Below are 110,692 nucleotides of genomic sequence, written 5' to 3' on the forward strand. Positions count from 1 at the left end.
GTGGTCAGCTAGAGGCTGTACAGCCACTTTTCCCTCCTTTTTCTCTACCAGAATCTACGATGAGACAACCTCAAACATTCGAAGAGGACATAAGGCAAGTAAAAGAGGCATTCACAAGATCTTCTTGATTGTCTGGGTCGGACTTTGAGCTGGGACACTGTAATCTGTGACAAGTCCTTCTATGGGAGTATGTACCTCCGGCTGTCAGATAAGCGACGTGTTTTGTGTTCGTCGTGATATGATTCTGCCCGGTCCCAACTGAGTGAAGATTCAGAAAGTTTGAATATTGAAGATCAATGGTACCTTCGCGAAATCACGTGGAACATTCTTTCGGTAACACAGACTTCATGCATAAATTACATCCAAGTCGTCTAGCGTAGACACTCTGGAATTGGGCTGCTGCAATACTTCCCGAAGTGGCATTTCTGACTGTTATTGGCCGTGGAGACTATGCTGCATGCGCTCTAACATTGAGGAACATGTAAGGTTGCCATTGGTTGCCTCGTGCTCTTCGCATCAGAACTCAACTATTGGTTCGCGTAGCTCGTTAATTTAATTCCTTCACATGTTCGTAAGCGACCCCGCTTGGTGTCGCCTCAGTTTCCCTCACCATCGTACGCCTCTCCTCTTCTATCGCTTCTTTCTCGTCGCCAAGGTCCACCTTGACTCTCCGGCTGGCGATTGATTCCGAGCTCCAATGTCTGGTCTCGAAGGCATCGCGGCCCTCGGCCTCGCATGCAACATCCTCCAGTTGATCGGCACTGTCGCTGATTCTATCACTGTCGCTAAGAACATGCTCAAATCGGGCACAATTGACCCTGCCTTGGAACGCCGAAATGACGAGCTGACGAAGCTTTTCCAAGACGTGAAAGGGTCTTTGAGCGAGGTGCCTGAACGCGAGGATGATAGGGAGCTTCGAGACGTGGCAGGACACATTTTGAAGACAGCCGCTGAATTGAAGATCGAATTGGCGAAAATATCGGGTGGTTCATCGCAAGGGTGGGCCCGGAAAGTTATTGGAGGCATTATCAAGGCCATTTTTAGGCAGAAAAAGCTCGAAAGGTTGGAAGAGAAGGTCTTGGCATATCAAAGGGCATTTGAATCGCGGCTACTTCTCAGTCTCCGGTATAGCTTGCCTTATCTCTCAAAGCAGTCGTGTATTGGAAGGCTTGTTAACGCGAACACGCCAGGAGTCGAATTGACCTCAGCGCCCTCCAGCGCAAAGATGACTTCAACAGACTTGACAACTCTCTACAAGGCTTCATCAAAGGTTTATCGAATGGCCACACGAAACTTGAAGATCTTCTCAGAGATCAATCCAGCACCCTCCACGAGATTTCTACCACAATGCAGGCTGTGGTTCGAAACATGGACAGTAGAGAAAAACAGGGATTCTTGTACAGCCTTCGATACGACACGATGAACGAACGCTTCAATCGGATTGAACTTGCTCACTCTGGAACCTTTGAATGGATCTTCAGGCAAGACCCCGAGAGCGACGAAGACACCGACATCGGAAGTGGCCGTGGTGTCAGAGAAGACAGTGCCGGACGTCAAGGCTCTGGATATTGTCCTGACTTTGATATTCCTAGCTTTGTTCAATCCGACACTGACAACATCTACTGGATTACCGGGAAACCAGGATCGGGAAAGAGTACGCTGATGAAATTCATGATTGACGACCCTCGCATGCAGAGCCTTCTCAAACAGGTCTTTCCAGCTTGCATGAGTATCATTGCGTCTCACTTCATTTGGGCTGCTGGTACTTCAGTTCAGAAAAGCCTCAGAGGCATACTGTCCTCCCTGCTATTCCAGATTCTCAGCCAGGACAAAGTAGCGCTGGACAGTTTGGCGTCGCAGTTCCTAAACAAGCCTCAACGGCTATCTTTGAATGATTGGTCCGAGCATCAACTGAACGAAGCTCTTCAAATGGTTTGCAGTGATTCACGGAACGCCGTCTGCGTATTAATTGATGGCCTGGATGAAATCGAACCAAGGGATATCCAGAAAATCCTGAATGTCATCGATGATCTTTCCACGCTACCGTACACGAAGTGTATCGTGTCCAGCCGGCCCGAAGAGATATTCAGTCGCCACTTCACCCGACGAGGAGCTAGATACTTAAGCATGCAAAACTTCACGGGATCAGATGTCCGACGATACGCCACGGAAGAAGTCAACCAGTGGATTGACGACTCTGAACGCCTCAGAGACGTTGTGAACATCCTTTGCCGCAGGGCAGAAGGGGTGTTCTTGTGGGTGGCTTTGGCAGTCAAAGGCCAACGACTTGGCGCGGTATACAAGGACGGTCCTGAATTGCTCGCTCGTCGCCTTGAACAATTACCGATGGGTCTCTCTGAGCTCTATAGCGACATGTGGAATCGTCTGAATGAAGACAAGGACATCTACGGGGAGCAGGGCGCCAAGTATTTGAACCAGATGATGGAAATGACACCGTTTGGAGACCACTTATGCATGGCTTTTGCAACACAACCTGCACTTGTTCGGAAGTCCTTTCAGCCCTCCAGTCTTGCTTTCCTGGATGAATTGGAAGACATTCTGGAAGATCTTGTTGTATGGATAAGAGTCCGAACGGCGGGCTTGATCGAGACCGAAACCGGCGGGTACCCTAGAGAGATCGAATTCGTGCACAGATCTGCGGTCGAATTCTTGGAAAACACCGCTAAAGGGTTGGAGATTACTAGTTTGGACAAGACAACTCTAGCAGAGCGAAGGTTGTCTTTGCTCATCGCCGACTTGGCCATCATTAAATGGAAGTGCGATGTCGAGCGCCTGGGCCGATTCGTTTCGCACAAATATTGCAGAGGCTACCCGCCCCCACGATTCGATCTTTGCGAACGATTGAAGAGTCTTGAATGGGTGCTGAGACGTGCTAGGAACCTATATGAACAAGTCGAAATCGACGGGACTACCTATGTGGAGGTACTCGATCACGCCGCGGCAACACACGAGGCAATCGGGCTTGTGGGAGACAAATATCCGCGTCGTAGGTGCAATCGCTTCTCAACCCGATTCTCAGGCGACTTTCTCGGTTTTATGGCTCGATTGGGTATTTTCGAGTATGTCTCTAAGAAGGTCGAGAATCTTTCGACTGAAAGAAAGATAAGCCCGTCTTACCTCGAGTACATCTGGGCAGAAACTTGCCATGGCATCTTCCAAGCGTGTTCAGGCATCGGTTCTCACATGAAACCAAAGGAAGTCGAACGTCGAAAGACGATGCGTCAGTGGCTGTCCACACTGCAACCAAATCACAGTCTTGATTGCCCTGCTTTTCTCGTAGGCGGCTGTCAGCGCAATACCAGGGGTCTCGTGTGTAACAGATTCCTGGGGACAATCACCGACTTCTGCACTTACCAAGATATCGCCCTGCAGACGGAAGTTTGTGGAACCATCCTCCAGGACGCCTCATCTGACTACCACGCTTTGTTCAAGATTCCATGGTACAATCAAGTGGGGGAAAGGGCCCATTCACTTGTTCGTACAACATATAATGATCATGATCATATCTTTGAGCATCGTGAAGAGTTCAACATCTACGTTGAGATGCCTATCACTTTACTGGTCAAGTTCCATAATGATAGGATTTCATCAGAGGCTCTTTCGGTCGAATCATACGAAGACCTCCTCTTGCATCAACACCCGGCAACAACCAAAGAAACCCCAATGGCACTCGTCATTCAATCCTGGGTAGACATGTCGTACCAATTGAAGGCTTTTAGTACAGCTCCCGAGCAATACTTTCTCTTGGAGGATGAGGAGGACAAGCAGTTCGTCACAACTGCGGTTATGAGGGAATTCGCGCGCGCTGCATGGCGTGGAAGCTTGCGCCTCCAGCACTTAGCCTCGTCATGGTCGTCATGGTCCGCGGCGAAATATTTTGACATTGACAGCCTTGTGATGAACCGGATCAACCAAATTGAATTTCTGAGTAGTCAGGAGACAATGGACTCACATCCCCACGGCGAAGCTCTTTCAAACTTTGTGAGCAAGAAGATTGCCGACAACAGTTTGGAAATGATCAGTCCCGACCAGTTTGACGACATACTGATAGAAAGAGGCCATGCTTTCAAGTCTGCGCCTCATAGCCCGTGGCCACCGGCTGCGTCCGACGAGAGAGCAGGCTTGGTTCCAGGTCAGGCGTCCGACACCAAATTGGACGATACAGACGAGACGACCTCGGAAAACAATGACTTGGAGATATATTGCTGGTCTCTAGGACACGAAACCCACTATGTTTTATTCGACGGAGATTTTCTCCATTCTAATAGAGTAGAAGAACGTCTCGAGACCCTATCGCATGCCATTCAACTACGCGAGTCCAGATAATACACCATTTCCATAATACATTTTTAGGGTTAAATGTGAAGACCAAATGAATATGTAACCATAGAAGTTATTCTAACGAGACAGTTTGAAGAAATGAATTAGTTTCTGACAAAATGTAGATTAAGGTAAGATAGAACTCGCCATAGGAGTAGTGCCACAAGGATGCAGGAGAGATGCCGGTTGTTGGATGCTGTGCCTCCAGCTCTACGCTATCGCTTTCTGAGGGAATGAATTGCCACCCTTGAAGCATAAGGCCTCAATACATCTTCAACATTACATGAGTCTTGATTTTGCCATAGGGCGAGAAGGATGGAAGCACCAGCTGCTGTGTGTCAGCATGATGAAAATCTCCAACCTATGTGGAGCTCACCCATCTGCAGGCGGTAATCCAATTACTACAGGCGTCAAGGTACGTGATCTACTTTGTAGAGTCCTTTGACGAGATATATCTTGATGGTACTTATCTTCATTCATCACGGGCACGGTCGGCTGGGGCATCGGGGGGTAAAAACGAGACACTGCGTTGATAGCATGCAGCTCTCCCCAGCCTGCCGTTTCAAGCCTGCTTCCTTTGCTTCTTCTTTATTGGTTTTTCTCCCGGGAGTGCGGTATTTAAGTCGCATAATCACCAATTATCCCCCGGATGGCGATCCCAGAGACTTGCCCTCCGGGTCGCCCATATCACAGTCGGCAACTACATAAACAGCCAGTTGCCGCTAATCACTTTGCCCGCAAAAGCAATGGGTTTTATCTGGAAGAGGCTATGGCTATTTTCGGGTGCTGGTTGCAATGACCTACCTCTGGTGGACTACACCAATTATTTTGCGTCAGACAAGGTTTCGATCAGGTGACATGCGCACGTTGCAGGTGCTGCACAAAATGAGCGTCAGGCTTGCCCCGAAGGTGCATTAGCAACTGGCTGTCAGGTTTTTGGTACCATTTGCCGACCCTGCCATGGTATTCTGGTGTCTGCGAATGTCTTCGAAATGCCACTTGATGATATTGCTAGACCTATCTGCTAGGTCTTGCTAAGACCGAGCTCGCGTATAAAAGTATCCGCGGCTTTCTCGCCGATCATCCACCACGCCCATCTGCTCCACCGGCGCCATCTTGCACGTGCCGAGGGGATGCCACGTCGTCCCGACGCTCGTGCGGATGAAGTGCTTGATGGCCGCGTCATCCTCGGGCCCGTACTCCACGTCCGTGGCCGCGCCGTCGCCTCCCGCCTTCTTCTCGGGGACAGGGGATGCCTTGGAGCCTTCAGGGAAGGCCGGGTGCTGCCCGGGTAACTCGCCGCCGAAGACAGGCATGCCTCGCGCCACACGGCGTTGCTTCTTGTAAGCCCACACCTGGGCCTTGAGGTCGAAGTCGTCCGGGTCCGAGAGATATTCTGTCTTGAAATCGACGGCGTCGTCTATGCTCGGGCCGGTGATATGCTGTCGGATCATCTTTCATCAGCATTTGCTTTTATGTTCGAGACAATGCAAGGCTCAAGCTTACCACATGGCCGCGTGAGTACGGGTATGTCGTATAGCTGCAGACCGTGAGGTATAGTCCCGGCGGGAAGGGGGTAGGATCCCCAAGGATGCTTTCCTTCTGTTTAGTACGGATACAAGCTTATTCAGGGATCTCACTACTCACCCAGTAATAAGAATCAGCGAGACAAGCGGCTTACTCCGGACATCCTTGACATCTTGATCCCAAGTTTGCCGGAACCTTGGCCCAAGACTGTCGGCTTCAACTTGCGTCGGTCGGATCTTGGCAGAAGCGTCCACGCCATTCCAGCTCAGTATCTTGTCGTTGTTTGCTAGCAGCTCTGGGATCTGCCTGGTCCCGTTGTAGATACTCTCCCAGCTGTCCTCTGGCGGCATTTCAGCCTTGTATGTGTACAGGGACGCCTGATGATCCTGGTAACCGTGGCCCACACCCGGCAGATGGGCTACAACAGGCACACGCGCTTGCTGCAAGACCTCTAGAGCACCGATTCCTGACCTCTCGAGCATGTTCGGGCTTCCGAAGGCACCAGCCGTAACGATGACCATGTTCCTTGCCCTCACTGTCCCGGTGGCAGGCCTCTCGGCAGATCCCTCGGCCTTGAGCTCCGGGTTCGGCCTGAACTCCACGCCCGTGGCCCGTTTTCCCTCGTCAAAGATGATCCGTGTCACCTGCGACCCGACGAGGACGTGAAGGTTCGGATGCTCGCCGTCCTGCAGGCGTGCGCGGCATCCTGGCGCTTGCCGTCTTTGGGAGATACAAACCGGCGCAGGGGCGACACGGCGTTCACAGTCTCGAGGTCCTGTAGGTCCTGGACTTCAGGATACCCTAGCTGCGCCGTGGCGGCGATGAAGTCGTCTCCGACTTCCTTGCCACGGTACAGCCCGCCAGAGACATGCATCGGGCCGTCGTGTCCGTGGCTCTCATTGCCATCTTCACCGTCGTACGTCTCGAACTGTAGTTGCGCACCCCTCAGTTAGCTGCTCAATTACCAACAGGGACTGTCTGGTTTCTTTCCTGGCTACTCAACCTTTTTCAGAAACGACACGACTTCCTTTCCTGACCAGCCTCTGGTATCCCACGAGTCGAAGTTGCAAAGCTGACCACGTTGATAGATCATGCCATTGATAGAAGAACTCCCGCCCAGGAGACCACCCGTGGTCACGACGACCTCCCGGTCTGAGAGCTGTGCCTCCTTGCGGCTCTTGTAGTGAAAGGCATTGGCAGTGCCGGGCATAAGAGTGGCCCGGCAAAGTGCTGGGTTAGTCACCGTAGGCAGGCCAAAGTTGTCCTGGCCGCTCTCCACCACGAGAATAGAGAGCTGCTTGTCTGCATCTGCCAGCCTGGAGGCGATGACACAACCTGCGGTACCACCTGATCATGACAACATTTTGTATTAGCGACAGACAGCCGAGAACAACACCTGAGGGTGTGCATTGACTTACCGCCAGCGATGATTACATCCACCTCTAGAATCGAGTCAGTCAGCTCTGTGTGTAACCCCATTTTCTGATTGACGTTGGATATGCTCAAGGGTGCAGTGACACAATTTGTAGGGAGGATGGGCACACTTGGCCGTGCATACAAAGAGAGTACAAGACGGAAAACAACTTGTATTTGTAACCACGGGCAGTTGGTTGTCAGTTGGTGCAAGCAACTACCCCTCATCGGAGAAACGTATTGGTTTAAAAAGTTAAAAAGCCCGAACGGAACTTTTGTTAAAGGCTGGCTGAAAATGGCCACTTGTTGCACCTGAGAGCTGCGCCGTATTTGCCCAGACTACAACAGCAGGCACCCGCCAACACCCACCCACCAACGCCAATAGGACAGATTTACTAACCAACAGGTGAGTGACAATTTTTTGTTGGCTGTTGGCCGATGGAGCCAGTGTTACAACGCGCAGCAACGATGATCGTGGCACGAAGCTCCCCTCTTTCCCTCCGCATGAAAATAAACCTGTCTTTTTTCACAATGTGAGAGGCCTTATGCACATGCCCAGAGAATGGTATCACACCGATGGCGACCAGCAATGCAAACACGACTTCATATGTCCCCGACTTGTAGCCAAAGCATGCACAACATCCCGTGCTGACGTGAGCAGGGAATGTCCAGTCTCGCCATTTTGGCTGTATTGGCTCATGCGTTGTATCTAGGTTTACTATCGAAGAGTGTCGCAGAATCTTCATTCAGGCCTTTGATACACTACTCGGGAGACCGTGTAATCAGAATAACAGCAGACTGAGTCTTGTAGTGGATCAACAACAGTGCTGGGCTCTGGAAACCTCTTACCACGCATTTTGAGAATGGTAGGCTGACAACAAACAAGACGTGTGAAATAACAGGACAGCATGGTATCTCAATCTTCTAGGACCCAGTGTCCTTGTTGACACAGCTTGCTCCAGGACAACGGTACTCTTTTGACGGACCACAGTTCCAGGTAAGAGGTTGGAGATTGTGACAAAAGCCCTAATGGGCAAGCTCGCACGCCTCATATACATCGCGGCCGAGGATATCGACGAGAACAAGTGCCCGGCTGACTATGGCCTCGATTCGCTGATTGCGGTTGAGACGAGAAACTGGATCACTTACGACTTCAAGGCCGATGTAACTGTTTTCGACATCTTGAGCGGGAAGACGATAAAGGCGATTACGGAAATGATCGTGGAGAAGAGCAAGTTTGGGGGACAGGAAGAGGAATAGTACTTGGCTAGCAAAAGCGGAAGCATTTCCGCTAGATTATGAGAGCCTCGTTAGGCGGTGGTGCAGTGGGCAATGTACAGGTGTAAGTAAAATTATTCAAACGGTAGAGTCCATGTATCTGCATATGCCCTTTCACAGATCGCACTTTCTGCAGACGTCAGGCAAGCATTTCGTTCTAGAGGTTTTGAGAGCAGTTCTATTTCGAGGATTTCAATGCACGTCCTCAATTTACAGTTTGAGATGATGTTCTTCAAAAAGCGGGCAGGTGCCGAGACGCCAACTTGAAATGGCTCCCGTGATGAACGATGATTATGCCATCATCTTATTTCTTCGATGGTGGCAGATTCCCTCATCGTAGAGCTAATGCACCGTTTCGTGTTCTTCCAGCGCAGCGCCTGATGTCGAGTCATAGTCTTCTCATGGAAATCTTCGAACACAAACTTTCGCATGAGCTTCGAAGTGGTGTTTGAAGAGTAACTTGAAGTTATTGGAATGCTTTTTCAATGTTCATATCAGTAATTATAAAACACAGGTCAAATATATTATAGCTTTATTAAGGTTAAGTTGCGTTTATTTATACATATAATCTACTTATATTAATTATTAAGGTTTAAAGGAAGAATAAATGGAACTATTTAATGTATATAGTGGTGGATTCTCTGCGTTTGGGTTTTAAAAAAGAAAAAAAATTAATCACCAGGGTCATCTAAAAGTGGATAGGGAAATCGAGACTTGTACATTTGCTAAAAGATCTACAATGGACCAGCGACCTTCAACCTGTTTCTTTGTTCTCGCAGTGGTACCAGATTGATGTGTACTTTCAATTTCTTTGAAGCCCCCTCTCAAGTGGTCCCATTCGGAATGATCTTAGATCTAAGAAGCAAGTAGAAGTAGCTGTCCGTGCGAGATAACAAGCTTCTATCCTTCTGTATTGATATAAGACAACGAGGGGCCTCAGTTGTCTCACCAGGTATACTAACCATGGTGGGCATCTTTTCCTGGCTCAGAAGGCCCGTTAGGTCAGAGATAGATCGATTCTCGAGGAAGAAATCCTGAAGCCTTTCCAGGTAGCCTGCAGATTCAGTTGGCTCGGGCTCTTTATCGATGTATTTCATCAAATCCGAGGTGCTCTCATACAAGGCATAGCTGAGCCTCAACTCAGCCCCATCCCACTGCAGGCAGATCACCAGGCCGATTTTGGTGGAAGTATCAGCGCTAGGGCCCACCTTCACCCTGATTAGATGGATACCGACAAACTCTTCGGCGACATTTGTTCGGAAGACAGCCCCGCCAAAAGGATTCGCGCGTTCCTCCGTCTCCAGGATGGCCCTTAGTCGAGTCGAAGTTGCCTGTTGCAATGAGTTGGCCGTCGGTCCTGTCTCCGTGTATGCCATATCAGGGACTCCATGGCGTGCTTCAATCAACTTTGCAATGTCCTGATCGTATCGGACAACAACGACGTTCTCCAACAAGGCACTTGTCCTCTTGATCTCAGCTGGAAGAAGCCGAGGCTGAATATAGATAGGCTGAGTGACCCTTTCCGGCGCCTTTCCCCAGAAATGCTTGGAAGCACTCGCATGAACCATAAACGGTCTCGTTCGTATGTAGGTGAGGCCGAATCTTTCCAAGTAAATCCCCATCCATTCCACCGAGCCGTCGTCATGTGAATGCCGCAGGCAGTTCAGGCCAAGAACAATATGGTTGAGATGAGTGGTTATGTGCGCACCGCTGAGACGAAGACCAATATTGGTCATTGTCATTTCCTCCATATAAGTGAGTTTAGCCCTGTGCATTCGCAGTGTAGCACATTTCGAAAAGTTTGCCGGCGACTCAGCAAAGATACCGGAGTACTGATTGTCGTTCTGCCAGGTTTCCAAATCGTCGCCGCTGGAAACTGCCTGATTGCTGCTGTACTCCCATGCAAAGATACTGAGGTCCGAGTTCTCCATAGCAATATTCTGCTGTAGACGTAAATAGGCCTTGGAGCCCTCTCCATATAGGAGAGGCATCGTGATGTCGAAAATACCGAGCAGGCAATATGCTACATCCTCTTCCCTTGCAGTCTGCCGACCGGACGCCCACGACATCCGTCTCGCGACAGGTATCGCATAGAGCCGCGAGCTATCCTTCAATACCGATTCGTCAATATTCGTGATCTCGGAGAGCGGTCCCTCCAAGTCGGCCTTCTCTCCCAAAAAGTTCCAGTGGTCATCAAAGAATTCCAACCTCCTGGGGGCTATGAGCTCCTGGAGCGTCCACCCACGCGTGAACCATTTGCAATTCTTTAAGTTTTCTGCTACTCGGGCAAGCCTTTCTCTCTCTGGGATTCGCGAAGGGAGCGTGGAGAAATCTGAGAGGAACACGTAGCATACCTCCGCGGCCCGATAATATCGGAACATGGAGTTAATCGCCTCGCTGAGCTCGGCGCTGCTGGTTTTATCAATACAGCAGGTGTCTATCCAAGCGTACTTCCAATATCGTTGCGCTATCCGACACACGCTTTTGATTTTGTGAAAGCCAGATTTGTGGCTGACGGCGTCGAGGTCTTGCATTTCCTGGAATGTGACTTCCTCTCCAGCTTGCCAAGTATGGGAAAGGATAGCGAATGGTAATTGTTTTTCGTCGGTGACCTGCCTCAACTGCAACAGCTCAGTATCAACAAGCCACATATTTCCGGTGAATTGGCACCACTGGCACCGGCTGTTTTTGGCCAAATTGTAGTAGTTCTTAATGTCCCGATGACTAGCAAGGAACCTCAGCCATGAAAACGGAGGAAACTGAAATTTCAGAATCCGACAATATTACCCCTCTTTCTCCTTACTAGCAGCAGAGAGGGGTTACACAATTGGGCGAGTGTAACGTTTGGCGCACCACCACTGCTTTTTCGACACGTCATAACATTGAAGCCACATTGGCGGCTATTTTAAGGGCGATTCTGCCAAGGATCTCATTTTTTTGCTTCCACCTATACATCGCGGAACGCAATGCATAATGTTACTCGATCTTTCCAAGCAAGAAAAAAACTACAATCGGATTAGAAGCTAGAAGATAGGATGTCCCGTTTTCTTAGGTGAGCGCTGCACATAGTCGGGTTTCCGGTAATTAGCTAATGTGCCATCCGCATGATACCAACATGCAAGGTGGATATAAAGGAGGGACGTAACCGCACAACCTGTATCTTGATGGTGGTTCCCTCTTCTGTGGATGATACTGGTGATGCCTACGCACTCCTGTGCTAAAGGGAAGCGGCGTTTCCCAGGGAGAGCCTATATTTCTGAGTGTAATTACATCTCTACCGCCCCATCTCTGCAACTCAAGCTAGGTTGAGAGGGAGCGAAACCGAGACCGAAACGTGAGACTTCAGAATGAAGTTGCCACAACAAGCTCATATTATAATTAAGTATCATTAAGTATATGTACCTTACAAATAAGGCTGTCCTTCTTAAGGGGTAGGTATATGATGTAATAATTAAAGTTTAAAGACCTTAATAAGAGTCAAGTTTTTGCTCCTTGTAATTTTATGTAAGATGATGAAGGATTGGGACATAAGAGACGATAGATGACATAGTAGGGCAGAACATCAGAATCAAAATTTAGTCGTATTTCTATGGAGTGTTGACGCGCCTGGGAATGGGAGGGCCTCATCTAGTCTAAATATATCTATCATTTGTCCCTGGCATCGTGTTCTCATGGGGTTTCTTCGCGCCGTCAAGGCGCCGGTTCTGGAGACGATGGTCACGATGGGGTACATGGTGCTCGACTTCCCGGCGGAGGTTGAGCTTGGGGGCATCCCCGTGCCATTTCTGGCCAGACTCGGGGCTGCTGGCTGTTGTTGACGCCGCTGATAGGCTCTCGTCTCGAGCGTCCGGCAGCGACAGCTTGGGGTGCTGTGGAAAGGACTAATCATGTTAGTGAAGATGTCGGTGTGTCTCATCCACTGGGCAGGTCTTTGATGAGGAAGAGGAAAAGAAGGGATATATCATTACCTTAGTCATCCTGGAACATGGACTTGATGAAAGCGCGCTCCTGACTGCTCGAGAGATCATGCACCGGATCGGGGTTTTTCGTCTCTCGCACTGGGTTTGGCTTCAAATTCTCTGACTCAAACGCACGCTCCCAATCCTCTGCATCCACGAAGAGGTCTTCGCCGGCTCCGCTCTTTCGCCAGTCGTCGTTGCCCTGTGCGTGTAATCTGGCCGCAAGAAGGAACCCCAGATAGGCCTTTCGCATGTATACCGATTTCTCGACCACGGTCACGTAAGTGTACTGTAGCGCAATTGCAGAAATTAGCAGGGTTACTCGGTAGTGGGCTGAACATCTGTACTAACGTGTCCGCCATCATAGCCTTCCACTTGATTCATGACGAGTAGAATCAACGTGTTATAGTCGCACAGGGCGACAAAGGGGGTGACGAATTTGCTCGCGTAGTGGGTTGCCTGCTTCAGGACTATCTCGGTGCTCGACTGTGACTTGGAGCCGATGAACGGGGAATGACGCAAAGCCGTTGCGTAGTCTTTCGAATTGGAGACCGTTCCCTTCTTGAATTGCTCCCTCGAAAGACCGTCGAATTTCTTGTACTCCAATACAGCAAACACGTTGCTTGAATTGCCGGGAGTTGTCTCATCGTTGGGCTTCTCCGAGAAGTATGCAATGTCAACGCGACTGGCGGCAGTCACGTCCTTTCGCGGCTTGGTGAGTTGTTTCAGACAAATATCCTTTGGGTGGACCAGCTGGTAGGCAATCTGGACAGGTTGTCTGAGGTAGGCTGCGGATGCCTCCACGACGTCGGCTTCTGATTTGAACGCCATGGAGTTGTCGACTGGCGAGAGATATCTGCTTCTGAGGTCGTCCTTGTGTTGGTCAAGGCACAACCGTGATCCCAGAGTGGTCCAGTGCTCGACGGGTATCTTGATACCACACCTGGGAGGTTTGCATGCCTCGGTAGTAGTTCCGGAAGATTTGGCACGTGTGTCCACTTGGGTTCCAAGCTGGACGAACGATGGCAAGGCCTGGTTGAACGCTTCGTAGATCGTTATCGCCATTGCAATTGCGAGTGGAATGTCTCATGTCGTTGAAGACGAGTGGAAGTTTTGCGATTGCTTGAAAGAATCTCGATTTCTTAAGTAGTAAGAACATCCTGAGAAGTGAAGGTTTTCTAGGCTGTGAAGAAGTCTTGAGTATTGAATGTCTTGTTTAATGAAGAATTGACAGATTACGTTAATGAGGAAATGATTATCTCATGTATTCCTACCCCAGGACGCAGTATAGGTTTGGTCGAAAGGGTATACTATATGGTGATTCTTCCAGGAGGACAGTCTAACTGCTTCTCCCTTGACGGGCTCATATTCCGAGAATGCCTTTCTCACAATATTCTCATTTTTAACACTGTTCAAGTTTACTCTGGCAAGAGCTTATCAATCAAACGACGTTCATTCACCCAAAAGACCGCAAGATCCCCCCCTAGAGCAATTCTGTCCGGCGACGTAAATTAAGCACATAGGATTTCCTTTTTTAGGGGAACAGCATTCTTCCATAACCTCTGCCTATGTGGAGATACGGTGGAATTGCACACCGGGTCCTGTGAATTGTTCGAGCTTCCAGTGAAGATGTCTCCCCAACACTGTCTGTGCTAGGCAGACTGGAGAATGGGAACTAACACCTTGATCTACTCTCGCCCATGTAGGTCATGGGGTTGTAGGGGAGAATCTAAGGAGTTCCGCAATCAACATTTGTATTTCAGTCACTGGGAGCGACGTGTTCCGGCAGTGGCAGTATTCCATTCATGCAAGATCGTGAGACCATTGGAATGGGTGGCGCACTCATCACCTGAACATGGCAATGGCGAGACGGGCCGCCAAGATGTAATGCAGGATAGTAATGGCAACGACCATTCTCATCAATGGTAATAGCCATCCCACCATTTCCCAGTCGCTGACTTGATGAAAAGGGCTGATGAGATTGGGGTCATCTCCGAGGGACCGTTCTAACCCCAGTGCTTTGCTACAATGTTGAATACCAACGGTTTCTGTTAGCTCTCTAATTGCCGTTTCTCGATATGTGGTCGAGGCCATTGGGCCCAAGGCGGTCGTCGACGAACCATGATCGGCTGATTCCAAGCTGAGTGGGAGCTGTCACCACTGACCATTGTGGCAAGACAAACGCAGGAATGGTGCCTGGGGATCTACGGGTGGTTGATACGGTAGTGAATGCATTTGCAAGCACGCAAGCCCAGCCTGGGAAAGTTGAAAGGCGCAGCCGAAGTGGTACGGGTCACAGAGGATTCCACCAAGTTCGGTCACCAGTACCAACAGTCACCAGAGCAGTTACCAGAGCAGCCACTGTCTGCTTACCTAAGGCAATCACTAGGAGGTTGCCGCCCTCCTCCCTGCTTAAAGGCCGCCTCCCCTTCTTTTTTGTTTCGTTCACAACCAACCTCATCACAATCTCTCCAGTTGTCTGCCTCTCTCTGACAGGATTGACATCCAAACGCCAACCTTGTCATTACAATTTCAACATACAGCCTGACATGTTCTGAGTTCGTCGCAACCCAGCTTCGTCATCATGGGCCCCGAACAAGGCGCAAGTGTCACGCCTCCTGGCGCTGCTGAGCCCCAGCCCGACTGCAGTCTTCGTCTACCAACTCCACCCTCCACTTCTTCCTCTTCCTCTAACGAGGTTTCCGGTACCATTCTCCAGCCCCCTCCTCTCCCTTATGTACCCGGCGCGTGTTTCGATATCAAACCACACAAGCCCCCGCCTCCCTACGACGGTGGCGGCGAGTATTACAGACCAGATCCCAAAGAGTGGAATGGAGACCCTTGGCCTTGGGGTCAAGGCTCACCCGACACCACCATCGAGCAGTATTTCGCGGTGCCGCCTAGAATGACGACCCCTCCACCAGACCAGACTGTGCGTCGCATGGAGGTCACGCACCAGATCCGCTGCGGCGACCCTTGCAAGGCCCAGGTAGTGCGGTGTCTCGTAGATGGGAGAGATTTGGTCGCCAAGATCTTCGACCCCCTGTACGTTGGGCCCGATGAGTACGGACGTCCGCCTACGCACTACAGCGAGCGCTACTATTCGTGCGAGGCGGCCGCATACGAGAGAATCAAGGAGCGCGGCCTCGATGGAAGGTTCACACCCAAGTACGAAGGGTGCTGGTACCTCGAGCTGCCCCTGCGCGACCTCAATGGTCATATCGTTCGCCGAGAGGTCCGCCTGATCCTACAAGAATTCATCCCCGGCGACACCATGCAGGCCCTGGATGAACGAGGAGAAGTGGACACGATCGACCCCAAGGTGCGAATGGAGCTATTGGACCGGCTCACAGAGATCATCAGCCAGCTCGAATTCATCGGGGTGCAATCCCATGACATGCACCCCAGGAACCTCATGATATTCAAGGATGCAAAGAATGAGTGGCAGATCACGCTGATTGACTTCAGCCACTCTCGTGTGCAGGACCTGCCCAACTCCAAGTGGCGGACACGCCGCGGCGAGGACATGCAGTTGCCCGAGTCTCCGCTTACAATTTTGTGGAGGGACTGTTGGCCGGATCATTGTGATGGGTGGGTACCCAAGGAATACGACGGCCAAACCAAGGAAAGCTTCGAGAGGAGGCTCCGATGGATGAAGGACCGATGGGAGGGATCTAGCCAGTACGGCCCTGTCGACCACAGGTGTCTGCCCGTATTCACCGTCGACCACTCTTCCGAAGAGCACTCTACCAAAGACGAGTCATGAAATACGACCTCAAGAATGGAGCAGTTGAGTCGCTTGGCTTCAGGGAAAACGGTATCATGCATTCTCCTTTGGAATGCACATGCGCAGGTATCTTTACGCCAAAGACTCAATAAGCAACAACGACAACTAACAATGACGGCAGTATTGTACGCCAGTTCTGCGGCTCTGCGTGGAAAGTCTCCGAAGGAAGCTTGAAGCCCCCAAGTCGTTCCCTTCTGGGCAGTAATATCCTGCCAAGACGCCGGTTCTGTGTATCTGTCTGCGCAAAAAGAGCCGCCATTGAGATGAAAAGAAAATACGCTGGACATGAAAAAGCGAGTGACGATACAGTCAAAAAGTACTCTTACTACATTTAATGCACTTCTGATGACCGAGTCTGCATTCTTTCAACAACTGAAAGGAGCAAAACTATATAACTTAATCCGATCTGTGCAAGTGCTCTAATGGCACGACACAAGGTCGACGCAATGGCTTCTAGGTGAAGCGGTTCATGTTCACACGGTTCAAGTTGGGAACCTTGGCACACATTACATGCGACTTCACTATACACGAGGCTTACTGAAAACATGCAATACACTATCCATTGCCAAATGACAAACCATAGCTCCTGGGGGGCTCAAGTATACATTTGACAGGCCCGAATGTGGCATTGACTCCTGCATGTGACTGACGAAGAAGTCGAAGATAGTCCAATACTGATTATTATGGAACTACAGGCGAATTATCCCAGCCTATTTTTTAGCTATCATACTCAAAGACAGCCTTCATGTCCTCACTCGTGTAACCAGCATTGAGAGCCAACTGGAGCAAGATCCTCGCCTTCTGCGGGCTCAGGAACCCGCCGCCGTACATGCCCTCGACGCCCTTGGGCTCGACATACCCATCCATAGTTCTCCGCGACATAACGACCTGGGTGCCGTTGTCAGCAATCAGCCCCTCGACAACCTTCAGCCCCTCGTCCGTCCACCCGCCGGCCCCGACGCCGGCCAGGACCAGGCCCTTGGCGCCGATCTCCACCGCGGATCTGGCGAGCGAGGCATCCAGCCCCTGGTACCCGTAGAGCACGTCCACCTGCGGCAGCTTCTCCGCGTCCGCGACGTCGAAGTAGGTCTTGCCGACGGGCGTCGAGGGGGCGTAGTAGAAGACGGGCTTGACGTTGATGAACTCGCCCAGGAAGCCCGCCTCGTACGCCTTGAAGGTGTCCATTGCGTTGGCGTTGGTCTTGGAGGCGAACCACGCGCTGACGATGCGGTCGTTGAGCACGATCATGACGCCCCTGTCCCTCGCGGAATCGCTACCCGCGAGCGTGACAGCCTCGAGGAGGTTTATGGGCCCGTCGGCGCTGATGGCTGTGGCGGGCCGCATGGAACCTGCCATTACCACGGGCTTGGAGCTGTTGAGAGTCAAGTCGAGGAAGAAGGCCGACTCCTCGAGGGTGTCTGTGCCGTGTGTCACGACCACACCCTGGACCGTCGGGTCGTCGAGCGCCTCGGACACTAGCCGCATCATGTTGAGCAGCACTGCATCTGTGATGGCGTTGCTGTCCACGCTCGTCACCTGCACGCCGTGAACATTGGAAACGTTGGCCAGCTCAGGGACGGCGTCGATCAGCACGTCCACGCCCAGGGCGCCCGCCTGGTACCCCGTGGTCTGCGACTGGGAACCTGCGCTGCCGGCAATGGTGCCGCCTGTGGCGAAGATGGTGATGTTGGGCAGGCTGGCGTTGTAAGCCGTGTCTCGCTTGGACAGCTGGACGAGAGCCTGAGGAGGCAGGGACTGGGGGGCAGCGAGAGCCATGGCCCCGAGGGAGGCCATGGTGACGAGACTTTGGAGCATCTTGGATGAAGATGGACAAAATTATAATTGACGAGGGATAGCTATCGTCCCGGCTTGAAGATGACTTGAACGTGCTTCCAAAGGAGTGAAGGTGCCTGGGGAGTTCGCATCACAACATTCGTACAGATTTTCCAGCCCTTATATATGTATCTCGCTCAGGATGCGTCGACGATCATAACCATTCAAGTCTCCAGCCATAAACAGCCTCATCGCGACGCCAATGCATACCGCTTATTTCGTGCATGCTTGGCCTTGAGCCTCACACCACGCACGTACCCATCCTACCATGAAGCCCGCACCCCTATTACCCCTACAAAACTCCCATTGTATCCACACATGGCATCGTTGTGAGCACTTACACAAGCCCGATCAGGTATGCTATGAACCTATTACCCCTACAAAACTGCCAGCGTCTCCACAATGCAGACAACATGAGTCTCTAACACCAGCCCGAGCAGGAATGCAGTCGGACTTATTACCCCTACAAAACTACCACTGTACCCACAATCATGCCCAGCACGAGTCTCTGTGCTCTTCTAGACTGGAACGCCACAGACTCTATTACCCCTTCAAAACTGCCAGCGTCCCCACAATGCCGCCGGCACGAGTCTTTTTCACAATATGGAGCAAGACTATCACCACCTCCTATTACCCCTTCAAAACCACCACCGTACCCGCACTCATATGAACCTGAGCCTTTTTTTTCCACGCCCACGGACCCAGGAACGCCGCCTCTGCATTTGGTAAAATTTTGTGCAGTCTTACGTCTGCCGTGGATACGCGGGTGGGGAGGCCGAGCCGCCGCCCAGCGCGACGAGCCGCCTCACGATCGAGGGTGAATCCCGGTGCTGGGCAGGGGGGCCTGGGTGGGTACCCGGCAGGACTTTGCCGACGATAAACGTGCAGGCACCATAGGAGGCCGGATATGCCCTCAGCCTGGACATCGCAGATCATACAATGCACGGGAGTGGCAGCTGTGGGAAGAAGCCGGGCCAGAGAGTTCAAGGCCGTCAGCACATAGCAGCCCTTGGCAAGCCACAAGCGTATAGAGCTGCACAGACGTAATGACGGAGCCGCTTTGCACCACCAGCAGCAGCAACCTGGGTGGATTTCCCATCCATGTGCACTGAATCAGGGACGGATTGCTCGCAGGAGACAGGGGGGTCCGGGATGCGGATTCATGAGCACGGTAGCACCACAGCTGGGTATTTTTATGTGGGCAGCGAAAACTATAATCGTCAAAGGTCCCGCAGATCAAAGCGGAGCCGGAGCGGAGCCGGGGCGGAGCCGGGCCTGATCTGCCGGGCCCCCTGTCCGCCCATCTCACCCGGGATCCGGAGGCTCTTTTGCGGGAGAGCCGGCGCGTGGGGGAGTGAGTGACGTGGCTTTTCGGGGGATTCTTTTTGTGTGTTCTAACGGCCTATAGCGTTTTTCACATCCGTCGTTCGTGTGGGCTGGTGTTGTGCTCTCAGCAGACTTCTCGAATCTTCTAGTGTGGAATCAGAGGGTCGCGGAGGCGGTTGCTGTGAGTGTAGATCGGGCTTTGTTTCTCGCGTCGAATTATCTTGGGTTCAGGACGTGGGAAACATTTCAAGACTGTGGCTCAATGATGGACAATGTATTATCACCACCTGCTCAGGCACAGACCACATCAGGAGCAAGGCCCCAGCCTCCGCGAATGTCGTGTGTATACAGTGCCGAGGTCGACGGCTCCCCTTCGCAGAGAGCGCCACAATGCCCTCTACTCGACTGGCTGACCGACTATATAGCGGGCTGCATCTTGCCACGGATGTAGTAATAAGTAAGTTATTTCTCTCTGAGAGTTTTTTGAGTGCACTATACCAAAACTGCTATTCCCAACTCAGCCTTTCTGTTGCCAGCAGAACAACTATACCGAGGAATCAACTCTCTGCTTTTCGTTGCGGGGTATATTCAGATGCAAAAAAGATGAGAACAATATCAACATGTAAACAGACACACACATTCTCTCTCACACACATACACAGGTGGGGAGGGGGTAGACAAGATCACGGATCTGGGCACCCACCCAAACCCCCTCACCAGATGATCTGGGTCACGCGGGTCTTGAGATCAGGGCTGCCGGCGGCGGTGCTCCGGCTGCCGCACTGTAGGACGGCACTGTGCCTCTTGAGGTCGAACTCGACTGCCTTGACCATGACCCGCTTGGCCTCGGGGACCGTCCTCTGCGCCGCGGCGAGGCTGCTGGCCGTCGACTCGCGCCGCATGTCCCAGCGCGCGTTGCCGCCAGGCCCTAGGTTGTCGCCCAGCTCGGGCGAGCCGTTGGGGGCCTGGCGGGGCTTGGGTGACATTCCGTTTCCGTTCGCGCTGGCGGGTTGCGGGGAGAATCCGCCTGCGTCCGAGAATGAGTCCGCTGGGCTCCGGCCCGGCGTCATGATGGGAAGCTGGTCCTCCTCCTCCTCTATATTCATGATCCACGTGCCGATCCGCGCCGTAAGCTCGCTGTCCCACATGCCTTCCCTCCTGGAGCTGCTACGCAGAAGCTGGATGGCCTGTCTCCTGAGGAGCGGGCTGCGGCACTTGGTTGCCACAACATATAGCGGTGGGACAATGCCCAGGTCAGCGCTAAAGCTCGGCTTGATGTGGTTGGCCATATAAGTCTGTCCACCAAAGATGTCTGGCTCCTGAGAATCGTGATGGTGGCACCTTCGAGGATCCGGGCACCTCTTTTCTGCTGCTCGTCGCTCCTCATCTCCCACGACTTCGAGACCAAGGTCGACTATCGTTTTGAATTGAGGCTGGAAAACGTCGAAGTGCTGCTCGCTGTCGCTGAATGTCATGAGGAAGAGGACCTGCCCCATTATTTGGAACATTTTGAGGACAGCGATGGCCGCTTTCTCTTGGCTACTCACGCCAGGTGAAAACCTCGAGCTCAAGATGTGCTCAAATGCGTCCGCCCATGCCTCTATCCGGCCTCTGAATGAAAGCCCGTACTGCCGTAACTTTGCAGGCAGAACACCCATTGGACCGTCTCCGCTGGCCTGGGCGAAGAGCCTTTCGGTGAACCTAAACATCTGCTCACACAGCGTGTCCCATGCGATCCGCGCCTCATGGAGTGAGTCAAATTGTTCGGGAATGGGATCTTGATGCAAAGATAAGGGCGAGCCCACCTCTGATGAAGGCGAAGATGGGTCCGTGGAAGGTTGTATTAGCTGGATGACATATGGTTTTGGGAAGTGGAAAGCCATGTCGTAGGATTTGGCCTGTATCGCCAGGCGAGTAAACATTTGGATGATCTCGTCTTCCACCGGCTCTTCTGGTCTCGAAAGGAAAGCCCGCCGTCTTTGTGCGCGTAATTGCTCCAAAAGACCCAGACCGGTCTGAATCTGTTTGATGGCCTGCTTGTGATCACCTATGAAGGAGTCAAAGCATGCCAGCAGAACACTGGCCATGAGGCGTGTCCTGTTGGCGCCGCTGTCCTGCCCAGCAACGCTGACCAGTGACGTGCAAGCATTGGAATAAGACCGCACCGCCACCTCCCAGTGCTGCCACGCAGTATCGACGGCACTGACTGCGGCTGCTGGCGAGCTTGGCGGCGACTCACAATGCTTGTCTAACGTCTTGTACAGGGCGCCCAGCGCCACAACGGCATGACGTACAGCATCTTCAGAGTGACACTCCTGCAGAACCAGGCGCGACCAAAAGGTGGAATCAAAATAACCAGACAACTCGTTGGCGGTGTGGGCCTGGAACAACTGGAAGTAGAGACCGTCCTGCTCTGGGACTGGGCAAGTCGAGGGCCTGTAGATGGTCATTGAATTCTGTTGCACAACGGGTGTCTGAGGGGGCGTATATCGGTGATAATATTTGGAGAGACGTCGAGGGGCAAGCTGCGTGGACTGTGTGGCCTGTGCAGGTTGGGCGGGCTGGGGAGGTTGGACTGCTGGTGCGGCGGCCAGAGAAGACTGCTGTCCCCCAACCCGTGGCCTGGGGGCGATGCGCACCTCCTCGAATGGTCGCGCACTGCGAGGAGGTGGTGGGTAACCAGAACAATCCTTTTTGGAGCGCACACATTGCGTGCAGGCTGGCCGTTTCTCGTCGCATTTTATCCTCCGCTGTCTGCAGAAAGTGGTTTGTGATGTTAGCGTACGTGCAGTGCCAGCAAGCAGCTCGATGTAACAAGCACGAGGAGTACGGCTGTGCAGCTTCAGAGAACAGTGGGTGAGGATTGACTGACTTGCAGTTGTTGCAACCCGTCTTGACCTTGGGCTTGCTCGTCCTCGCGCGCCTCTGTTTTGGCGGGTCGTTGGAGGTGGCAGACGTTGCGGTAGGGGCCGGGGATGGAGGGCCGTTGCGCTGGTTACTTCCGGGCGCCATGATGGACTGATGAACCGAGGTTTGACCAGCCGGTAGAGCAAGCATTTGCCATTACAGCCATGCAATGGCGCGAGTTGAGCGAGTTGGCGGGTAAATTGTGCTGTCGAGATGGTTCCAAGGTGAGAGGGAAGAAATGAGTTTTGCCCTCCAGAGGACTCGTCTCAGAGCCCTAGCGACTTTTGGTGTGGGGTTGAGGCGTTCGTGGGATCGTCCCCCGAAGGAAGGAGGTAGCTCCAGGCCGATATGGTGTGGGGGGTTGGGCTAACGGGCGTGATGATGCGATGGGCGAACGGGTCGAGCAGTGGCCAGCCTCTGGACAGGCAAGGGGGCGGCCAGGGGGAGGGTTTAATACATGAAATAGGCTGGTTGTGCCGCAGCGAATTAGGTGGGCAGGCGTGCTCATGCAAGAGCTGGAGCTACACAGCCGCCAGAGGCTAGGAACGTCACATCAAGACGGCATTTTAGTCTGGGGCCACATGATAGGGACGGGGGACGGGGCAACCGGATGGGCGCGCACCTCTTTGCTTCTGATTGATGCGTCACTCGAGGCGATCAAGGTCGGAAGGCCGAGACGAGACGAGACGAGACGAGCAGCGCGCTCCAGTCGGCGGTGCGACCTGTCCGAGACTGGGCCGTGCTGAGATGGTTGAACAAAAGAGCAGGGTGCTGCCGCGTGGGCGACACGAATAACGTGAACGTGACACTGGGTGAGTGAGGATGGCGTCCCAGGGCGCACACACACAAGGCACACAAGACGAGCCGGCCAAGCCTGGACCTGTGTTGAAGAGGCGGGGACAGGGACGGACGGGGACGGGAGGCTAAGGCAGGAAGAGCACAGGGACGGAGAAGCTGTCAAGCTGGTAAGCTAGCGGGTCTCTCCACTGTCCCGAAGCCCAACGGCGATTGACGCGATGAAGCTCAGCTACCGAGTGAAAGGCCTGCCACTCGGGAACAGCAGGCTCGTGCGGTCGGGATTCAAACAAGGGGACGGTGGTCTCGAGAAGATGGAGCGAGCCAGCCGAGATTTGGTACTTCTGCCACCACGTGGGACGTTGGCGACTATTGGAGGGCCGAGGATTGAACAGGGACTTTTATCGAGAAGCCTTCGAGTCGGGAACCTAGTAGATATGAAGCGGGTAGACAGAGACGGGCTAGGGTGGATGGCAAGGGATATAAGGATATATACGCGGTCAGGATGACGACCATGGGTGTGTAAGGGCATTCGTGTCTCGGTTGTCTCGATTGAGAAGGGCTGCTGCAGGGCTGGGCTCCTGTAGGCTACATATAGACAGGCAGACAGACAGACCGAAACCCAGGTCGACAGGAAACCTTGGAACATAGATACATACTGTACACACAGTAGATGGTGGCCCATGAGCTGTGCAGTGCCTGGGCCGGTGGCTGCATCAATTTGCGGGCGTTCGGGCGCAGAAACTGTACATGCATGCGTGCGTATCTCAACCGAGGGGCACAGTACGGCCTGTCGGAGGTGGTCATCAAGCTCCCGTGTAGCTCGGTCCTCCCCCCCTCCACCCACACCAACACCAACACCAACACCAACACCAACACCACATAGGGCATGCCCATCCTGACCAGGCCAGCCTGCAGGTGTATGCATGCGCCGGCCATCCTGGCCAGAAGGGGGAGAGCATGTCCAAAGAGGCAGCCGGGTGGTAGTCCAGATACGCTGCGTGAGTGTGTGTGTGTGGACTGTGGATCGCATGCCCCACGAGCCTGGTTCGCCCGAGCTACAGTGTGCTCCTGCCGTGATAGACTCTGCCAAATCTGGGAAGCAGCACGGCACAGCAGTAGAACGTCGACAATGGGCGCTTGCGATTTGCAGGGATGGCACGCGCACAGGTCGACCACAGTACATACATCGGGCCTGAGATGGTACTTTGGTAGCTCCCCAGCCATCGTGGTGGGCGGGCGGGCCCAGCACTGGGAGCTTACTCCCTTGGGGGTACCATGGCACCGAGCAATGTCTTACTTCGGGCTGTGCTTGACCGGGGAGGGGTCCTTCCCCGGCTCTCATCCGCATGCAAGCATCAACACATCCACATCCATCCACCCACCACCATCACCACTACCACCACCACCATCTGTGACAGATCCCAATCTGCTCTGCACACCGCAACTGTGGCTGGTCTAATATTACCAAGAGTATGACAAACAAAACATGTGCTGTCTATTGATATCACTGCCCACGCCTACTCCGCACAGATTTGGCTCGCACGGCACCACAGCCGATCCAAGACGGCGCCATCATCCCAGACATCTTGCAAGCCCCATTGAGAGACATGGCTGTCTGTCTACTCCGGCAGTCTGTGCAAACAACTCGAGTTGGGACGACACGGCTCGCAAATTGAACGCGAATTGAACGCGGTAACGAGAACGACACCGCAGTCTGCCCTGTCCACAGCCCCAGCCATTGGTGACACGGCATGCGAGAGCGGAACAGTTCACTTAGTATACTCATCTAGTATGGTGTTAACGCCTTCTTTGACCTGACACCTGCCAGCAGATGGGGGAACACGGAATCTACTAGCGATTAGCTCTACACTCGTTGCAGAGTCGGCTTTTTTTTGGTCTTTTTTCTCCTTCCGCCCGGGAAAGGCTCCGGGACTGTAGACCGCGATGAATCAGCATCGATGGCGAGGGAGAGAGCCACGGCAGACAGGCACTCGTGTCTGTCTCCCCAAGGTTGTCGGCATAGCTCAAGAAGAGCTACTGACCCGGGGCAGATCGAGATGCCCAAGGAGATCATCTCCGGCACCCTCCATCTCAGCCCTACAGGAAATCGAGAGTCATGCTCCATGCATGGGCCCTACAAGGTCAGAATCCATTGGGCCCCCCATCACCTCTGAGGGCACCTGCATCGACGCCCCGGGCCAATCGTGGCACTGCCTGGAAACAAGCCCATGTGGGTCGTGTTCAATCTGGCATGTCTGGCAAACAAAGGCGCCTGGCAACCCCGGACCCTCATCCCTACCACGGCCGTGTTGAAGCCCGTCGTCAGCCCTATGTCCAGAAACAGGCCCTGATTCGTGAGGAGGCGGTGCCGGTACTGCAGGCGAGACTACTGCGTGTTTAGACTCGTAGCCACTAGCACCTCTTCTCCGCCGTTTCCTTCCCAATCACGGCACCAGGGAGCTTGTCGACTGTTCGGCCTCTTCCTATGACCTGGACCCTGCACCGGGCGGCCCTGGAGGCGGATGAAGGGGAATCCCTGGACGGCCTGCTTCCGCGTCGACGTGTGCTCCCGGAAGGTGACACGGCAGTCTGATGGTCTGCCATACTGTTAATCGGCATTATCTTCGAGTTTCCACAAGTCGTCTACGTCTGAGTCCGTGTAAGTGCCCCATTGTCTTCTGTTGTACTCGAAAATAAAAGTCCAGCGCCACGTCAAGATCATCATGGCGAAGACAGGTCCCAAGTCTGAGCGAGCACGAGAGTGGACACGGCGAGCATGCACTGTCGCATGTGTATGCACCGCTGATAGATTGTGCGGCGGCATCGGCTACGTCGAAGATTTCCCTGGGATCGCAGCAAACAGGTGAATCGCAGGCACCAACCTGCGCCACGATCTTGCTCGAAGTTGGTAGGATGCCTGGCTGCATGTCGGTGGAGACTACTCATGCCATGAAACCTCGCTGCCTCCAAATCAAGGACTAGACTGGAGGTGCCTCACCAACACACGGCCAGTTCCAGAGGTCGCGCAGGTGGTTCGAGCATCGGCAGGGCTGCAGGGAAAGGGGGGGGGGGGAAGGCTCGCTGGAGCTCTCTCCCCACCGAAGACTCGGGACCCCTGCCCTGTCACCCGCTCTCCACATGAGGAGGCTGTGTGCAGCATTAGGCTCGTGCTGACCCTGTTCGCCCATCGCGATAGCACCCGGAACCGCCGTGTTGGGTCGTCGCTAAAGCAGCTCCCCGTTGCAAGCCACAAAAGCCCACTTCCCTGAACCACGAGGAGGATCAGTTTACCCCTTGCAAGTCTGGCACAAGGCAGACTGCCAGACTGACTGACTGACTGACGAAATGACTGATGGAGGAGGGTATCGCGGTTGACTAGTGATGTCAACGACTCACCGCTCCGTCCTTATTCACGATGATGACGGCCTCTCACCTCCGCAGTAAGCATGCTCCAAGAGCCAGCCATCTCGCTGTGGTCTGAGGTCTTCTCGGCCTATCCCCGCTCCGGAGAGGATGCCTCCATTTTCCCAGGACAGAGCCGAGGTCATTCACGACTTGAGCATACCCTCTCCACTTTCAAAGGCATTGCTCCTGCCTGGCGCCCGACGAGTCACGGCTGGCATCCAGCGGGACCTTCAGGAAATGTCGCCCTTCACAGGCATAAGATTGAATGATCTCTTTTGGCTTCGGTAGGGCTGAGCGCCTAGACTCTCAATGCCGGGAGAGAAGCTGCGCGACGCTTATTACAGAGCAATCGCCGTCCCCCATTGGCACACCCTGAAGCGATACAGAATGCTCGACGCTGATGGGGCCTTCGAATGCATGCCCACTAACACCAAATTGACATCTCACCATGACCACCAGCATCATAAGCCGGCAAAAGGCAGCCAGCCCATGCACCTACCTGCCTGCATGTGAAGTGACACATGGCGTGGGAGACGGCCCGAAAGGAACACGTCGAGTCGCAAGCTATAGCCCTTCTTCTTCTTCACTTTCTTCTCTTGTCCTGCAGTCTTCTTGCATCGGGAGGTACTGAAGCCCCGGCGTCGCCTATCCGCTGTCGTGGTGCTGGTGCAGCTACAGCCGGTGAGTACTTTATATGTCCGGCCCACTGGCAATACCGAAGGCTTGCTAGCATTTCTCGGTGAGACGAGACCGTAGAATCTGAGAGACGTCCAAGCTGATTTTCAAGCTCAATATCTAAGAATACACATGCATTTTCATAGTTACCCCTGGCATCTCTGTACCTGGTGCTTCCCCAAACCACGGCTAGGGTGGTGGAGGCCCCGCAAGAGCCCTTTCCGGTCTGCATGTGTCCAGGGGACCAATTCACTAGCAGACTGGCAATGAGAATTCGCCCAGGGGTCAATGTGGTCGATTGAGCTATTGACAAGCTTGCTACAGCATGTACATCATTCAAGTGAACGTCTTCATCGTAGTATGTTATAGACACAGACATGGGAAAGTGAACGGTTGATCCGAAAGCCGTTAATGCGCGGGCCAATCAGAGGCTCGGAACGTGCGGCAGGTCTATCCACCGTCAGTCTGGGGGAACCTCATCACTCAAAATTGGGACTTCACAAAACGCCCAACATGTCCGCTATGAGGGTCCAAGGAGCTAGAGCGTGCGTGGGAGCCTAAGACGTTACAGTGGAAACCAAATTGTCCAATGCTTGTCCTGCGCAAGACACCGGGATACTTGTACCCAAGACTGCGCCCCCATTCCTCCTCTCAAAGAGAGAAACGAGGGAAATGGCAGCCCTATCCGATATCATTTTCCCGTCCCAGGAGTCAAGCATCAGCACCAACAACATCAATAAGATCCTGGGTGACCTCAAGCGCTCGAATCTGTCCATAACGAACCGGCTCCTGTCCATCCAGAAGGACGCAGATTTCGTTGAGGAGGTCGCCGCCGCTCTTGCTGGTGGCAGAGGCCCGGGTGATGGTGATGGTGATGGCGATGGCGGTGGCGATGGCGGTGGCGCTCAAGACGGGGCCAGGAAGCAGAAGCGCCCGCTTGTCGCTAATGAGCGGTGCGGGAGCTGGTACATCCGGCCCAGCCTGAAGGGGGCGTCAGCGTACTTCAAGAGCACCGACGGGCACACGGGCCAGTGGAAGTTTTCCACCCGGAGGTTGAATCTTCACCTGCTGCCGATCATTGAGAGGTGCGATGGGTAAGTTGGACCGGATGCGGGTTGTTCTATGAGAGCCACTATGGAATGATTTTCACAGCCAAAGAATTTGAGGGCATCTTGTGGTTGGGGTTCATCACTAATGGTAGTCTCCATCTCGCAGGATAATAATAGTTGATTCCACCAGGAGAGGCAAGAGGATGCCAGACTCGCTCAGCAAGACGGTCCCGGTGTGGTGCTGCGTCCTCAACAGGGCGCTGTTCCCGGAGCTCACGGGGTCTCACGGCCTCTACGTGCCCCCGAACGTGGTCTCGGGCTCGGAGAAGTCACAGATGCTCTCCCGGGTCCCCGGCTTTGTCGACTCGCTCAGGCAGCTCAACCTGGACCTGGCCGGCCTCCGGGCCCAGATCTCGAAGCCCATCAGGCCGACGTGGGTCACCCAGGAGACAGTCCTGAGTCACTATCACGGTAGAGATGGAGACAACGATGATGCCAACGACGACGATGGGCGCATCTTCGAGTCCTTCCGGCCCGTCATCTGCTGCACCTCGTCCAGGAGGATCACGGACGGCGAGATGTCCGGCCACAGTGGCTACGTGCAGGGCGCCGGGGACGACACCGAGAACTGGGCTCTTGGCCTGGCGCCGCCCGTCTTCTGGGACAACGCAGAGCAGCTCCTCTCAACGCCAGAGGTCGACCTCCCGGAGCTGATCACGTCGCTCGTCGCCTCGGCGAGTGGCAGCGCCCACCAGCAATCCCACCCCACGACCACAACCATAACCAACGGCACAGACCCTGAAGCCCACGCCCTCCCGCCATCAGTCACACAACTAACCCCCTTGCTACACGTCAGCCCCCTCCCGATCCCACGGCCCCTGCCCGGAAGGGACACCAAGGGCTCCACCCAGTCCTGGTGCACAATCACCATCCTCTCCGCGCCGACCCCGCCGGAGACATGGGCCCAGTCCCCAGCGCACATGGAGGTCGGCCTCGGGGCAAGGCACAAGGCCGCGAGCCGCTCCCTGCGGACGGCCCTGCCGCGCATCTGCGAGTTCGCCTGCCGCTTCCTCCTCCTGCACCCACCACAGCACCCTAACCCGCGGGTCCTCGTCGCCGACGAGTCCGGCGGCCGTGACCTGGCCTCCGGGGTAGCGCTGGCGCTGCTGTGCTGGTGCTTCTCTGACGACGACGGGCGGAGCGTGCGGGGCGCGGAGCCGCCGTCGCCGCGTGTCGAGCGGCCCGTCTTCACCAAGGATTTGATCCGCGCCCGGCTGGGCCGCATCATGACCGCCATGCCGGATGCGAACCCGAACCGGGCAACGCTTCAAAGTGTCAACAGCTTCCTGATGGACTGGAAGTAGGCCCGGAGGGGCTGGGCCTGGTTTCTTGTGTCTGTCTACCTGGTGTAAGGGGTCGCCATGTTGCCATGCTGGAGTGGGTATATTTGTGGCTGATGCTCACCCAAAGCTTGCTATCAGCTGCCTGTCAATTACAGGTTCACCAGCCCACGACTGGTTGGACGGAAAACGCAGAAGCCCTCCGCGGGAGATCATCCTGCAGATGATTGACCTAGAGCAGACTATCCCATAGCAGACTATCTCATAGAAGATTATCCTATAGAATATTATCCTATAGCAAGTCATCCTGTATCAAGATATCACATAGCGTGTGACCCACAAGTGGTCGTCCCACAGAAAACCGAGAGGGCGTCAGGAGGGAGTCACAGAGGCCATTGGAAGACAGACCCAGGCTGACACAATCAAATGCATTTTATCATTTATTTGCCCAGCACACTTGCTTTCGAACTAGCATCTACCAGTCGTGATTTCCGAGGCCGTCAGTTCTTTTCCCAAGCTCATCGCGTAGTTGCCACTTTTGATATCCCGCTTAATTTCAACAAAAAGATTCCCAGACAAGAAAGAGAGGTCTCGGTGGTTCTTTCCGAAATCTATACCTTGCCGCTCTCGATCTGCTCCAGAGCAGCAGGGAACTCGCTCCACTCCTTCATGACAACGACTGCGCCTGCGTCGCGCAGCACCTTCTCCATCTCGGCCTTCTTGTCGTCGGCGTAGGGGCCCACGTAGCCGATGACCTTGATGCCGGCGCGCGTGCCACTGAGGGTGCCCGACTTGGAATCCTCGACGGCCACCGACTCCTCGGCGGTCTTGCCGAGGGTCTTGAGGGCGTGCAGGTAGATGGCAGGGTCCGGCTTGCTGGTGGGCTTGGGGAGGGAAGTCGCGGCGCTGAAGACATCGTTGCCAAAGTACTTGTCCTGGCCGACCTTCTCGATGGAAGCCTTGACACGGCGCAGGGCAGAGGAGGACACCACGGCCAGGTGGTACTTGCCGGACGCGGCCAGCTTCTCGAGCTCAGCATCAACGCCGGCGCAGGGCCTGAGGGCCTCCTTGAGCTTGGCGATGACGACGTCCTCCTCCTTCACGACGTACTTCTCCAGGTCGTCGGGGCCAATCTCAAAGTTGTTTTGCTTCTGCAGGGTGGTGAGCATGCCGCGGAAGTTCTGGCCGACAAACTCGGTGATGAGGGTCTCGCCAGTGAAGGGCTTCTCGATCTTGACATTGCGCTCCTTGCAGATCTGGTTGATGAGGTCGGCGCAGCCCTCGAAGGCGAGCTCCTCAGAGAGCACGAGGGTGTTGTCGCAGTCGAACAGGATGGTGGTGATCTTTTGGCCGGACATGTTGGCTGACGTGGGTGCTGTGGTTTGCAGGTGTTTCCGTGTATTTGAAGCTGGGGGAAATGGACCGACGGACTGGGATAGCTGTCTAGATGGTCTGAATTGCAACAAGACTTGAGGAGAGAGATGAGATTGAAACGCAGACGGAGAGTTCTAATTCTAAGTCTGAACTGTACAGGACAAAAGGAGACCTGATTGCGATGGTGAGAAGATTCTGGTTGAGGGGCGGAAGGGAAGGGATGAGGTGTGTTTAAGGTGAGAGAAGGAGGGGCAACAACCGTTTTATTGTTGACATGGGGTGGGGTTGGCAGCGGGGGGCACAAGCAGAAGCAGAAGGAGGGGGTGGGGCAAGAAGCAAGAGCTCCTGCTGCTGGTGCTACTTACTGCTACTGTTACTTGACCGTCGTCAAGGCAGGCAGACCCAGGCACTATTGGTCCTGTGCTGCGAAGATACGTCATGAGGGAAGGCATGATGGGACCGGTGGACTGCAGTGGATGGAGGCACCCACTGCATGCACCGGCGGCAGGTGCATGCGCTGGCGGGACCTGGCAATTGGCGGGGACGGGCTCGGGGAATGGGCAGCTCGCTCCTTTCACAGAGACCTCAACGACTCCCATGCCAACGTAGCACCTGCGGTATTAATTTAGAACCAATGCAATGCAGAGTCCGGGGGAGGCAATCACTGAATGGGAAGCGACGTCGAGACGGACCGCAGACCGCAGCGGGAGCCAAATCCGTGTGGCAGGCTCAGCCGGCAGGGAGCAAGGAGCAAGCAGCAAGGAGCTGGCGGCACACAATCACGACGGGTGGTCTGACGGGTGGTCTACACCGTACAAGCGGGCTTTCCCAGGTACTATCTGTACTGTATAACCTATAAACGCGTACTTGGTACTGCACGTATGCCATTTGGTTCGGAGTATCCCATCTGCTCATCTGCAGTCAGATCGATCGACCTTCCAATGTGGGCCCTCGATTCGACAAGGCGGCCCTTGCCTGCCAGTCTCATGACTCGCTGGCAAGCTCCGCGCGACGACCACATGAGAAGCCTCGAGAAGCAAGCACCGTCTCCTGCAAAGCAGTCCCGTGATGATGGCCTCGCTGGAGTGTCTCTCGAGGGGGCCGACATAGGAGCACCCAAGCAAGTCAGCCTGGGCCGGGCCAGGCCAGGCCAGGTCAGATCAGGTCGCACCAACCTCCCGAGGCCAGCTGGGTAACCCCCAAGGCGGGATGCGGCCTCAACCTCAACCTCAACCGCTGCCCAGCCCAGCCGGGCAAGCCAACCCTGTAGGCCCGACCAGGCGCCAAAGGAGAAAAAAAGAGAGAGAGAGCTGATGAGGTTGTGCTTCGCGAGGGCGGGCGTGCAGGCGTGGCACGTCCTCTCGGGATTTGGGGAGGATGTGTTTCACAGCCGCAGGCTCACTCCGTCTTACAGTACAGCTCTCGCCGTGCTCGCTTTGGGCCTGGCCAGGAGGCCGGCCGGCCTTGAGCCAGCCACGCCTTTCCCACACAGCCCAACCCGCCTTTGACCAGAGCGAGACATTGGAGCACTCTGCGACATTTAGATGCGTTGCCAGCCGGGAAAGTGTTGGGACCACATGTGATCATCTCGGGCCATTACTTGAGATCACTTGGAGCTCTTAAGACACATCGGTACTGCATTTAAGTTTTCAAATGTTTCCCATTTCTGACATTACAAGTCTATAGAGCCGACTAGACGAGGTGCAGAAACAACAGGAAATGTGAGGCCTGGGGGCCTCATGCTGTATGAAATCGTCTTAGCCAGCCGTTTCCCTTCCAGACCAGAAGGGCTTCCTTCCCTCTTCCCAGAGTATATGAGAGAGCAAAACACTAAGCTACCATCCGCCAGAGGCCATGGGTCCCTCAACCTGGGAGGTGCCAGAGGCGGATAGAATCAAAATTAATCGAGTTCGTACAGAAAAACAAAAGGGACTCCAAACTCCGTGCGGTCATGATCCGTTATCGTCCTTTCATGCAAATATGCCCAGTCGTCGTCAGGCGCAACACCGGCTAATGACGACGATGGGTATGGTTCCGATACATGTTCTCAAATCTGAGTCATTGCGTCGGAGCGTAGGGAGCACCGAGTCCTTCGGGGCTTCCGCTTTTCGTGCCATCGAAGGAGATGGCCGAATAAATGAGGCGGTAGCTTTGGTGACAGTCGGCACTTGCTCCCAAGCGTGCACCTTGGGTGTAGAAGCCTGAGCCGCCAAGTCCACCCTTCGCGCCTTCCTCAAGGCACAAAAGACTCGTGTTCTACTCAGTATTCAGACACGAATCCCAAAAATTCCCATTCAAATCTCATCATCCTTTTGAGACCTCAACAACCATCAAATTCGTTCCCTATCCGCGAGCAGCTTACAGGATGCCCTTGAGAGCCTCCTTCTGCTGTGGAGTCAACGAGGTGGGGAACTTGACGTTGTACTTGATGATGAAGTTGCCCCTCTGGCCAGGCTTCTTCGAAATGGGCATGCCCAGGCTTGGGTAGACGTCTTGAGACCCAGGTTGCGTGGGGCCGGACTTGTCAAGGCTGAGTTGCCGCCCGTCAATGGTAGTGACGGTACGTTTCCAGCCTGTCAGGGCCTCCTTCAGCTCGAGGTCGACGGTCATGCTGAGGTCGTCGCCGTCGCGGGTGTAGATAGGGTGTGGTTTCTGTGGGTATTGTTAGCACTCCGGTCACATTTTCAGGGCGACAGGAAGTCTCCTCAGGGCTTTGCGTGACTTGCCTCCTCGATGACGAAGCACAGGTCCTGCTGACCGCCCTCCTCCTGGTCTCCCACGCCCTTGAAGCGAATCTTGCTGCCCTTCTTCAGGCCAGCCTTGATGGGCACTGTGAGCATCTGATCGGTTGTGGTCCGCTTGCCGTTGTCGTCGAACTTCTTGGCCTTGATCTTCATCTTCTTCTCCACGCCCTTGTACATGTCCTCCAGAGACACAGGCAGCGAACGCTCCACCGTTGTCACCTCAGGTGTTGGCTGTCGTGCGCTGCGGCCGCCGCCCATGCCCGCATCTGGGAAACTAGTCCTCATCCGAGGCCCGCCGCGGCTGGCCCGTGGACCGCCGCCGCCAAAGGCGCTGAAGAGGTTGTCAAAGTCGTCATCGCCGCCGCCGCCAGGGCCGCCTCCGCTCCGCATGAACTCGGCGAAGATGGAGTCCGGGTTGGAGAAATTAAATCCGCCCGGGCCTCCTCCGTTTGTGCTGAAATGGAAGGTCTTGGCGCCGCCGCCGCCGCCCGTGTCGAAGTTGAAGCCCGAGAAGCCTGATGGGACGCCGCCGCCAGCGCCAGCGAAGGGGTTGCCTCCAGCTCCATCTGGTGGTGGGGCGCCGCCGCCGCGCAGCAGGAACTCGAGGCCGTACTGGTCGTAAACTTTTCGCTTCTCTGGGTCAGAGAGGATCTCGTAGGCCTGTGAGCACTCCTTGAACTTCTCGGCGGCGTCGGGATTGTCCTTGTTCTTGTCAGGGTGGTACTTCAAGGCAGCCTTGCTGAAGTTGGGTTATGTGGTTAGCTCTGCAAGCTCTTTGGAAAGCCGAGGGTGGGACAGCAACGGTAAGACAGTTGACAACATAACCGCTAACACGTGTATGGGGAATGGGGCTTACCGATAACCCTTCTTGATCTCATCCTGGGATGCATCAGGCTTGACGCCGAGCTGGTCGTACAGCTTTGTTTCTTTGACCATGGCTGTGGTATCCTTGGTTTGCCTTGATCTATTTGCACGTCAAGGAGATAGGGTAATGACTGAGTAGGAAATGCAGGCTGAAGCCTTGGTGGAATGAGGAGAAGCAATCAGGACTCGCGGCAATCAGTCGTCGGGTCAGATTGGCTGATCGGGTCGCGTGGTGTTGTTGGATGTTGGATGGGGGGTTTGCGAGGGTAGCGATTCAAGGTCGCTCTGCAGTCGACTTTGTCTTGGATGATTGGAAGATCGGGTTCCAAAAGATTGTTCGTATTTGTGCCTTTGGTGCACTCAAATCGAGTCGTAGTGATGCAGTGGAACTGCCAAGTTATAGGACCGAAGGATTGGAAGTTGGTCAGAAGCACAGAGTAGGAGGGTGTTTGGGAACCAATTCTATCAAGAGACAGGGCGTCCCCCGTGGTGGAAGAGTGGGGCTCGGGCGAGAGCTTCAACGTGCTTCAAGAAGATTCGATGTCCTTCCAAGCACCTGGACCTGGACTGTGACGTCGACCAGCCACACCAGTCTGCCTCACTCTCTCCCCTTTATGCTCGCCCAAGCCGTCGCTGAACACAATTGTCTACCTCAATGCATCCATGAGCCCGAATCCGTCAAGGTATAGCCACGCCTAAATTCTTTAACTCAACGACAATCGCTCCAAGGATAGGATACGCTCCTGCACACGCCATGGGCAAGGTAGGTACTTCTGACCACTCACAGCTATGTGGGTCTGTTTGACCGGCCCAGGCCGCTGAGCTGAATTGCCCGTGCGAAGAACGTTCGAAGAATTGGAGGATGATCACGACAATATCCAAACCTCCAGGATTACCCAAACATATACTGCATGCAGCACAATGTGGCCATCTAAAAAAATCCCACCACCTAATAGTACATATCAGATGCTATACAACAATCGTGGACTTGGGGCGGCAGCCCGTTTGGTCGCTGCTCAGGCCGTCTCTCGGCCGGACGATCGCGGGCCCACCGTTCTAGCCGTACCTACCTAGGTAGTCGCCTATGGATCTCTGACTGCTGTCTCCCAACCTGGTTAGTTAACAGCCCACCTCTGATCTGCTCACGCCTCACCCGCGCTCAGTGATGCTTAGTGTATAACTCACCTCAGCCACCCCCTCCGGCCTTAACCCAACCTAACAGACGTCAAGGCCAGCTTATTTCTTTTAAAATCGATCAACTTTACGCGAATATCACCACGCCATACTCCAGGATGCCGGCCACCGCCACCAGCACAATGGCTGCCAGCGCGCGAGCGGGCGTGCGGGCGGGCGGGGAGTGCTGTGTCCTCTGTCGACTGAAACCGGTCACCCCCAAAATTGTTCCCTGAGAGCCTGGTATAGATCCTCTTGCCATACTACAACCAAATTATCCTGAGTGTGATGGCAAAAACGGCTATATTGGGCCAGAGTCCTCCTGGTTTACAAAATCTCAGCGGCCAACACTTCGAGCTACCTCGGTAGCTCAAAAAGCACGACCAGCCCCAGGCTAAGAAGACCTCTAAATAACAGCATACATAGAAAGGACCGGTAAAATTTCAGGACGAAGTGGTGTGATTATTCTGCAGTCTTTATTTTGGGATATCAAACAGTAATCGTGGAAGCCCAGTAAGTGTGGCTCTAAGGGGGAATGCCTTCGTCTCTGCTACAGCTTGATCTCCGGTATATGATTCATTCCTTTACCAGCTGGTATCTTGGAGATATAGATCAATCTACAAAGTTTACAGTCAAGTGAAGTCTTCTGAAGACCTAAGTTCACGTCTTGTTCACCGTGAGGCCTTTGTGAATCAATTACATTTCCGTTTGGGAGTGTATACCAGCCAGCCTAGTCCATGAATCAATGACGAGATCTTCGCCATCCTTTTGTGTTCCCGATGGACCGATGGGAGCTGGGATACACAACTTCTACCATCGCCGTGGAATTTACACACATCATGTGCATATATCTGCAGAGCAATGCAAGCTTGTGCAAAACACTTCGTGACTTCCTTACTGAACCCGTGCTTTGCAGTGCGCGCTTTGTTGAGCACCTTCCTGAGAGATGGGGTACTGCGGCCTGACCTGTATCTTCCTTCCGCATTTGCAGGTCGATTGCAGGTCGTTTCCAGTCCAGAGAAGGAAACCGCGATACTCACTGCCAGAAGTCAAAACATTTGTGCCTTCAGTCTGCCCCGTCTCTGCCTCTCTCTCCTCCTTTGAATTCTGCAAGACGCATGCTAATCTCCCATTCCAACGCGCAAAATTAAATTCAAAGACCGTTTCTTTCACAATGGCATTCGTCGACATCTTCCCGCATCTCGGCTCTGCCGGTTCGCTTCTCTCTGGACTTGAAGTCCTTGCTCGCTTTTACGCCTGGCTCTGGGCTAAACTTTTCGGAAAACCTCAGGAGAGCACCCCTGAAGGCTTTGTGGCGCGCCCCTCCGCCAACTGGGCTGACTTGCCCAATCTTCTTCTTGCTATACTAAAAGTCTTGTCGGAGATCAACGGTCGCGCTTGTTCGATCAAAGAAGACGTAGACTATTGTGGTCAATGGCTCGAGTTCATTGCTGAAGAAAGGCTCAAAGAGAGATTTGAAGACGCCGGCCTGGAATGGGATGGTCCCCTCTTCAATCCTGACCCAGAAGATAGGCGAGCCGACCTGCCTCCTTCTGAAGAGTCCTAGCATTGCACATTGCTAGAGGCTGTGCCTCGGCGTTCTCGACTCGCAGTTGCATCATCGTCTTACCCGCGCCGGGTGGAGGATGGTCATGGTGAACCCTGCTTTAGGGCACTCCCATGGCTCCCTAGCGACGGGACTGCATCTTGACGCGATGCTAGGGCTCAGTGACCCTCTGGCACTGCTAAGACAGTCCCTGGGTCTTCTTTTCGCCAATGATGTAAGTCAGCCCGCGCCAGATTTCCCAAGTGTCAGGCCGTCACTGATTCGCTTTTGCTGTGTGTCGGCGCTGCAACTACTTAGAGACTCGATAATTTCCATCTGGAAACCCCATTCTGGCCTGTCTGTCTTGCCAACTATGTCGCTATCTCACTGCTTGGTGCAATCAAGGTTCTCTGTTCCGTGAGTACGAAGACGAGGAACAACCAGTACCCAGGAACAATTTCCTGCCTCGCTTCAAGTTCATGCTGCTTCCTGAGGTACATTCCAAGTAAGTGGCTACTTCTATTGGTAGGTATCTCGTACGTACGAATAAGAGGTAGCAAGCGTGTATTGGTGTTGTTCTGTCTAAGTTTTGAAGGGTGCTGCGGCGCCCGTAGGAGTAGCTAGGTACGTATGGTGTGGTGCGATGGTCGTAGGAACGACTTCACATGCGTTGGTTGAGAGGCTTTCCTGGAAGTTCAGACAGTAGGCCTTGAAGGTTTGGCCGCTGTTCTCTCCTCCAAATCATACTCTTCTCTTATTATCTCCGTGAAGTACCTTATGCTAATTTGCAGGCAAACGTTGTACTCCAGGGGGATTTCCAGCACCAGTTCAAATGAGGACTAGGGTGTTGCAGTGGCACGGAGAGTTAGGGTTAGAGCATTCAAATAGCTATCCGACCCCCATAGACTTGGCCTTCTCTCTTAGACAGAACACACCCCCCGAATAAAGTCTCTATTGCACCAACATAGGGATTCAAACCCAATCCCAGCGAGCCTGTACAGACCCTGGCGCATAAGGTCCATCCTTGGATCGCTTTCCGATTAGTGATGCATCCATATTCTCCACACACATATCTTGAAGCGGAGTCGCATACGTAAGCCATTTCCAATCGAATTGCGAACGGCAAGGGCCTAGCTGATGGTACGCAGTGATAACGACCCATGGCTCTGACGTTGTTGTCAGTTCGCTGACGTTGCTGATAACATAGTCTGTCAAGCAGACTGGGCAGGACCTTCGCGCGTCCCGGCACTCCGCGAGGGCAAACCAATTCTCTGGGTGTTGCCCAGGTCCTAGTTCAGGAACCCTTCTTCGTTGCGGCACAGCGTAAAGACCCCGGCCGCATTCCAAAAGCCACTGATGATAAGTAAGCCCCGGTCTTCGCCTGCGTGAGGTATTAAAACGTGTTCTTGGTTGGTGCGTCGTAACGTGGTTACAAATTCCATGGTTTGTATGCTCCAGCTTTTGGCGGTTTTCCGGGCCTGTTCCATTAAGGGAGAGTTTATGCAATACGCAAAGATAAAAGCTCATTTTGAATAACTCTTGCTTTGAAACTAAGGTTCCAGCCGCTAAAGTAGTCAGGCAGACTACTATAGTGAAGTTGTTCTAGGTTTAATCCTCCACCTAAGAGATGTTTATTCATAACAAGGCGTGCCAAGTTGAAGCCAAGGTAGTAACCATCGCGTATCATGAGCTTCGGCCGGCAGGGGTCATTGAAACGATCTCCTTGTCCTGGTTTCCATGATAAAGAGAAGTGATGAAGAATGTGGCAGGGCTGACAGAAGAAGAGCTGCTTGCAAAGGTCTCGCTCTAATAGCTGAAGTAGCTGGTCTAGCTGGCTCCCGTGTAGTTTGCCTTTTGGGAATAGAATGCAAAATAAGGAAGTACAGGTGAGTCCAAAAGTAACTGATGATTCTGCCGGAAGAAAATTTGAGATTTCGAGTAGTAGTTCCGTGGGTAGTTGGAGGAGCAATGACTGTGCCTGAGAGCTGCGCCTTGGGTGGCACCCGAGGAGACGCCTTCTTGTGGAGTTTAGCAAGGCAAAAGCTCCGTAAGCTTTTGAAGAGAGTCGGTTGAAAAAGGACGGCTGTACCAAAAAGGTTAGGGGAGAGGCTCGAAAAGTACTCATTGCCATGAAATGCCGTTTTCTTCCTATTCGCACTGATTTTGCAGGTAAGGTATGAAGACTCCAGATCTCCAAGGTTGAAAGGAGGTTGGAAGGCAGTCGCGGAGTTAGGTATAGAGGAGAAGATGTAGTAATGAAAGTTTGAATAAATAGATCTGGGAAAAAATGATGCAGATACATTTTATATGGGATTATGGTGCTTGTGCTGGAAAGGAATTTGGACAGACTTGTGGCAGCCGCACAGACGTGGCTACTCGAGACCAGCTTCTAGCGGCGCCATAGACCGTCACCAACTGTTATACCACTTGTGACGATACGGCTCTTATCCCTACTTGGGGTTTAAGTTGGCAGGACTAGATTTTCAGTCTTTTGGCCGGGGCGTCTAGTACACGGGCAATTACTGGATCCGTCTTATCAGAAGCTTCGCTTGAGTGTCCGCTACGCGTCCATAGTATCCAACCCCCTCACCAAGTTCCAAGGTTCCCATACAACAGTTCCTATAGGATGAACTTCTATTAAATGAGCTCTGAAAAGAAAGCCTCGTATAGAATAAGCTCGCATATATTGGCATCCTGTAGGATACTTTCCTATATGGCACCCTCTTTTAAGCTACGACCAGGTACCGGTTGGGACCTACGAGGCTGGCAGTGCGGCACGGCTGACAAATCAATCACGAAAGCAACAACACCGACAGCATCACAGATATTATTACAATCATTGTGAGTAACGCATATGGGCTGACTCAATCCTCACCTCGGTTATCTAGCCTGCAGTCTGGTTGAATAGTCTCAGGATCCGGGCTACTAGCATGCTAGCCTGGAGTCTGGTTAAATAGTCTCAGGATCCGGGCTGCTGGCATATCCCGATACAGGGTGTCTTTGTGCGCCGGGCAAATTTAAATGAGCTAAGCCTCACTCAGGAAAGCTCTTCTTAGGTTCACGCCCTCTTACGGTAAGCGCAGTCAAACTCTGACCTCACAACTATTCCAGAATCAGGGGCAGGTCAACTCGAGGGACGAATATTTGGGTAGGTACCTGGTGTGTGCTCTAGGTGCCTTCCAGGTCCTTCTAGCGAGCGCGGGGTCAGGAGAGGCAGAGGTCGGAGCTCCAGCTAAATCACCCACCACCGAAAACCACATGCCATGACATCATCGGTCTATCCCTGTCTAGCACCGTTTCCCTAAACTAGGACACCGCGAACGAACGCATCCACTCCGAGTCCATTCGAATGTCTAGCCTTGGCTTGTTGGCAGCGTCTGGACCCGAGAGACGAAACGCACAGGCGGCGCGGGTGCTGGAACAAAGAACACTGATTTGGCACACCGCTGTCTGTCTTAAACGAAGTGATGCCCCCCCCCTATCGTTTTGGTTAGCTATCCCCCCCCGCATTAAAATTTGGCTGTAAACGCGGAATATGCACTAAGATTCTTATGAATACCCTTATTAACATTACTACGCACCCAATTTAGCAAAAGAAAGGTTATTACAACCCTATTTTGTGTATATCTTTAGAATGATTAGGAGTAGCAGAATTAACTTAAGCCCGTTATATTAAGGGGCATACGCTTTATTGGCCTTAGCTTAAGGTAATTATAGCCTATTTAAATTAACAAGTAACTTATTTTAATGGCCCTTGAGAAGCAAAAGCTTAGCTATTGCAATTATATACCTATTTGCAATGCTAAGTTGTTCATTTTGCTAATGAGGCATATATTAATTAATTAATGGCGTTATTATGCATAAAGAAGCTAATGGCGAAGGCAAAGGCTGCTACTGCTATAAAACAGAAGCTAGTGTGGTGCAGGCAGGGGCGTTTGGCCCTTAAGGGCCTTAAATAGGCAATTTTTAGCTCCAGAGGTAAACTTAAACTTATTTAAGCAATATATACCCTAAATCCCCTAAATTACTTATATTATTTATAATGTAATATATCTTTTTATATAAGTTAAAGAGTTTTATAAAGATTTTATTAAAACTTGTATTAAGAAAGCCTATCCTTTAATTTAAATCTTAAAATTAAAGTTAAGCATAAGCTAAATAGCTTATATAGCGAAAATAAATTAATTAAGCTCTTAAGTTTAAATAAAGTTAAAGCTTATATTATTAAAATAGCATTGCGTTAAGCTTATGCCATTATATTAATTAAATCATTAAATTCCTTAAATTTGCTTGCCTTACTTTCTTTATTTCTATATATCTTTAAGCTAAGATAGCAAAGTTTTGCTTAGCTAAGTATATACCCTTCCCTTAAGCAATAAATTTAAATCCTAAAACTATAATTTAAGGGATAAATTAATAAACTAATTATGCTTGCTATATGCCTTAATTTATAACTTTCTTAAGGATTTTATTGCCTTATTAATGCTAAAGGCAAAGCAGTTTATATTAATAAAGGAGTATAAAGTATATTAAAAAGCCTTATTAAGGTTTAAGATATTATTAAGGGGATAAATGAAAATTAATAACCTAAACTTTAAATTATTATTACTAAACTTAAATTTAAAACTTAAAAACCTTATTTTAAAGCTTACTTTTTTATTATTATAAGAAGAACTTTAAAATTATTTAAACTTAAATAATTCCTTTTTTAGCTATTTAATATTAAATTATAATAGCTTGCTTAAATTTAAAACCCTTTTATTATATTTAATAAAACCCTTAAACTATTTCATTATATTTCTTTCTTTTATTAATATCTTTTTAAAATTTTTAAGAAAAAGCTTAAAGGAATATATTAATAATATAAAGTTATATAATATAAGGATAATATTTAATAATAAAACCCTTAAGGTTTAAGAAATAAGGGCAGCTTTTTATTTTAAGTTAAAGGATGTAATTAAAATTAATTAATACTTAAAACTTACTTTAAATAAATAAGCTTAGCTTAAAGTTTTTACTCTTTTTAAGAATTGCTTTTAAATAAAAACTATTAATTTAAATTATAAAGTTAAAACTTAAGTATATACCTTTATTTATAAGTTTATAAAATTAATTTTAAAGTATATATATTAAGCTATTAAGCTATTTTATTAATATAAGGGAAAATAATTTTAAAAGTTAATTTATTAATTATTTTCTTACCTTTTTAGCTAAAAGGGCAGCAAACTTTATAATAAGAGCTAGAAAATTTAAGAGTTAATTATAACTTAATTATATATAAATAAAAAGATAAAAAGTAGTAATATTTTAATTAAAGAATGTATATTTAATAAGATTTGCTAATGCATTATTAATTATTACCTTTTGCTTAATATTAAAATAAACCCCTTTTTAAAAAATAAGGTAATAAGTAAGGCTTTTATAAATTAAGATTAAGTTATAAGCTAAATAATAAGTATTATAAAGATAATGCATAATTAAATTATAAAGATATAATTAACACTAAGCTTATTAATTTATTTTATTATAAATTAAGGATTTAATTATAATGCTTAATAAAGTATAAAATAATAATTATAAATTAAAATAATAAATTAAGGATAAAACTTAATAAGTAGGCTTATTTATATCTTCTTAAGTTAAAATAATTAAATATAGTAATTATTAATTTATAATAGCTATATAAGTTAAGGCTTTATATAAGAAGGATAAGGTAGCTATAATACCTTTTACTTTTAAGCAGGAAGTTAAAGTTTTATATAAATATATTATAATTATAGCAAGGAAGAATATAGCATTTAAGCTTGCCTTTATTTTAATTAATTATTTAATTAAATTAATAAGATTAGGGTAAAAATTAAGGCTAAAAAGCTTATTTTTAATAATTTACGCCCCTTTAAATATGCAGCTTAGGCTTAAACTTAAGTTATAAAAATACTTATTAAAATATTATTATTAAAGGATTCCTTAAAATTAAGAAAAGTAATAAGTAGCATACTTAATGCATAAAAAGCATAAACTTAAATAAAAAGGGAAGTTTATTTATTAGCGGCTAAGAATAAATAAACTTAAATTAAGGCTTTGCTAAAAAATAATAAGCATTTATATAAAGCTTATTAGCTTGCTACTTTATTTACGTTAAGAAATGCAATATAACCTAGTTTTTTATATTTAGCAAGAAATAAGGACCTAAAGGCAAAAAAGCGTTAAGATATTTTAATAAAGCTTAAAAAAGCATTTAAAAAAACCTTAATAAATAAGTTAAATTAAAAGGCTTTTAAAGAAATTATCCTTATTTAAGGGATTAATAAATAAAATAATAATAAATTTAATATTAAGTCTTTATTATAAGGTATAAAAGTTAAGTTAAGTTTAGCTTAACTTTTAAATTAATTCCCTTTATTAAAAACTTAAATAATATATAAGTTAAGTACTTAATTTAATAAATATTAAAAACATTAATTTAAAGAGAAGAAAGGTAAGAAAAAGGTTATAAATATGGCTAAGAAGCTAATATATTATAATAAGTCCTTTCTTAAAATTAAGACTTTAACTTTAGGATATATTAAAAATAATATAACTAGCATTAATATAAATTAGCTTATAATAAATAATAATTCTTTAAGAAAATTAATTAAATTAAAGATAATATAGCGCCTTAACTTAATTATAAGAAAGGTTAAGTAAGAAATATATCTTAAGTTAACTAATAATTTAATAGCCTTTATTTATTATTATATTAATATCTTTATTATAATTAAAAGGATTTTAATTATATATTAAGCTTATATTATTAAGAATAATAATACTTATAATATAATATTAAGTTAAACTTAGCTATAAAGAAATTAAGTAGTTATTAATTATAACTTAAGTATGCTAACCTTAAAAAATTAAATAAATATTAAGAGTATTATAAAGTTTGTTAAGGTAAACTCCTTTATACTTAAATTATTAAAATTAAATTAAAAGGGCTTAAAGAAAGGTAATAAAGATAATTCCTTAAATAATAAGAGTAATTTCTTAAATAAAAATAATAAATTCCTAGTAAATTCACGTTATGCTAAGTTAATAGCTTTTTTAATTAATATAAAATTAATAAAGATATTAAAATATAATAAGAATGCTAAAATATAGGATAATAATAAGTTCTTAATATAAACCTAGAATAATAAGGTAAAAAATAAATTAACAACCTTTAGCCTTAAAAGGGTTCGCTAAATCTAATCCATAAAAAAGGGTAAAATATTTTTAAATATATTTAATTTATAAACTTAATTAAGTATATTAATTACTTATTATCTTAAGATTATAATTAAATAATTAAGTTATTATTTTTTATTATTAAACTTAAATTAAAAATTATAATAATAATATTTACCTTATTAATATTATTAATATATATCCCTATAAATAAAAAGGAGGCTTATAATATAATAAGCTTATATTTAATTAATTAATTACTAAAAATAAATAAGCTTTAATAAGGTTAAAAAGAAGATAATAATAAAATTATAGCATTAGCCTTAACTTTAAATAATAAAAACGAAATAATAAAGAAGGAAAATTAATTAACTCCCTTTATACAAAACCTAAATATTTATAATAATATAAATTAAGCTTTATTTGCTTTAAAAGAATAGAATTAAGATAGGTAAGCCCTTAATATTATATTTAAAGATTTAAATTAAATTAGGGAGGATTTATTATTAAATTTAGCTATCCTTATTAAGAAATAAAGGCTAAAGGGGGAGTTAATGCTCCTAAATATAGTTGGAAAGATAGCAACTAAGGCTGCATATAAGCCGATATTATAAAGGGTTTGCTTAAACCAAGATATTAAAAGGCGCCCCCTTTAATAACTATTATTAAAGGAAAGTTAATTAATAATTAATAGTTAATTTAAAAAGATAGGCATTGCCTTAAGCAATACAGCGAATAGCTAATAATGCTAAAACCAAGCCTAAAGGTTAATATATTATTAACGGGTGCAAGGAATTATATGAGAAATGGTACCGCGCTAAATTCTAGCTAGTTATAAAAAGCTAGCTTTTATGCTCATTCTAAACATTCTTTTAAAAAATTAACTCTTTTCTTTTCTTATATATTTAATACTTTAATTAAGCTTTTCTTATTTTTAAGAATTTTTAAAATATTTATCTTTTCCCTTTCTTTAATTTCCTTTTATTCTTATCTTCCCTTTTTATTATATTAAAGCTCTTCCTTAAGTTATCCTTAAGAGGGTTTAGCAAAATCTATCCCTTATTATTTAAGTAACTTATTTTTATTAATAATTTAACTTAAGCATAATTTTAATCTTATATATCTTTAATTAATAATAAAAAAAATAAAAAGTTAGCTATAAATTAATTATTTATTAATTTTATCTTTTCTTTTATTTTTATATTAAATATTATTAAATTATTTTATATTTTAATTTAAAGCTTTAATTAAAGCTTGTATTTATCTTTAATTTATTATAAAGAAAAGTTAAATATAATTAAATTTATAATAATATTATAAATACCTTAAGATTATTTTTTAATCTTAAAGTACTTTTTATGCTTTTAATATTTAAATAAAATATTACTTTAATTTTATATTAATATATTATTAAGCTTTAAACTTATTTTAAATTTCTTGCTAAAGATTATGCTTAAAATATAGTAATAATATAAACTTAAGATTAAAATAATAAATTTAAACTTTATAAATATTACTTAATATTAATTAAAAATACTTTAAACTCTTAATTAATATTTGCTATTATTATTATAACCTTAAGTTTAAAATAAAGAAAGCTATAATATAAAATTAAGGTACTTACTTTATTTATTTATAAGTTTAATAAATAGCATTATATTATATATTTTTATATTAATTAAATTATATAAAAAACTTAAATTTAAAATATAACCTTATTTAAGCTTTAATTAAACTTAAATTTAATTTATTAAGAATTTAATATAATGTTAATAAAAAAGGCATTAAATATAAATTTAAAAAGCTTTCTTTATTATAACCTTATAATCCTTATTTCTTAATAAAATATTCTTTTATTAAGTTTATTTTATTTATTATATTTATTAATACCTTTATTTTTTAAACTTTAATTTAAGTATTTTATAATAATATTAAAAATAAATTCCTTAAAAGTAATTACTTTAATTAAAGATATTATTACTTTTAAGTTTTTTTATTTTATTATTATTTTAATAAAAATTATTATAATATATATGCTATACTTTTAAACTTAAAGCCCTTTTAAACCTGCTTTTATTTTAAAAATACCTTTAAACCTTAAAAATTATTTATTTTCTTTTACTTAAAGCTAAAAAAAGAATTTTAAGAAACTTATTAAGGAAAAAGGGAGATTTAATTTTATTTATTATTAATTAAAGCATTAACCTTGCTTTAATTAAACTTTATAATTTATTATTAATAATAAGTTAAGAACTTAAATTAATATTTTAAAAGTCTTACTTTTCGCTAATATAATAATTCTGCTATAAATAGCTTTATTTATAATTTATAATTTAAATACCTTAAAGTTTAATAAAATTAATATTATTAAGGTTTTAAATAGCCTTAAAATTATTATTTATTAATTCTCCTACTTAAATAATTAAATCTTAAAATTATTTAAATAACGCTATATTACTTTAAACTTAATAAAAGTAATTAAAAGCATTATTATTAAATAATTTATTTAAAAAGATTAAAAGAAAAAGCTTTTTACCTTTTATAAATTTAATAATTAAACTTATTATATAAATATAATTATAATTATTAAAGATATTATTTATAATAACCCTTATAATAACTTAAAAGCATAAAAAGAAAAGATTATAAAATATAATTAAAAACTTAATAATATAAATAATATTTCTTTTATTATAATTTAACCCTTTTATAAAATGCTTTTATTATATTTAAAAAAGTAGTTAATAAAGAAAGGGATTACTTATAAGTTAGTAAGGAATATTCTTTAGCTAAACTTTAAGTATATTTTATTAAAAGTTATTAATTAAGAATTTAAGTATTTTAAGTAAAATAAATATTTATTTATATAAAATAATTTTAATTAAAACTTACTTAATTTAAAAAAATTAAATTTTCTTTAAAAAAGTTAAAATAATTTTAATTTTTTAAATTGCCTTTAAAATAAAAACTTATAAGCTTAATAATTTTTATTTAAATTTAATTATATTAATATTATTAAAAAATATAATTAAGATTTATAAAATATAAATAAATTTATTAAAAAATTTATAAAGTTAAAATTTAACTTAATTAAGTTTAAAAATAAATTTAAGTTATTTTAATAAAATATTAAAGCTTTCTTTTATAATAAATAATAAAGCAATCTTAGGATAATTAAGCTAAGAGTTATAAATTTAATTTAATAACCTTTAGCAAGATTTAATTAAAGTAACTTTAATAATAATAAGGTATAAGTTATAATTTTAATGCTTTTTTTTAAAAAGAATAAATTATTTAAAGTTTATTATAGCTATACTTTTTAAGATTATAATGTATATTAATATAATAAGCTTAAGCAGCTTTTTTTAAATAGTTTATTAATAACTTTTAAATTAAAGGAATTATTAATATTCCTTAGCTTACTTAAAGATATTTAAGATAATTTTTTAAAATATTTAAACTTTACCTATATTTAATTATATTATAATTAAAGTAATTATAATTTAAAAAGATATATTTATAGCTAATTAAAGTTTTTATTTAAAAAGAAAAAATTTAATTTACCTTATATAATTAAATATTATAAGCTTATTAAGGCGGATTCTTTATTTAAAAAAAAGGCCTTATTAAAAGCCTTAAAAGTAATTTAAAAGCTTAATAATTAAAAGAAAGTTAGCTTAATCTTAATACTTATAAATCTTATAAATTATATAATTTATATTAAGAAAGAGCTTATAATTATAAATAATAATAAGCTTTTTTAAATAAATATTACTATAATTAAGAAAAAGCATATAATTAAAGATATTAAAGATTAAGATAAAGTTATAAAAATTAAAAAGGCTAATTAAGCTTAATTTAAAGATTTTAAAGAAATAAAAAATAATTAATTTTAAATTATTAATAATAAATTATAATTAAGAAATAGAAAGAAGGTAAGAAAAAGAAAAAACTTATTTATTAATTAAGATTAAACTTAAAAGGAAAATGCTAAGTTTTTTATAATAAAAATAAGCTTAATAAGTATAATAAACTTAAAATTAAAAAAGTATATTTAATAACTTTTATTACTTAAAGAAAAAGTAGCTTAAATAATTTTAATTATAATTATTAAAATAAGTATTATAAATATTTTAATGCTTAGTAATATTAATTTAACCTTAATTAAATACTTATTAATAATATAATTTAGGGTATATATCTTATTAAAGGTACCTTTTAAGCTGGTATATTTTAGGAATTATATTAAAAACTTATTTTTTAAAGTTAATATAATTACTTTTTTAAGAAATAATATTAAAGCTAATACTTTAATTAATTTATTATAAATTATTTAATATTAAGTTAACTTTATTGCTATATTTATTATAAATATAATTAATTAAGGATATTTTAATTTAGCTTACTTAATAATTTATATAAAAGTAAATAATTACTTTTTATAGCTTGCTTTTTTAAATATTAAAGCTAAAATAAATTTCTTATCTTTATTATATTATAAATATAATAAACTTTTATATACTTTGCTTAATAATATAAATTTAATAATATATAATAAAAATTCCTTATTTTTAATTAAAGTTATAAAAAAGTAAATTTATATTAATTTAAATAAAATTAAAGCTATATTCTTTATTATTAATAATAAAGCCCTTAATACCTTATATTATATTCTTTTAAAAATGTTCTTTTTCTTAAATATAAACTTAATATTTAAATAATTAAAGGAATATCTTTATGCTTATCTTATCTTTAATAATATTAAGATAATATATAATTTAAAATAAAAGAATTAAAAGCTTTTTAAAATAGCTTTATTTAAAAAAGCTTGGGTTTTTTAAAAATACTTATTAGCTTTTAAAAGCATTTCTTTACTCTTTTTAAGCCTTAATTAAAGCTTAATATTAATTAATATATTAATTATATTAATTTATCTTAATATTAAAATAAAAGAAAATAAAAAAGTTTTAAGCATTTTTTTAAATAAAAATATAAAAAGTTTAATTTTTATATTTATAAAAAACTTTTAAGTTAAAGTTTAAAAAATTTATTAAGCTAAAGAAAAAGATTAATAAATATTAACTTATATTTATAATGTTTATTTATAAAAAAAAGCTATATATATTAAAAAATAAGTTAATAAGATTTCTTTTACTTTAATTATTACTAAATTAATTAATAAAATTATTTAGCCTTTAATTAAAACTCTTTATAAATAAGTAAATATTAAAATTTATTTTATAAATAATTATCTTTTTAATAATATTATTTTTAAGAGTATAATTAATTAAAAACTTATTTATAAAAAAGGAATGAAATTAGCTATAAATAAAAATTATAAAAGTAAATATAATATTTAAATTTAGCTTAAGTTTTCTTTAATTAATAAGGGATTAAGATTAATGCTTAATTAATTAAATGCTTTTTTATAAAAAAATTATAACTTTTTTTTAAAGCAAAAAAAAGAAATATTTATTTATTTGCTTTTTAATTAAAAGAAATCTTTAATATAAAATTAATTTTATATTACTTAAATTAATATTAATATAGCGTTATTATAATTTATTTAAATAATTCCTTATAAAGCATATTAAGTAAAGATAATTTAACTTTTAAAAGCCTTAAGAAATATAATTATTAAAATGCTTAGGAATTAATAAATTAATAAAATTATTAAGAAATTTTATATTACTTATAAAAATTAATAGTTTTTTATAAAAAAGAAAAACTTTAATTATTAACTTATTAATAATATCTTAAAAGCTAATAAAGTTATAATTAAAAATACCTTTATCTTGCTATTAATAAATAAGTTTATTAAAAAGTTTATAATATATAAAATATTATCTTTTTTTAACTTTTTCTTAAAATATAATTAAATTAAGCTAAATAAAAAAAGTTAAAATATTATAACCTTTTTTACTTTAATTAAATTATTTTAATAATATAACTTATTTATAAAAACTATAAATTTTATTACTTAATTTATATAATATATAATTTAAATCTTTTATAACTTAATTCTTATAATATATAAACTCTTTCTTAATAATATTATAATTAAGAATTTAAAAATAAATTATAAAAATAAAGAAATACTTATTTTATTAAGAATTTAAAAATATATAATTAAGCATATTAAGAATTTTAATAATGTTTTTTATAATTTTAAGCTAGCTAAAAGAATAATTAATATTATTAAATTAAAATAATATAAGCAATAAGCTAATATTATTAACTATATTTATAAAATATTTAATTAATTTTTATTAAATAAAAAGATTATTAAAATTAATAAATAAAATATTTATAAAAATATAATTAAGCTTAAATTCTTTTTAAGCTTATTAAACTTTTATAAAGTATAAATGCCTTTTTATAAAATTATTATTAAGCTATTATTTAACCTTTTAAAGAAAGGTATACCTTATTAATAAACCTTAAATTATTAAAAAGCTATAAATATTTTTAAAGCTATAATTACTTTAAAGTTATACTTAATTAATATTAATTATTTTAATAATAAAATTATTTTTATAATAAATATAAGTTTTAAGAAATAAAGTATATACTTTATATAAATTAAAGATAAATTATAATACTTAGTTTAATATAAAAGTAATATTTAAATAAGGGCTAAAAAGCTATATAATATAATAAAATAAAAATATAAAGCTATCTTATATATAATTAAGTATTTATGCTTTTATATTTATAATATTTACTTTATCTTAAAGATAAATTTAAATATTTTAATTTAATAATTAAAGGGATTTGCCTTAAATATATTAAGTGCTTATATTATAAAATAATTAATTATAATTAAAATATATAATTTCATTATTTATTATATTAAAGGTTTTAAGAATATTATTATAAATACACTTTTTAAAAAGTTATTAAGGCTATTAAATAAAGCAAATTATAAATTTAAAAAAGATATTAAGAATTAATATAATGCTTTCCTTAATTAATTATTTTAACCTTAATTATTTAATTAAGAATTATTATTATTTAATAATTATTTTTAATTAAAAGAATTACTTAAGATTACTTAATATTTTTATTATAAAACTTATTTTAAAAATTTAATATTATAGCAATAATTATTTTTTTATAAAAAAGCTTATTATTTCTTTATTTATAAAGAAACTTTTTAAAGATAATTTAAAAAGGATTTATTATAATAATAAGTTATTAATAACCTTAATTAAAAGTAGGAGATTATTAAGAATTGCTATGCTTTTTTTAAGCATTATAAAAGGAATGCTATTTATTTTTAAATTTAAGCTATATATTATTGGAAAGGAATATATGCTAATATTAAAAAGGCTATTGCTAGCTATTTTTATTATAATAAGTAGGATACTTAAATTTATAATAATGGAATTATTTTAATTATATTAAATTAATTATTTATTAAAATTTATATTAATATTTAATATTTACTTTTTAATTAAGAATATAATAAGCTAATTAAAGAATAATATAATTTAATAAAATAAGTTAAAGTTATACCTTTTAAGGTAGCTAACTTAAAAAGTATTAAAAAGTTCTTTATTTAAAAATTTCTTTTTAAATAAGGGCTTTTAATAAAAATAATAATAAATAAGGGATAAGAAAATATAAGTTAATTTATTTAATATTTCTTAATAATTAAAGTTAAAAAGATTATAATCTTAGCATATAACCCTTATGCTAATAATATTATTAAATATAAGTATTTTATTATTATAATTATTATTAAAAAGATACTTAATAAAGGAATTAAAAGCTAAATATAAATCTTATTTTATGCTTTTTTTATTAATTAAACTTTATTTAAAAGATTTTATAAAAAGAATTCCTTTTATCTTTTCCATAGCTTTAAATTAATTATTTTAATTAAAATTATTATTTTTATATAATATATTTAAACCTAAACTTTAAATATATTTACTTAAAATGCTTTTAATTCCTAGCTTTAATTACTTTTTAATTTCTTATAAGATATAAAGGTAGTAATTAAATTAATTTTAAATTATAAGAAGAAAGTTATGCAATAAGATATATATTATAGTTTTTCTTAACTTATTCCCTTAAAAAAGAATAACTTAATTTTACTTATTAATAAGTAAAGAAAAGCTAATTATTCCTTATTTTAAAAACTAACTTATTATTAATTTAATCCTTTTATTATTTATAAGATTTATTATAATAATATTTATAAACTTTAAATACTTAATAATATTTATCTTTTAAGTATATTTTTATTAAAATAATTAAAAAGATTTATTAATTATTTCAAAATATAGGAACTTAAACCTTATTTACTTTAAAAAACTAATTTTATGCATATTATAAATAATAATAACCCCTTTTTAAATATTTTAATAAAATTTAGTTTATTTAACTTTATTTTAAATAACTTTAATTTTAATTATTATTAAGATTAATTAATATATATTTTTTTATTTACTACCTAAGTATATTAATTATTTATAAGCTTAAATTTATTAAATTCTTTAAACTTTAATATTTAATATATTAAACCTATAATATACTTATATATAAAGCAAAGAAACTTAAGAAATAAGCCTTTATAATTTATTAACATTCCTTTGCTTTAATTAAATAATCCTTAATATTCTTAATATAACTAACTTAATAATATATTTAAATCTTAACTTAAGTATTTATTTAAGGGGGGGGGGTTTATCTTTTTTTATATATATATATATATATTTATTATAATATAAAATTTCTTTTTATATATATTTATTTACTTAATTAAATTTAGCCTTAAATTTAAATAAAAAATATTATATTTTTAAAAAATGCATTATAAAATTTATTATATACTTATTTATTATTTTCTTATTAAAATTAAAAACTTTCTTTTTTTTTAATAATTTAATTTACTTTTTTCCTTTTTCCTTTTATCTTAATTATTATTTATACCTTGCTAAAAGCTTACTTTTATAATTAGCATAATGGGAATTTTATATTATAAGGTTATAATTATTAATCTTAAATAATGCTAACCTTTTTATTTTAAATAATATTAAAATTAATTATACCTTTAAGTTATGCTATTTTATTAATAATAATTATAAAGCTAAATATACTTTTAAATTTTACTTATTTAGCTATTATAGCCTTTTATATCTTTTTTATATTATTATATTTATTAAAAGTATAGTTAAATTCCTTAATATAGTAAATATAATTAATATAAGCATTATTATAAAAATTATGCAAAAAGTAATAATTAAAGAAAGGGATTATAATAAAAATATTCCTATTTATAATTAAGAAAAAGTTGCAACTTATATACTTTAAGTAATATTTATAAAGGGAAGTATTTTAATAGTTATAAAAGGCTATAAGTAGAGTTGCTTAATAGCAATAATTAAAGTAATTGCATATTACTATTATATACTTTTTATAAAGAGCTTTATTACTTTTCTTAATAATAATAATATTTATATAGCTTTTAATTAAATTCTTAATATTATTTAAAAATTATTCTTTTTATAGCTTATTAAGAAATTTATTAAATAATTCCTTAATTACTTTTTTAAAGGTAGGATTAATAAGTTATTAAATAAGATATTAATTTTATTTAATATTAATAATCTTATATATATAAATACTTTTTATAAAAGCATTATAAAGGATAGTTTTAATAAATTAATTTTTATTAAAAATGTTTTTTAGCTTAAAAAAGATATAAATATCCTTAATTAAAACTTGCTTAACTTATAAGTTATAATAAATAGCTTAAAAAGGGAAAGAAAAATCCTTTTATATTAAACTTTTTAACTTTAATTAAGAAGGGTTTAATAATAAAAATATTATTATAAAAAGATATTTAAAAATAAAAGGATTATAATATTTTACTTTAATTTTAGCTTAATTTAAAGGCTAATTAAAATTAAAAAGATATTAAGAAAAGAAAGGAGAAAAAAGAAACTTAAGAAAGGAAAGGAAATTTATATATATAAAGTTGCTATAATAAAAGAAGGTAGGCAATGCTAATAATAAGCTATTTTATTATTAAAAGGAATGATTTATTACCTTGCTTTTAATTAAGATTAGTTTATTATTAAAAAGAAGTTACTTACCTTTAATTCCCTACTTATAAAGAAGTTATTTATCTTTTCGTTATAAAGAAATTTTAATTAAGTAATTTATTTTAATTTATACTTAATAAATTTATAAATTAAAAGGGGAGTACTTTATAATTAGCTATTATTTAAGAAAAATAAGAAACTATATATTCTTTTACTTTAATTATTAATAAAATAATAAATTAATGGCTTTTAATAATAACTTATAAGCCTTTTTATTGCTCCTTCCTTTTAATTAATGCAATTATTTAACTTAAGGGCAGCAAAGGAGCGCTTTTAATTACCCTTGCGTTATGAGATACCTTAGGACCCTAACGCCTTAATTTTAATAATTAAGCCTATTAGTTTAGGAAAGAATAATTTAACGCTAATAATTATAAAACTTCTTTACTTTAATAACTTTAAAAACTTACTTAATAAAGCATTATAATTTTTAAATATTATAAATATTTAAAATTAATAAAACTTTGCTTAAGAAATAAGTGCTAACTTTTTTAAAAATCCCTTTAAAATAAGAATTATTATAAATAAGGTTTGCTTAAATAATATTTAATAATTTTAAACCCTTAATTAGCTATTATTCTTTAATATAAAATAAATAGCGTTTAATAATAAGCTTATAAAGATAATATAAGAATATTTCTTAAGCATTAATCTTTACTTTAAGCTAAGAAAATTAGCTAAATTAATAAATTTAATAAAATAATATTAAGCCTTCCTTATTCTTAATTTCTTTAATATAAAAAGAATGCTTTATAAATGCAAAGAATTAAAAACTTAATATATTATAATCTTTATAACTTAATAGCTTTTTAACTTTTAAGATATTATATTCTTACTTAAAAGACCTTTATATTATAATTATACTTTATTTAAGAAATATTAATAGCGTAAATTAATAAAGAATTATAAATTTATTATTATACTTATTTATATATTTAATTATTAAATAATAGCAATTTTTAATAAAATAAAGAATTATTGCTTACTATAAAATAGTTTTGCATTAAGAGATAGGAAGAATAAGATAAATAAGGATATTAAAGTATTTATTTATAAATATTTAATAGCTGCTTTAAAAAATAAAATATAAGATTTTAATAAGAAGTTTATATTAAGATTAAAATAAATTAATAAAATATTTTATAAATAATATATTATTAAGTTTATTAAAAACTACTTTAAAGAAAATTAAGGAAAGAATAATTAAAAGGTATAAGATTAAGCTAAGGCTTTTTTAATTAAAATTATATACTTTAAGATATTTAAAGCTATTACTAATATTGCTACTTAAATATTTATTATTTAATTAAAGCTTAATAAAATTAATAAAGCTATTTAAATATTTATATTAATTCCTTTTATTAAAATTAATAACATAAAAATAATTAAAGTAAGAAGTAAGCTTTTATTATAAAAAGATATTATTTAATAGCAGCTATTTAAATTATAATATGCTAAAATTGCTATTAATTATAAAAAGGGTATAAAAGAAATAATACTTTTAATATAAATTAATTTAATAACTTAATTTTAAATATTTAATATATAGCAAGATATAAATTTTTAAATAGCTTAAAATTAGCTAAGTAAAACTTTAATTAAATAAGCTTTTAGCTTAAGCATTGCATTATAGGATATTTTAAAGCTAATAAGAAATGCTTGCCTTAATATATATAAGGATCTTTTTTATTTATTTATTTTAATATTAAATATAAATAAAACTTAAAGTATATTAATTAACTTAAAATAATTAAAATAATAGTAAAGTTTGCTTAAGAATAATTTAAAAGGCTTATAAATAAGCTAGCTAAGTAATTAAATATAAGGCATAAATATTAAAAGTAAAAGTATTATAAAAAGTAAAAGTAAAAGCAAAAGCTTTATAAAAAGCAAAAGCAAAAGTTAATAAAGCTAATATGCTATGCTTAATGCAATAATTAAAAGAAAGAATAAATTTACTTTTTATTTTATAAAGGTATTTAAATCTTTAATAGCTATATTAATATTAACTATTAAAGCAAACTTTAATAGCTGGAAAAATATAATTAATAAATATATTATTAAGTAAGTTTTAAAAATATTTAAAGCTTTTATAAAAAAGCAAAAGCTATAATAAAATAAGCAAGCAAGGAATTAAAGATAATAATAATAATTAAAATTATAATAAGGTGGATTTTAAAACTTAAAAGCTTAATTAAAAATAATAAAGTTTTATTTTAGCAATTTTTGCAATACTTATTATAAAGTGCTTAAAAAGAGTATATTAATAAGTATAAGGAATTATATAAGAAATAATATTGCATTAAATTTTAGCTAATTATAAAAAGCTAGCTTTTATGCTTATTTTAAATATTTTTTTAAGAAATTAACTCTTTTCTTTTTTTATATATTTAATACTTTAATTAAGCTTTTTTTATTTTTAAGAATTTTTAAAATATTTATCTTTTCCCTTTCTTTAATTCCCTTTTATTCCTATTTTTCCTCTTTATTATATTAAAGCTTTTCCTTAAGTTATCCTTAAAAGGGTTTAGCAAAACCTATCCCTTATTGTTTGGGTAGCTCATTTTCAATATACTTAAAGGGATTGTTTTACATTATCTTTAAATAAAATTAAAACCATAAACTTAATTAGCCATACTATTAAGCTATTACTTAACATTTTGCCATATTAATTAAAATAGCCATTATATTTAAGGAAATAGCATTAATTTACCTTAAAGTTCTTCCTAAAGCTAAAAAGAGCTAAATAAGTATAGCTAGTAATTAAATCATAAGCAACGTATATTAAGTTCCTACCTAAGGCTAATACTTTTAAGGTAGTATTTAATTATTAACTTATAAATAATGCAACCTTATTACCTTAATAGCCTTATTATAATTAAGCTTATATCTTTAAGAATATTCTTTAATTAAGCTATAAGGTTTTCTTTTAAAAATATAGCGCATAAATATTACAGGGTAATAATAACCCTAAGAAATAAGTATAAGGCAGCAATAATTACTCCCTATATATAATACTTTATAAATTAAATGCCTTAAAGCATAACCAAAGCAAGTTATATATATAGTATGTTAAAAAATATAGTTTTTAAAGCTTAGCTAATAATTCCAAGCTTTAAAGAACTAAAACTACCATTAATAATAAGATACATTCTACATTTTAATACCTTTTTTAATAAATTTATTAATAATTATATAGCCTTCGCTAAATCTTTTAATAACTTATTTACCTTTTTATACCTATATTATTTCCCTAAATTTAAATTTAAAAAGATTAACTTAAAACTATTAAAAATAGTTTTATTTACAAAGTAAATTACCATTTTAAGCTTTAAATTAAGCAATAAGGCCATAAAATTAATGCATAAACATTAAAAAAAGTTTTAATAATAAGCATAGCTAAAGAATTATTTAAAGATTTAGGAGAAGTTAAATATTTTCTTATAGCTTTTACTATACTTAAGGGAATTTATCTCTAGCTAAGTATCCTTAACTTAAATTTTAAAAACCTTATATGCAAATTAAATATAAAAAACTATATTAATTAATAAGCAATTTCGCTAAATATATTAATAAAATTATAATAACTTTATATAAAATTAAAAATATACCAAGATATTTATAAATATATGCAATAAAGTACAAAATATAATAAATACTGCATTTAATAAGGATAAGTAGTTTTATTTTAATGTAAATACTTTAAATTTCGCAATTAAAGCAATGCTTTTTTAACTTGCTGGCTTGCTAATAAAGATTAAAATAATTAATAAAATAATTAAAAATATACATATAATTGCATTTATATCTTTTTAACTCTTAAATATAAAAACAAGGTATATTATTAAAAAAAGGGAAATATTAAGGGTTATTAAGGCGCTTTAAAAGTTAAGAAATTATATCTTATTATTTTAATTCCCTATTATTATATATATTAACTATCTTAATATGCTTTTAACTTTAAATATTAATAAAAAACTAATTAATTAAATTACATTATAACTAAATATTATAGCTATTTTTAACCTTTACTTAATTTATTGCTTAAATATAGCTTAAGTAATGTAAATAGCGGATAGCTTATCTTAATTAAAGGAAGAAATAATAAATTTACTTTTATTTAATGCCTTAAATATAAAGATAATAGTTTTAACTTATTTAAGATAAGTTAGCATAAAATAATAAATACAAATTTAAGCATTACCTATATATTTATTATATATTACCTTATTAATAGCTTTTAAGGTTATTATTAATATAATATATATAAGCTTAAAATAATATAAGCAAGTTATTTTATATTTACTTAAGGAAAATAAATTTTTAAAAGAACTACTTAAGCTAGTTTAATAATATATTAAAAAGAAATTAATTAATTATAAACTTATAAATAAAGCCCTTAAGTTTTAAAAGGGGCTAAGGGTATACTTTGCTTATATATTAAAAGAAGAAATCTTAGCTGCATTAAAATATGCTTATAATTACTATAATTATTTTACTATAACATTTATACTTTATAACTTAAAAAGAGAAATATAATAGCTTACTTAATACTTAAATATAAAGCGCTATATTAAGGGTTGCATAATATATTAATTTTAAAGTTTAAAAAACCTTATTTAAGTTAGGCTTATACTTATAATATCTTTAAAGCCATAAAACTTAATTAATATAAATTATTTAAATAAGATTATATTATTTAAGGTTAATAAATTAACTTATTTCCATATCCTTATTAATTACTTTAATAAGTTTATTATTTTATTAGCTTATATTTAGCTAATAGCTATAAGAATAATAGCTTTATAAAAATTAATTATTAACATAATAAGATTCTTAAAATAAGTATATTTAAATAATGCCTCTTATTTTTATAATAATTAGGTTTAAGGGTTTTTTAAATCCCATAAAACTAAGTTATTATTTAGCCTTATATATTACTTAGCCTTAATAAAAAAAGCTAAGTTTGCAATAAAGATAATTAAAAGGGGATTAAAATAATAGGCTTAGAATTAGCAATATAAGCAATTAAACTTATGGCTAATGATTTTGCCTAATATTATAATTAATATTAATAATTGCTTAATAAGGAAGTTAAGGTATATATTAGCTAAGGTAATGTTAGGCTGGTTAATAAAGAGAAAGCCAAAACCTTTAAATATAAATATAGAATTAAAAAGATAAAAAGTATTAAGCTTAATTAAAAAGCAAACCCTTAATAATAACGCCTTAATCTTCGCTTATATAAAAAAAACTAAGTTAATAAGATTTAAATATATAAAGAGGTTATTAAAGGCCGCGATAAAGAAAATGCCTAATTAATATTTAAAAATCTTTAAAGTAAGTAAATTAATATAGGAAAAGGTTTTAGCTATAAGGGATTTAAAGATTTAAAACTTTTAAGATAAAAAGCTAAAAAACCTTTATAATAAGAAAAGGGCCAAAGCTTTTTAATTAAAATAAATAAGTCCTTAAAAGGTAATTAACCTTGCTTTAAATATAATAATTTATATTATAAATTTTATATTTAAAGATAAAAAGAAAAGAAAGGTTTATATAAATAACCTTAAATTATATTAAGTAAAGCCTTTAAAACTAAAAAAACATTAAGTAATATAAAACTTAAATAAAGAGGAAAAGATTATAAAAATAAAGTTAAGGGAAAATAAAGTATTAAATAAGGCTAAGCCTTTAAATTTACGTTTTTATATTATAAATTTATTAAAATATATTTAATATAAAGAAAGGGGGATTTATAATATTAATAAAAGTATTATAAAAGTTATAAGATTATAGCTTATAAAGTTAAAGGCCTTAAAAGGTATATATATACTTAACTTGCATTATATACTTATTTAATTTAAATAATATACTACTTATATACTTATTATTATTATAATACTTAAATTAAGATTATAAGAAATTTTATAAAGTTTTATATTAAGATAATTAAAATTATCTTAAAACTTTTATTCTTTTCATTAAATTATTTAAATTTTTTAATTTAAGGTAAAAAGAAATGGTTTTTCTTTTATAAATAACTACTTAGGATAAACCTTTACTTTTTTCCATTATAACCTTTTATTTTATTAATCTCTTTTAAATCTTTTTAAATTATTATATAATAGCATAACTTTAATACTTAAATGTATAAAGCATTATTATAAGAATATAATAAACTTAAAATCCATGCATTAAGGGCATTATAATGCATGCAAATAAATAATACCCTAAGCCTTAATTTATAGGCTTAAGGAGCCATTAAAAGCACCTTAAATAAGCATATTAACTAAAAACCCTATTTTAAATTAAGATTAGCTATTAAATTCCTATAACTTTATATATTAATAAACTTAATACCTTTATTTAAAAATCTCTATATTAAAAGGCATATAAGGAGAAAAAATAGCCTTAGGATTAAATAAAGAGTTAATAAAGGTTTTAAATATAAACTAAGAAAAAGCTTAAAAGGGGAAACTATTATACCCATAAGCTAGCCTAAATAAAGAAAAAGCTTAATTAATAAAGCTAAAGGACTTTAATAAAAATAAAGAAAAGCAAAGCCTTTATATAAAATTTAAGCATAAGCTTGCTATAATTAAGTTAAAAGATTTTTATAAACTTAAGTATATTAAGCTTATTTTATAAAGAAGTTATAAGAATTAATACTTTAACTTTACCTTAATTATATAAAACCTTAAATTAATTAAAAATGCTTTAAATTATAAATTTTAAGTATAAATAAGATATTAATTATAAGGATTATATATATTAAGCTTAACTTACTTTATTGCTATATAATATCTTTAAAATTAATATTAAAAAAAACTAAAAAAAGCTTAAGCTTAAAATAATAATAAGTTAAAAGCATAAAATTTTATATTATATAAAGTTTATAATAATTTAGCTTAAGCTATATCCTTAATAAAGCCTGCTTATAAGCCTATCTTAGCCTTAAAGAAGTTTACTTAAGCCTTAACTCTCGCTTAAAAAAAAAAGAAATGCTTAAGGCTAAAAAATAAAGAATAATGTTAATATACTTATTGCTTAGAGAAAACCTTTAAAGACTTAAAATTAATAAAAATATAAAAAGCGGTATTAAAAAAGGTAATAATTAAGGTTAAGTTGTTAAATAAATTCCTTATAAATATAAAGTTTACTTAAATTACTTATATAGTAAACTTAAATTTATTATGCATTTAAGCTAAACTTATAATTAAGGTTAAGATAAGCTATTTAAAGCTAGAAATAAATAATATAAATTTAAGCTTAATTAATAAAATTATTTATAAAATATAAAATTATAATATAATAAAAGAATTTAAATAAATTATTTAAAAAAGTTTAAGAAATATTAATTAAAGATTCCTTATCTTTAAGTTTATTATTTTAAGGAGGAAGAAATTTAAGGAGCGTTTATAAAAAATGCTTAATTTTTTAATTAAATAGATATATAAATAATTTAATGCAATAGGGAGGTTTATTAAGCAATTTTTAATAAGTTATTAATTACTTTTAACTTTAGGTTATAAGAATTAATATTTATTTTTTATTATATATTAAGCTTTGGTCCTTAAGTTTAAAAAGCAAGCTTTTACCTTAGTTTAGCTTTTTAAGTTTTATATTTAATTAAGCTAAGACGTTAATATTATTTAAGATATAAGTGCTTAATATAATTTTTATATTAATTAAGCAGCAATTTTTATAAATAAGGTAATTTATAAGCTTTTAAATAAAACTATTTAAATTAGCATAATATACTTTTATAGCTTATAAGGCCAACCTTTAGCTACTTTATATAATAATAAAAAGGAAAGCAAAGGCTAAGACTTAAACTATATTATATAAATCTTATATTATAAGGAAATAATAGGATATTATAAGCTAATTATTAATTTAGATTTTAAATATAATTATAATTAGTAATAAGCATTTTAGCGTTAAATAATAAGCTAAAATAAATAAATTATAAATGTTATTTTATACTTTAATAATTAATTTTATAATTAAAATATAATAATAATGGATTTAAATAATGATAAGGTAAAGCGTTAAATAAGGCTATTAAGAAGCATATTGCATAAAGATTAAAATGCATATATAAAGTTAATAATAAGAAAACTAAACTTAAATAATATCTTAGTTATATAGCTTTAAAATAAGAACTTAAATAAAGGGGATGATATATAAAAAATAGCATTATTATTTAATTAAGGAGCAAAGAAGACTTTACTTATAAGAAGTCCTACCCTTAATCCTAATATTTTAATTAGCTTTATTAATTAAGGAAGTGAAATTATTAAGGATAAATAGGATAATAAAAATATTAAGTAAAGAAATGCGTTAGCTTAAGATTTTAACCTAAATAACCTAAATAATAAGGGTAATTTGCTTAATAATAATAATAAAAGTTTAAAATCTAGATTTGCAAAAGATTTTAATAAAAGAAAAGATAAGGTTTAAAAGGTAAAAATGCATTAATTAAAAGGCATTATTTACCTTGCTAAAAAGCATATAAATAAAAAAGAGGAAATATAAATAGGACTTAACTTAAAACAGCTTAATTACCTACCTTAATATCTTAAGTAAAGAAGATATACTATAATTAATACTTAAGAAAGATAAAAAGCAATTCCCTTTAATATTTTAAAGATACTTAAGATAAGCTAGGCATATTTGCTAACCTATATTTAAAATTACTTTAAGTTATTATTATAAGCTTAATTATTAAGAAATGTTTTATTATAAGTATGAAATTAATTAAAGTTATTGCTAAATATATATAATTAGGCTATAAAGCTTAATTATTAGCCTTTATGCTAATAATAAGAGAAAACTAAACATGCATTATTAAGCATTGCTTTAATAGCTATTATTAATAAATAAGGGAAGTAGTTTAATTAAATTGTAAACTTTTTAAGAAAATAAAGTATTAAGGATTTACTTAAACCTAACTTAAGCTTAATATTTAATAAAAAGGGTTGCTTAATAAATATAAAGTTTAGGCAAATTATTTATAAAGCAGGTTATTAAGATATTAAGTTTTAAAAAACCTTATTTAATTAAAAACACTAAGCCTTAAATTAATAATTACTTAAAGAAAAGAATAGATTTAAAGAAAAGCAAGAAAATTACTAAAAATATAATCCCTAAAACCCTTGCATTATTTATTAAAGAACTAAATAGAGAAATATAAATAGCTAGTTTATAATTAAAGTTATAAGTAAGTTATTTATAAAAGATAATGATATAAATGCAAGGAATTTAAAATAAATTCCTTTTAATATTTTTATATAAAATAAGCATTAACGAAGGTTTGCTTAAAGCGTTAAATATTTAATGCCTTATAAATTAAAATTTAAAACTTTATTATGCACTCCGCCTTTAATAATAATAAGCAATAAAGAAATTAATTAATTAAAATAGTTATAAATAATTAATAATATAAAACTTTTAATTTATTAAGTCTTATAATATTATATTAAGTAATTAAAAACCCTTATAAATTTAGCTAATTTAATAATAAAGATTACTTAAGAAATTTAAAACTTAAGGGATTATATACTTATTATTAATCTAAATTATAAAGACCGCTTAATAAACTAAGGTTTTCTTTATTATTTTATAGGAAATAGCAATAAGAAGAGGCTATATGCTTTTTTAAGGGATTAAATTAAAAACTATATTGCTTAAGCTTAAAAAAAGGGAATCTTAAATAGCCTTTAGCAAGTTATTAAGAGGAACCTTAATTTATTAAGCCTTTAACTTTTATATTTAATTATAGCTAAAGATAATATTTTAAGCATTTCTTAAACATTTAATTAAGGAGTTAATAAAGAAGGTTATTATTTAAATATTAAATTTTTCCTTTGAAATTACTTAAATTTAATTATTATTAAGCTTTATAAAAAGAAAACCTTATTAACTTAAAATAAGGAAGCTGCAAAGAAAAAGGCAGGAATAAGTGTTTCCCTGCATTGTTTTAATTAAAAAGATAATTTAAGAAAGGCTTTATATAAATTAAGATAAAGGAAAAGCTAAATTAAAGAAATAAAATAAGCAATAAAGATTATTATATAGGAAATGCATTGCTTAAGGAAGGATCTTATAATAACAGCCTAGCAATATATTAAAGAAATAAATTAGCTTTAATAAAATAACTTAAATGCAAAAAATATAATTAACTTAATTAATAATAACCTTAAGAAAAGATTTAACTTAAATAATAATAATAATAATTAAGATAATTAAAGCATTAACTAAGAAGATATATTAATTAATTATATAATTAATAAAGATAAAACTTTAAGATTAAGAAATAAGAATAGCAAGGATAGCTTAGCTTTTATTTAAGTTTATATTTAATATCCTACCATTACCTTAATTACTACTAAGCATAATAAAATAAATAAAAATAGGCAAGCCTATAGCTTTTTAAAAATGCCGCCTTAATTAAGGAGTTAATAATAAATTAAAAACGCTATATTAAATTTATTAACTTAACGTAGTATTTAATATAGTTTTAAAGTTATAAAGGGATTAATAAGGGGCTATAATAATAAAGAAAAACTTAAAGGAAGATTTTACAGCTTTTTATAATAATATAACCCTTTATAGTTATTTTTTTTAAGAAAGACCAGAATAAAGATAGTTATTAATGTTTATTTATTACTATTAAAGACTTGATTTAAAGCGGGTACCTATAAAAGCTAATATAATAATATAAGTTTTTATTTCATTTTAATATAGCAAACATAATAACTTATAACTTAAACTAATATTAACCCTTTTCTTAATTTATTAATAAGAGTAAATTAAGGATGGGGAATATATATATTTATAATGGTGTTATTATGATTTAGGCTTAGGGTTTTGCTATTGGAAAAAGGGGGTTTATGTAGTATAGGCAGGGGTATTTAGCCCTTAAGGGCCTTAAATAGGCAATTTTTAGCTTTAAAGGTAAACTTAAACCTATTTAAACAATATATACCTTAAATCCCCCAAATTGCTTGCACTGTTTATAATGCGATATATCTTTTTATATGGGTTAGAGAGTTTCACTAGCAGCCTAATTAAAGCCCTTTTAGGATAAGCAGACGGTTGCCCAGCGTGCTGCCTAGCGTGCTGCTAAGAATGCCAAGGAGGTTGCCCTTAAAGCCGTCCTTAATGAGAATAACGCTTTAGGCAGCCTAAATAAAGCTAAAGGTGCCCGTGCCAGCCGGGAAATATTAAGTATATTTAAATCATCGCTATTAGTTAGCAATGCTAAGGGTAGCGATATTAAAGAGCTGGGAAGTTATCCCTTATTAAGGAAGTTACTAAAGAAAGCATTTTTAACGTTATATGTAAAAGTTATTAATATATAGGCTTTTTTAATGCTATTAATAAAGTAATAAAGCTTTAAGTTTAATAATAATAAGTATAAAGCTTTTAATATTAATTTATTACTTAGCAAGCTTTTTTTTAAAATAAAGAATTAAATTAAAGTTAAGCTTATTAATATAAAGGATATAATAATTAAGCTATTATAAGTTTTATTTAAGGTAGGTTATTAGCTATAAATAAGAATATTTTTAATTTAGTTAGGTATGGTAAAAAGGATTAAAAGGTATTTTAAGGAAGAACTTTTTAATAATAAGATTATAAAAATGCTTTTATTAAGTAAAGGTTCCTATTATCTTATAATTATATATACTTATAAAGTAATACTTTTAGCAATATAAATAACGCCTTATAGCATTATAATATTAAGGCAATTAAGTATTAAAATCTTTAGGCTTTTTTTATTAATAAGGTTAGTGCTTAGCTTAGTAAATAGTTTGCTAATAGCTAAGCGCTTAAAAAGTATCCTTTTAGCAAGAAAGTTATTATTACTTTAAGGCCCTTAGGAAGGGTTAATTACTGCCTATATGGTAATTATAATAAATAGCGATTAATTACCTATTTTTAAGGCTTATAAAAAGCTAATATAAATATAATAATGCTTTAAGGGTTTTTATTATAAAGCTAATTATTGCTATTATAATAAGGGGGACTTTTTATAATAATAATGCTATGTTAAGAAGGATGGTATATATATAAATATTATTAATATTAATTTAAATATATAAGTATAAGCAATAATTAATAATAAGGCTGTTATTTAAGGGCCTTTAAAAAAGCTTTTTATTAAGTAAATAAATGCTATTAAAGCTAATAAGAGTAATAAGGAATTTAATAATAATAATATTAGCTTTATATATAAGTAAAAGAAGCTTAGGAAGGGCAATAAATAAAGGGAAAGCGGTATTAACATGGTAATTAATTTATTAATTAATCTTTATATCCTTAGCTTTAAGTATAAGCACTTAGCGATGCTATTATTAACGCTATTAGCGCCTTTATTGGTATACTTATTAAGGGGCTTTAAAGGGCTATTAGCATTGCTAGCGTTAATAGCTTTTTACTTAAGCAGCCTTATATATTATTATTAATTACTTATGCTTTTATTATTATTACTATGAGTGCTTAGTAATTAAAAGGCTTTTAATAAAGACTTTATATTTAAGGCCTTATAAAAGCATTTTTATATATTAATAAAGAAAAGATAATTAATAAAGTTGCAAAAGGTTATAAAGCGTAAGGGTATTAATCTTTAAGCCTTATACTTAAAGGAGGATATTTAGTTTAATGAAAAGGGCTTAGATAGTATTAAATTAATTAAAAGGCTTATAAAGCTATATTTAAAGGAAAGGGAGGACTTTTTTAGGCTTTTTAAGAGTAATAAGGAGGAGGAAGGCTTGCTATTGCTATTAGCATTAGCATAAAATAAGAATTATAATTTCTAGTAAGTAAGAAGCTTTTTAATGTTAATTAGTAATGTATTAATGTTAAAGAGTGAATTTAAGGCGTTTTTTAATAAATTTTAAGCATTTAATTAATATTATTTGCAAGAAAAAGAGTAGTATAGTTAGTAAAAGAGTTAATGAAGTAGTTATATATAAAAAAAGAGTGTTTATTTAGGTATTTAGAGAGTTGATTAAGAAAATTAAGTGTATCTTTTATAGTAAATTATTAGCTATTCCTTTTTAATTGCTTTAATAATACTCTTTTTTTATTAACTTCCTTATTATTAAAAAATTTGTTATAAATAACCTTATTATAATACTCTTTTCTTCTTATTAATGCTGCTTTTTTTATCTTTTTTTTAATTATATAGCATTTTTATTGCTCTTTATTATTATTATTACCCTTAGATTTTTTCTTTAATATATATATATAATGAAAATGTTTCTTAATTGCTTTTATATGCTGGCCAACCTTTAAAGCGCTTAAGTATAAAAAACTTATAAATTTCTTATTATTATTATGGTTATTTATCTTATATTAATATTAATAATAAATATACTTCTTTAAATTTTTAAAATATGCCTTAATTAAGTTAAAATTAGGGAAATATAGCAATAAATATATTGGCTAAATACCCCTTATCTTAATAGCTATATAAATGATATAATTATAATGCTATAAGGCATTATTTATTATAAGGATTAATTAAGGGCTTGGATAAGCATTTATTTAAGGAAGAACCTTCTTAAAAAGCTATATTAAGAAGAACTCCTTTATTATATGCCCCTTATATATTATAATATTAAGAAAATTGCTAATTATAATTGCTAATAATAAATGAAAGCAAGCGCCTTGCTTAAAAAGACTTTTAATTTAAGAAGTATACCTTAATAATGCTTAGCCTGTTCTTTTCACGTTATTATGTAATGCAGTATGGATGGGCAATGGTAGATTCTAAGTGAATTTACTATGAATTTACCGTGAATTATAAATTCACAGTACTTTTACGGTAAATTTACCATAAATGCTAATATTTATAGTGAATTTATGGTGAATTCGTTATGAATTCACTATATATATATATATATAAGTAGATTTCTTATATATTCCCTTGAAATTCATAAGGGCATTAAATTTTAAACCTTTATTCCCATTATTATAATAGCTATAACTATATGCCTTAGCTGCATAATTACCTTATAAAAAGATTAAGTAAATTATAATTATTATTGTTATAATATTATAATATTTATAAATTAAATTGTAGGATTCTTAGCAATTAATAAGTTAAATAAGCATTAATTTAAGCTTTTTTAAACTATTAAGAAAAGGCAGGGCTTATTATAAATTTATAATAAATATATTATAAATAAGATATAAATTTAATGTATAATTTCTTCTTATATTTTTACTATTACTTTTTAACTTTTAATTAATAAAAAAGTATTAGTAATTACTTTAATTATAAGTAATAATTTCTAAGCAAGTATATATCTTCTTGCTTATTATATTTAAAGAAATATAAAGTTTATTAAATATTATAGCAATATTTATTACTTAATAAATTCTTTATAATTATTATGCTATTATATATAATTTATTAAAGTTATAAAATCTTTAATTTAAAGCAATTAAAAACTAAGTAATAATGAAAGGAAATATCTTAGTTTTAAGAAATTAGGCATTAAGCTTAACTTTTTTAAAGGTATTTTAGGATAATCTTTAAGTTTAGCGTTTAATAAATGCAAACTTAATTAATAATTATAATTACTATTATTAATTATATTAGCTAATAAAGTATAAAAGCTTAGCTATTTATTAAAAATTATTAAATAAAATTTATTTAAGCTAATTTTAATTAAAATATATTAAGTTTTTATATAAGCTTTAATAAGTTATTACTTATTTAAATTATAAAGTATTAATTAAATGCTACTTTTAGCTATTAAGCTATATATATTATGCTTTACTAGCTTATAATATATAAAACTTATATTTTATAAATTAATATCTTTATTATATAATTAAGGAAACTTAAAAGGAAATTAAAATTATAAGGCTTATTAAAAATTCTTAAAATCCCTTAAAATTAAGTTTAATACTTAAGTTATATTTAAAACTTTAATTTCTATGCTTAAACCTAAGAAGTTATAAGGAAATTTAAAGTATTAGCATTATGCATGCTTATATAAAGCCTTTTTTAACTTTTTATAAAACCTTAAAATTTATAGCCCTTAGTTTAATTAAAGAATACCTTTATTTATATAAGGTATAAAACTTTTTAAAAAGGATAAAGTTAAATTAATAAGTAATTATATAAGTAATGTTATCTTAAGCTTTTTAGGTTGGCTAAGTTAGCTCTAAAGTTAATTAAGATACCCATGAATTTATTAAAGCTAAACCGCCATATCCTTCGCGGCCATTTAATATAAAACTAGGCTAAGTAATAAACCTAATTTTACCTAAGGTATTTAATTAAGGAAACGCCCCCTTTATTAATAAAGCCTTCCCAGCTAAAAAACCGCAGGATAAAAACCTAGCGGCAAAAACCCCTTAGTTAAACAATTATTATATTTACTTAAAATATTAATTAAAAAATAATAAAGAAGATTAGCTATATAATTATAACTAAGGGCATTAAAATTTACTAAATAATAACTACTTACTTAAGCTTAATAATTTTTATAATAATTAAAATTTTAAAAATATTATTATTAAGTAATTTAAATTATATAAGAATTAAAATAACTTTTAAAATTTAGTTTAAGTATCCTAAGTTAATAAAAAGGTTGTTATTTAAAAAGACCCTTAGGGCTTTATTAATTAATATAAGATATATTTATAAAATAATATTTATTAAAAGGCTTGGCTAAGTTATAATTTATTTTTTTACTTATTAAGCATTGCCTATTTATAATTTTAAATAATACTTAATGAAAATAAGCATTATAAATTAACTTAAGGAAGTTTAAAGGCTTAAACTTTATAAAAAAGCTATTTATTAAATAACTTTTACATTTTATAAAATATTACTAAAACCTTATTAAACTAGCAATATTACTTTTAAATAAATGCATTTAATAATTAAAATATTTAAAAGTATACTTAATAAATCCATTAATTTATAATATTAGCTAAATAATTAGCTTTCTTTATAGCATAAAATATATAAAACTAAATTAATAAGGCATTAATTATTTCTTACTTTAACCGCCCTTTTATTAATAAAGACTCCTATAAATTTAAAATTAAATTATAAGAAAAGTAAGAAACTTAATACTTATGGTAAAAGGACTAAATAGTAGCAAAAAGAGCTTTTTAAAAGATATAGCCATCGTTTTACCTTTTAACCTTAATTAAGCCTACTTGCTTAGCGCTTTTATTAATATATATTAATATATTAAACCTTTACCCTTAAGCATTAAAGATAAGCTAGCCGCGCTAATAAATTTAACTATTTTATTTTAAAAACTATATTTTAAACTTTATATTTTAAAATATAACTTTAAAGTAATATTAAAAGCTATTTAATGCTTATTAATAAATTTAAAATAGCTAGGATAAGCAAATAAGGTTGCCTTAAGCTTAAAAATTATTAATTAATAACTTATAGTAAAGCTAAAATTAATTGCAATAGCCTTAATAAGATATATAATTAAATTTATAGCTTTATTAATGCTTTAATTAATAAAATAATGCTAAAAACTTCTTAAATATTATTATTTAAATATTTAATATAAATAATAATAAGTTTTAATATAATTCTTATTATAAAGATAAGCTAGCTATTAAAGGTTATTTCTTTATAAATAATAAGCTAAAAATTATGGAAAAAGAAACTTTCATTATAAAGAATAGCTTAGCTTATAAAGTACTTAACTTAAATAAAGGAACTAGCAAGCTAACTACCTTAATACTAAAAAATGGCTATTATTTTATTAATAAACTAAACTTATATAACTTAATATAAATAAGCTTTAGCACTTACTTTATTAATGCTAACTTATACTTAAATAAGTATTCCTATTTTAATTTTAGCTAAGTATGTTATAAGTATAATACCGCCTTTATATTAAAATCATTACTTAAGAAGCACTTAAAAGCTTACTTAGCGGTAAACTTTTATATATTTACTTATAAAGCAGTTTAAAGTGGGTTAGTATTATATATAAGCCGGCTATTAAAAGTCTTATTATTACGCAGCAAGTTATATACTTATGCTTATATATAAACTTAAGGAGCTATAAATAAATTATTATTTACGGCTTATTATAATATTAAAGCCTTAAGGTATGCTATTTCTTGCAATTACTTAAAGTACTTTTTGCAAGCTATAATAAACTAAGCCGTAAAAGTTTATATTTAAGGAATAAATTATATTAAGGCCATTAATTAAGCTAAGTTTAATATATTTTATTAAGTTATTATAAAAGGCTGCTTAATAATTATTATTATATATATTAAAGTATAAGTGCTTAATTATTTAAACGTTAGCTTATTAATAAGCTAAAAGTTTATAATTTCTTATTAAGTTAACGTTTTAAACTTAAAAGGAAAAGTTGCCTTTAAATACTTTAATAATATATTTATAAATATTATAATCTTCATTAAAGCCCTTAAATAAATATATATAGCTAAGGCTAGTATAAACATTATAATCCCACTACATTTATATTAAATTATATTAATATTCATTATAAAGTTAAAAAAAATATAGCCTTTTTATTTTAGCTTAAATAAGAAGGCTAGGTTAATAGCTTAATAAGCCATAACTTTATAAGTATTATTATAGTAAATTAATTGCTGCGCCTTATATATATTTATTGAAACTCTTATTTAAAAGTAATTACTCCTTTTATTTATAATAATATAAAATTCTTTAGCTGGAAAATTAAAGTACAAGCCCTTATATATATAGCGCTAATTACTTAAGATAAATCCTTTCTTTAATATTTAGCTTCCTTTAATCTTATTAATCTTCTTAATAACTTAAGTTAAGGTTTAAATAATAAATCTATATAAAGTTAAAGGGCTTAAGCAATATCCCTATTAAATAATTCCCTTAAAGAACTATTATAAAAAAATATTTTAAAGTTTTAAAAGCAGCTTTATATAAATAGCAAGCTAAGGATATTTAAATCCAAGAATTTACCTAAGGTTAAGTTATTAAACAGTATTTATATTTATTAATCTTTAAAATCCTTTATTTATAAAGCTAAAAAGCTAGTTTATAAATATTAATATATTTTTAAAGATAATGGCCTTATCTTAATCCCTAAGGATTAATAAATAAAGATACCCTTAATAAATAGTTAATAAAACTAAAAGATTGGCAAGCATTTATATTATTTAAGCAAAAAGAATTAAAAGATAATAAATAAGCTTATAAATAGCCTTTATTAAAAGGGAAGAGCTAAATAAATAACCTTAGCTATTTTCTTTAAATTACCTATCTTTATTATTTAGTAAATAATTTATAATTAATGCAAAGGTTAAATAGTAGTAAACTTATAAGCGTTAAATAAGGTTACCATCCTAAATGCCTACTCTTTTTCTCTTTAATTTAACGTTATATAATGAATATATAGCAAAGGCTACTTATTTATAGTAGATATTAATACTTTCTTTTATTAATTTATAGTTTATAAGCTATATTAAGATAGATTTATTATTATAAATTATTAAGAATAGAAATGATTTAAGGTAGTAATAATGAGATTTTATAATTTTCCTACCTATATTTAAAGATATATAAATTATATCTTATAACTATATAGCTTTTTTATTATTGCCTTTATTAATAATATTATTATATTTTTTAACTTAGCTGCGGAATATTTATAGTATTTATAAATAATCTTTAGCTTATTTAAGGTTAAGAATTTATTTCTTTTCCTTAAGAAATCCTTTTTAAGATACTTATTAATGGAATTGCTTAGCTTTTACGTTAATAGCCTGGAAATATATAATATTGTTAATTAAATTTAAATTATTATAAAGCTATAGTTTTTTTTTACTTTATAATAATTAAAAAAGTTTATTAAATTTATAAAATATCTTTAGCATTTTATCCTATGCTTTAGCTAAAGAATTAATTCATTATAATGCAGAAAATTTTAAATACTTGCTATAATAAGAGCTAAAGGCAAGCTACTTAAGGGTAACTTTAAGAAATAATATATAAGGAAAGTTAACTTTAATCTTATTATAAAGGAACTCCGTGCCTTTATTAATTTTTAAATAGCTTTAATAAGTTTAAATGCTTTTTTTTATTATAATTTAAATAAACCGTTATTTATTTAGCTTAATGCATTAAAGAAAGTTAATTTTTTAAGTATTTATTTTTAGCTAGCAAAAGAATGGAAATAGGATGGATATTTATTAATATTAAGATCTTAAATATAGCTAATAATGTACTTAAGTAAAACTATTAATATAGCTAAAAGGAAATATTAATTAATTAAATTAAAGGTAATATATTTTATATAGCTAATTTAAAAGCTTTAAATTATAATTGGATTTAATTACTTGCAATTAATTTACATTTTAATTAATTATATTATAATCATTAGAATTATTAATTATACCTTTATAAAAATAATAAATAAGATAAAGATAAATCTTAAGCTTATCTTAGCCTTAAAATATCTTAGTTAATATTAACTTTTAATGTATTATATATTAAGAATAATTAATATTATTATTAATGCATTATTATAATTATTAATATATTAGCTAGCTATTAATAATAAAGGAGTTTTAAATAAACTTCTTAATTTAGCTATTTATATCTTATTTAAAACCTAACTTAACTTAAACTTTAAGAATAAAATATTAAAGGCATACTTTAAAAATAAGAAATAATTTAAAATTTAAAGTTAACTTTAGTAATTAAGTATTAATATTAATATATTGTTTAAATTAAATAATAATAATTTCCTTTACTTTAAGGATTATAATGAAAAGCATTAATTATATATTTCTTTAAGAATAATAAAACTTATTATAGCTAATGCTTATAATTTTAAATATTACTTTAAGGAAGAAAGGGTTTATTAAAAGCTAAGAAATTTATTTATTATTAAAAACTGTTAATGCAAGGTATATAAGTACTTAAATACTTACTTAGTATGCGCTATAAATTAAAATAATAATTAAAAACCATTAAGAGAGATATAACTTATTCTTTTATTATTAATATTATTTTATATTATTATTATAAACTTTATTATAAATCTTTTAAAAGTATTAATAGCATATACCTTATAAGAAATATTATAAGCCCCTTTTTTTAACTTATTCCTATTTATTATAAATAAATATATTAAAGCTTTTCTTATTATTTTAAGAAATATTATATATATAGCAAAAGATTAAGTAAAAGTTATATTAAGAACTCTTTACTTAGGTAATTAAAGAATTTTAAAATGCATTATCTTTAATTAAGATTATAAATTCCTTTTTAAATTTTAATAGGAACTTTAAAGAAGTTTAAACTTAAAACTTCTCTTTTTTACTACATAATATTTATAGATTAATAGCTAATTTAAAGTTAAAAACTAAATAATTAAAATAATAATATAAATAGCAGTAATTACTTACCTAAATTATAAATAAATAAATTTAATATCGTTATTATAATTTAACCTTAATAATATATATAATATAGCAATAAAGTATTCTATTAATTAAATGCTTTATAGCTTTAATTTATTTATATTATTATTATTAATAAATTAAGGGCTTGCTTAACTTTGCAAGCTATATTAAGAGGAAGCTTAAATTATAATTATTAAGGCCTAAATGGCTGCTAAGCAATAATATAATAAAAAGCACTATTAAATATAGTTTTAATTAAGGGATTAAGTATATATATCCCTAAGAAAAGGATATAATTTATTAAGGAAATTAACGCATAAGTTTTCTTAATAATAAATGGAATTATTTAAGGTTTAAGAAAAAGTAGGTAAGCTTATATATTAATTAATGCTTTTGCTATATATAAATATATATATAATGATTTTAATTACCTAATTATTCTTAGCTTAGCTATTAAGCTTTAACTTATATAGTTATAATTCTTTATTAATAAAAGCCATAAATATTATTAAAAATAAGGTTAAAAGCCTTAAAGCCTTTAAGCATTATAAAATAAAAAGGATTATTTAAAGGTAAGATTATAAAATAGGCTAAGGCTTAACAATTATTAAATACCTTATTAAATAAATAAACTACTTATATTATTATAACATATAAATGCTAATTTATTATTTATAGGCTAATAAGCTAATTAAAAACTTTAAAATGCAAAGAGTTAAAATAAAGGCCCTTTATTAATAAGCTAATTACTATGTTATGGCAAAGCCTTTGCTTTTTAAGCTAGGAAATATTCTTTAGTTAAGCTTGCCTGTTAAGTAAGGAAAGCTATTAAAAAGGAGAATTAGCGGTAGCTTAATTATTGCAACTTTATTGCGTTAATATAATGCATAGATTACTTAAAGGGCAACTACCTAAATGTAAATAATTTACTATAAATTCATAGTAAATTAATATACCTAACTACCTTCTTTATTAATTTGCTTTGTTTATTTATAAATATATAATATATTTCCTTAGCTTTTCTTAATATTATTTATTATTAAGCTTAAATAATTATTTTATTTATAAATTATTTATGCATTACCTTAAAAACTATTATTAATTCCATTATATAATAATATTTATTATTTTTAGCAACTTAATATTGCTATAATTATAAACCTATTAAGGTTAATAATTTTATTATGCTAAACTTTTATATAGTTTTATACTTAATAGGCTAAAACCTTAATATAGCATACTTATAATAAAGTTGCATATTAAAGTATCGTTACTTAATAGCTAAGCTATGCAAGGCTGGCAAGTTATTAATGGCGGGCTACCATTAGGCAGCTTACTTATATAGCGGAGAAATATATATATCTCTTTATATATATATTACTATAAACCGCTATAATAATTTGCTTGCTTATTATTAAGGCGATTATAATGCTTTTTAATAAATTCTTTATAAAAAGAGGTATAACGGCCTTTTTAATTGTAATATTAAGTATAATATCTTTATTCCTTATAACCTTTTGCTTAACCTCCTTATTAAACATTTTATTATAAAGGCGCAAGCTAAGTTTATAATTAGCCAATACCTTATTTTATGCTAAATTAATTATAACTACTTGCTTTATTATAATTAAGACCTTTATAACATTATATAAAAAGGTAAATAAATATTAAAGGACTTGGAATTAATAAAGGAAGATAAGTAAAAGCATATAATTAACTTTCTTACCTTTAATTAACATAAAAACTTATTAAGCCCATACTTATACAACCCTTTTCTTAATAATTAATATTAAAATACCCTAAGAAACCATTAGTTTAATATGCTTTTTAAGGATTAAGCTTGCAACCTATATAGCTAGTTTATTTGCCAGAATAAAAAGGTTTTGGTTATTATTAAGAAGGTTATTGCTATGATTTTTACCGTTGCTACCCTTACTTATATAGCGAAAAACCTAAGCATATACTTAGCTAAATAAATTATAAGCATTAAAATAAATAAAGCTACTATCTTAACTTTAGCTATTAAGATTAGCTAAATTTTTAATAAGGCTTAAAAGCCTTAGTTTTCTGCTAATATTCTTTATTACCTTAATCTTAGCCTTAGCTTAGCTACCCTTAATTATAAATATAAGGCAATTATTAACTTTCTTAATAATAATAAAAAAGATATTAAACTTATATACTTAATTGCCCTTAAGTTTAATTATAATAACTTATTTACCTTATTTATAAAAAAAAAGGCTAATGCTACTTAATTTAAAAAGGCTAACCCAGCTATTATTGCTATTTTCTTAAAGATAAAGAACTTTTATATAAATATTATTATATTTATAAGTAAGTTTAGTAAAATTACTAACCTTAAGTTTAACTTATATTGCCTTATTATTATTAATTTAATTAATAGCTAACATAGTTTACCACCTCGTATCCAATATCACCTTATATCCAATTTTTATTAAGTTTGCCAACTTCAGCCAACCCTAGCACCCACCCAATATAAATAATTTAATTAAATTTAGCACCAATTAATACTAACTACAATTAAATCCTTATTTATAATTAATTTTATTAATTTAAAGGCATTAACGTAATTATAATGCTAATCTAAATTAATTAACTTTTAATAAAAAACATGCATTTAACACTATTTAATACTAACTACACCCTTAAAAAGTTAATCCGCTGCAAACCACCAACATCTATATATTTACATTAATTAATGCTAACTAAGCTAAATTTGCTATAATATAATTAAAATTTAATTAAATAAACCCTTCTTTATCTTTCTTATAAGTTTTTATATTATGCCTAGTCTTACCATAATTGCTATACCATCTTTTAATTAATTCACTGCAAACCAACTCTTTAGCATTATTATTAATTTTACTAGCTAGCCACTTCCCTTTTTATTTTTCTTAAATAAAAGCATAAAATTCCTTAATAATAAGTACTCCTCTAAGCTATACTTAAGTTCTTTTAGCCCTTTAGCATTTTACAAGCATTATATTAACCTCTTAAAGTATATAAATCTGCTTGCTTATTATAATAAGTAAATATACTATTACTTATGCACCCTTTACTAATTAATTAATAGCGTTTATAATTAATATAAAAAAGCTTCCTTAATAAGTAAAAATCCTATCCTTAATAAAACTTAATTATTAAATAATTTATTAAGCATTTAATAATATTTAAGACTCTTATTTTTAAGGGGAAATAAGGAGGAATTATATAAGAGTTTATAAATAAATATTAAGCTTAAAAATTATAAAATTAAAATTTTAAAGGGAAATTCTAGCTCCTTTAAATATAAACTTAATATTTTCTATTATAAAAATTTTATTATAAGCTGCCTTAAATATAAAAAAGAACTTAAACTTAATAATATAATTAATAAAGGCTTAAATAAAAAAGTTAATTTAATTACTATATATATGCTTTAAAAGTAAATATAATATAATATTTAATAATTAAAGTAAGTAAGATAAATATAGCAATATGCTAATAATAATAATTTTATTATTCTTATAATATTAATTAAACTTAATTAATATATAACTTTTATAATTATTTATAATTAATATTTAATAATTAGCATTTCTCTTTAATTTAATATGCTTATTAAAGTACTAAATCTATTTTAAATTAATCTTATTATTTATTTATTTATTAAAAATAGGCTTAATAACCTAATTATTTAAAAAACTTAACTCTATTACTTAATTAATAAGATGGTAAGCGCCTTAAATAATTATAAATAATAGAATTTATAACCTACTTATATTAATATATTTAATAATAATTACCTATTCTTAATTACTAAGCTAAATTAATTTAGCCTTTTTATATTTATTAATATATATAATAACCATTAATGCAATGATTATATTTATTATAAAGTCAATCTTATTAAAGTTATAAAAATTATTATTAATAATTTAATACTTAGCCATTATATTACGAAGTAATTTAAATTAATTCTTAATAATCTTTAAATCTTTATAAAAGGCCCTTTAATAATTATAAAAATAATTAAACTTAATTTTAAGGCTAAATTATTAATTTATAAAGTATTAAGCTTAATGCTTACCAATAGGTTTAGCATCTTATAATGCTAATAAAAGGTTAGCCATATTTTTTACATTAAAAAGTTATAAAGGGAATCCTTAAACATTTTAATTAATAATATATTAAATAAGCATTTGCTCTTTAATTAAGTTAAGTTTATATTATTTAATGCATAATTCTTCATTATTTTATTAATTATTTATCCTTTTACATAAAGTTTATTTAAGGATGCAATAAATTTATATAACGTAAGCAGCACTTAAGGGTTTTTTATAATTTTTTTTAAAATCTTAAATAGCTTTAATAGCTAGAAAGATTTAAGATTCATTTAATAAGGGAGATATTTATAATTATTAATTCTTAACGTATTAATTATTTAAATAGGTAAAGTAATGCAAGATTAACGTAAAAAATAGGGACGCAATTTACATTAAAAATAACCCCACCCATCAAAAGTTAACCACTTCAAACTTTAATATAACCACCTATATTACTTTAAATTAATAAAATCAATTATAAATAAGGAATTAAATGCAATTAACACCAATTAATGCCAAATTTAATTAAATTGTTTGCACTAAGTAAGTACTAAGGTTGGCTAAAGTTGGCAAACTTAATAAAAATCAGACACAAGGTGATATCAAACACAAGATGGTAAACCACGTTATTTTACTTAATATAATAATATACTTAATGTTAAGGGATAGTGCATTATCATTATCTTTATTTATAATAAGTATATTATAATAACTTTAATCTTATATATTCTTTTTATTAGTTTATATAAGGCCATTAATATTTTATAATCCTTTAACCTAAATAATAAGATTAATTGCATTTTAATTAGCTTTATCCTATATAATTTACTATGCATAAACTATAACTTTAATATAATTAAAACCCGCTATATTAATAAAGATAAAATTAATTAAGTTAACATTACTTATATTTAAAAGACTAAGTATAGTAAGTCCCTAATTACTGCTAGCTAAAACGTTATGCGCTACTATATAGCTGGCTTAGTTAATTATATTAAGATTTATAGCATGGTAAAATGCTATGCATTAATTAATAATAAAGTTAATTTAATAGCTAATGGCATTAATAATAAGGCAATGAATGCAATTTAGGAAGCTATGAGTAACTTTCGCGTTAATGGTAATGCCGCTAATATTAATTAAGCAATGCATAATATAATAGCCTTTATAGCTATATAATTGCACTTATGTTTTACTAAGAAGATATATAGGCCTTGTAAGCCTAAATAATATATATTAAATAAGGAGGAAATAGCTATAAAGTGTTTTAACCTTATTTTATTAGTTTTTTATGGATAAGAAAAGTTATTTTAAGAGTTCCCTTTAGTAATTAGCATGCTTATTATTAAATAAATTAATAATTTCATAATAATGCAAATATATTTCTGTAAAAGAAAAGGCGCGCTAATAGTAGTAATATTTATATAACCATTTAACTAGCTTATAAATATATAATTATATTAGCTATGCTATTAACTTAAGTTCTTAAGCTATGCTTTATAACTTTACGGTAAATTCATAACTATATATTAAAGTTTATAAACTTTTGCTTTTTATATGAATTAAACCTTAAACTTTGCCGCTTTTTAGTATTGCCCGCTATGCAATAGCACCCTTTGCATATATTTTAAAATAGATTAGTTTATGGTTATTTGCTCTTATGGGTCCGCTCTACGCAATCTATATTATTACTTGCTAAGCATAGCAAAAATGGATTGGGTTTCATTAATGCGTTAAGTTAAAGTATATACTGCCATTTACTTAAAAACGGCAATTAGCTTATAGCACTATTTATAGGAAAACCCTTTAGCGTTACCATTATTTTACTTTTATTATGTTAAATATGCTAGCTAAATTATAATAACGTAATTATGCATTTAATATCCTTTTAAACTAAATGCTTATAATAATAAACGTTAATGTATCGCGGTTATTATGTAATAATGCAGTTAACGCCAATTTATTTACCGTTCTTTCCCAACTTATTTACCTTTATTATTTTAAATCCCTTTAATCTATATTAACCACCTTAATGTTTAGGAAATTATGCTAAAAGCAAATTATTAGCTAAGGGGAATTTAATATAATATAAATAAATAATAATAGATTTTAAGTAAATTTATTATAAATTTATTATAAATTATAAATTTATAGTATTTTTACAGTAAATTTACTGTAAATGCTAATATTTATAGTGAATTCATGGTAAATTCATTATGAATTTACTATGTATATGTATATATAGGTAGATTCCCCGTGTATTCCCTTGAAATTCACGGGGGCATTAAATTTCAAACCTTTGTTTTCATTATTATGCTTATTAAGTTTTAATTTATTATAAAAGATAAATATTTTAGCGGTATATTATAGCTTAGAAATCTTAAAAAGGTAATAGCTTTAAAGGTTCTTATTGCGTTGCTAAGTTAGTATATATACTTACTTATTAGTTTAATTATATGCCTTAAAGGTTTTTATAATGATTTTTATTAAGTAATTAATTTAATATACTTTAATAAGAAAGCATTATATTTTATTAAGGTATATATTTAGCTTATTAAGGAGAAGATTTTTAAGCTTTTATATAGTGATAAAAGGGCGTTAGCAATGCTTAAAGGGCTTGTTATGCTAAAGAATATTATATACCTTTAAAGCCTATTACTTTAATTTAATGGCATTTAATGATAATAATAAGGGCATGCTTAATGCTATAATATTTATAATTATAATTCTTTTTTAATATTATTAAATTATTATTTTACTGCATTAAAATTTAGCTTGCAGTTACTTATTTAGCAATAATAAGTTTAAGTATAAATAAAATTGCAATATTTATAATTTTATGCTTAATAGGCAATGGCTATTCATTGTAATGACTTTTCTTTTGCTAAATTAAGTGCGTTAAGTAATGTTAATAAGGGTGTTTATGAGAATCTTGGTGCGTATTCCGCGTTTATAGCTAAATTTTGGTGCGGGGGGGGACAGCTAACCAAAACGATAGGGGGGGGGCATCACTTCGTTTAAGACAGACAGCGGATGCGTGGCAGGATGCTGCCAGCAAAACCGTAGGCTGCTCTCGGATGAGCACCTATTCCATGAATTCTGGCATCATCCTGAATTATATACTGTCTGATCGGCTATGATCTTTTTGAAGGAAATCCAGCCGACAAGTCCGCTATCAGCAGCCAGAAGCCAGAGTCGGGCGGATTGAGTGATCAGCGGGCTCACTCCCCTTGCGCCCCCCCCTCCTCGCGTCCAGCCCCCTTACGTTCAGCCTGATCACGTTCCCACTCTTCCCAATCGCGGTCATCAAGGTTGAAGGGTTCCATCCCTCGTTTCAGCGGCACCGGCACGTCCTTACTGGTGACGGTAGTCTGGCTCAGCGGCCAGCTGGCGAACCCAAACTCCACGCCCGCGGCCCGGAAGATGCTCTCGATTTCCGGCCCAAGCCCCTTGTCAAGCCTCCACTTAATTCTCGAGTCGCACCTGACCTGCCGCAGCCTGGAGAGCCTCCCCTCACCTACTGCCACGGCCCGGGCGATGCCGAGGAACTCGGCGGGCAGCAGCCGCAGCCGCCTGTCCACGTCCGGGCCGGTGATGCACAGCGACGTCGTGCTGGCAGGGAGGAGCTGGGGCAGGAGCCGGGTGCCTTGGGCCTCGTCGGCTGGGGAGGCCTGGTCCTTCCTCCACAGCGTGTTGGCGCTGAGGAACAAGTCCTCCAGCGCGGTGAAGTCCACCAGGCTGGCCGGGGCCATGGGCTGTATAAACAGTCTTTCGAAGACTGGCCTCAGATCCAGATGCAGAGTCTTGAGCGTGCGACTGTGCGGACTCAGGACCTCGATGGCTTCCCGTGGGTGGAACTGGCTGCGCCAGAAACTACTGCAGACCGAGGCAGCTTCGTATGTGAAGGAGGTGAGGCCACCGGTGCAGGACGACAGCAGGACACTGAGCTCCACGGCGCTGAGATGGCTCTGTGTCAGGCAGAGGGTCTTGAGGGATCTGAAGGTAGGTGCGTCCTCGACAGTGGACCAGAACCCGTTGCACATGTGCAGATTGAGTGTCTGCAGTGTACCCTGCGCCAGCTCGAGGGCAGCCGCCGCCTGCGAGGGCACTTTGATCATGAGCTCTGGCGAGTGGTCGTGCGTGGCGATGTCAAGAGTCTTGAGAAGGCGTGCTCCTTTGGCCGTGGTCATTGATCGTAGTACCGACAGGTAAGGAGTATCGTAGTCGACGATGGTCTGCTGAATGCTCAGGCGCTCGATACTTGGCAACATGCCTATCAGAATCGCCAGGAGCTCGAGGCCGAGCGCGTGTCTCTCCCGGAAGCTCTCGGTAGAAGTATATAAGTCGACATAATCCACCCGAGGTATATGATGAATATGTCGGAGTTCGTGTTGGTACCGCTCAATTGTCCTTTCTGGGGTTGGCGGCCGGTGTCTCCCATGACCAGGACGAGCATGATAACACGGAGGCCTGGCCTCATCTCCAGACTCCAGGCCGAGGCCATGGCCCATAATCCGGAGCTCAACGACAGCCCCGACATCACCGAGCTCCGCCGCCTCCAGCAGCCTCGGGTGCAAAGACACCCTCCTCACCGCGGCCGCGAGATCGGGCCGCCGCCCGACCGTCCGCAGGAAGGACGTGAGCCGCCTGTCCCAGGACGAGGGGCCCGACCGCCACGAGTCGCCGTACCCGAGCACGAACTCATGGTACAGGACCTGCTGGACGACGTCCCGGAAGCGCCTCGATACCAGGCATAGGGACACCAGGGGCTGGCGGTATTCAGCCAGGTACCAGGAGCGCTCGTGCGCCTGTTGCTGGTGATGATGGTCGGAGCCGCGGAAATACGAGTCTGGACCTTCTGTGTGGCCGTGACAGCAATACAGGCAGAAGTGCCTGCATATCGAGCCCAGCGTCTCTGTTGGCAAGCTGGTAATCGTTGGGTGTGTCATGCTGTGGGGTGTTGTCTTGGTTTCCTGAGTCTATGCTCTATTCGACAAACAATTAGTTACAATTGACGAGGTAAACATATGCCATCTAGGGGAGCAAAATCCGCTCAGTGATCGCAGAACGCCTCGGAGAGAAATACGTTGGGGGCTGGGGAAGGGGTGGCATGCTGTTGTCAGACCTGCATGATGAAATGGGAATAGCTCGGAGAACATGTGTGTGACTGCTTCGGAAAGTATTGATTCAATATTTCAAGATAGATATAATGCGCATTCCGTCTATAATGGCGGCAATTCCTCCCTGCAGTTCGGGCACTGCAGCCTAAATCTCAACCATCCTTCCAAGCACGCACTGTGGAAGATGTGCCTACACGGTGTGACCATGTATTTCCTCCTCTCCAGCACACCAGCAACCCCACCGCCAGCAGGCTCAACGTCCTGCCCGGCCTTGACGACCGGCACCTCCAGGGCCTCCTGGCAGATGGCGCACTCGATCGCGCGGATATGCATCCCCTTGACGGCAGTCGTGCTCTTCTCCCTGCCCTCCACGCTGCTCAGGCTGAGGGAGCGCACGCGCTCCAGGGTGGGGGATCCGGGGGTGGAGGTGGACGGCACGAGCCCGATCGGCAGGCCGCCGGCCTCGAGGTTGTCCTCGCGCAGGATGGGGTGGTAGTCCCAGGCCTCGGGCATCCAGCCCTTGGGCAAGCCGAAGCGCGGGCCGAGGACGTCCTGGAACGCCAGTACCCACAGCTGCGACCACAGCCACCCCGCCACGACGAAGAACGCCTTCCAGTCTGTCTCGGCGAAGATCACGTTGCGCTTGCGCAGGTAGAAGTACGCCACCGGTAAGACCCGCAGGACGGACTGGCCGATCATGAAACGCCATGAGAAGGCGCGGCGGCTGTTTCGGTACATGTTGCGGATGATCTGGGGGACCCAGAGAGATAGGTAAGCGAATACCATGGTATTGACGTAGAAGCTGCGGAGCGGCCGCCACCACGAGGTGGCGGCGAGTGAGAGAAAGCTTATGCAAGAGCCGGCGAGGAAGAGCCGGCCGATGATGCTCGAGAATGGGGTCACTCTCGACTGTTGTGCCCCGGTACCTGTCGTGCCTGCGGTAGGGACGGCTGCTGCCCCTGCAGCCGTGTTCTCGGCAATCTCGGCGTCGATATCTTGGTCAAACGGGACGATTATCGGCGGGCTGACAGCCGCGGCAGCGCCTGCAGTGACCGGGCGAGGTAGCGAGTCTTCTGTCGCAGCAGGCGTTGACGGCGGCCTCGGCGTGTTGTTGTTTGGAGTATGCTCGCGCTCTCGAGGCCGCCACTCCGATTCCTGGACCTTGTAGATCTCACCCAGGAAACTTCCTCCGATCATCATCGACATAAACAGGGCGAACGTCAAGACCAGCGCGCGGAGGAAGAATGGAGAGTCAAGGCTCAACGCGGCGGCAACAGTGAACATCATGCCATCCACTAGCACCATGATGGTGATCGTCCAGAAACTGACTCGGCCCATGGTGGACGGAGTGTACGATTCTCTCATCTGTGACTTGAGCAGATGCACCTGCCCGAACACGATGGCAGCCATGACCAAGAGATAGAGATTCAGGTCGTAGATCCACACCTCCTCTTTGAAACCAACCAAATGATTTCCCTGCGCTTCGGGGAAGTGCGGCGGGCCTTTAGATTCAAGGAAGTAGGCACAGTCCGGCGAGTAGACCACGGCAGACATCCTCATCTCCGGCACATGAGGCAGCGGAGCTCCAGTAGGATATCGCAGCTCATTCTCAATCTCCTTGACCACGTCGCCTATATCGTTCCCGGAGTGCTGCAAGTCATTGCCAGTTAGGGGATGGACCTGCAGGTAGACAACCCATTCGCAATGTGGCGAGGGGTTCCACGATTCCTCTACGCCCGCGACACTCGAAGTCCAGGGGTTGCTCTGGTCCGTAAAAGATGAACGTTCCTTCTTGCTAAGAACCTCGTTGATGGTCTGGTTCAGCAGTTGCTGGCTCGACTGGAAGAAACTTTCGTCAGGCGTCAGGTGCGGAAGGCCAAAGATCCCCGCGAACTTTTCGCTCGTCGTGGTGAGCAGCATGTTCCCCTGCGCCGGCCAGTGGACCCCATGCAGCCTCATCTCGTACATGCTCCCGCTCCCGTCATGGCCCGAATCCTCGATAATCAGCCCCGCGGCGACCTCGCGGACTGAGCCACCCGTGCTGAGTCGATGGTGCTCGTCGAAATCGTTGGCGTCGATGTCCTCTTCGTATTCCATGTGTCGCTTCTTATCCTCGACCCGCAGCTGCATCGTCCCCTCGGACCCCGTCACGTTTCTGTTCCACTCGCCGTGCGTCCCGCTCCAGCTCACGCCAGGCGTCATCGCCGTAAAGTTATAGTCGGACCAAGTCCTGGGGGATGACGCCTCTCGTCGAGTCCAAGAACCCCTCACCAAGCCAGTCGCATTCAACCACGTTGGGATGCCGGCCATGTCCCACATAGACTTTGTCGGCGCCCCGTCTTCCCTAGTCTCCAGGACAGGTTCACCATCCTCTGAGATCGGCTTGGACCACAGGGGGCTTGTACTCCTGCTGGTCTCCAAGCAGCGCTCCCTGAACAGACCCAGGTCATCCCAAGCGAGGCCATCATTCTGTCTGAAGCCCGTGATGTTGATATACCGCGTGTGCTCGGTCCCGTTCGCCGGGTCGCCCACCTGTCGCGGGTTGAAGTCACCCCATTTCGTCGAGTTGAGGACGGAAAACGCGTGGCGCTGGCGCGCGAGGCGCTCCTGGGTCAGGAAGGGGGTCGCAAAGTAGCCGGCCTGGCCGTCGCCCGACGACGTGGTGAGCCAGAAGATTATGAGGATGATGGCGAGGACGCGCAGGTTCTCCTGGTGCGGAGGCGGCATCTTGGGTCGATTGGGCGGAGGCTCCGGAGCCTGTGTGGAGCGGACGGTCACCGAGGGAGCATGTCAGGCTGTGTACCTAGGTAGAGTGTAGTCAAATTGCAGGCTCCTCACTCGGGCATTGCAAGACGTGGCTTATGCAGCGAGTCTGTCAACAGTGTGTCGAGCAAATAGAAGAGCTGAGTGGCAGGTGGTTATCGTGTGAGCAAAGGTTGTCCAGAAGTCTAAGTGGAATGACGCGGGTTCTCGCCCCCCTGGAGTACCTCAGCTACGGGTACCCGGGATGTCCTGGCTGGGCTTGGCAGATGCTCGGACTAGGGCACTTGCCCGCTAACAACGCAACGTCAACAGCCGGACCCAGACTCGGGCTGCATTCACATCCTCCATATGCACGCCCCTTAATACTCTCCGAACCATCGTCACATGAAGGTCAAACTACTTGAAAGCGACAGGCCAGGTCAACATTGAAGAGAACTTGTGCGACCCGATCGAAACATTCCACTCACGAAGATGGCGTCCAACAGCAGTGAGCCAAACAACCAGCCAAATGTACCGTCCTCTGCTCCCTTCCGAGTCCCAACTCGCCGGCGGTCGTATCTGGTTCCTATCTTGAGACCTGAGCTCGCGACTGACTGACAAACCCACCTCTTAGACGTCCGACGACGCTCGCGCAGAGCTCACGCAACAGTTAGATGAGCTTCTGAACACGCTCTCCAACAAGTTCGCCGGAGTGTCTAGTGAGATCTTCGCAAAGAGTGAGTGACCTCTTCGAGCTGGGCCCGTTTACATTTCACTGACACCCGTGTCCAGTGGATGAGATGTCTCGGAGAATAGACAGCTTGGAGGCAGCTTTGATGGCGAACAACGATCGGGATTCTGGCACGAAGCAAACATAGCTTAAGGCAGTTCCCTGGACTCTTGTTCACGGTGTGCATTTATGGATTATCAGCCTGAGCCAAGGATACAGTCATGTTACAGGACATAGAGATTTGCGGACGAAGGTGCATCATCAAGGATGACCATCATTTCCGTAGTACCAAGAGTCGATTCCAAGAAAGGTTTCATTCAGAGTCATTCCCATGCGGTCCGCCTGCCAGTGCTCCCAGTAAAATACAAGCAAGCAGTTATTGTTCCCATTCCCATTTTCCTCCCTCGCAGTTCATCGGCTTCGACGCTTTTACAACTCATCCTTGACCTGCTCAATCTTCTCCTCGACGAAGCGGCGCAGGATGTTGGTCTTGCTCGTAAGCTCGTCAAGCTTCGTGGGCGCCAGGCCACCCTTCTTCAGGATTCCATCCAGACGCGCGAGCTCCTTCGCCGCGTAGCCGTCGTTGCTCTTCAACTTGTCGAACACGCGGACATAGTACTCGGCGTACTTGTACTGGGCCTGCTCCTTGAGCTCCTCGGCCTGCTTCTGGGCCTCCGCGAGGGAGTCGGCCAGGATGCTCGTACCACCCGTGAACTTGTCGACCACCGCGTTGAGGACCTCGATCGTGCCCGCATAGCGGTCCAGACCGCCGCCGACAGCACGGTGCGTGCCGGCCTTCTCGTTCAGGAATGTGGTGAAGTCAAGTTCGGTGCGGCCGCCGCTGTAGAGCTCGGCCTCCTTGCTGCCGGGCGGGGAAGAACTTGATGGTCGGGTAGGACGTCACGCCCTGGGCCTTGGCGGTCGCCTTGCTGTTCTCACCCTCAGCGTCGACCTTGGCGACCAGGACGTTGGGCTCGTTCTCGTAGTCCTCGGCGACCTGCTCCCAGACAGGGGCAAGGTTCTTGCAGTCTGTATTGAGGGATAGATTAGCGACCCGAATAAGCGACTGGCGCAGTAAGTCAATGTAGGGGACTTACGCCCACACCAAGGCGCAGTGAATGCAACCAGAACGTTCTTGTCACCACCAATCTCCTTGTCAAAGGTCTGATCCGTCAGGTAAGTCACAGCCGAAGGCTTCTCCAACTTCCTCTTGGGCTTGACACCGGTCTTCTCGGTGATGAAGTTGGTCAGACTCTCCAGATCCCGTCCGCTGCTGTAGTCGGTGGGGGTGTCGCTCTTGCCATCGAAGAACTTGAGGGTAGGGAATCCTTGAACACCGAATCTACGGCCAAGTTCCTTCTCGGCATCGGCATCGACCTTTGCGATCTGGACATCCTTGGAGGATGCGAATGCGCTCGCGAGATCCTCGTAAACGGGGGCGAGGTTCTTGCAGTGGCCGCACCATGGGGCGAAGAACTCGACAAGCGTGGGCTTGCCCGACTTCAGGACGACGCTGTCGAAGTTGTCTGGGATGAGGTCGAGGACCGCGGACTTGGCAGCTACGGCGGCTGTCAGGCCGGCGAGCACGAAGCTCTTAAGGAGGACCATTATTGCTGGCGATTGGTCGTATTCTGGGAATCTTTGGGTGATGGACTGATGAGTGCAAATAGTTATCTGAGGAGTAGATCAAGTAGAAACTCAAGCAATCGAATTGCTTGGTTATAAGAAGAAAGGTTGATGGAATGCTTTGAAATCGGTCGCCGATTCAAGTAATATGGATAAGGTAGAGGACAATCTGGCACTGCTGCAGCTGTCATAAGCTGCCCGTAGCTCTTTCACTGACAGGCTGAGTGGCAACAAGGTCCCCGAGACACTAGACCACAGGGATGGAACAAGCGGGTCGGCCTGGCGGCCGCTAAGGCAGGCGTCGACAAGATAATGCGGGACGAATGCGCCACAGCTCTCCCAGCAATTTTCAGCCACGTTTTGGGGAATTGCTCGGAATAACTGTGGCGCCAGACACACCAACCCAGAAATTTCAGAAAAGGGAGCCGCGACCAAACTTTACTCCACTTCAGAACCACCTCGTCCAGCCAGATCGACCGTCACAACCGCAATCACCTACCTCACCCTCCTGAAACGACAACCGACCTTGACCGTCCTCCATCCCGTCAAGTCAAATCGTCAACCGACAACATGTCTCACGAATCCGTCTGGAACTCCCGCCCTCGTGGCTACGGCAAGGGTGCCCGCTCTTGGTACGAACACACCGACCCCATCTTGAAGGAAAAAAAACCATGTCGCTGTCGGGGCCAACCCGAACAAACATGAAGAAAAGCCTGGAGGAGGATATTTCGCAGGGATGAGAACATATGCTAACATGCGATTTATCTTCACAGCCGCGTCTGCACCCACCGTGCCGGTCTGATCCGCAAGTACGGCCTCAACATCTGCCGTCAGTGCTTCCGTGAGAAGAGCGCCGACATTGGCTTCCAAAAGGTGCGACCCGATCCAGACCCCCCGTCGCAAAGCAGCTTCGACCGAGACGAACGATAGAGACTAACATTTATTCTCCAAACAGCACCGATAAATGCGTCGCCCCGAACGGGACGGAGTAGGGATGGGCAGTTCTTTCGGTCGACACCACGATTAAAAATGCGCCAACGACGCCAACGGGGGTGGCACTCAAGTTTCTGGGAACCAACCCCCTCGCCCCTCGATATCCCCCGACGCGAACGAGATAGCATTTCATCGGCCGGCTTTGCTTCATTAGGAGTTTGATTGGTTTTGGCGATCCGGACAGTGGAAAATCATCCGTGGGGGCAAAGTTTGACGGGGAATCTGGGGGCAGAGGATCTGCGACGAGTTAGATCGAGTTTCCCATCCACGTCGGAATAGAGAAACGAGTGCAAAGACCAACACACGCGTGCCGCCACGCGGTAGAGACTTGGTGAATGAAGATGCATGGTGATTGATTGCCCACGTCCCGAGGCCACGCTCAGAAATCGGAATGACCTCCATCCACACCATGGCCGATTCCGCACCGAGGGGAACCAGTCTTGCGCATGTCTTAATGGCGACCTGGTCCAATACGAAGCGTCGCATTTGTGGCAGCACTCTTAAAAAGCAGTTACAGCCTCCATATTTCCTAACTACGTAGTTTAACCCGACTAGTTGCCCAATACTGAATCTGTGCCAGTTCCCAACCATGTCTAATCGAGTCACGCCCATTTCTCAACTCGCCAAAGAGCAGCCGAGCTCATCTCAAGGCCCAGCCTTTTGTAACTTGGGCCAACTTCATAAAGTGCCGCGAACTGTGTAAGTCGAGTACAAATCAGTACCCGGCGCATGAACAGCACCACAGGTCTTGAATGGATTGGCTGTATGTTCCAAGTGCGTGATCGTCTTGAGAGTTCTATCATTGCGGGTCTTGTCTAAACTACAGGATTATGACAGACGCGTAGACGCGTAGAGGGGAGACAATGTCCGTGGAATCCCGCAGGCTCAGACAAATGTACATAGAATCAACTCTCCATGGTATACGTACACTCATAACATGGCGCATTTTGCAAACTCCGTTTTTTTCCTGAACCTTTCCCACAAGAAAAAAGAGATTGCTGCAAATGCGAGACTCCCCTCTGGTCCCTTGACCGCGTGCAACACAGACCACTCATTCGGATCTTGCAGATTTCAGCTTTCATCATCTCTTCTCAAGTAGCTTATTTGATAATGCGAGTGACCAGGCCGGTGGCCACAGTCCTACCACCCTCACGGATGTTGATACGCTGGCCGGCCTCGACAGCGCAAGGGTTGTGCAGGGTGGCAACCATCTCGATGTTGTCACCGGGCATGACCATCTTGGAGTGGGCGTCCTCGGTGCCCTCAGGGAAGAAGAGAGCGCAGGACTCGTCGGCGGTTCGGATGTACATCTGGGGGCGGTAGTTCTCCATGAAGCCGGTGTGTCGGCCACCTTCCTCCTTGGTCAGGACGTAGAGGGAGACCAGGAACTGGGTGTGGGCCTTGACGGTGCCGGGCTTGGTGATGACCATACCACGCCTGACGTCCTCACGGCGGATACCACGGAGCAGGAGACCGGAGTTGTCACCGGCGCGGGACTCGTCGCAAGACTTCTTGAAGGTCTCGATGTCGGTGACCTTGGTCTTGATGACCTCACCTCCCTTTCCGACCAGCTCGACCTCGGAGTCCTTCTTCAGGACACCACGCTCGACACGGCCCGAGGCGACGGTTCCACGACCGGCGATGGAGAAGACATCCTCGACGGACATGAGGAAGGGCTTCTCGAGGTCACGCTGGGGGGTGGGGATCCACTCGTCGACGGCCTTCATCAGCTCGTCGATCTTCTGCTCGCCAATCTCGGGTCGCTTGCCGTCCAGGGCGCAGAGGGCGGAGCCCAGGACGACGGGGGTCTCGTCGCCCTCGAAGCCGTAGGTGCTCAGCAGCTCGCGCATCTCCATCTCGACGAGCTCCAACATCTCCGGGTCCTCCAGAGCGTCGACCTTGTTGACGAAGACGACAATCCTCTGCACGCCGACCTGGCGGGCCAGAAGCAAGTGCTCTCGGGTCTGGGGCATCTGTCCGTCTGAGGCGGCGACCACGATGATGGCGCCGTCCATGTTGGCGGCACCCGTGATCATGTTCTTGATGTAATCGGCGTGACCCGGGCAGTCGACGTGGGAGTAGTGTCGGGCGTCGGTCGAGTACTCGATGTGGGCAGTGGCGATGGTGATACCACGCTTTCGCTCCTCGGGAGCCTTGTCGATAGAGCCATAGTCAAGGAAGGAAGCGTAGCCCTTCTCGGCTTGTCGCTTTGTGATGGCAGCGGAGAGGGTGGTCTAGTCGCAAGCAAATGCTTGTCAGTCAAATGGAATCGCGAGTCGAACCGAGCTTGGGTTGGGATGAGCTTGGGCTAGAATTACCTTTCCGTGATCGACGTGACCAATGGTACCTATTCGATGTTTTGTAAGTATTTTGTTACCCTGCAATGGTGCTGGAGAAGGCACGAACCGATGTTGACGTGAGGCTTGCTCCTCTCATAGACCGCGTACCCACGGCGCAGGTTCAGGACGGGAGAAGTGGACTGTCGCTGCAGCGATACTAATGGGTGGGCGGATCTGAGAGAAGTGCGGGCTGTCCGCAGGAACGGAGCAACGGTTCTGAAAGAGGACATCTTGAAGAAAGGAAAGAGACGGCCACACAATCACAATAACAGGAGAGGAGATGGTTGAGCCCGGGATCAGGAGAGAAAAGCTGCAGCGGCCAAGAGGTCGGTCGAGGGCGAGCAAAAGTGAAGCTCTGCTTTCTGCCCGTCCTGCCGCATCGACTTTTTTGGCGGCAGGACCCACTTTGCCTCGGGCTCTAGCGCCAATCAAGCTGCAATTGATTTCCATGAGCAACTACGTCACGTGCACGCGTCAAACGGCGAGTCTCACTTGCACGGTGCGGGAAGAAGCCATCGTGGGTGTATTCATCCAGTTTCGTTCTTGCTCATCTTTCACATCCACAACAGATACCCAGCGTGACAGCTTGTCCAAAGGGAGGCAAGACCATGCACCGCCCAATTCCAGACCAGCAAAAAGAAAGAGAAAAAAAAAATAGATCGAATGCGACGGGAATTGAGCCCGACGTGGGGGTCGAACTGAGTCGGATGTTAATGAACAAGTTCCGGAACAGGTCTGGAATGTCTGAATTTTCTCTTACCCCACAACCTTGAGATTTTCTGTCAGAACGCGATGCTCGTTAAGAGTCTCACGCTCTACCGATTGAGCTAGCCGGGCGTCTCTTGGACGCTTGAGTTGAAGTCGCCAGTCGGACTGTTCACTATATCGGTGTCACCAGCGCTGAGGTTTAGGTGCTTCCCGGACGACGACCTCGTTCGCCATGTCTAGGTTCCTTGACGACGGCAATGAGTCGTTCTTCCTTTGTTCTCTTCCCATCTTCGATTTCATCTCTCCCAAAAGTCTTTTCTCTCCCCCTTCTTACAAGGTCTGAGCAGCTCTAGGGGATCTCATGACTATGGAAAGAGCATCGACATACTGAGTGGTGTGTACATGGGTCGCCAAACAGTGTTGGACATGGACTTGCCCTTGAATTCGCTGCCTGAACGCTCTTGGACACCATAATCCCTGCATAATCTGGTGGCCTCTGGTAAACTAGGCCAGGCCAGCTATGTAATGTCTCATACAGGCCAGAAGAGTAATCACACAATATTCCCGTGAAAAGTCAGTCTCACAGCTCCGGCTTCCAAGAATTCTCTGCCGTTGGTGGCTACGAGAGTCACGGAATTCCCTACTACCTTCAACACTCTCGACACGCGATACATCCAGTCCCCAAATTCTTCGAGTTGAAGCTCTTGTTTCCCAGATCCGTCGAGAGTCGACCTGAGTTCCTAATTCTTGACTATCGAGGGGTGCTCACTCCAGAAGAGGGTGCTTTCAGGGCGGTCGCTCAATTTGCCCTAGACAGAGTCTACTTCTAGTGTCGCCATTTCAGCTGATCGGAGGATATCGACCGGCACGCGACAGGAGGATCAGGAGCCCGGATTCGATGGAGTTGCCGATAGCAGTTCGCCAGGCACCTTGCGGACCGCGAAATTATCTACAGTTCGAAGAGGTTGACGTTGCTCAATTATCAAGTAGTGGCGTTTGGAAGGCTCAGTAGTGTGTATCTTATTCACTTCAACCCCCATGGTGTCTTTTGGCTGGGTTGTTCTGTAAATTGGCTAGGAGCAGCCAGAATCCTGTCAGGCTCTGAGACACCACCGGTTTCTGGGTCGCTGGGGCCGTTCATTGCTGGCCGACCGAGCACATCTGGATCAAACCGTGTATCGAAAATCATTGAACATGCCTCATGTTGCAATTACTTACTACATGTACAGTTGGGGAAAAAAAAAATGTTCTTCAAAAGGTATGAGTTTGCGGCAGCCACCGGATCCTCGCAATAAATTTGAGTCGCGTGCACCGCTGCAACCAAACTGCGGCGGTCTTGCCCACCAATCGAGTGATTGCCACCGCGCTTAGCACCTTTGACTTTTTTTTTTTGAGCCGCCCCCAGGCGCGCCTGTCAGCACAGACCATAGGATCTACTTACTGGGACCCACTTGAAATTCCTTAGCCGCAAGCGCGCCGACTCTTTCCAATCTTTCCCATCCAAAGGTCTATCCACCAGTCAAGCTCTCAACTACGTCAACGCCTTCGACTTTTTGCGCAGCCCTTTGTCGCCGACGCTCTCTCATCCAACGAGTCTCACCAAAACCTTCCACGCGCATCAACGCCTCGCCCGGCCCCTTGAACACGACTTCTCCACAGCCTTCTCCTCCCTCCGCAGCACACGATGGCCATGGATCACGGTCGGGACCCATGTCCCTGGGTCATTCTGAATGACTTCGGTGGTGCTTTCGCCATGGGAGTACGTCCTCGCCACCTCTGCGCATCGTGGATGCGGCAACTTGGCTAACGACCCTCTTAACAGGCAATCGGCGGCACGATCTGGCACGGCATCAAAGGCTTTCGCAACAGCCCCTACGGCGAGCGGCGGATAGGCGCCATCACAGCTGTCAAGATGCGCGCGCCCGTATTAGGCGGCAACTTCGGCGCCTGGGGTGGCATCTTCAGCTTGGCCGACTGCGCCGTCAAGGGCGTCCGGCAAAAAGAGGATCCGTGGAACGCCATCGGGGCGGGCTTCCTGACGGGCGGCGCGCTGGCGATACGGGGCGGGTTCAAGTCGGCGAGGAACGGCGCCATCGGGTGCGCTGTGTTATTGGCGGTGATCGAGGGTGTCGGCATTGGTTTCCAGAAGATGATGGCGGGCAGCACAAAATTGGAGGTGAGTTGCCCGACTTCGGCGCCTCTGATGGATTGAGAGTTGGCGGAATCATACTGACTGACAATTGCACAGGTCCCCATGCCGCCACCATCACCGAACGGCGAGCAAGTGCTAGCATAATCGACCTACGAGTCCTGCCTTTTCCTTTCCCTTGTTCACATTGTACAACCATCAGCCGGGTTTTCGGAGTCGGGAATCTCCACTTCAGAGGGAATATAAGATACGAATTGCGACAAGCCACCTACCTGATCTTCGGTGTTGTCACTGGCATAATTCGCATGCTCAACGACGGAGTCCAGGGGTCCTCATAGAATATAGCCGAGAGAAAGGTACGGGTTTAATTAGACCCACAGCTTCCTAACGTTTGATGGCAAGAAGTGCGTGTTGAAGTATAGCTGTTGACGGTGTCGCGGATATCCTAGTCGGACGCGACGGCACGATCCGCCAGCTGACTAGGAACTCAAGTCTGAACGATCCTCTGAGACTCGGTCGCTGGTCTTCTCTAAGTATACGGTCATTCTCCCGTATCGGTGTCCACTTCTGGCCTGGCAGTTCCTGCTAAACCAGCGGTGCTGGGGTCAGATTTAAGTTCGACCGCGTCCACGTCGACGTCATCAGACTTGGTGCGGCGAGGTCGCCGTCCACGGTCTCAAAGCCAGGTGTGCCGAGATGACTGCTCCCGCTGTCAGCAAGGCCCTCGTCGCCATGTATCAGTGACGGGATGTGTTCGTGGGATACCTCTCATTCGAATTGCAGCTGCTCGCCATGACTGGCGGCCCGGTCTTTGTCCTATTCAATCCGAAAATGTTCAACGGTCGGCAACATGGAGTTGGTATTGAACCTCTGACAGTACCGTGCGTGCAGGTCGGGCAACATCACGGCCGTATTCCAGAGTTTGTCAACCGGCAACACTGGCGAGACAGCAACAACCCAGGCCGAGGAGCTGCCGGAAGGGAAATGGGGAAGGCATTCCACCCATCCTCTATCTCGAGCTGCCGATGCCAGGGGCCTGCCAGTCTTGGGGGTCCAGCTGATATCCAGCTGCGCTAGCCCATCGCGGCGACATGAACAAGTCATGGTCAGACTGGCTCGTGGCACCTAGGCTATCATCTCAACTTCTCAACGGGCCCACATCTTCAGGCTCTCGGCTTGCCGGGCCCGTCGAGAATCTGACAGAAGCAGAGGTCGCCAATGTGGGCGCGAGCCTCTTCCAGCTGCTGAAGAGCCATGATTATTCCTAGAAAAAGGGATATAAGGTATATGTAGGCATGATGAAATGGTGTGTAGAGAAACGACCTACCGGTATTCTATTCTCGTCAAGTAAACATGGAACACAAAGGCAACATGCTACACTTAAGCGTATTCTCATTGTCTCTGAGTCGAATGCAGGGCTACGAGGACTAGATTCATCCCATATTTGACAGCAAAATATGCGGCTCATATGGCCACCGTTATGGCCTTGCCATGCATAGTTTGTGAGATGAGAGACAAGCCATGAGCCCTAGGAGCGGGCGTGTAGCACGGCGAGTCTGACACTAAAGTCGTTGCCTCGTCTTGCCCGAAATATGATTCCATCCCACACACGGCCTCGCATATTCGCATATGCCACACGACATGCTATGCAATCTTTTGGTGTTGGTTGGTTAAATATTGATTCAAACTGTGTTCGTTCCAAGTCCATTTCTTCTAGAAACTAAGCCTCGAAAGGCGACACTAATGCTCTATTGTTCTGGAAGGTTCAATTGGACCCATCAGTCTGCTTGTCGCGCGTGCGTTTTCCACTCATAGTTGCCGTGATCGTACGTTTCTCTTTGGTGGAAATTTGGCGTTCTATTCCATTGTTGATTTTACTTGAAGTATGAGTCTCCCAAGCCCTTTCCAGAACCCAGAATATATGGGCTATGGAATGCATACAGATTCGCAAGGCTTTTCGAATTGGAAGGAGAGGGGCATCGCACTCCATCTTAGGAGGGATGTTGCTGAAGGAAGGGTCTAGTTAGCAAGGCGGAACAAAAACCGAGTCCTGTGAATAGCTTGCATAGTCAACCGTGCTCATTATTACCGACATTAAACACATGAAGTCTAGATCACTGCAAGAAAACTCACCGGAAGGCTGTGTGCCGTTTGTTCTGCCAGTGGGAGACCTTTCAGATTCCAGATGCAGGAGATTACGGGCTGTCGGCCAGCCACGGTTGGAAAGCAGTAAGTATTCTGTTCCACTAGGTGCACCGCCTGGGGACACATTAGAGCCAACCCAGCAGAAGCAGTTTGTCTCTGAGATCCGGAGGAGATTTGTCTGAGAGAAATAGCTTCGGCCAGCGGCGTCAGTTGATCTGGCGCAGAAGGCGTGTGCCACCGCTGCACAATGCCATCAGCAGCTTTGCCATGCGAGGTCAAATCCTTGTTCTCTAGAGGATCCAAACTGGGACTCTCTCCTCAGACCGACACTTGCAAGGTTCAAGTAGCTACAACCAATTTCAGACCTCGCAATGTATTCTCTCGAGATCAATGCACTGGAATGGCGGATGTTTACCGTGTTTGGATTTCCTATTTCGGAGTAGGTCTCCAGTCCGGCCAATCGCGTGTTATACTGTGATGGCGAGGGAAGTGGGGTCTTGAACTCTGGGCTTCCCACCACACATAGGGTATGCCTAAAGGGGAGATGTGCATTCTACTACTCAATTTGGTGGATAAATCAGGTAAAATCCTTGCGACCTCTGATTTATACATCGAGACTCGGCTTCCTCTAGCCCGCATAAAAGTCTGTGAACCTATCTCGGCAGCCGAGGACCATTTAGGGGCACGCCGGTGGCAGGTCCATGGTACATCGTTTACCAGCCCCGTGACATTTGGGCTACTCAGCTTCAGATACGGTGTCTTGGGTGGCATGGCGCGTACGAATCAGATGATGAGGCCTAGAATTTTCATGGATACAAGATTACTAAGATATTTATCATGAGCGGAAAATGCATTTGTGGACGTCGCCGTTCAGAACAAACTCTTCAAGGTGCAGTTGGACATATTGGGATGCTGGCCTGGAAAATACACTTGCTCTCATATGATCTGATTAAGGAAATTCAATTTTTTATCATTCTATTTCAAGTTCAGATAAATCCGAAACACGATGACCTGCTCAGCCAAACAAAGACAAGAGAAAGGGAAAAGTAGGGAAAACGGGGCAACAGGGGTCAATCAACCCTGCCAGAAACAGAACAAGTCGTACTTGCCTCGAAAGACTTCCCGGGTAACTACTCTTGGGGTGGCTCACTTCGCTTGAGCGGATTCACATATGCGAAGTATAGATCGGGGAATATCATCGTGGGTAGCCTCCCATTGCGCTGTCTCTTACGGCCTCTTTCGTACCGTTCATATAACTCCTTGAGTTGTCTGAAAGTCTCCAGGATGAAGTCTCTATCCTTGTTGTCAAGACCTGGAATGGCCACGTGGCAACTGGCTTCGGCCGAGACGATAACCAGATCACTATACTTGAGGGATCCTGTTCTATCCGGATCGGAAGCTAATGCGATGATTTCATGCGGGGACTCCAGCAAAGCCGGTCTGGTGCGAAAACCGTGGACTCTGGGGGCTCTCATGAAATGAACATCCTCCATCAGGGCATGCATCGGCACAAGCCAACGCTTGGCGAGTCCCACATCACTGTTGGCTGGACCACAAAACGGGTGTTCTCTGTTTTCGTGGAAGGTGAATCCTTCCCAAAAGAAAAGGTCTGCACTCGGGCCTTGAGGTCTAAGTGTGGCGCCCAGAGAAAGCCGGTTGAGATGAGGGCTCTCAAAAGCGGGCTGGGGCCCAGGTATGCCGCAGCGCCTGTGGAAGGACTGGACTACACGGTGGCTCTCTTTGCAAACTTGGCTGAGTGTAGCTGCAGGGTCGTTCGCGAGGAGGAACGGCCTGTTGAGGACAAAGAAAGAACAGAAATTGTGCTCAAAAGCCGCATTATAAAAGTCATTGTAACCGGCCAGGTCGTTTATGTCTTTCCCGACTACAACGATCCTTGGCTCGAGGAGCCCGAACAATGATTGCTCGAAAACCATTTCCCTCAATTCGGTTGGCAACAAAGGAAACTTTGAGAAAGTGGCGGATTGGTGGTCCATGGCCATGATTGCGGTTGCGGTTGCTGTGTTAGAGTCCTCGGCAAGGTTGATTGCTGCAGGATGGTCCAGTTACTGAAGTAGGAGGGCCTGGTGCAGGGGGAATGAACTAGAGCTTGGATAGTGCAACGATACTGAGACATTATATATGCGGCATCAATACTGTTTTGATGAGATTCGACTTAGAGGACAAGGCCATTGTTGTTTGCTTTTGTCTCTGTTACTAAAGTTGTGTCCAAGACACAACCAGGACTAGAGATCCTATTGAAGAGACCTTCGGCCAATGACAGGCGCTTGGACGGCCCACTTGCAAAAGGAGTGTCTCGGCCGGTCTGAGGATCGCCATGGAACACCGATGACATAACCCTCAAGCCCCTCCGAGGCCCAGCGTGCTCTTTGTCACTGGCAGACACCCCTTCGAAGCTGGCTCCTTCGACTGGGCTACCCTCTGGTTGATTACTGTACAATCCAATACCATGCGCCATTTCCGCTCCGTGCTCTCCGATCTGCATCCTCGACTGTCAATCCGCTGATCCTCGCCTTCGTCTCGGTCGGGCCCATCGCAAACACATCATCAAAAGTTTCCTGGCCGAGCGAGCATGGGCGGCCAAGACAAGCAGGTGGCCTTCGAGGACCCTCACTCCAGCGCCAGCGACGAGGATGCCAAGGCCGTTGAGGTAACGACCAGTGCCCCTCAATGCCCCTCAATGCCCCTCCATGCCCTGCCAACGACCTGCCCTGCCCTGCGCCACTTTTATGGTCACCCTCACCCTCACCGCGACGCCTACCTCGCTGCAGCTGGACCGCTGACGAGAAATCACTAGGTGACATTCGACGCCGGCAGCGTCTACCGTCGCAAGAGCTCCCTCGTCCCCTCTGAAGCGCCAATCCCCAAGCTGCGCCAGCAGCACACCGACAAGACCCAATGTCTCGTCCACCAGTTCCTCGACTCGCAGAAGCGGGCGCGCCACGCGCAGCACGAGCACGCGCAGCACGAGAAGGGCAAGCAACAGGGGCAGCGGCACGTCGACGGCGCGTCGCTCTCCGAGAACGGCGTCTCTGACCAGCGACTCGTCGAGCCCAAGGGGAAGTGCGCCATCCTCTCTCGGGGCGGCGACGCCGACGCCGGCAGCGACGCCGGCCAGACCGACGAGCACGAGTGGGCAAAGCAGATCGCCAAGTCGACCGCGGACGTGGACAAGTCGCACGCCGAGGCCGAGCACGAGCTGCACAGCCGCCTGCTGACCAAGAAGCAGCTGAGCGAGATGGCGTGGGGCGTCAGGGAGCTGAGCCGGCGCCTGGGGAGCATGCGGCTCAAGTTCCGCGTGCGCAACATATTCATATTGACCAAGGTCTACGATCGCGACCTGATACCCAAGACGCGGGAGCTGGCCCGGTGGCTGCTGGACAAGGAGCGGGACGTGAGATATACGGTATACCTGGAGCGGGATCTCAAGACCAACAAGCAGTTCAACGCGGAGGGGCTGATTGAGGAGCTGAAGAAGGATTACATACAGGCCGGCGAGCTCGAGGAGGAGAATGCAAACGCCATAACGAGGCGTCTGAGGTGGTGGGACGAGCACATGTGCCGCACGAGGCCACACACCTTCGACTTCGCAATAACTCTCGGCGGCGACGGGACGGTGCTCTACGCCAGCTGGCTATTCCAGCGCATTGTGCCGCCTGTGCTGAGCTTTGCATTAGGGAGCCTGGGGTTCCTGACCAAGTTTGATTTCGAGGACTACCAAAACACACTCAGCGGGGCCTTCAAGGAGGGCGTAACTGTTAGTCTCAGGTTACGGTTCGAGGGGACCATCATGAGGAGCCAGCGGCGGAAGAGGGACCCAGGCCTGATAACGGACGGCACCGCCGGCAGTTCAAACTCTTCAAGTGAGGAAGACGAGGAGAGCATACGGCGAGACCGGGACCTAGTAGAAGAGCTGATTGGTGAAGAAAAAGAGGACGAACACACACACAAGCCGGACGGGACCTACGAGATATTAAACGAGATCGTCGTGGACCGTGGGCCGAATCCAAGTAAGTCTGCATCACTCGTTTTCGAAAGCTGCTCGCTGTGATAATGATATTGGTAATTATGGGGGGCTGACACAACCCCAGCAATGTCCTACCTCGAAATATTCGGCGACGACGAACACTTCACCTCAGTCCTGGCCGACGGCATCTGCGTTTCGACGCCAACGGGCTCGACAGCCTACAACCTCGCGGCAGGCGGCTCGCTCTGCCACCCGGAGAACCCGGTGATGTTGGTGACGGCCATCTGCGCTCACACGCTGTCCTTCCGGCCCATCATCCTGCCCGACACCATCGTGCTGCGGGTGGGCGTCCCCTTCTCGGCGCGCACGAGCTCCTGGGCCAGCTTTGACGGCCGCGAGAGGCTCGAGCTGCTGCCCGGGGACTACGTCACCATCTCGGCCAGCCGCTTCCCCTTCGCCAGCGTCCAGGCCGAGGGCCGCCGCTCCGAGGACTGGGTGAACAGCATCAGCGGCAAGCTCGGGTGGAACACGCGACAGAAGCAGAAGGCCTACAAGGAGTGGGAGCACTGAGGGGGCGCCACCGCGGCGCAACGAGGGTTGTAAGATCATTTGGCAGGCGGGTATATATTGTGCAGGCGTTAGGTTAACTACTACATAAGGGCGTTGTCCCATAACCTGGAGCGTGTTGCTTACCATCTAGACAAAGCGGGAAGAATTAAATCCGCCCAAAGAGCCGGCCGGGTGTCTGCCCCTGCGAAGATCGCGGATGGGCATGTCAGAACTAAAACCCGACAATAGGCCATACATAGCGAAGCATCATCACGATCTAGGAGGACGTCAAATCCTACCATAAAGAAACCCACCGGTCCAACCCGGCCTGCTCCGACGCCACCGCAGCGTAGTAGAAACTACAATCACACAGTAACGTGCTGTTGCCCCCCCCCCCTCTTCCTGTGACGAGCACCCCTGCCAGGCGCCAGTTCCCGGCCGACCGCCACACGAGATAGATCAGATGAAGGGCGATCCCCCAAAATAGGGCCAGCATGAAGACAGGAGTCGATCATCAATGCCACTCGAAACGTTCACACTGGCGTGCTAGCCTGGGGCGCGCTGCACTGCAAGCGATGACGAGCTCCCCAGGCAGACTAGCACGAACGGATGGCGGAGCCTGTCAGAGGGGTCGCTCCCGTCTACTTTACCTAGTTGCTGCTCCTTCTCACAGGGGTCCTCGCAGAGGTGTCCCTACTATCGTGCACAACACCACCCTTGTCTCTGTAACCACCCCTCATTGGACTGCGCGCCTGAGTCTGGAACAAGTGCAGGACCCTGCTCTGAGGACCAGTGACGGGTGGGTGAGTTTATTGAAGTGATCGACGACTGACCTGCGTGCCCCTGGACTAGACTTGCCGCCATGCAGCTACAGCTTATATCACAACGATGTTGGCGATAGCAATCTCACCACTACGCCAAGGCTATATACGGCACAGCAAGCCATACGGGCATTTGGATATCGACTTCCCAAGGACCAAGCTTCAGTCAGCCTTACGCCTCTCCCTTACGACCAGCAATATATGGATTGCCTCTAGAGCCTGTCTTCATCGTGAACTTGCCGGCCTCGACCGCAGCCGAGGAGGCTAGGTGGGTCTACTGGATCTACACAGTCAGCGGCACCTACACGAGCCTCCAGAGGAACCTCGGGCCTCTAGTAACGATATTCTTGGTGGCGGGTAAAGCTCTCGTTTTGCAAGTAGCCGCACAAGACGAAAATAATCAGAGATAGTTCCCGCGATCCTTATAGTACGGTTCCTGCAGCTCCACTGGTTCATGCTCTAATTCTTTCCCATTCTCACTGTCATCGACTTCCCGTTACCAATGGCTGCGCGTGCGCTGTTCCGGCGCTTTGAAATCCACCGGTTGAGGCCCCAAGATATGTCATTCCTAGGACCCCAGCTATCCTAAAGGAGATACCAGGCCGCCAAACACGCCGCCCTGTCGTTCTATATCCTGACAATGCTGGGTTATATGTCATAGATATCGGCTGTCAGGTCATTCGCCACAGGCGGGCCCTCGCGCCTGGCGGATATCCCAGAGTCGGAGACCTTTCGGGCAGTTGGTTGATGGTTATCCTGGCTCACCGTTGTCCCTGGCAATAGTCGCAACACTGGCCAGCCCGCCTGTTGGGCACAGACCGTGTGGAAACGATGGATTCATGAGTGCGGCAACATCGATTCGGGTTCCCCTACAATCAGGTTCGAGATTGGCTTGCTGTCGAGTGGGGAGACGCGAGGGAGTGGCGGATGCATCCGGAGAAGCAGGCCATCGCCACCCTGCGGGCTGCAGAGCGGGACGATGACAATGACGACAGGCTCACCAGCAAGATGATTCAAGCGCTGGAAGCATTCAGCACAGATCGGACCTGCTTTATTCTCCCTCTCCCTGTACCGAGGCAGCCGGGCGAGCGGCTTCGAGGACAATACGGCCTGCCTGTCTATGGCATCAATGTAGTAGAGTCTACCACTCCAAGAAACATAGCCAGGAATGGCAAGGGGAAAGAGAGACAGACAGGCATATGATATTTGAGACTGGTACGTGTATTGCACAGGTGACCATCCAGCAACCACCTGCGCCAGCCCCCTACATCCCTGCCTGGATGGTTCCCAACGGCTACAACCGAGCCAGCCCACCCACCGCTCCCCTATGGCTGGGATACCCTGGGACGGAGCCGCGGTGGCGGGCTCCAGAAGTCTAAAACCGGGACTGGGATATTCTCTTGCACCTTGGCGCGCCGTCCTGAGACAGACATCTGGTGTGAGTCGTCATCGGAACACTCAATTGGAGCTGCGACGATCCCCCTCTTGACTCGAACGGACTATCTCTCATGCTCGTTCGGATTAACGAGAGCGAGCAGGAGGCGTACACCGAGAAACCCCGGATTACATGGGGCCTTGCGGCAGACATGATGGGACGGATGGGTTTTTTGACTTCGCTTGTCAGAAGCTTCTCAAGACTTGGGATCATTTGTGTTATTGACTGTCTCCGTCCGGTCGTAGTAAAATGCTGTTCCAATGTCCAAGCCGTGTTGCCCCATTAGTGGCGCTGCTTCGACGATCTATATCTCTCTGTCCAGCTTAGAAACCGTCCCTCAAACGCCCCTCTTCGCACGCAAAAATGAGAAAGGTATATAACGCAGGTTCTGGAGATCAAATTATAGCCTACACGCAGATATTATAGGCAAATCGCACCATATTCACAGTTTCGGTCGTCTTTTAAACAGGTGGTAAAGTAGTAGTCGTAACAATGAGTCGCTGGTGATGTGATGGCGTAAAATTTATGGAACAGATGACGGGGAAGAGTTTGTTCACTCTCCATCCTCGTTGGCGTCCTCAACGGTCTCAACGAAGGTCATCGTGATGCCTTGCTCACCATCGACGTTCAGGTTGACAGCGTCAATGCCGTTGGGGCTGGGACTGGGGCTTGCGTCCCTCTTGTTCGGTGCGATCTGGATTGTCTGGACTCGAGGCTCGATTGGGACATCGCGGGCGCTCATCTTGTTACCGCCGTTCTGAAGGGCTTTTTCATTGCACAGGAAAATTAGTCGACGTCGATTATGAAGTTGCGCCTGCGCCGTAGGAATACCGAGTTAGAATGTGTGGGAAAGAAAACGCGCAAACTCACAGGGAGGAACGCCGGAGCGGACGTACATGGTGGTGACCTTGACCTTTTGGCTGGCAGCCAGGTCACGCCTCTTGAGCCCGGCGACGGCGGCACCCTGAGCGGGGGCAGGGGCAGCGACAGCAGCGCCCTCGGAGGCTCCAGTGCCTGGACGGGCGGCGGCCTGAGGGTTGTTGTCGATAATCATACCGACACCAGCACCGCCCTCACCAGTTCCGAGTTGCACCTTGGGTCCCTTGACCAGGGCAGCCTCAGCGTACTGCAGGGCGCGGTCGAAGCCGGTCTGACGCTTGGCGATGCTCGGTGTCTCTCCTTCATCTCGGGGGGCGATCTCCTTGCCCATGCCCTGGAGCGCGGCGATTTGCTGAGCCTGGATGAGTTGATATATTTGTTAGCTGCCTTGTACCTTATATGACGTGCCTCTTGCATTCTCTGGTTGACTGCTCACCTGCTGCTGAAGGGTAGGATCCACCGAGGCGGTTGAGGCAGACCCAGTTGCGGCAGTTGCAGGCACAGCTGCGGGCTGAGCAGCCGCGGGCTGTGCTTGTGCGGGTTGGGCAGCAGGAGCTTGAGCCTGGCCTTCAGCGGCACCTTGAGCGGCACCATTAGTCGCTGCTCCATTTGCTGCGTTGACTGCTGCGCCCTCAAGGACATTCATCAGGCCGGACACGTCTTGATTACCTCCGAAGCTAATTTCACCATCACCTGTTGGCGTAAAATGTGATTAGCAAAAGATCATACACTGTGAGTGGAAAGCACAGGTGACCATCTTACCCACTACCAACGCCGGGGAGTATGCTCCGAGGTTGATGTTCAAAGGCAGAGCGGCGGCGGCGCCGGCCAGGAACAGGATACGGTATGCAACCATTATTGTGACTGATGTAGCACTTTGTCTTGGAATGGTCTTCTCTCGAGTGTGGTGAGACGAGGTACGGGAATATGATCCGTGTGTGTATGTGTAATCAAGATGTATGAATGAACGACCAGCGACGGCGACCAGCGGTGAACGGCAAGGAGCCGGGAAGAAGAGATTATACGTGTGAAGTTGGATCGAGCGCAGCTGACAGAGGAAGATAGGTTCATCAAGAGCCTGCGAAGATGGGAGACGAGTCGATATATAGTCTATGAGTCGTGAATATGCATCCAGACCCTCCTCTGCCTTCGTCTGGTCCCTGCCCTAACAAGCCTCAAGGACATGAAGCTGCCAAGAGCCCAGAGCTGTCCTATGCCGGGGATTGTGGAGCCTGGGTAGTGTCGTCCCCGGACATGGGGATGATGCTTGTCCGGAGGACGTATGCTTGTTCGCCTGGCGAATGCGCTTGGGCAACGGAGCGGACGAGGCATGCAGTCGGTCAGGACGAGGGTCGTGATTGGCCAACGAGCCGCCAAGAGGTCGACTACGATGCTCTGGGAGGTTGAAACGCAGGTGACACTAGCCACAGCTATCCAATAATAGAGGGACTGGTGCGTGTAGGAAGGGCGTGTGGGCACGGGCGGGAGCAGCGAGGGATCTGGATCTGGAAGGGTAGTGCCTGATCACCCAGCGGCGGACTGGGTCGCGTTTGAGGGTCTCGAGGTGATTCTGCTTGGCTGTAGTAGCCAAGAAAGGGCCCAGGCACGTCCGGCATTCAGACGATGGAGACCCAGGTTGTCGGCTGAGTGGATCATGCACACTTGATACCTGCCAAGAGCAGCCCTAGCCGAGTTGGAAGGAGGAGGGACCCGAGCGCAGGCAAATCGCGAGGAAACACGGTAAGGCGTCACTCGCTCCAGCGACTCTTCTGCGGCAGACTGGCACAGCACTGCAAACCGGACGGGAGCAAATATAGAAATCAACGCCGGCGTCGCGATGTCCACCTCCACGCTCATGCCCTCCCTGCCCATGCCCACTTCGGCTGCTTGCTGCTGGGGGTGCAGTCTTGGCAATGTTTGGTTAAGCTTCCCTCGAAGAACACGAACATAGCGACCGATCGGAGGGGATCCACCTAGGCGCGCATGCTTGAGAAATCCAGGGCCAAACAGGACATGGAATGTTTAGCAGCGAGCCTCAGTCTATGGTTGAATTGAGTCGCATCCTTCCGGAAATTGCGCGTGTGCGCTGCAGCATGACTGGTGGCTGGCGGACACGCGCTCGAGCGCTGCCGTGCGTGCATCGAGCATCGAGCATCGAACACTGAGGAACGAACACTGAGTGTTGGGCACCAAGCACTGGCTGCACTGACGTGCGGTAGCATTTCCATAGGCCTGGGAATGCGACGAAGGGAGAAGCTTTTTCGCGGGCTAAGACGAGAACAGCCCCAAGCATTGGCGCAGATTATTGTGGAGGCCTGGCCGCATGAACAGACCGAGCATCGTACATCAAGCTCTCTGGGCGATTTGGCCCTCTCGGCGCAGATGGGGCGGATCCCCAGAATCTCTTGTCCTCGTCCCAGGCTGCGCGGAGAAAGGATTGTGCCGGAGGAACTGGCCCACGGCCTTTCTGCGCGCTTTCAGTGCATTCCTTGGCCTGCCGATGACCGATGGCCCAGTGCTCTGGGACGGCATTTCGAATGAAACAGCGAAGGTTGGCTCGTCGGATTTGTGCATGTTGGTTGACAGTTTGCAGCCGAAAGCTTCTGCGCGCTGCGGTGGGCGGAGAATTTGACCTCGAGCCTCATGTCACTGCAGCCATCGAGATGCAAACTGAATATTGACTCCTTCAGAGCTTGTAGGCAGGTGGCGGTGGCAGCTGGCATGTGGCAGGTGGTAGGTGTGTACTCCGTACCTGCCTCAAGTCTGGTGCCGACAATTGAGCTTGGCCCGACTCAGGAAAAACACTAGCGCTCCCCTGCCGATTACAGGAAACGAAACAGACACGGGCCCCCTTACCTAGATTTTCCCAGCGTGAAACACGGTGCGATGCGACATCATAGCAACCGAGCCAGGACTCCAACCAGGTATTATCTGAAGTTATTTCGAGAGGATTGCAATACATATCCGTCAGAGGATTGAACGTTGAGAATGGTTTTGCAGATCATCAGGTCGGTACATGTGAGCTAAGAATGTGATAATCTTGAGGCAGCCGCAAGGTACCATCAGAACAAGAGAAGGAAGTGGTACGTACTCCATGTGCTCCACTCTGATTCGCTCGGTGCTTTCTTCCCGTCGCCCCCGCTACGGGTGCAACCCCCAGGTTGACATTTCCAACCTCATCACTCACTCTCAACCACCGACCGTTCAACCTGATGAGCTCCACTACCGCCAACTTCTCGTCAGCATCCAGCAGCCCGTGCAGACGCGCAGCAATGATTGTCACGCGATCCCTGTGTACTGGGGACACATGTTCGCCTCTGATTTCAAATAAGCGGGTCCAGATGTGTATTTCCTGGGCATGGTGAGGCATCGCCAAGGTGATCGGCCTCGACTCATCCGCTGGCCAAGCAAGTTCTGTGGTTCACAACCCAGGACGACAAGCCGGATGGCCTGGGTGCTTCCTAGCCCGAGCCGTAAAGCCAACGCCTGCCTCACAGAGACACGTTTTCTTCATGGCCGATCGTTTCATTGCCATGCTGCTGCCGTGAACAAGACGAACTGGCGGCCCTTCCCCTTTTCCAGTCATACTAAGGTAGCTGCAACTGCCTGCCGTTCCTGGAGCTTTGACTTGCCTGGAACCTGCATGCCACGAGGATCTGCCATGAGGGGTCTGCCAGCACACAGTACAGCAGTATCCTCCAGCCAAGGCGTAACCAGTGACTCGGCTTCCTCGCCACCAACACGCAGGTGACTCGACTCGCAGTGGGCGAACATCTGCGCCTTGAGCTTCTGGAAACGCATTACCTGACATATTACATGCCAGCACCAGTGAAAGCAGGAGTTCCCTATTTGGTGGCATTGGCATCCCAGACAGCACTTTGTCGCACAATCACCCGCTCCTCGGCCAACAGGATCCTGTCGCGCCCGCGCCAGTGAATCAGGATTAGCGCCCCAAAGTCCGAATCAATCCTAGCCAGCGGCGCGCACCGCATGAAAACCTTATAATAACCTTGATTTCTAGGGGAAAACTAATCGAATGTTCCATATCTCAAAATATCAGGACGGCATTGGCAGCTATCGAGGCTAGCAGAATCAAGCTGACTGGAAACCTCCCTGTGCCGGCCCTGTCGTCCAGCAAGCGCCGGCTATCTGACAAGCTGTCACTGGTATTTGCGGACGAAGGGCGCCTTGGATCGGTCGAGACCCTGAGCCTGGCGATATTTCCATCTCGGTCTAGGAGATAGCGCAACTAATATTGGTCCACGAACACAAAGCATCCGCACCACTTCGTTCGGCGTTGTTACGCATCTCGTGATGCCTCACCCACGCCGGCCAAGCGCTCTACAGATCTGACACCTTCCAGGCCCGTCTGGACTTGTTCGACTGGTTTGACTAGGGTTCCGGTCAGCACCACAACCACCCTGACGACAAGTCTGGCTGGGATTCGCGGCCGCGATTCAGTCACACACCTGGCATTTCACCTTCACGCCCCAGCTTAGAGTTCGGTGCCAACGCAGGAGCCAGCGCTTCGACTGCCATCACGACTTCTCTCTTTCCTCTTGGCCCACAACCAATGCACGCGACTGGCTGATCGGATAATTCCTGTCAAGGCCCACGCTGAACTTAAATCCAATCACTTGCTGGGGGATCTACGTTATCGTCCATTTGGTCGGGATGAGCCGGTCCTACGCGGATCTTGAGAGTTCAGGATGACTGCATTGTGGTCTGGCGCAAGTGGTACTTGGCTTTTGTGACAAGGGCATAGACTTTGGGCGTTCATCTTGGCGACAACCTCCACAACCATGAGGGCCAAGCACGTCGTCGTCAACCTGCTTGAGAATATCTCGCAGACCGTGTGGTGTTCGCCTCGTGCATCATGGGCATCCCATCTCGAGAACGGTAGCCCCGCCAAACCTCCGTAATTCAACCTTCCTGAACAGGCAGCTGAGCATCGGCTCGAAGTCCGATTTGAGGGGCTCGATATTGACACGAAGGGCAAGCTCCAGCTGAGCTACCACTCCCGACGATCATCGATGAGCACGATGTCCTTCTGCTTGTGTCGCAGACACTGCTGACCTTGGAAATCTAGACGAGGCAGCGGACCGACCGCAAGGTTTCGAGATGATTAGACTGATGGCGAGTGCACAGGGCGGAGTGAGAACACTTTCAAGCGTCTGCTGTCTGCTGTGCATGCCCAGGAACAAAGCCACTGCTTGAAGTAGCCCATCGCAGCCATGTCTGCCATTGCTCGGTGGCTTGTGTTCGAGACCTGGGTTTGTAT

General features: G+C 40.9%; 20 protein-coding genes across 20 annotated transcripts; 9 read left to right on the plus strand and 11 right to left on the minus strand.

The window, feature by feature from the left end:
- Positions 1 to 697: 697 nt before the first annotated feature.
- Positions 698 to 3,902, plus strand: INS49_014681 (uncharacterized protein; the record flags this gene model as incomplete). The annotated part of the gene is made up of 4 exons (XM_043175371.1): positions 698 to 1,125; positions 1,191 to 2,735; positions 3,342 to 3,788; positions 3,863 to 3,902. The coding sequence occupies 4 exons, from the start codon at positions 698 to 700 to the stop codon at positions 3,900 to 3,902; spliced, it is 2,460 nt and encodes an 819-aa protein (XP_043020328.1).
- Positions 3,903 to 5,375: 1,473 nt separating this feature from the next.
- INS49_014682 (uncharacterized protein) lies at positions 5,376 to 7,347 on the minus strand (the record flags this gene model as incomplete). Its single annotated transcript, XM_043175372.1, has 6 exons — positions 5,376 to 5,783; positions 5,848 to 5,935; positions 5,989 to 6,554; positions 6,602 to 6,796; positions 6,872 to 7,215; positions 7,287 to 7,347. The coding sequence occupies 6 exons, from the start codon at positions 7,345 to 7,347 to the stop codon at positions 5,376 to 5,378; spliced, it is 1,662 nt and encodes a 553-aa protein (XP_043020329.1).
- A 963-nt stretch (positions 7,348 to 8,310) lies between these two features.
- INS49_014683 (uncharacterized protein) lies at positions 8,311 to 8,541 on the plus strand (the record flags this gene model as incomplete). The annotated part of the gene is made up of 1 exon (XM_043175373.1): positions 8,311 to 8,541. One exon carries the CDS (start codon positions 8,311 to 8,313, stop codon positions 8,539 to 8,541), a length of 231 nt encoding a protein of 76 aa, XP_043020330.1.
- An 842-nt stretch (positions 8,542 to 9,383) lies between these two features.
- Positions 9,384 to 11,210, minus strand: INS49_014684 (uncharacterized protein; the record flags this gene model as incomplete). Its single annotated transcript, XM_043175374.1, has 2 exons — positions 9,384 to 9,467; positions 9,522 to 11,210. The coding sequence occupies 2 exons, from the start codon at positions 11,208 to 11,210 to the stop codon at positions 9,384 to 9,386; spliced, it is 1,773 nt and encodes a 590-aa protein (XP_043020331.1).
- Positions 11,211 to 12,528: 1,318 nt separating this feature from the next.
- INS49_014685 (uncharacterized protein) lies at positions 12,529 to 13,583 on the minus strand (the record flags this gene model as incomplete). Its single annotated transcript, XM_043175375.1, has 2 exons — positions 12,529 to 12,807; positions 12,870 to 13,583. The coding sequence occupies 2 exons, from the start codon at positions 13,581 to 13,583 to the stop codon at positions 12,529 to 12,531; spliced, it is 993 nt and encodes a 330-aa protein (XP_043020332.1).
- A 1,519-nt stretch (positions 13,584 to 15,102) lies between these two features.
- Positions 15,103 to 16,284, plus strand: INS49_014686 (uncharacterized protein; the record flags this gene model as incomplete). The annotated part of the gene is made up of 1 exon (XM_043175376.1): positions 15,103 to 16,284. The coding sequence occupies one exon, from the start codon at positions 15,103 to 15,105 to the stop codon at positions 16,282 to 16,284; it is 1,182 nt and encodes a 393-aa protein (XP_043020333.1).
- A 738-nt stretch (positions 16,285 to 17,022) lies between these two features.
- INS49_014687 (uncharacterized protein) lies at positions 17,023 to 18,120 on the minus strand (the record flags this gene model as incomplete). The annotated part of the gene is made up of 1 exon (XM_043175377.1): positions 17,023 to 18,120. One exon carries the CDS (start codon positions 18,118 to 18,120, stop codon positions 17,023 to 17,025), a length of 1,098 nt encoding a protein of 365 aa, XP_043020334.1.
- Positions 18,121 to 20,177: 2,057 nt separating this feature from the next.
- On the minus strand, positions 20,178 to 22,476 carry INS49_014688 (uncharacterized protein; the record flags this gene model as incomplete). Its single annotated transcript, XM_043175378.1, has 2 exons — positions 20,178 to 22,218; positions 22,337 to 22,476. 2 exons carry the CDS (start codon positions 22,474 to 22,476, stop codon positions 20,178 to 20,180), a joined length of 2,181 nt encoding a protein of 726 aa, XP_043020335.1.
- A 5,445-nt stretch (positions 22,477 to 27,921) lies between these two features.
- On the plus strand, positions 27,922 to 29,662 carry INS49_014689 (uncharacterized protein; the record flags this gene model as incomplete). The annotated part of the gene is made up of 2 exons (XM_043175379.1): positions 27,922 to 28,343; positions 28,489 to 29,662. The coding sequence occupies 2 exons, from the start codon at positions 27,922 to 27,924 to the stop codon at positions 29,660 to 29,662; spliced, it is 1,596 nt and encodes a 531-aa protein (XP_043020336.1).
- A 587-nt stretch (positions 29,663 to 30,249) lies between these two features.
- Positions 30,250 to 30,996, minus strand: INS49_014690 (uncharacterized protein; the record flags this gene model as incomplete). Its single annotated transcript, XM_043175380.1, has 1 exon — positions 30,250 to 30,996. One exon carries the CDS (start codon positions 30,994 to 30,996, stop codon positions 30,250 to 30,252), a length of 747 nt encoding a protein of 248 aa, XP_043020337.1.
- A 2,374-nt stretch (positions 30,997 to 33,370) lies between these two features.
- INS49_014691 (uncharacterized protein) lies at positions 33,371 to 34,692 on the minus strand (the record flags this gene model as incomplete). The annotated part of the gene is made up of 3 exons (XM_043175381.1): positions 33,371 to 33,664; positions 33,751 to 34,495; positions 34,613 to 34,692. 3 exons carry the CDS (start codon positions 34,690 to 34,692, stop codon positions 33,371 to 33,373), a joined length of 1,119 nt encoding a protein of 372 aa, XP_043020338.1.
- A 2,275-nt stretch (positions 34,693 to 36,967) lies between these two features.
- On the plus strand, positions 36,968 to 37,360 carry INS49_014692 (uncharacterized protein; the record flags this gene model as incomplete). Its single annotated transcript, XM_043175382.1, has 1 exon — positions 36,968 to 37,360. The coding sequence occupies one exon, from the start codon at positions 36,968 to 36,970 to the stop codon at positions 37,358 to 37,360; it is 393 nt and encodes a 130-aa protein (XP_043020339.1).
- A 45,051-nt stretch (positions 37,361 to 82,411) lies between these two features.
- On the minus strand, positions 82,412 to 87,037 carry INS49_014693 (uncharacterized protein; the record flags this gene model as incomplete). The annotated part of the gene is made up of 2 exons (XM_043175383.1): positions 82,412 to 84,048; positions 84,487 to 87,037. 2 exons carry the CDS (start codon positions 87,035 to 87,037, stop codon positions 82,412 to 82,414), a joined length of 4,188 nt encoding a protein of 1,395 aa, XP_043020340.1.
- Positions 87,038 to 87,544: 507 nt separating this feature from the next.
- INS49_014694 (uncharacterized protein) lies at positions 87,545 to 87,930 on the plus strand (the record flags this gene model as incomplete). Its single annotated transcript, XM_043175384.1, has 3 exons — positions 87,545 to 87,583; positions 87,687 to 87,789; positions 87,845 to 87,930. The coding sequence occupies 3 exons, from the start codon at positions 87,545 to 87,547 to the stop codon at positions 87,928 to 87,930; spliced, it is 228 nt and encodes a 75-aa protein (XP_043020341.1).
- A 281-nt stretch (positions 87,931 to 88,211) lies between these two features.
- On the minus strand, positions 88,212 to 89,390 carry INS49_014695 (uncharacterized protein; the record flags this gene model as incomplete). The annotated part of the gene is made up of 3 exons (XM_043175385.1): positions 88,212 to 88,644; positions 88,682 to 88,811; positions 88,880 to 89,390. 3 exons carry the CDS (start codon positions 89,388 to 89,390, stop codon positions 88,212 to 88,214), a joined length of 1,074 nt encoding a protein of 357 aa, XP_043020342.1.
- A 588-nt stretch (positions 89,391 to 89,978) lies between these two features.
- Positions 89,979 to 90,338, plus strand: INS49_014696 (uncharacterized protein; the record flags this gene model as incomplete). The annotated part of the gene is made up of 2 exons (XM_043175386.1): positions 89,979 to 90,040; positions 90,182 to 90,338. 2 exons carry the CDS (start codon positions 89,979 to 89,981, stop codon positions 90,336 to 90,338), a joined length of 219 nt encoding a protein of 72 aa, XP_043020343.1.
- Positions 90,339 to 91,501: 1,163 nt separating this feature from the next.
- INS49_014697 (uncharacterized protein) lies at positions 91,502 to 92,970 on the minus strand (the record flags this gene model as incomplete). The annotated part of the gene is made up of 3 exons (XM_043175387.1): positions 91,502 to 92,635; positions 92,720 to 92,748; positions 92,808 to 92,970. The coding sequence occupies 3 exons, from the start codon at positions 92,968 to 92,970 to the stop codon at positions 91,502 to 91,504; spliced, it is 1,326 nt and encodes a 441-aa protein (XP_043020344.1).
- A 2,162-nt stretch (positions 92,971 to 95,132) lies between these two features.
- Positions 95,133 to 95,744, plus strand: INS49_014698 (uncharacterized protein; the record flags this gene model as incomplete). Its single annotated transcript, XM_043175388.1, has 3 exons — positions 95,133 to 95,207; positions 95,271 to 95,624; positions 95,697 to 95,744. The coding sequence occupies 3 exons, from the start codon at positions 95,133 to 95,135 to the stop codon at positions 95,742 to 95,744; spliced, it is 477 nt and encodes a 158-aa protein (XP_043020345.1).
- A 4,588-nt stretch (positions 95,745 to 100,332) lies between these two features.
- On the plus strand, positions 100,333 to 102,297 carry INS49_014699 (uncharacterized protein; the record flags this gene model as incomplete). Its single annotated transcript, XM_043175389.1, has 3 exons — positions 100,333 to 100,410; positions 100,558 to 101,770; positions 101,852 to 102,297. The coding sequence occupies 3 exons, from the start codon at positions 100,333 to 100,335 to the stop codon at positions 102,295 to 102,297; spliced, it is 1,737 nt and encodes a 578-aa protein (XP_043020346.1).
- Positions 102,298 to 105,085: 2,788 nt separating this feature from the next.
- INS49_014700 (uncharacterized protein) lies at positions 105,086 to 106,267 on the minus strand (the record flags this gene model as incomplete). Its single annotated transcript, XM_043175390.1, has 4 exons — positions 105,086 to 105,297; positions 105,403 to 105,769; positions 105,848 to 106,104; positions 106,174 to 106,267. 4 exons carry the CDS (start codon positions 106,265 to 106,267, stop codon positions 105,086 to 105,088), a joined length of 930 nt encoding a protein of 309 aa, XP_043020347.1.
- Between the last annotated feature and the right edge of the window lie 4,425 nt (positions 106,268 to 110,692).

Source organism: Diaporthe citri (assembly GCF_014595645.1).
Source record: "Diaporthe citri strain NFHF-8-4 chromosome Unknown scaffold_8, whole genome shotgun sequence".
In the NCBI taxonomy this organism is placed as follows: Eukaryota; Fungi; Ascomycota; class Sordariomycetes; order Diaporthales; family Diaporthaceae; genus Diaporthe; species Diaporthe citri.